General features: G+C 44.2%; 1 protein-coding gene across 2 annotated transcripts; it reads right to left on the bottom strand.

Moving 5' to 3' along the window:
- Positions 1–40,145: 40,145 nt before the first annotated feature.
- Positions 40,146–123,094, bottom strand: LOC148534369 (beta-galactoside alpha-2,6-sialyltransferase 1-like). Of its 2 annotated transcripts, XR_015877641.1 has the most exons (7): positions 122,945–123,094; positions 86,920–87,566; positions 82,827–82,924; positions 73,346–73,447; positions 66,027–66,198; positions 43,025–43,350; positions 40,146–40,296 (listed from the first exon to the last, which is right to left on the bottom strand). XR_015877641.1 is itself a non-coding variant. In XM_088466807.1 (6 exons), the coding sequence occupies exons 2-6, from the start codon at positions 87,521–87,523 to the stop codon at positions 43,109–43,111; spliced, it is 1,218 nt and encodes a 405-aa protein (XP_088322933.1). In that variant the 5' UTR covers positions 87,524–87,566; positions 122,945–123,094; the 3' UTR covers positions 42,762–43,108. The 2 variants fall into 2 exon arrangements, 1 of the variants encoding a protein (XP_088322933.1); XM_088466807.1 differs by lacking the exon at positions 40,146–40,296 and having other exon boundaries at positions 42,762–43,350.
- Positions 123,095–144,179: the final 21,085 nt, after the last annotated feature.

Below are 144,179 nucleotides of genomic sequence, written 5' to 3'. Positions count from 1 at the left end.
ATCACCATTGGCTCCACTAGTGTATCTTAAGGTGGCCATACATCAGCGACTAGTAGTCACAATCCGGCGATGCGATACGCCGACCTCCCACCATCGATATTCTGCAATCCGTCGCCGGATCGCAGACATTTGCCATGTTAAAAGTCGGCGATTTGACGATCACGATCATTTTTTGAGCTCGATCGTCAAATCGGCAAAATCCAACATGTTGGATTTCTGCAATGCCGGGTTGCAGCATCGCGGGATCGTGGCAATCCATCTCAGATGGATGGGGTCCATTAGGTGAAATTTAGGTAAATCCTTTAACTTGCACATATCAGAAGGGGCTGGCTCCAGCATCCAATCTCTGCTCCCTGCGCTACTGTATCTTCTCGCTATAGCACAGCCAAACAACAATGCATGCACTGCACCTGTTCCAGCGTTCCCAATCAGGAGCTGGCTGGCTTCTTTCAGCTCTTCCACCAGCACACTGCAATGGAGGAATTGTTGTAACAAAACCCCCTTCAGGTGTGGTTTGTATAATGTGGGAGCAGTTATAAAAGTCAATGAATTGTGTTTAGTGACCTACTGTATATGTAGGCTTGCCATATTATCCCTTCAATTCAGAACACACGAGTTACAGAGGCGTATCTACCCTATGGCCAGGATGGCACTTGCCAGGGGCGCCGGCCAACGGGGGGGCGCCTCCCGGCAGTGCCACCCATGGCCAGAGGGTAGCGAACTCAATTAGTGCCCAGTCACATGGAGTCTTTCCCCCACCTCCTGTAGGGTCTCTTGGGACTGGGAGACTTCATGACGTCTCTTCCAGTCAATTCCCATATTGCCCTGCGCTGAGGAGCCGTTAGGATGGCCGCGACGTTTGGGCGGGCAGCAAGTGCCGGCCCGCCCATCAGCTCCAGTGAGTCCTCACTAATGATGGCGATGCTGACGCCACCAACACACACCGCTGCAGAAGCCAGTCCCCCACTGTGCAGGAGACGGCAGGTAAGTTTACTGTGGCTGGCGGGGAGAGGTGAGGAGGCTGCATATGCGCACGCATACTCAACACACCCCCCCCCGACAGACTAAATTTGTCTCCGTCCCTGAATGCATTGGCCGCGGGTCACCCACGGCGCCAGGTGCGAAGGAGCTGACGCTCCTCAGATAGAGAGCTCTGATTTTCAGTGCTCTCTGCAGAGGATTTGGCTGAGGCGGGAGCAGCTACGCTTGCTGAGTAGCAGCAGCAGCTCCGCTGGACCCCGGCAGCGACCCTCCTCCTCCTTCCTCAGCCCTCGGTTTTGTAAGTAAGCTTGCTTTCGTGTGTGTGTGTGTATCTATGCTGTGTGTAATCATGTTTGTGTTTATTTGTGTATATGTATGTATGTATGTTTGTATGCTGTGAGTAAGTGTGCTCATGTGTGTGTGTGTATGTGTGCTGTGAGTAAGTGTGCTCATGTGTGTGTATGTGTGCTGTGAGTAAGTGTGCTCATGTGTGTGTATGTGTGCTGTGAGTAAGTGTGCTCATGTGTGTGTATGTGTGCTGTGAGTAAGTGTGCTCATGTGTGTGTATGTGTGCTGTGAGTAAGTGTGCTCATGTGTGTGTATGTGTGCTGTGAGAAAGTGTGCTCATGTGTGTGTATGTGTGCTGTGAGTAAGTGTGCTCATGTGTGTGTATGTGTGCTGTGAGTAAGTGTGCTCATGTGTGTGTATGTGTGCTGTGAGTAAGTGTGCTCATGTGTGTGTATGTGTGCTGTGAGTAAGTGTGCTCATGTGTGTGTATGTGTGCTGTGAGTAAGTGTGCTCATGTGTGTGTATGTGTGCTGTGAGTAAGTGTGCTCATGTGTGTGTATGTGTGCTGTGAGTAAGTGTGCTCATGTGTGTGTATGTGTGCTGTAAGTGTGCTCATGTGTGTGTATGTGTGCTGTGAGTAAGTGTGCTCATGTGTGTGTATGTGTGCTGTGAGTAAGTGTGCTCATGTGTGTGTATGTGTGCTGTGAGTAAGTGTGCTCATGTGTGTGTATGTGTGCTGTGAGTAAGTGTGCTCATGTGTGTGTATGTGTGCTGTGAGTAAGTGTGCTCATGTGTGTGTATGTGTGCTGTGAGTAAGTGTGCTCATGTGTGTGTATGTGTGCTGTGAGTAAGTGTGCTCATGTGTGTGTATGTGTGCTGTGAGTAAGTGTGCTCATGTGTGTGTATGTGTGCTGTGAGTAAGTGTGCTCATGTGTGTGTATGTGTGCTGTGAGAAAGTGTGCTCATGTGTGTGTATGTGTGCTGTGAGTAAGTGTGCTCATGTGTGCGTGCGTGTATATAAATGTATGGGCTGTGTAGTGAGGGTGGCTGTGCTGAGGAACGCTATGCAGTGAGGGGCTAAGGTATGAGGGGCTGTGATGAGGGCTGTGCAGAGGGGGGCTGCGAAGTGACAGGGTTTTTCTGTGCTGTTATTAATGGGCAGGTAAAGTTATTATAAATATAGATATGGGGTTTCGGCACATGCGCTTTACCTATTTCAAATATGGGGGGGCGCCAGTCCTTTAGTTTGCCAGGGGCGCTCGGACCCCTAGATACACCCCTGACGAGTTACACAGGTTCTGTGGCTGGAGGACTTCAAATCTCTATTTCATCAGGTTGTAATCAGCCAAGGAACCTGTGTAATTCACATGTCCCGAATTGGATGATATGGCAAACATAAAATAAATAAATATATATACAGTATATACACAAGAACCATTCTAATTATTGATAGTAAGCTATATACATTACAGAGAACATTCTAGGTACCAATATGCAATATAAATTACCAGTTTACAATGGAGAACATTCTAGTGACCTTAGATGTGGCCTGTGAGGGTCCTGTGAGTACTGGTATCATTTTGTGGCTCATAAACACAAATAATTACTTGCAATGAGATTATCAGCTGCACTACCTGCTTTATGAGTCTAATGTAAAGAACGGAGAGAAGAGGAGGGAGGGAATATAGGAATAATAGAAAAGACAGAGGAGAAAAAACAAAACAAAAGGCAACATCTGGGACACGAGGTAGTTTATTATATGTGGAAAATCTGAATAAAAAAAATTGAAAAGAGCTGGCTTAGGGGTCATAGGAACCAGGGACAATAAGTTGGTGAACTTTGACAATTGGGGTCTGATCCCAACTTCAGAATACTTAAAGTTAAGGGCTCATTCACATATAGTAAAATGCACTAGAAAATGGTTTAAAGCCTACATTAAATGCATTTTTATTAATGCACTTTAATGTGCTTCTCATGCACTGTATTTTTTTACCAAGCTAATGGAATATATTTGTAGCACGTTAACTGATGAGAAAGATGTATACCTATATTTTTAATTGGTGGGGTTTTTTTTAAATTTAAAAATAAAAAATCATACCAAGATATTAAAAAGCAGTAGTACGAACTCACCATACGTTAGGGTTATAGGTGGTGACAATGTAAATTCCTCCCCCCTCCAGTCCTGCCATCTGCAGCAGTCTCTGGCTCTGCTTGTTGTCTGTTGCAGCTAGCTGCACACTGATTGGTGGATAGCTCCAGCCATACATTAATCAGCATGTGAAGACCACAGTGATTGGTAAGTGGCCAGAGATATTCACCAGTCAGCATGCAAATAACTGTTAATAATGTGTATGACACAGGACTCGGAGACTAGGCCTGGCCAGACACTCAGACCAGAGTGATTATGTGACTGCACACTGTTGTACTGCATGGACAAGCTCGCTGATCGGAAGAACGGCAGAGGACTGGGACCAGAAATCGGCCCTGGCATTTAAAGTACACAGACACACCAGCTGTGGGCTCCATGCAGAATAAAGATGCATACAGATGGGGTATTGCTAGTGAAGTGTATAACGCTTGGTGTTCTGCCCACATCAATCATTTCTGTTATTGTACATAATATAGTGCTGATCACCGAGGTCACAGTAGTGTGCGCCATTGTGCGTGAGCTCCGGAAATGTGAGTGTAGTCTCATAGGGAGAGACGTGGCCTTGTGAGGAATGAATCTCTGGTTGTAGGCAAATAAAACCAGTGGCTTCACAGAACAGTGTTGTAGTGCTGGGTATGGAAGGGTCAGTTATGTAGGGCTAAGTGATATAGTGCAGAGGTGTAGTTTAGGGTATAGAGAGGTCAGGAGAGTAATGCAGAGAGGCAAAGACAGGTATGGAGGGGTCAGGCGGTAGTGCGGATACGTAGTGGCAAGTAAAGTATGGAGGGATCAGGCCAGTAGTGCAGAGAGTTTGAGGCGGATATGGAGGGGTCAGGAGGGTAGTGCAGATAAGGAGTTGTGGGCATGGAGGGGTCAGGAGGGTAGTGCAGAGAAGTAGTGGTGGGCATGGAGGAGTCAGGAGGGTAGTGCAGAGAGGTAGTGGTGGGTAGAGAGGGGTCAGGGTGGTGGTGTAGGAGCTCTGCACACAGACTTGGGGGCAGGCTGTGATATGTACCTTTTAGCTGCATGGAAATTGTAATATATATGGCACTCCTCAGCCAGACTGACATAGGTCACAGCCAATCAGTAGCTGTCTGAGTGATGTCATGCAACTGGTCGGAGGAAGGTGGTCAGTGAGAAAGAGCACATCATGAATACTGCAGGGAGAAGGCTCCAGGTACCTGGTGCTGTTCTGCAGGTGGTGACAACATCCTCCTGGTGACAGGCTGGCAGAAGGGGGTCTGATTGTGTATACATGAAGGCTAGTGACTGTGCAAGCTGTGCCTTCCCATTTCCATGTACAGCTACTGGGACAATCAAGTTAAATAAAGCATCTCCTTACTTTCTCCGTCCTGGTCAGTCACATTACTGCTGCTTCAAGAGGCAGAATAGTAGCCAGTGTAGTGACAGGCAGGGAGGAGCTCTTTACTCCCCAGTGTGCACACTGCATGAGCTGTCTCTATATGTGCCCAGACCATGGTGCTGGAGGTGAGAATCTCCCTCAGTCTCTACACTGTCCCATGCAGCAGCAGATTAACCCCTGCTTTGCTATAACTGGCCACTGTACATACTATATTTACTGATAGTTCACCTACTCACCTCTTGCTTCAGTCTCCTCCCACTCTGCTCCTGCTTCTCCTGCCTGCTGTGCGCTCTGTTCTCCATGATGGCTGATGCATGTCAGAGCGGGGCGGGCTGCACAGTCAGGCTCCTCCTCCCCCACTTAATGTTTAGAACAGCGCAGAGCATTGACAGCATCAATTGCTTCCTGGCCCCTTACTCTAGGGGGCGGGGCCTTAAGTGATTAATATCTGGATGTCAACTTTGTGTGACCGGGACCGCGGCCCTGCAGATGATTAATATAAACAAAATTTGAGTGGTCGGGGCGCATCCTTTACCTGCTTCCCGGTGTCAGGCATGAAGAGGGCAACTGAAGGCTGCCTGCGCGCCCGCCCGCAGGGAGATTCTCGGCCAGGGGGAACTCGTTCTCAGTGGTGTCTTCCTCAGTTTCTCTATTGTTGTTAAAGGGCCGACCTGGTGGTACCGCTGTCCCCCTAGCGGCGCCCACCTCACCGACGGGCAGTTCAGCAGTCTCAGACTGCAGCACAGGCAGCAAGAATATGGCCGCAAATCTCACTCTCCCTCACTGCGGCATCCAGCCCCAGCCCTCTTTGCGCCTGCGACGTGATGTCATTACGTCAGGTCATTCTTAATTATAAGCAAGAGGCCACCCATTACAAGTGCGGTGCAGCTGTGTCAGTCTGCCCGCCGCCCTCCCTGAGCTCAGCTGCTGGCTGCCTTGTGTTGGATGGATAATAAATTAGCATGGTCTCAGTCAGGGCGCCCTCCACAATGTGACGCCCTACTCAGCAGCGTACCTTGCGTAATTATAGAACCGGCCCTGTATATATATCATTTCTTACTAACATTTTCAAACTGCAATGCAAATGTGTTATGGGCAGTGAGCTTCACTCTCAAACAGGGTGGAGACCCCCAGCTGTGAAGTTGGGGCATTCTGTCTGATAGTGAGACTAAAACCTGTTTAGGATTCAGACAAATTCAATTGTGTAGATCAATGTCTGGGTTATATTACAATTGCCACAGCTCATACACTCTATATGTAAAATGCTCACAGTATTCTGGTGTATTGTTAGTTGTTTTCCTAGTATACTGTGTTTGTTATGGTATCAAGGTTGTCCCCAGAATGTACATCAGGGCATGATTTCTGGAAGGATTACTAAAAAGTGTTCTGATGCTAATAAGTCATTTTTTATGTATGTTAAACACTGTCGGTATGTGTTTGGGGAAGATTGTTACTCTGTGGTTTTGACAAAATGGCATTGTGTGATCTATTTCTAAGATGGAGTCTTGTCGCCATTCGTGAGATGGCGCCGCGCAGGTTCCGATTGTAAACAGATTCTGTCTCAGCTGATTATCCGGCTTTGACACCTATTATGTGGTAATATTGAGACTGGTATCCAATTTGTCGAAGTCGAATAATTGCATGCGATCACAATTCAACTGTTGTCGGAAGATTTGGTCGTCTGCTGTCCGATTTATGTTGGTACAATCCACGATGCACCATTGCTTGTGCACGCACCCAGTGTGCGCATGTATCCACACATTCACAGAACACTAAATAGCGAATAATATACAACACTCTCACACTGACAAACACAATATTCATGCAGGGTTTAGTTAGTAATGAGAAACAGCTTCTGTATACATGTCTGAGAAAAGTAATTAATAAAATACACCAAGATACTGTGAGTGTTTTACATATAAATTGAGAAGCCTCGCATACAGACAAGTATGGCTGTGGCAATTGAAATATAACTCAGACACTGATATGCACAATTGAATTTGTCTGAATGAAGAGTCAGAAACAATGATCAGAGGTTTGCTTAAGAAGTACTGACAAGTGTATTCTAAATAGGCAGAGGAAAACCTTTGAATTAGCTATCAGGCGAAGTGGCAACGGCAATCAGCTGGGGGTCTCGACCCTGCTTGAAAGTGAACCTAGCTGCTTGTAACACCTTGCACTGTAGTTTTAAAATATGTTCGAAAGGGATAAAAAATAAATATTTATCCATCATAAATACACTGAATTGGATTACACACACATGCACAGACTTTATAATAAGCACTCTACACATAAACGCACCACGCATATTAGTAACTTTAAGCAAGATTCTCTTACAGTTACACATACACAAATTTCCTAAAAGGTTCCTTAGTATAAAGACTAATATTAGAAGGTTTATTAATTATTGCATAATGTTATAAAACGCTTGTATTTGATATCTAAGGTTTAGTATGTAGTAGCCATGTAGTAGTATTAGTGTTTGGTGCTATTCTAAACCACATTTTATTTGCAGATCTCTGGTTCCATCGGCAAGGAGATTGAAACATGCTTCTGCAAGTTATGGATTATAGAGAATTATGTGTTAGAATGTACTTGTATGTAGTGTCTATTGATTAGTTAAAACACACACAAAGAGCCATTGGAGGGCTGAACTACCATTGTACCAACTGACCTATGACAGAAGAACCAAGAAGAAGAACCAATAGGATTATGCCAACTCGTTTCTATTGTATTGCGTAATCTCTGCAAGGGTTTATATGCAAGCACCCTGGATCTGTTAGTTAGTCATCATATTCTTTCTGTTGACGGAGGCTTCACCTTTGATGCTGGAAATCTGGATCCAGAGCGCCTGCATAATGTATTGACTGTACCTTGTTTATGTATAATCTTAACTATCTGCTTTTTGGTGACTAATTTCTTTTTGTGCTTTGGAACCACAATCAAAGTCTGGAAAGCAATTATTTCTTGTGCTACTTATAACGCTAAATAGTGACATTTTGGGTATAAAGGTTATTAGGAATTGATAAATGGGGGCTCATCCAGCGAAATTACACTACCACTCACACGGTAACACACGGTTATCAGTCTCTCACCAAAAGGGTGGACGGCGCCATAAGCAGGAAAGAACGCTTTGCCTTCGAATACCTGCTACCACTTTGTTGCTGAGAGACAACTATCCGTTATTGTGTGAGTTCAAGGAGCGCTGATTAGAATCCAGGGACAAGGAGGAAAAAAGTTTGTTTTCTTTCTTTGATAAAATTTAATGTTAAAAGGGAAAGTCGCACAATATCGTATATGTGTTTCCTGTATTGCTGCCACGTGCTTAAAAAAGCTGTTGAGATTGCATTGTGATAAAGATAGCGTGATAGTATTGTTTTAAATATCTTAGTCGGTGCTGCCATATCTATGAAAACGGGTATTTTTCTGCACAGGAAAAGAGTGTGTAACAGTGAACATGTGTTGGTAGGGGTAACATGTTTCCTAGTTAAGGGTATCGTAGGACCCTTAAGTGCTAGGCGCCTGGTGTCAGTGTAGTGGTTCGGTAGTAGATACCAGAGTCTATACACACGCAGGTGTAGTTGTTGTTGTTTGTGTTAGGTATCGGCTCTCAGTGTGATCCAAGCATCCAGTTATCAGTTAGAGTTATTGGGCATTGTGATTGAACCACATGGTTGTGGCATATCTTTGATTGTGAACTGAGTTGTGGTGGACGAAATCACTGAAAAGGGTAAGTGTTATTGGAATGCTTAAATTCTAGCAGCGCAAAGTACTCAAAAAGGGCTTAGGTGCGTGGAAGCAAGCTGGTTATTCTTCCATAGGTGTGTGGGCACGGCCTGTTAAATCGTCCACAGGTAAGTGAAAGTAGCCTTGACATTCTTTCACCAATTTAAATCTCTATTGAAAAGTTTAGTGTTTTATTTTCCCAAGATGGGAGCCAAGCAAACGGTAGAGATGTTAGATGATGTGCTGCTCTTGGAAGCGCTGATTGGTTCGGCACGGCATATAATGCATACTAAGCACAGTGCATATGAAACTGCGTACCGTGATGTATGGATTAAGATGACAAGAATGAGTGTGAAACCGTTTCCCAAAGTTGGCAGCTTTGGCAAGGAGATATTGAACAATGTCAGAGATCGCATCTGTATGGTGAAATTTTTGAAGACAAGAGTAGAATATGATGACTGTTTAAAGTTGTGGCAGCATGAGGGGAACATGTGGCTTAGCGGTGGGCACGTGACGCAAACTAGCATCACGCTCACGCCACAAAAGAGCGCGTACACATGGCAAGGTAGCGTTGCCGAAGGGAATGTTAGTAGCTCATGTTCACCACCTCCGCCCTATGCGGATGTGGGTAAAGGTACAGTCAATCTCAAAAATCATTAACAAAAATGTAATAAGTAACTTATACCCAGATTTAAGTCACCCACAGGAAAATCTAATTACAGATGATGATGAACCCACCGTAAATTCAGCCATTGCCCAAGCTGTTAATCTGCAACCAGCAGGGGCAGCAGTTGAAACCGGTGAGAGTAGTGGAGAGCGTGGCAGGAGGGGGAATATTATTAGCACTTAAAGAGTAAGTCCAGCAATAAAAAAAAATAATGTGTTTTAAGTCACCTCTAGGACATTGCACCTCTAAGGAAATGTAATAAGTGTGTGTAAGCCACATGTCATTGTACATGTTGGTAAAATCAAGTGTCCTTGTTTACAGTAAACATTGAGATTAAGAACTGAAGCACACTAACCCCTGCAGTATATCTGCAGTGAAACTATACAGGGCATGTTTTTAAAGCAATGGATCTGATATGTAGATGATTTATTGTTGTGCTCTGATTTTGTTTATGTCATGTTTAATGACACTAAACTGTCGTGCTTCATTTCTCATAAACAGAGCACAAGGTTGCAAAGGACAAACTATGGAAATGCCAGACCTGGGTCAAATACTTGGGACTTTGTCTAAACCCAGGGGCTACAACATTACTGTTAACAGCTGTTCCAATAACAGGGCAGACGAAGCTGCAAAGGGGGCAGCAGGTTTAAGAATAAATATGACGGTTGATGAAAGGGTGGCTTTTCAAACTGGTGATATGCAGAAATTAATTGAGATGCAAAATTTGTGTTCCATTCAGGAAAAGGCAGTCTGGATAATCAAAGGGATGTGAGCCAGAGTCCTCTGGACTCTGGAGAGATGGACAAGGTAAGCCAGTGGCTCCCAAGGCATATTACCCAAGCTTGGCTGAGGCAGCACACAGTCTGACTCTGACCTGCTTGAGGAAAAAACGTTGGGAAAACAATACCGTCCGAGTCATCACACATCCCACCGACAGACGGACCTTTCAGGTAATACAAATTGATTTCATCCAATTACCACCCTGCAGGAATCTCAAGTATGTATTAGTTTGTGCAGATGTGTTTTCTAATTGGATAAGAGGCATATCCAGCTGCCACTAATACTGCTGTATTCACTGACAAAAAGGCTATACAGGAGTTTGTATGCAGATACGGTATCCCTAGAATTATTGAAAGTGATAGGGGTACTCATTTCACAGGTGATGTCTTCCAGAACATGTGTAAGTTGATGGGTAATAATAGCTTCAGGACCACCCCCAGGCTGCCTCTTAATCTGTCCACCTTTGAGATACTGTTCGGTAAGCAACCTCATTTGATTGTAAGTCCATTGATTTAAAGGGTAATAACGAGGTTACTGTGAGGTATCTTATAAAAATTTGTAAGCAATTGAAGCAACAACAGCAGAAATTGAAAATATTGTCACCTGAGACAAACTGTCATGATGTTGAACCTGGAGAATATGTAATGATCCGTAACTTCTTGTGTTCAGGTTGTTTGACTGACCAGTGGGAAGGACCGTATCAGGTGCTGCTGACAAGTATGACATCTGTGAAAGTAGCCAAGAGAGATACCTGGGTCCATTCCAGCCACTGCAGAAAGGTTAATCACCCGGAGGAGATACAAGGCGGAATTGAGGCAGATAATGTGGACCTGTCGATTGCGAACCTGTTCCGAGAGAGTTGGTGACTGCAGTGGAACACCTGAGCTAGAGAAATATACAGACCACTATTCCAGCAATGGAGTGGCGGGCTGTGATTATGGGGGTTCTGGGTTTTTCTCATTTTAGTTTGTCTTGGGATGTCTCATTTCTGTAACGGTGGGCAGAGGATGGAGAGAGAGGTCGATGGTGGTATCGATGAAGTGGAGTTGAGAGAAGGAGCCATACAGACACAAGGGCAGTATCTGACCAAACCCAGTACAGTAATTGTTAAGAGATCTGTTAGCCTGGAAACTCGGAGGCAGTGTGAAGGTTTATCGTCTGAGGAAAATTGCATTTGTGAGTTTTGTGGGTCCCTAGTCGATGAAAGATGCATCCAACGGTGTATAACCAGTATTAGGGTAAGTATCCTTTAGAGGATTATCATACAATGGTGGGCAAAGTCTTAAAACAGACTGACTGTTGGGTGTGCTCTCATGTGCCTCAAGGACAGCATAATGTAGGATAAGTGCCATTTCCATTAAATGTGTCTGAGGTTATAGAATTGCAAAAAGGGAAGACACTGGATGGAAAATTTCTTATGTCCAAACCACCGCATTTTAAACTCCACCAGTACCTATTAGATAGATCACTGTTATGTTTAAACATCACCAACTTCAACAAACCAGGAAGTTGGGAGGTGACTTTGAATAACCAGATGATTACCTTTTCACTAAGAGCTAACAATGAACTATTAAATCTTGAACTTTTACTCACAATAAGGTTCTCCCACAATAAGTGGGAGACACTTCCGGTATCGGTACACACGTAATGACACTAAAGAAAGGGTACTGTGCCAGGGTTACACAACCAGAAACGTGTGTTAGTCAGATGGGAAAACCTGAGATAGGATCATTTGCTAGAGAAATGTGTTTGATGATCATGATGCATTCTATTCCTTATGTTCTCCCCGATGATGTGTATTTTATATGTGGAAGGAAAGCGTATAAGTGGCTCTTTCCTAGTTCAGAAGGTTTATGCTATCTGGGAAGGGTACTCCCAGAGGTTATGACACTTACACATGGAAAAATGCTTAGTATCCATAAGAATACACCATCTCCATATCTTCATACACAGTATGAACACCGAGACAAAAGAAACATGATACCTGGTGATGTACATAAAGCCACACAAATGATTAGTGAAACAACTGGCTTTCAAATATTAGTAGCATTGGATCCCACCAGGATCGCTCGGGGTACTCTAAATTTCAGATATACAGTATACAAGATCTTGCCAAATTGATAGATAATATCACCGAGATGCATGACGACACTTTTAGGTACACGGGTAAGGAGTTACAGGCCTACAAGAAAGAACTTGTGCAACATAGGTTAGTGTTAAATTATTTAACAGCTGTTACTGGTGGATACTGTGTGACTCTAGCCACCCAGTTTGGTGTCAAGTGTTGTACGTACATCACCAACAACACTAATGACCCCAAGGAGGTGATAGACTGGAAGATGGATGAGATTCTGCAGCTGAAATGGGAATTTCATAAGAACCATAATGCTTCAGTGGCAGAAGTAGAGGAAAAGGTAGAAGAGTGGTTCTCTTGGTTGAACCCCATAAAATGGTTCTTTGGTCTAGGAAAGTGGGTCCAGGAGTTGGTTGCTAGTGTAGGTAAACTCCTGATTCTCATAGTGGTTGTCATCTTAGTACTTGGCTTATGTGTCAGGTGTGTTCCTACTGTGATGAAGTGTTGAAAAGGTACTTCTAAAACTAACAGGGAGAATGAAATCATGATGGTGGTTAGTAGCAATAATATGGATACCAAGGTAATGACACACTGTATTACAATCCTGAACTAGAGTGTACAATCAGGTGATTGCTTAGGATTGGTCATGTATGAAAAAATATTGCAAATGTTCCTTTAAACATCCTAGTTAATGTAGTCTCCATTTCCCCCACTCCACTCTTATAGGTTCGATGAGATCCCACATCCTGCCCATGGTCCCGTATAGATCCGCTGAGCGCGTGTAAGGGTTGTTTTACCCCTTCCCAACACGCATTACTAACGGTTCAATTACCTATCTGTGTCATAATGTCCTATACAGTATGACACAGTATCTGTGTCATACTGTATAGGACATTAGATAATAATTTATTATGCATGACTAAATAGGATAAAATTGTGATAGCGTCTTGTTTGCTATCAAAGGGTGGACTGTCGAAGTTGAATAATTGCATGCTACGCAATTCAACTGTTATCAGACGATTGTGTGCGCACGTATCCACACATTTGCACAACACTAAATAGCAAATAATATTCAACATTCTCACACTGACAAACACAATATTCATTCAGGGTTTAGTTAGTAATGAGAAACAGCTTCTGTATACATGTCTGAGAAAAGTAATTTAAAAAAAATACACCAGGATACTGTGAGTGTTTTACATATAAATTGAGAATCCCCGCATGCAGACAAGTATGGCTGTGGCAATTGAAATATAACCCAGACACTGATATGCACAATAGAATTTGTCTGAATGAAGAGTCAGAAACAATGATCAGAGGTTTGCTTAAGAAGTACTGACAACTGTATTCTAAATAGGCAGAGGAAAATTGAATTAGCTATCAGATGAAGTGGCAACGGTAATCAGCTGGGGATCTCCACCCTGCTTGAAAGTGAACCTAGCTGCTTGTAACACCTTGCACTGTAGTTTTAAAATATGTTAGAAAGGGATAAAAAATAAATATTAATCAATCATAAATACACTGAATTGGATAACACACACACAGACTTTATCATAAGCACTCTACACATAAACGCTCCAAACATATTAGCAACTTTACGCAAGATTCTCTTACACTTACACATACACAAATTTCCTAAAAGGTTCCTTAGTATAAAGGCTAATATTAGAAGGTTTATTAATTATTGTATAATGTTATAAAACGCTTGTATTTGATATCTAAGGTTTAGTATGTAGTAGCCATGTAGTAGTATTAGTGTTTGGTGCTATTCTAAACCACATTTTATTTGCAGATTTCTGGTTCCATAGGCAAGGAGATCGCAACATGCGTCTGCAAGTTATGGATTATAGAGAATTATGTGTACTTTGTATGTAGTGTCTATTGATTAGTTAAAACACACACAAAGAGCCATTGGAGGGCTGAACTACCATTGTACCAACTGACCTATGACAGAAAAACCAAGAAGAAGAACCAATAGGATTATGCCAACTCGTTTCTATTGTATTGCGTAATCTCTGCAAGGGTTTATATGCAAGCACCCTGGATCTGTTAGTTAGTCATCATATTCTTTCTGTTGACGGAGGCTTCACCTCTCAATCTGGATCCAGAGCGCCTGCGTAATGTATTGACTGTACCTTGTTTATGAAAAATCTTTTGCGCTAATTGTATTTTAGATCAAGGAGTGTAACTATCTGCTTTTTGGTGAATAATATCTTTTTGTGCTTTGGAACCACAATCAAAGTCTGGAAAGCATTTATTTCTTGTGCGACTTATAATGCTAAATAGCAACATTTTGGGTAGAAAGGTTATTAGGAATTCATAAATTAAATGATAAATAAATAATTAGACTAAAATTTCAACAATTGAATAATATATATAAAGTGTCAGTGCGTCTGTGCAAAAAGAGATATAAAAGGTGAACTACGGTAGTGTACAGATGCTAAAACCAATTACAAACAATAACTGTCATATCGTCTATTATAATAAATATATAATTACTTATTACTAGGTATATACCAGGGAAACAGGTGTCATTTATATAAAAAGATACAACATTTATTTAGATTACAACATTGGATGAATAAATGTAGATTTAAAGAAAAATAAATACTGCCCCATGTCCACATTTTCTGTATACTGCCTCCATGTCCACATTTTCTGTATACTGCCTCCATGTCCACATTTTCTGTATACTGCCTCCATGTCCACATTTTCTGTATACTGCCCCATGTCCACATTTTCTGTCCATGTCCACATTTTCTGTATACTACCTCCATGTCCACATTTTCTTTATACTGCCCCATGTCCACATTTTCCGTATACTACCTCCATGTCCACATTTTCTGTATACTGCCCCATGTCCACATTTTCTGTATACTACCTCCATGTCCACATTTTCTGTTTACTGCCCCATGTCCACATTTTCTTTATACTTCCTCTTTGTCCACATTTTCTGTATACTGCCCCATGTCCACATTTTCTGTATACTGCCACATGTCCACATTTTCTGTATACTTCCTCCATGTCCACATTTTCTTTATACTGCTCCATGTCCACATATTCTGTATACTGCCTCCATGTCCACATTTTCTGTATACTGCCTCCATGTCCACATTTTCTGTATACTGCCTCCATGTCCACAATTTCTGTATACTGCCCCAATTTATAACTTGCGTCCGGGCATCTGGGATGAACTTACGCCACTGTGTCACCCATTGCTTTCACCCTCACCCACTACTTTTACCCTCTCCCTGTCGTCACCTTCTCCCTGTACCCAATTGCTGTCACCATCTCCCTGCCACATTTTCTGTATACTGCCTCCATGTCCACATTTTCTTTATACTTCCTCCATGTCCACATTGTCTTTATACTGCCCCATGTCCACATTTTCTGTATACTTCCCCATGTCTACATTTTCTGTATACTGCCTCCATGTCCACAATTTCTGTATACTGCCCCATGTCCACATTTTCTGTATACTACCTCCATGTCCACATTTTCTGTAAACTACCTCCATGTCCACATTTTCTTTATACTGCCTCCATGTCCACATTTTCTGTATACTGCCCCATGTCCAAATTTTCTGTATACTGACTCCATGTCCACATTTTCTTTATACTTCCTCCATGTCCACATTTTCTTTATGCTGCCCCATGTCCACATTTTCTGTATACTGCCTCCATGTCCACATTTTCTGTATACTGCCTCCATGTCCACATTTTCTGTATACTGCCTCCATGTCCACAATTTCTGTATACTGCCCCAATTTATAACTTGCGTCCGGGCATCTGGGATGAACTTACGCCACTGTGTCACCCATTGCTTTCACCCTCACCCACTACTTTTACCCTCTCCCTGTCGTCACCTTCTCCCTGTACCCAATTGCTGTCACCATCTCCCTGCCACATTTTCTGTATACTGCCTCCATGTCCACATTTTCTTTATACTTCCTCCATGTCCACATTGTCTTTATACTGCCCCATGTCCACATTTTCTGTATACTTCCCCATGTCTACATTTTCTGTATACTGCCTCCATGTCCACAATTTCTGTATACTGCCCCATGTCCACATTTTCTGTATACTACCTCCATGTCCACATTTTCTGTAAACTACCTCCATGTCCACATTTTCTTTATACTGCCTCCATGTCCACATTTTCTGTATACTGCCCCATGTCCAAATTTTCTGTATACTGACTCCATGTCCACATTTTCTTTATACTTCCTCCATGTCCACATTTTCTTTATGCTGCCCCATGTCCACATTTTCTGTATACTGCCTCCATGTCCACATTTTCTGTATACTGCCCCATGTCCACATTTTCTGTATACTTCCTCCATGTCCACATTTTCTTTATACTGCTCCATGTCCACATATTCTGTATACTGCCTCCATGTCCACATTTTCTGTATACTGCTGCCATGTCCACATTTTCTGTATACTGCTGCCATGTCCACATTTTCTGTATACTGCCCCATGTCCACATTTTCTGTATACTGCCTCCATGTCCACAATTTCTGTATACTGCCCTATGTCCACATTTTCTGTATACTACCTCCAAGTCCACATTTTCTGTATACTACCTCCATGTCCACATTTTCTTTATACTACCTCTTTGTCCACATTTTCTGTATACTGCCCCATGTCTACATTTTCTGTATACTGCCTCCATGTCCACAATTTCTGTATACTGCCCTATGTCCACATTTTCTGTATACTACCTCCATGTCCACATTTTATGTATACTACCTCCATGTCCACATTTTCTTTATATTTCCTCTTTGTCCACATTTTCTGTATACTGCCCCATGTCCACATTTTCTGTATACTGCCCCATGTCCACATTTTCTGTATACTGCCCCATGTCCACATTTTATGTATACTGCCTCCATGTCCACAATTTCTGTTTACTGCCCCATGTCCACATTTTCTGTATACTACCTCCATGTCCACATTTTCTGTATACTACCTCCATGTCCATATTTTCTTTATACTTCCTCTTTGTCCACATTTTCCGTATACTGCCACATGTCCACATTTTCTTTATACTGCTCCATGTCCACATAATCTGTATACTGCCTCCATGTCCACATTTTCTGTATACTGCCTCCATTTCCACATTTTCTGTATACTGCCCCATTTCCAAATTTTCTGTATACTGCCTCCATGTCCACAATTTCTGTATACTGCCCCAATTTATAACTTGCGTCCGGGCGTCTGGGATGAACTTACGCCACTGTGTCACCCATTGCTTTCACCCTCACCCACTACTGTTACCCTCTCCCTGTCATCACCTTCTCCCTGTACCCAATTGCTGTCACCATCTCCCTACCACATTTTCTGTATACTGCCTCCATGTCCACATTTTCTTTATACTTCCTCTTTGTCCACATTTTCTGTATACTGCCCCATGTCTATATTTTCTGTATACTGCCTCCATGTCCACAATTTCTGTATACTGCCCTATGTCCACATTTTCTGTATACTACCTCCATGTCCACATTTTATGTATACTACCTCCATGTCCACATTTTCTTTATACTTCCTCTTTGTCCACATTTTCTGTAGACTGCCCCATGTCCACATTTTCTGTATACTTCCTCCATGTCCACATTTTCTTTATACTTCCTCCATGTCCACATTTTCTCTATACTGCCCCATGTCCACATTTTCTGTATACTGCCTCCATGTCCACATTTTCTTTATACTTCCTCCATGTCCACATTGTCTTTATACTGCCCCATGTCCACATTTTCTGTATACTGCCTCCATGTCCACATTTTCTATATACTGCCCCATGTGAACATTTTCTGTATACTGCCTCCATGTCCACATTTTCTTTATACTTCCTCTTTGTCCACATTTTCTGTATACTGCCCCATGTCTGTATTTTCTGTATACTGCCTCCATGTCCACAGTTTCTGTATACTGCCCTATGTCCACATTTTCTGTATACTACCTCCATGTCCACATTTTATGTATACTCCCTCCATGTCCACATTTTCTTTATACTTCCTCTTTGTCCACATTTTCTGTAGACTGCCCCATGTCCACATTTTCTGTATACTGCCCCATGTCCACATTTTCTGTATACTTCCTCCATGTCCACATTTTCTTTATACTTCCTCCATGTCCACATTTTCTCTATACTGCCCCATGTCCACATTTTCTGTATACTGCCTCCATGTCCACATTTTCTTTATACTTCCTCCATGTCCACATTGTCTTTATACTGCCCCATGTCCACATTTTCTGTATACTGCCTCCATATCCACATTTTCTGTATACTGCCTCCATGTCCACATTTTCTGTATACTACCTCCATGTCCACATTTTCTGTATACTACCTCCATGTCCACATTTTCTTTATACTGCCCCATGTCCACATTTTCTGTATACTGCCTCCATGTCCACATTTTCTTTATACTTCCTCCATGTCCACATTTTCTTTATGCTGCCCCATGTCCACATTTTCTGTATACTGCCTAATTGTCCACATTTTCTGTATACTGCCCCATGTCAACATTTTCTGTATACTTCCTCCATGTCCACATTTTCTTTATACTGCTCCATGTCCACATATTCTGTATACTGCCTCCATGTCCACATTTTCTGTATACTGCTTCCATGTCCACATTTTCTGTATACTGCCCCATGTCCACATTTTCTGTATACTGCCTCCATGTCCACAATTTCTGTATACTGCCCTATGTCCACATTTTCTGTATACTACCTCCATGTCCATATTTTCTGTATACTACCTCCATGTCCACATTTTCGTTATACTTCCTCTTTGTCCACATTTTCTGTATACTTCACCATGTCTACATTTTCTGTATACTGCCTCCATGTCCACAATTTCTGTATACTGCCCTATGTCCGCATTTTCTGTATACTACCTCCATGTCCACATTTTATGTATACTACCTCCATGTCCACATTTTCTTTATACTTCCTCTTTGACCACATTTTCTGTATACTGCCCCATGTCCACATTTTCTGTATACTGCCCCATGTCAACATTTTCTGTATACTTCCTCCATGTCCACATTTTCGTTATACTTCCTCCATGTCCACATTTTCTCTATACTGCCCCATGTCCACATTTTCTGTATACTGCCTCCATGTCCACATTTTCTGTATACTGCCCCATGTCCACATTTTCTGTATACTGCCCCATGTCCACAATTTCTGTATACTGCCTCCATGTCCACAATTTCTGTATACTACCTCCATGTCCACATTTTCTGTATACTACCTCCATGTCCACATTTTCTGTATACTACCTCCATGTCCACATTTTCTTTATACTTCCTCATGTCCACATTTTCTTTATACTTCCTCTTTGTCCACATTTTCTGTATACTTCCCCATGTCCACATTTTCTGTATACTGCCCCATGTCCACATTTTCTGTATACTTCCTCCATGTCCACATTTTCTGTATACTGCCTCCGTGTCCACATTTTCTGTATACTTCCTCCATGTCCACATTTTCTTTATATTGCCCCATGTCCACATTTTCTGTATACTGCCTCCATGTCCACATTTTCTGTATACTACCTCCATGTCCACATTTTCTGTATACTGCCTCCGTGTCCACATTTTCTGTATACTGCCCCATGTCCACATTTTCTGTATACTTCCTCCATGTCCACATTTTCTTTATACTGCTCCATGTCCACATTTTCTGTATACTGCCCCATGTCCACATTTTCTGTATACTGCCTCCATGTCCACATTTTCTTTATACTTCCTCCATGTCCACATTGTCTTTATACTGCCCCATGTCCACATTTTCTGTATACTGCCTCCATGTCCACATTTTCTGTATACTGCCTCCATGTCCACATTTTCTGTATACTACCTCCATGTCCACATTTTCTGTATACTACCTCCATGTCCACATTTTCTTTATACTGCCCCATGTCCACATTTTCTGTATACTGCCTCCATGTCCACATTTTCTGTATACTTCCTCCATGTCCACATTTTCTTTATGCTGCCCCATGTCCACATTTTCTGTATACTGCCTCCATGTCCACATTTTCTGTATACTGCCCCATGTCAACATTTTCTGTATACTTCCTCCATGTCCATATTTTCTGTATACTACCTCCATGTCCACATTTTCGTTATACTTCCTCTTTGTCCACATTTTCTGTATACTTCACCATGTCTACATTTTCTGTATACTGCCTCCATGTCCACAATTTCTGTATACTGCCCTATGTCCGCATTTTCTGTATACTACCTCCATGTCCACATTTTATGTATACTACCTCCATGTCCACATTTTCTTTATACTTCCTCTTTGACCACATTTTCTGTATACTGCCCCATGTCCACATTTTCTGTATACTGCCCCATGTCAACATTTTCTGTATACTTCCTCCATGTCCACATTTTCGTTATACTTCCTCCATGTCCACATTTTCTCTATACTGCCCCATGTCCACATTTTCTGTATACTGCCTCCATGTCCACATTTTCTGTATACTGCCCCATGTCCACATTTTCTGTATACTGCCCCATGTCCACAATTTCTGTATACTGCCTCCATGTCCACAATTTCTGTATACTACCTCCATGTCCACATTTTCTGTATACTACCTCCATGTCCACATTTTCTGTATACTACCTCCATGTCCACATTTTCTTTATACTTCCTCATGTCCACATTTTCTTTATACTTCCTCTTTGTCCACATTTTCTGTATACTTCCCCATGTCCACATTTTCTGTATACTGCCCCATGTCCACATTTTCTGTATACTTCCTCCATGTCCACATTTTCTGTATACTGCCTCCGTGTCCACATTTTCTGTATACTTCCTCCATGTCCACATTTTCTTTATATTGCCCCATGTCCACATTTTCTGTATACTGCCTCCATGTCCACATTTTCTGTATACTACCTCCATGTCCACATTTTCTGTATACTGCCTCCGTGTCCACATTTTCTGTATACTGCCCCATGTCCACATTTTCTGTATACTTCCTCCATGTCCACATTTTCTTTATACTGCTCCATGTCCACATATTCTGTATACTACCTCCATGTCCACATTTTCTGTATACTGCCTCCATGTCCACATTTTCTGTATACTGCCCCATGTCCACATTTTCTGTATACTGCCCCATGTCCACATTTTCTGTATACTTCCTCCATGTCCACATTTTCTGTATACTGCCTCCGTGTCCACATTTTCTTTATTCTTCCTCTATGTCCACATTTTCTTTATACTGCCCCATGTCCACATTTTCTGTATACTGCCTCCATGTCCACATTTTCTGTATACTGCCCCATGTCCACATTTTCTGTATACTGCCTCCATGTCCACAATTTCTGTATACTTCCTCCATGTCCACATTTTCTTTATACTGCTCCTGTCCACATATTCTGTATACTGCCTCCATGTCCATAGTTTCTGTATACTGCCTCCATGTCCACATTTTCTGTATACTTCCTCCATGTCCACATTTTCTTTATACTGCTCCTGTCCACATATTCTGTATACTGCCTCCATGTCCATAGTTTCTGTATACTACCTCCATGTCCACATTTTCTGTATACTACCTCCATGTCCACATTTTCTGTATACTACCTCCATGTCCACATTTTCTTTATACTTCCTCATGTCCACATTTTCTTTATACTTCCTCTTTGTCCACATTTTCTGTATACTTCCCCATGTCCACATTTTCTGTATACTGCCCCATGTCCACATTTTCTGTATACTTCCTCCATGTCCACATTTTCTGTATACTGCCTCCGTGTCCACATTTTCTGTATACTTCCTCCATGTCCACATTTTCTTTATATTGCCCCATGTCCACATTTTCTGTATACTGCCTCCATGTCCACATTTTCTGTATACTACCTCCATGTCCACATTTTCTGTATACTGCCTCCGTGTCCACATTTTCTGTATACTGCCCCATGTCCACATTTTCTTTATACTGCCTCCATGTCCACATTTTCTGTATACTGCCCCATGTCCAAATTTTCTGTATACTGACTCCATGTCCACATTTTCTTTATACTTCCTCCATGTCCACATTGTCTTTATACTGCCCCATGTCCACATTTTCTGTATACTTCCCCATGTCTACATTTTCTGTATACTGCCTCCATGTCCACAATTTCTGTATACTGCCCCATGTCCACATTTTCTGTATACTACCTCCATGTCCACATTTTCTGTAAACTACCTCCATGTCCACATTTTCTTTATACTGCCTCCATGTCCACATTTTCTGTATACTGCCCCATGTCCAAATTTTCTGTATACTGACTCCATGTCCACATTTTCTTTATACTTCCTCCATGTCCACATTTTCTTTATGCTGCCCCATGTCCACATTTTCTGTATACTGCCTCCATGTCCACATTTTCTGTATACTGCCCCATGTCCACATTTTCTGTATACTTCCTCCATGTCCACATTTTCTTTATACTGCTCCATGTCCACATATTCTGTATACTGCCTCCATGTCCACATTTTCTGTATACTGCTGCCATGTCCACATTTTCTGTATACTGCTGCCATGTCCACATTTTCTGTATACTGCCCCATGTCCACATTTTCTGTATACTGCCTCCATGTCCACAATTTCTGTATACTGCCCTATGTCCACATTTTCTGTATACTACCTCCATGTCCACATTTTCTGTATACTGCTGCCATGTCCACATTTTCTGTATACTGCTGCCATGTCCACATTTTCTGTATACTGCCCCATGTCCACATTTTCTGTATACTGCCTCCATGTCCACAATTTCTGTATACTGCCCTATGTCCACATTTTCTGTATACTACCTCCATGTCCACATTTTCTGTATACTACCTCCATGTCCACATTTTCTTTATACTACCTCTTTGTCCACATTTTCTGTATACTGCCCCATGTCTACATTTTCTGTATACTGCCTCCATGTCCACAATTTCTGTATACTGCCCTATGTCCACATTTTCTGTATACTACCTCCATGTCCACATTTTATGTATACTACCTCCATGTCCACATTTTCTTTATATTTCCTCTTTGTCCACATTTTCTGTATACTGCCCCATGTCCACATTTTCTGTATACTGCCCCATGTCCACATTTTCTGTATACTGCCCCATGTCCACATTTTATGTATACTGCCTCCATGTCCACAATTTCTGTTTACTGCACCATGTCCACATTTTCTGTATACTACCTCCATGTCCACATTTTCTGTATACTACCTCCATGTCCATATTTTCTTTATACTTCCTCTTTGTCCACATTTTCCGTATACTGCCACATGTCCACATTTTCTTTATACTGCTCCATGTCCACATAATCTGTATACTGCCTCCATGTCCACATTTTCTGTATACTGCCTCCATTTCCACATTTTCTGTATACTGCCCCATTTCCACATTTTCTGTATACTGCCTCCATGTCCACAATTTCTGTATACTGCCCCAATTTATAACTTGCGTCCGGGCGTCTGGGATGAACTTACGCCACTGTGTCACCCATTGCTTTCACCCTCACCCACTACTGTTACCCTCTCCCTGTCATCACCTTCTCCCTGTACCCAATTGCTGTCACCATCTCCCTACCACATTTTCTGTATACTGCCTCCATGTCCACATTTTCTTTATACTTCCTCTTTGTCCACATTTTCTGTATACTGCCCCATGTCTATATTTTCTGTATACTGCCTCCATGTCCACAATTTCTGTATACTGCCCTATGTCCACATTTTCTGTATACTACCTCCATGTCCACATTTTATGTATACTACCTCCATGTCCACATTTTCTTTATACTTCCTCTTTGTCCACATTTTCTGTAGACTGCCCCATGTCCACATTTTCTGTATACTTCCTCCATGTCCACATTTTCTTTATACTTCCTCCATGTCCACATTTTCTCTATACTGCCCCATGTCCACATTTTCTGTATACTGCCTCCATGTCCACATTTTCTTTATACTTCCTCCATGTCCACATTGTCTTTATACTGCCCCATGTCCACATTTTCTGTATACTGCCTCCATGTCCACATTTTCTATATACTGCCCCATGTGAACATTTTCTGTATACTGCCTCCATGTCCACATTTTCTTTATACTTCCTCTTTGTCCACATTTTCTGTATACTGCCCCATGTCTGTATTTTCTGTATACTGCCTCCATGTCCACAGTTTCTGTATACTGCCCTATGTCCACATTTTCTGTATACTACCTCCATGTCCACATTTTATGTATACTCCCTCCATGTCCACATTTTCTTTATACTTCCTCTTTGTCCACATTTTCTGTAGACTGCCCCATGTCCACATTTTCTGTATACTGCCCCATGTCCACATTTTCTGTATACTTCCTCCATGTCCACATTTTCTTTATACTTCCTCCATGTCCACATTTTCTCTATACTGCCCCATGTCCACATTTTCTGTATACTGCCTCCATGTCCACATTTTCTTTATACTTCCTCCATGTCCACATTGTCTTTATACTGCCCCATGTCCACATTTTCTGTATACTGCCTCCATATCCACATTTTCTGTATACTGCCTCCATATCCACATTTTCTGTATACTACCTCCATGTCCACATTTTCTGTATACTACCTCCATGTCCACATTTTCTTTATACTGCCCCATGTCCACATTTTCTGTATACTGCCTCCATGTCCACATTTTCTTTATACTTCCTCCATGTCCACATTTTCTTTATGCTGCCCCATGTCCACATTTTCTGTATACTGCCTCCATGTCCACATTTTCTGTATACTGCCCCATGTCAACATTTTCTGTATACTTCCTCCATGTCCACATTTTCTTTATACTGCTCCATGTCCACATATTCTGTATACTGCCTCCATGTCCACATTTTCTGTATACTGCTTCCATGTCCACATTTTCTGTATACTGCCCCATGTCCACATTTTCTGTATACTGCCTCCATGTCCACAATTTCTGTATACTGCCCTATGTCCACATTTTCTGTATACTACCTCCATGTCCATATTTTCTGTATACTACCTCCATGTCCACATTTTCGTTATACTTCCTCTTTGTCCACATTTTCTGTATACTTCACCATGTCTACATTTTCTGTATACTGCCTCTATGTCCACAATTTCTGTATACTGCCCTATGTCCGCATTTTCTGTATACTACCTCCATGTCCACATTTTATGTATACTACCTCCATGTCCACATTTTCTTTATACTTCCTCTTTGACCACATTTTCTGTATACTGCCCCATGTCCACATTTTCTGTATACTGCCCCATGTCAACATTTTCTGTATACTTCCTCCATGTCCACATTTTCGTTATACTTCCTCCATGTCCACATTTTCTCTATACTGCCCCATGTCCACATTTTCTGTATACTGCCTCCATGTCCACATTTTCTGTATACTGCCCCATGTCCACATTTTCTGTATACTGCCCCATGTCCACAATTTCTGTATACTGCCTCCATGTCCACAATTTCTGTATACTACCTCCATGTCCACATTTTCTGTATACTACCTCCATGTCCACATTTTCTGTATACTACCTCCATGTCCACATTTTCTTTATACTTCCTCATGTCCACATTTTCTTTATACTTCCTCTTTGTCCACATTTTCTGTATACTTCCCCATGTCCACATTTTCTGTATACTGCCCCATGTCCACATTTTCTGTATACTTCCTCCATGTCCACATTTTCTGTATACTGCCTCCGTGTCCACATTTTCTGTATACTTCCTCCATGTCCACATTTTCTTTATATTGCCCCATGTCCACATTTTCTGTATACTGCCTCCATGTCCACATTTTCTGTATACTACCTCCATGTCCACATTTTCTGTATACTGCCTCCGTGTCCACATTTTCTGTATACTGCCCCATGTCCACATTTTCTGTATACTTACTCCATGTCCACATTTTCTTTATACTGCTCCATGTCCACATTTTCTGTATACTGCCCCATGTCCACATTTTCTGTATACTGCCTCCATGTCCACATTTTCTTTATACTTCCTCCATGTCCACATTGTCTTTATACTGCCCCATGTCCACATTTTCTGTATACTGCCTCCATGTCCACATTTTCTGTATACTGCCTCCATGTCCACATTTTCTGTATACTACCTCCATGTCCACATTTTCTGTATACTACCTCCATGTCCACATTTTCTTTATACTGCCCCATGTCCACATTTTCTGTATACTGCCTCCATGTCCACATTTTCTTTATACTTCCTCCATGTCCACATTTTCTTTATGCTGCCCCATGTCCACATTTTCTGTATACTGCCTCCATGTCCACATTTTCTGTATACTGCCCCATGTCAACATTTTCTGTATACTTCCTCCATGTCCACATTTTCTTTATACTGCTCCATGTCCACATATTCTGTATACTGCCTCCATGTCCACATTTTCTGTATACTGCTTCCATGTCCACATTTTCTGTATACTGCCCCATGTCCACATTTTCTGTATACTGCCTCCATGTCCACAATTTCTGTATACTGCCCTATGTCCACATTTTCTGTATACTACCTCCATGTCCATATTTTCTGTATACTACCTCCATGTCCACATTTTCGTTATACTTCCTCTTTGTCCACATTTTCTGTATACTTCACCATGTCTACATTTTCTGTATACTGCCTCCATGTCCACAATTTCTGTATACTGCCCTATGTCCGCATTTTCTGTATACTACCTCCATGTCCACATTTTATGTATACTACCTCCATGTCCACATTTTCTTTATACTTCCTCTTTGACCACATTTTCTGTATACTGCCCCATGTCCACATTTTCTGTATACTGCCCCATGTCAACATTTTCTGTATACTTCCTCCATGTCCACATTTTCTCTATACTGCCCCATGTCCACATTTTCTGTATACTGCCTCCATGTCCACATTTTCTGTATACTGCCCCATGTCCACATTTTCTGTATACTGCCCCATGTCCACAATTTCTGTATACTGCCTCCATGTCCACAATTTCTGTATACTACCTCCATGTCCACATTTTCTGTATACTACCTCCATGTCCACATTTTCTGTATACTACCTCCATGTCCACATTTTCTTTATACTTCCTCATGTCCACATTTTCTTTATACTTCCTCTTTGTCCACATTTTCTGTATACTTCCCCATGTCCACATTTTCTGTATACTGCCCCATGTCCACATTTTCTGTATACTTCCTCCATGTCCACATTTTCTGTATACTGCCTCCGTGTCCACATTTTCTGTATACTTCCTCCATGTCCACATTTCCTTTATATTGCCCCATGTCCACATTTTCTGTATACTGCCTCCATGTCCACATTTTCTGTATACTACCTCCATGTCCACATTTTCTGTATACTGCCTCCGTGTCCACATTTTCTGTATACTGCCCCATGTCCACATTTTCTGTATACTTCCTCCATGTCCACATTTTCTTTATACTGCTCCATGTCCACATATTCTGTATACTACCTCCATGTCCACATTTTCTGTATACTGCCTCCATGTCCACATTTTCTGTATACTGCCCCATGTCCACATTTTCTGTATACTGCCCCATGTCCACATTTTCTGTATACTTCCTCCATGTCCACATTTTCTGTATACTGCCTCCGTGTCCACATTTTCTTTATTCTTCCTCTATGTCCACATTTTCTTTATACTGCCCCATGTCCACATTTTCTGTATACTGCCTCCATGTCCACATTTTCTGTATACTGCCCCATGTCCACATTTTCTGTATACTGCCTCCATGTCCACAATTTCTGTATACTTCCTCCATGTCCACATTTTCTTTATACTGCTCCTGTCCACATATTCTGTATACTGCCTCCATGTCCATAGTTTCTGTATACTGCCTCCATGTCCACATTTTCTGTATACTTCCTCCATGTCCACATTTTCTTTATACTGCTCCTGTCCACATATTCTGTATACTGCCTCCATGTCCATAGTTTCTGTATACTACCTCCATGTCCACATTTTCTGTATACTACCTCCATGTCCACATTTTCTGTATACTACCTCTATGTCCACATTTTCTTTATACTTCCTCATGTCCACATTTTCTTTATACTTCCTCTTTGTCCACATTTTCTGTATACTTCCCCATGTCCACATTTTCTGTATACTGCCCCATGTCCACATTTTCTGTATACTTCCTCCATGTCCACATTTTCTGTATACTGCCTCCGTGTCCACATTTTCTGTATACTTCCTCCATGTCCACATTTTCTTTATATTGCCCCATGTCCACATTTTCTGTATACTGCCTCCATGTCCACATTTTCTGTATACTACCTCCATGTCCACATTTTCTGTATACTGCCTCCGTGTCCACATTTTCTGTATACTGCCCCATGTCCACATTTTCTGTATACTTCCTCCATGTCCACATTTTCTTTATACTGCTCCATGTCCACATTTTCTGTATACTGCCCCATGTCCACATTTTCTGTATACTGCCTCCATGTCCACATTTTCTTTATACTTCCTCCATGTCCACATTGTCTTTATACTGCCCCATGTCCACATTTTCTGTATACTGCCTCCATGTCCACATTTTCTGTATACTGCCTCCATGTCCACATTTTCTGTATACTACCTCCATGTCCACATTTTCTGTATACTACCTCCATGTCCACATTTTCTTTATACTGCCCCATGTCCACATTTTCTGTATACTGCCTCCATGTCCACATTTTCTTTATACTTCCTCCATGTCCACATTTTCTTTATGCTGCCCCATGTCCACATTTTCTGTATACTGCCTCCATGTCCACATTTTCTGTATACTGCCCCATGTCAACATTTTCTGTATACTTCCTCCATGTCCACATTTTCTTTATACTGCTCCATGTCCACATATTCTGTATACTGCCTCCATGTCCACATTTTCTGTATACTGCTTCCATGTCCACATTTTCTGTATACTGCCCCATGTCCACATTTTCTGTATACTGCCTCCATGTCCACAATTTCTGTATACTGCCCTATGTCCACATTTTCTGTATACTACCTCCATGTCCATATTTTCTGTATACTACCTCCATGTCCACATTTTCGTTATACTTCCTCTTTGTCCACATTTTCTGTATACTTCACCATGTCTACATTTTCTGTATACTGCCTCCATGTCCACAATTTCTGTATACTGCCCTATGTCCGCATTTTCTGTATACTACCTCCATGTCCACATTTTATGTATACTACCTCCATGTCCACATTTTCTTTATACTTCCTCTTTGACCACATTTTCTGTATACTGCCCCATGTCCACATTTTCTGTATACTGCCCCATGTCAACATTTTCTGTATACTTCCTCCATGTCCACATTTTCGTTATACTTCCTCCATGTCCACATTTTCTCTATACTGCCCCATGTCCACATTTTCTGTATACTGCCTCCATGTCCACATTTTCTGTATACTGCCCCATGTCCACATTTTCTGTATACTGCCCCATGTCCACAATTTCTGTATACTGCCTCCATGTCCACAATTTCTGTATACTACCTCCATGTCCACATTTTCTGTATACTACCTCCATGTCCACATTTTCTGTATACTACCTCCATGTCCACATTTTCTTTATACTTCCTCATGTCCACATTTTCTTTATACTTCCTCTTTGTCCACATTTTCTGTATACTTCCCCATGTCCACATTTTCTGTATACTGCCCCATGTCCACATTTTCTGTATACTTCCTCCATGTCCACATTTTCTGTATACTGCCTCCGTGTCCACATTTTCTGTATACTTCCTCCATGTCCACATTTTCTTTATATTGCCCCATGTCCACATTTTCTGTATACTGCCTCCATGTCCACATTTTCTGTATACTACCTCCATGTCCACATTTTCTGTATACTGCCTCCGTGTCCACATTTTCTGTATACTGCCCCATGTCCACATTTTCTGTATACTTCCTCCATGTCCACATTTTCTTTATACTGCTCCATGTCCACATATTCTGTATACTACCTCCATGTCCACATTTTCTGTATACTGCCTCCATGTCCACATTTTCTGTATACTGCCCCATGTCCACATTTTCTGTATACTGCCCCATGTCCACATTTTCTGTATACTTCCTCCATGTCCACATTTTCTGTATACTGCCTCCGTGTCCACATTTTCTTTATTCTTCCTCTATGTCCACATTTTCTTTATACTGCCCCATGTCCACATTTTCTGTATACTGCCTCCATGTCCACATTTTCTGTATACTGCCCCATGTCCACATTTTCTGTATACTGCCTCCATGTCCACAATATCTGTATACTTCCTCCATGTCCACATTTTCTTTATACTGCTCCTGTCCACATATTCTGTATACTGCCTCCATGTCCATAGTTTCTGTATACTGCCTCCATGTCCACATTTTCTGTATACTGCCCCATGTCCACATTTTCTGTATACTGCCTCCATGTCCACAATTTCTGTATACTGCCCCAAATTATAACTTGCGTCCAGGCGTCTGGGATGAACTTACGCCACTTTGTCACCCATTGCTCTCACCCACTGCTGTTACCCTCTCCCTGTCGTCACCTTCTCCCTGTACCCAGTTGCTGTCACCATCTCCCTGTCACTAAGTGCTGTCGCCCTCTCTAATATGTATCTTTGGGTATAATTGTAGCTTAGCACCCAGGGTGGTCCTGCTATATAAAGACTTCATACATTTTCATGTGGGGGCCAATGTTTGTTTTATTTTCACATGGGGGCTAATGTGTTCTTTTTTCATGAGGACCCTATGTGTCTTATTATTTTCATGTGGAGGCCTATATGTTTGATTTTTTTCATGTTGTGGCCTGTGTGTGTGTGTTTATTATTTATTATGTGGGCCCCTCCACAGTGGGGGTTCATGTGTGTGTGTTTTTCCTGTTTGGGGCCATTGTAAGGATTCTGTATGGTCTGATTCAGGAGAAATTCCATGCGGGGTGACACCATGAGTTACTGCACTCGATTACACCAACCGTAGTGACGCCACTGAGTATAGTCTTAAATTATATGTAGGTCTTTTGATCTACAGATTCCATTTTGTAATTGTTATATCATTACATGTACTCCCGATATTTCACACACTGAAATATGAGGGTTTATTTCACCAAGGGGAGCCAAAATCTATAGCCGCCTACCAAAAAAATTATTCTCGGGCCGGCCCTGTCTATAATAGCTATCTTTCAGTGCATACACCCAATATCGTTTGCCCTGCACTACAGAAGGTTGAAGGGAAATCGTTCAGCGATATCATTGGTTGTGCAGATTGTACCGTGTGTATGCACCTTTAGATGTTGAAATAATGTAACATTTGTTACATTAACTACGTTCACCGTCATATTTTTTACAGAATAACTTTTAATGGAGTTGCCTGCATAAAAAAAGAGTTGCCTTCATAAAAAAAGAATTATGCTGGCCATACTACTAGATGGTCCAAATGGTTATTTTCTGCCGTCAAATTCTATGTTTGTACACATCAGGGGCAATTCCCCATTCTGCCGATGCCTAGGTCGGGTGATCAGCAAAATCCAACTTGTTGGACAATCTTGATTCGCCGAATCCGAGCCAAAAATGATTGGATACATCAAGCCTGGAATTTTTAACATTCTATATTTTGCCAATCCCCCAATAAATTTTAGATCGGCGGATCGGATCGGCATCGGGAAATCAGGGATTGGTCCGCATAACAGGAAAATGTAACAAGTGATGAACAGATTTTATAACGCAAGAATGACAAAAATTCTATAGCAAAAGTGTGAGGGATTTTTCTTAAATAATTGTTAAACTCCGTGACTATTATACTCTCTGCAATCACTAGGAAACCTGGGACACAAGTGTGTACCACCTCTGCCAAACCATTCAAACTTATTATTAGTAATCTAGAAAAGGCAGCACCATTATTTATATTACTATTGTAATGTTTAAAATAATTTTTTTGTGGATGTCATATTCAACATAATAATGTTAACTGATAGCTATACAAAAACATGAGAAAAAACACACCTGTTTTTTAATTACTTTTTCAGGTAATTAAAATCAGACTCTACTCCACTAGTATACATTTCATGTTTCAGGTTGTTAAATTTGTAACTTAATTTTGTGTAGAATATGACATTATAAAGAACAGCAGTGACTTCTATTCTATATGTATGTCTATTCTATCTTTTTAGGGATGGCCATCTGTGGGTTAACCATCGATGGTACCATTGGCGGTAGACCTTGATGGTATGAAACCATTGGGAGGGAAGCATCAATGGTTTCATCCACTGATGGTCATCCCTGCTTTAATACTTGTCAAGCAGTGGGTCAATCAGTATGTGGGGCTTCACAGGTCATGTCGGGGGGGGCAGAGCTAGGCTCCATGTCCCGGCACATGGGGAAAAAATTGTGTAAGAACCATTGGATCTCCGCCATCGATGGCAAAACCATCACCCATCGGTAATTAACCATTGATGGTTGTTAATCATAAATGGTCGATGGCCATCCCTATATCTGTAGGAGAAAGCCCCTATGGTGCAGAGAATTCAATTTTGTGCAACTGTGTGCATGTAATATGCATCTACATATAGCATTTAGTAACTCCCAGAAATAAACAGCACATCCATATAGATAATTTGCAAGGGTGACTGCATAGACAAACACAAGTTTATTTGTCTTTGCTGATGTCAATTGTAGTAGTCTAGCTAAAGCAGATCATCCTATATCAGTTAAGGCCTTACTGATATAAGATCTGCTTTGCCCTGATGAATAAAATGGACACACCATTGATAAGTAGCCGTGTGTTTGTTTACGCAATTGTCCTTGAAAGTTATCTATGTTGTTTCCTTTTTTAAATACAAATGTTTCATCATATCCCTGTGGTTGTGCTGGCTGTCTTGTCTGGGATTTACTGGATGACTATTTGAATTTTTATTAACTGGGCAGTCAGCATTTTTCATCATTGAGTAATATACAACTATATATATATATATATATATATATATATATATATATATATATACATGCATACATATATAGTATGTATATATATGTACTCGTGTATATACAGTATATATACAATATATATATAGAGGGAGAGAGAGGTATGTGTGCATGTATGTATTTGCTAAACCAAGAACGAGCCAGCACTTCAAACAGCAATCTGCAAGTTAAAAACAGGAAAGAGTAGGAGGCAGTCGTTGATTCAGAAAGACAGATGTAATTTGTGGTTGTGTGTTTTGGAAATATGTAGCAGCTGCATGTTTCATGTGTTGGTTTATACATAAACTGCTAAACTATAATTTATACACTTACACCCAAGTGTGCCAACACTTCTCTCAGCCACTGAAACAAAGGCCAATCGCGACACAGTACTGCTTTGCATGAACCTGTTGACCGGCATTTATCATGACCAGAACACACCTAAATAGCCTTTCGCCACATTTTTCAAACACCACATAGACCTGTTATTCTCTGGTAATTTACCTCTATAAATAATGTAACGCATCTATTGATATCGTTGTTGATCTCCCGGGTGTGCTGGATGATCGATATCGATCATCCAGCACACCACGTACCCACCAATGACTATAACGACCTGCAGGTTCCTATAGTAACCTGGTCGATATCGACCAGGTTGGCCTGCATGCACGGGCAATGGTCGATATCGTTATCATCCATGCGTGCCCGCACATCACAGGTCGTTGGCCACCGAAAAGTGGACAATATGAACAATAACAATATGATTGATATCGTTATCGTTCATATTGTCCACTTTAATTGTACCGTGTGTACACACCTTAAGACTGACGTGCATAGAGTGTCACTAATATTAACTGACATTGTTTTTGTCTGACATTAGGTACTGTATGCAATCCATCAAATGAAACTAAATAATAATAATTACATTTTCTATTTAATATTTCATAAAAAATAAGTGCTTATAGCAGTTATCATAGCAGTCTGTGCAGCTTTTTGTTATGTCACAACCACAAATATAACCTCTATCCTTGCTTTACCCAGAGCCACAACTAGGGGGGGCTAGAGGTGCACGTGCATTGGGTGCCAGATATGAGGGGGTGCTGAAGGGCTGACTCAGCCCCCGCAGACCCCGCGGTGGCTTGGGGGCACGGTGGCTTGGGGGCCGCAGATTCCTTGCGGACTAGGCATCCGCATGGAATCTGCTGAAAACGGCCCTCCAAAAATGGCCGCCGCCTAGGAGGAGACAGATGCTAAAGGTCCTACTGGACCTTTAGTGTATGTTAGGCCAGCGCATAGCACATAGCATTCCCGGAAGTGCCGGGAAGCTGGCGCTGCCGGGAGAAGATGCAGAAAGCCGAATCCTCTCACGTGAAACCCCTGGCGACGAGCGAAAAACCCCTGACAACGAGCATGAAACCCCTGGCAATGAGCATAGAACACCTGACAACAAGCATGAAACCCCTGGCAACGAGCCTGGAACACCTGGCAATGAGCATGAAACCCCTGGCAATGAGCGTGAAACCTCTGGCAACGAGCGTGAAATTTCTGGCAATGAGCATGAAATGCAGAGCATGAGACCCCTGGCAAAGAGCATGAGACCCCTGGCAAAGAGCATGAAACACCTGACAATGAGCATGAAACCCAGAGCATGAGACCCCTGGCAACGAGCATGAAACCCCTTGCAATGAGCATGAAATCCCTGGTAATGAGCATAAAACCCCTGACAATGAGCAGGTAATTTAAAAGTAATTAGAAGCCTTCCTGTGGAGCATAAAATTGTGTCAGGGACAAATATGTAAGTGGCACTTTGGTAATAGGCATTACGGTGTGTGGCATAATGTGTAATGGGCATTATGGTGTGTGGAATAATGTAAATCACTATACCAGGGACGTGTGACTAGTGCACTGCCTTATGGAGGAGCAAGGACAAAATCCAGGTACAGGAAGGGAGGGGGTGCAAAATTATTGCCTTGCCCCGGGCGACAGATATCCTAGTTTCGGCCCTGCTTTACCTTTTGGCTACATTCCAGGAAACAAAATCATATGACTCTCATATTATTTCCCAAATGGTTTTATGATGGATAGAATTAAAGGACAAATCTTCTTTTCAATTTTTATAAGACTAAAGGCACCAAATAAGATGCCACAACTCTGCAGCTTTGTAACAACACTTGGCCCCTCATCACATCAGTGTTTTCTTTAGGACTTTGAATTCTGGCCAAATGACTGGAGCAGGCAGGACGGCCCACTGGAAGCTTGTAACCAAGATGTCTGTTTCCAGGAGCGACTTAGTTAAGCAAAGACGCTTCATTGATGTTCAGGCAACATTTACAAGACCCTTATGTTTGTAAATAAGTTACATATGTGAACTAAAGCCACTTATTATAAAGGAAAGAAAAATAACATTCGTATGGTATAAGCCTTAAATCAGAAACCATATGGAGAGCTGATCCCTCCAAGAACAGCTGACCCCCCCCGTAGTGATTTTATGTGACAGTCATTTATCGCAATTACCTATTTTTGCGTTTATACACCGATTCATATACTTGGAGACATAGCACTACGAGTGAAGTGCATTTTAATTAGAATTTATATTATACCGATGATCATTTAGCAAATAAATTAGTTACCCAATTTACCATTATTGTCTACTATTATTTAATTCATTATTTTGATTTACAATTCGATTAGTACAATACAGACTGACCACTATTGAGCGCACTTCATTTCTATTTCTTTCAAGTTTGTTATATAAGAGGCGGACGCCTCTTGAATTTTTGAAGCGTAGCCATAGTTGGCCTACTAACACTACTAGAGCGCAGTAGATCCCATTTTTAAGTACATTCGTACCAATATCCATAGGCATTTTCTCACCTTTGTTAATGCTGTGATCAACTGCTAACAACTGTGCAACACTCAGTAACTTCAGTTTTAGAACGCACTTCCCTATTTTGGAAGTCACGGAATACTGTATAATCCTGCTCAGGTGATACACAGCTATGAGGTTTTACTAATCAACTAGTTGGATGGTTGGATGCAAGTTGGTCTAGTGTGTGGCCAGCTTAAGAGTCAAACAATGGGTGGCTTAAAACCTTGGATGTGCAAGAACATGCTTTGTCATTCCTAACGAGTTATGGTAGACTTGTTTGCTGCTACTGTATTTTTTTGTATGTTTAAACATCCACCTTGTTCCTATGAAAATATAACCTCATTCTACAACCAAATAAAAATATTTGTGGAGTATGAAATGTGGTATTGCTGAAGGATTATATTTCTATTTGAGATGATTGAAAAGTAGTACTGACTATATGGAATGAGGTACTGCTGAAGTATTATAAATTATACTGGAGATGATTGAATATAAATGCTGATTGTACAGTAATATAATAAAGAATGAAGTTGATGCATGCTGACTTTAACAGAGCATTGGAACTCGTAATAGACGCAATCGCTGCCAATAGTAGAGAATTACTGCTCTTGATAAAAAGGCTACATTTGGAGTATTTGAACTTGTGATTAATATAATTGTTGCAGAAATAGTTTGTGATTAATATAATTGCTGCAGAAACAGCTGTTTATTATTTATTATCACTGTATAAATATTTAGCTTACTCGTGTTTTATGTATATCTCTTTTTTTGAGTGTATATATGTGTATGTCCTATTGGGAAGCAGTCGGGAAGCCGACGGATGGAATCCCGACCACGGGCTTCCCAACTGTCTAATCCCGGCCAGTGTCTAATGACAGGTGTCGAAATCCCGACGCCTGTCATTAGACCTACGCCGGGAGCCCGACACCCGGCTTAACGATCGAAGGTAAAACGGGTGCCGGACGCGGACAGTCACGGGTGGGGCAGGGTTAGGTTTAGGGCTCCCTGAGGGGATTTAGGGTTAGGCACCCCCGGGAGGTTAGGGTTAGGCTAGGGGAAGGGGGGGTTAGGGTTAGGCACCCCCCCAGGGGACTTAGGTTGAGGCGGCGGGGAAGAAGGGTTAGATTTAGGCACATAGAGGGGGGATTAGGGTTAAGCACTTGGGGGGGAGGATAGGGTTAGGCACCCCTAAGGGAGGGTTAGGGTTAGGGGGGGGAATTAGGTTAGCATACTTACCTTAATGGACGATCGGGATTTCCACCTCTGTCGGGCTGTCGATGTCTGGATTTGAACCCGTCCTATTATCACTCATTTTAAATAACATTAATAAAAGTTATATTTTATAATTATTAACATTAAGAGTGCCCCCACTAAGATGAGAGTCTCTATGTCTCTTTTTATGTATAATTGTTGACCCCCAGCCAGGGGCGGATTGGGATGGAAAACCAGCCCGGGAAATATATGGAAGCAACCATAATGGGGGCGGGGTCTGTTGAGATGTGGTCTTTCGAGGGGGGCAGGATCCCTTGTCATAGGGCCTGATTTGCATCTTTTGCTGCAGTTGTGTCTGTGACTTTAGGCTAATGACGCTATAATGCCCTCCCCTGGTGTACTGCCGTGCGTCCGAATATGCAAGTACTGAGGCGCCTACTGTCAGTGTCTAACGCCGGGTACACACTAAGCGACTGGTAGATCGGAGGGACATATCTGGTATATCTTTCAGTGTGTACCCACAATGTCACTGACAACGCGCGCTCACGCACATTGTGAACGGCATCGACCATCGGACCTGCATGCAGGTCCGATGGGCGACATCGTAAGCGAGGGTCATGCTGCCGAATACAGCATTTCCCCACTCTCGCACCGTTGCTCCCAGCATTGGCAAGTGTGTATGCACTTGCCGATGCCAGCACCCCACAGGGTCCCATCGCTAACGAGGTTGGTACATACTAGACATTGTCTAGTGTGTACCGGCCTTAAGTCTTTAGACTACAGCATCGGTCGCAACATTTGAACTTTCACCAACCCTATGCCAGGTGCAGATCATCCATCTAAGTATGGCCTCCAATGTAAGCAGTTCTGCAGCCAAACCCCCAGTAACCACCTAGGAACACCCAACACATTTCTAATACACTTTTTGGTACAAGCATCTGAATCTGCACTACCACTCAGACACATGCGCAGGTGAAAAACAATGCACAAGAAAAAAATAAAACACTTTGGGCCTGATTCAGACCCACTCGCGAGCGGCTGTCCGCTCGCAAGTGGGTCGATGTTCTGCACTGAGCATGCGCACAACGGAGGGAGCTCCGTCGTGCGCATGCGCCAGACGCGACGAGCGAAGGATTTTCCTTCGCTCGTAGTGTCTCTTCAAAGGGGACGTGCTGTCGATGTTGACTGACAGCACGCCCCCTTTGGTGGGCGTGCCGGGGGCGTGCCTCCCTGACGGGGGCGTTCCCACGGGAACGCCTCCCGTCAGAAGCCGGCCCACTGACATCACTAGTGATGTCAGTGGGAGTGATTTTGGCTCTGATAGAGCCAAAATCACTCCGGAGCTTGCGGTTGAAAACCTCAACCGCAGGCTCCGGCTCACAGTTTCGATGGTCGCGATGGTCACGACCATCGCGGCCATCAAAATGCACGCTCGTATAGGCTGTGGGTGGTGACCCACAGCTATACGAGCGTCCAGGAGGACGCTCCATTTTTATGGAGGGCGGCCCTCATTCAGAGCGTGCGCTCTGCTCAGACTGTACGGCTCTGAATGAGGGCCTTTGTTTTTTTCCTGTGTGACAATGTGTTTTATTGATTTCTGTAGGAGCCAATGTGTTTGTTTTTCCTTTGAGAACCAATGTGTTTTATATTTTTTCTGTGCGGGTTTTGTTTTTTTTGTTTTTTGTGGGGACCAATGTGTTTTGCAATTTTTCCTGTGGGGGCCAATGTGTTTTTTGTTTTTTTTGCCCTGTCAGGTGTGAATGTGTGTATTTTTTTTATTGTGGGGGTGAATGTGTTTTATTTATTTTTTTTTGTGTGGGCCAATGTGAAGAAGCTGCACAATAATCACCTCCACTCCACGGTCATCGCAGCTACCGGGTCCCGGCTGCCGTCCTTCAGTGCTGACACAGCCAGAGTGAGTGTGCCTCTGCCATCCGTGTCCTGCTCCTCCGGCTCCTACTCCTAGTCCATCCCAGGCACAACTGCACACACCCCGCCCCCTACGTGGTTCATCTCATCTCCGGCAGCTCCAGGTGACGGTAAGGCCCGGACCAGCTCCGACCTTCCTACAGAGAGGGGGCTGATGGTGGGCAGCAGCGGCGAAGGGAGGGGGGTCTAGGACACCGCGGCGCACATTAATAGTAGAGCCAGAAGATTCTGGTTTGCGCTCTATAGCGGAACGCAAATCTCAGAAGCGCCGCCGGCAGCATGCAGGCAGCCAAAGTGTCTTCTCAGCCTGGCTAGCAGTTTCTGCCAGCCCAGCAAAGGGGTCCATGGGGCCGGCCCAGCGGGAACATTCCCGCTTTCCTGGCGGCCCAATCCGCCCCTGCCCCCAGCCTTCGCAAAGTCAGCTGTGTTCAATCTCTGAGTCTTGGTAATCTGTTTGCTGACAATACAACTAGTATGAAGCAGGATCTGCAAATCAGGCTTGCCTACCCTCCCGATTTGGCCGGGAGCCTCACGATTTTTGGGTGCCGCTCCCGGCCCCCCGGAAAGGCAGGCAAGCCTTCCGGAAGCCTACGAACCCTCCCAACCTCCCCCCTGAAAAAACTAGAAATCCCAGGAGCGGGGGGGCCGATGACGCGATTCGCGCTGAATCGTGTCATCTTGGCCCCGCCCCCTGCTTCACAATGCCGAAAATAATGGCATTGTGAAGAGGGGGCGGAGCCACGATGACGCGATCGTGCGGGCCCGGCCCCGATGTGACACCAAATGGCCGGCTCCGCCCCCAACGGTCGGCTCCGCCCCTCACTGTTAGCTGACAATCAGCTCCCTCCCGGAAGGCTGGAGCTGATTGTCGGCAAGTATGCTGCAAATACACATGGAAGGAAGCTGAAAAAATGCGGAAACAGTTGCTTTCTATATGCCTTTCGTGTAATCATGCTTGATAAATTGGCCTCTATATGTGTCTATAGTGTTCAGTGAATAGAAAGGGACCATTGTAAATTTATACATACATCTTGTCACATAAAGTGCATTTATTTAATTTTTCAGTGTTTTTATTCTGTAATAGGGCAATATACATTGTGATCCAACAGGAAAGCCACATGAAATGCATGAATATTCTTCAACAATACTAGTGATTCAGGTCACATTTGTTCAAAGCAGTGGTGGATTTCACCTAAGACTACAGCTCCCCCAGTGAAATCCGTCACCTTAGTGAGCCAGTTGCAGTCCCTGATTGCACTGGCTACACTCAGTGTTGCCAACTCTGAAATGAAAAATAAGCAACCTATAAGTAAAGAACAAGCCCAAAACAGGCCCAAACCAATCATAAAAAGCCCAATAAAAAAGCCCAATTTATGGGGGTGTCTCTTTGTCCTCACTATCTACCTGCCTAACTTCCTTTATTCCCCCCTTCACTAACCTAAATATTTTAGTGTGTGCACAACCTTATTATCTGTCTATATTGCTTTACTCCCTCTACACCAGCCTCCATATTTTTATTTCCTCCCTCTTTTAATACCTCATTCCCTTGCCGGTCTTCAGCTGGGTACACACTTGCCGATGTATGTACCCAGCGAAGCGACGCCTGACCACGCAATATATATCGGGCGGTCGAAACTTACTGCATGATGCGATGACCGAACACCTGATATGTAGGCACCGGCTCCATCCACTATGCAAGCGTCGGCATCTGGGTCGTTACATCGGCCCTACATGCAGGCCAACGGAACTACCCCAATGGACGACCCGTGGGAGTACACAGGGTCATGCATAGTGGGTACACACTGGCCAATGTGGACGATATGTCGGCCCAATCAGCAGGATCGGGTGACATATCATCTAGTGTGTACCCACCTTTCCTTTACCTGACTCCCCATTCTTCTCACCCCTCTTTATTACCTCCTTCATTCCTGTCACCTGTCTAATGCCATTATCCCCTCTCTTTTGCCTCAGTAGTTTTAACTCACCCAGATGTACCTGCCTCATTTCCATCACCATATATACTGTTTTTTGCGTTCATATCGCACTGTTTATCGTTTTTGCGTTAATATCACTTGTTTTAGTTTTACACTGTATTCAATATCAAAGACTTATCGCAGTTTTGAAAAGTCTTTGATAAAAAACGGTGATAACCTTTCACCATTGAATAGGTGTCGAAAAAAAGTGCAGAATTGGGGTTTAGGGGTGCAGGCTTAAAAAAAATAGCCTGCACCCCTGAGATTGACATTTAAAAAAGAACTGTGTCAAAAAAAGTTTTTTTAAAAAAATAGGGACACCCCAAAAAATGTATTTAAAAATTGGGGTGCAAAAAAAAAATGGGAAAAAATTGTTAAACAATAGGGAAATAGGTTCAGGGCTATTATGCAAGTATGCGGCGGGTGTTTTCTAGAATAGAATTATAGCGGCAGGTGCACAAATGCAGAATTTTTAAAAACTTACTTTAGCGACACCAAAATATGCTAGTACCCATTTTCATGTACCCCAAATTTGATGGGACCACTTAAAAAAACGAAAAAAATAACCTAAGTGCTCTTCTGCATCACTTCTTCAATGTCGGGAAAAAACACCTGCTGCGGCTATTTAAATCCCCGACTTTCAATTAAAGGCTAAAACGGGGGTACCCATAGTGATCCCCCATGTTTTTACAACTTTAGGGGGGTCTTACAATTATTTTAAGGAAAAATTCGTAACTTTATGCAAATCCAACTTCGGAGTTTCCCGTTTTCGTTAATTTTATATTGAATACGAGGATAAGCGGGAGAGCGCACCAGACTTAACGCAGAAAAAAAACTCCGATATGAAACGTTAACTTCGGCAGTGAAGTTAACGTTTCATACTGAATACCCCTCTTAGTGGTCTATGTACTAAGCAGTGATAAGTAACAGAGTGAAAAGTGATAAGTCTGTGATAAGTGCCAGCCAATCAGCTCCCAACTGTCATTTTTCAAACACAGCCTGTGAGATGAAAGTTGGAAGCTGATTGGCTGGCACTTATCACAGACATCACTTTTCACTCTGTCACTTTTCACTGCTTAGTACATAGACCCCTAAATCACATGGATCACACACTATAGAAATCTGTCACTGTTTCATGCTCAGCATGTGCAGAAAGTTATTCCCCCCTCCTCCTCGATTACAGCATCACTATAAATAAATTACAGAATTATGCCCTGTGCGTTACACAACATTCTTTGCATAATAAATATCTGTGATAAATTCAGCAAGAGCTTCAGGCCCTCATTCAGAGGCGGTCGGAGGATGCAAGCGGTCGCTCAGAAACTGGGCGGCCGCTTGCATCCTGACCGCCCGCCTCTGTTTCGGTCGTTAGGCTGTGGGTTTACACCCACAGCTCTAACGACCGCTTGGGCGATGGTCGCGATGGTCAGAGACCATCGCGACCATCGGGGCTTACGACGAGACCCTAGGGTAGGGTCTCACTTGTCGTAAGCCCCGGAGAGCTTCTGGCTCTGTCAGAGCCGGAAGCTCTCCACTGACATCACTTGTGATGTCAGTGGGGCCTCCCCCAAACGGTAGGCATTCCCATAGGAACACCTCCGTTTGGGCTGCCACCCCCCCGGCCCGCCTTCCAAACGGGGCGAGCTGTCAATCAACATCGACAGCTCGCCCCCTTTGGAAAGAGACCCGCTACGACCGGCGCTGTCGGTCGTAGCGGGTCTCTCGCATGCGCACGTGGGAGCCGGCTCCCTCGTGCGCATGTGCACTGGCCAAACATTGAGGCGGCCGTGCGGTCGTAGACCGTACGGCTGCCTCTGAATAAGGTCCTCAATCCTTTGCTTTTGACAATACTGGGAGTTCCTGCTTAACGCTACTCTGTATATGCTGATTCTTTATCATACATTCACTGAAGTCTGAATGTGATACATGTTCTTTTTACATGTTACATAGTAAAATAGGGCTACTTTGACCTTATGTCCATCGCTATTCAGGAAGCATGTTGTCAGACCAGTGTATTCTGTACCATCTGATTTATACCTTTCAGGTTCTTAATGGTTTTGGTGAGGTAAATCAGATATTTTCACAATGTCTGTTTCCTTAATCTTCATTCTCAGCTTGGATCTAGCACTTTAAGTCCCTGATTCCCGACAGTGTCACCTTTCCGTATTGCACAATACTGTTCTCATCGCCCCGGTTAAGTTTTCTTATTAAATTCTTCTCATAAATTAGCGGGTGGTAGGCACCAAAAGTGCACGCTCTGTCATAAAAATTTTCGTAATAATAACACAGGTCAGTTTGACGTGAGGATGGCAGGAACTCATAAACATTCACTTTGTCACAGAGATTCATCATCAGCAGGATCCCTGTGTGGAGATTAGAGAGATAAATATTCAGTGAACTATCTTCATTATATTCCACTGCTCTGTATGTTTTACTCATTTAGTCAGTGCTTGTCGTTATGCGATGGCTATGTACATCTATATATGATTTGTTTAGTATGTGTTAAAAACAGCAATGAGAGATTAACTACATTTTTCTACATTAGTGCTCATTTATGAACCTTAAATAATGCAGGTTCAGAGGTGGACCCGCTACAGCAGTGGCTGCATCTGTATTAATTATAATAATACAATTTTATTCTAAATTGACGGTGCACAAAGCACTATGCTCAAAACATGTAGCCACTGCCAGCAAGATATAGATAATTTTGCATGTTCTAATACAGTGGTTCTCAAACCCGGTCCTTTTTCCAGGTCACCCAACAGGTGCACAGGTGCATTCATTACTCACTGACACATTCTAAAAGATCCACAGTTGGAGCTAATTATTACACTTGTGATTCTGTGAGGAGATCTGGAAAACATGCACTGTTGGGGGTCCTGTGTTCTAATAAATATGGTATATCGTGGTGACAGGCTTTGGCCACATGCTCCAATTGGTTCTGTGGGCCTCATTTACCACACTACTTGCTTTGTAAGGTATACCTCCCCTCTGCCCAATCTGTATAAAGTTCTAATAGGATTGTATTTTACATAAGTGCCTTTTATATAGGGACTTATTTATCAACAAATATTCGGGGACACCAGCAAATATTAAGTACCACCCAGATGTATGTGGGAGTACCACAGCATATATTGGATATGGCCGTCTGCTTTGTAAAGATTGTGTGCAGTTGCTTCCCTCATTACTATGCCCATTAGTGATGGTCGTGCCTGTGCGGCCACATCAATCTTCTTAGCAACCAATATGCTTTCTATCGGGGCGTCTTAATTGAGTCGGGACTGGAGAGAGGAGGTGTCGGGACTAAACAGTAAACGCCCCCCCCCCCCCCCCCTAAAAGAAAAGTTTAGATCCGCCACTGGGCACAGCAAGGCAACAAATCAGGATTACAGCTGATAAATCAGATACTAAGTACAAGTTTTATGCTTTTCACTTAAGTTAAAATACCAATCTATTTAGCATAATTTATGTCTTTAGTGTAAAAGTGAGAAGGTATCGGGAATGTACATATGATTATTATGATACGTGGCAATATTTTGATTTTAAAGATGCATTATTTTTGTCTGCTTCTGCAGTTTTGATTGGATCCAGCTCTGCTGGGCTTTCCTGAGATTGGCTCCTATGTGTAGAGTGGGGATGATGGCAGCCTCTCTGCAATAGGAGGTCAGTGTAGCTGCTGCCCTCAGCCTAGACCAGTGATTCCCACGGTGCTGGTGGCCTAAAGAGGCAGAACAGTGTATTTTTTGTGTAAAACATAGATATATATTTGCACGGGTGGTAGAGGGTTTGGCGGAGTAGAGCGGAGCAGGGGGGGTTTGCAATGAGTGGGAGGAGAGCTGTCACTAAAGCAACAGGCAGTGAATCGTGAGGCTGCCTGTTGCTGAATGGGTCCTACAACGCAGTGCATTGTGGGAGATCAGAAAGGAAGGGCCAAATGTAATAGGGTGAGAGTTTAGAAAATGTGAGAGTTTAGCAGTAAGCTCTCACATTGGTCGAGTTTTATCTTCAACATGGGAAACATCTGGATGAGAGAGTGAATCGTGAGATTTTCTTTAGTCTAAAAATATGCGAGTTTACATGTTCTCTGACTTTATTACATTGGCTGAGTGTAAATAGTGTGACAGCTTTCTGCTAACCTCTCATATTTTCCAAACTCTCACCCTATTACATTTGGCCCAAAGTGTCTGATCTGAGGAGCTATGCTGCAGAACGGTGCAGACTATCACAACTAAAGGTAAGTATGCGGGGGGGGGGCAGGACATGGAGATGGCCAAATGGAGAGACATGGAGGGGGCTAATGGAGAGACATGGAGGGGGCAAAAGGAGAGATGTGGAGAAGGCAAAGAGAGACATGGAAATGGCAAATGGAGAGACATGGAGAGAGCAAAGGGAGAGACAGGGGGCAAAGGGAGAGATATGGAGGGCGCAATGGGTAGGAATACTTTTCTATTTCTTTTTCTCTTTGTTTTTAAATACTTATTACCAGGGGTTAAAGTGGACCGGAAAGGGGTGGAACTGCGCTCCGTCACTTCTATTTGGAGGCTGAAAAAGTTCTGCCTCCTCCGGCCCACTGTTACCCCGGCCAGTCAGCGTGGCACCGTAGGGAGGCTCCATTTGCTGATTGCCCACTGAGATTTTGTTAACAGCGGGCACCTGATTCCTACCCCACAGCGGCAGCCTGAGGCTGGAGTTCACTCCTGAGCTCCTGCTTCCAGCTCCCTCACAGGCACTATGGGAGAGAAATCATGACATCTCTCCCATAGTTCCAAGGAGCTCTGCAGTCTGACGGCAGCAGACGCAGGAGTGGGGCTTAAGGTAAGTATTGTGTTTTTTGTGTGTGAGGGGCACTACTAATGGGGGCACACCTAATGGGGTCATTACACTGGAGGCACTACTACTGGGGTCTTTACTACAGGGGGCATTACTACTGGAGGCAATATCACTGGGGGCACTACTAATGGGGGCATTACCACTGGGGGCATTATGACTGGGGGCGCTTCTACAGGGGATATTACTAATGTGGGCACTTCTACTGGGGGCACTACTACAGGGGGCACTACTACTGGGGTCTCTACTACTAAGAACATTACTACTGGGGGCACTTCTAATGGGAGCATTGCATAGGGGGCACTGCATAAGGGGCACCACTCCTGGGGGCACAGCATAAAGGGCACTACTACTGGGGGCACTGCATAAAGAGCACTACCACTGTGGGCACTGCATAAGGGGCACTACCACTACAGTGGGCATTGCATAAGGGGCACTACTGCTGTGGGAATTATGTGTAAGAGGCACTAGTACTGTGGGCATTGTACAAGGGGCACTAATACTGTGGGAATTTTGTATTAGGGGCACTACTACTGTGAGCATTGTGTATAAGGGGCACCAATGTGGATATTGTGTTAAAGGGGCACTACTGTGTCATAATATGAATAAAGGACACTATTATGGGGTGTAATATGAATCAAGGGCACTATGGACCTCATTCAGAGCCGCTCGCAAAAAGCAAGCGCTCGCTCTGAATGAGGACGGCCACTTTTTTTTTTTAAGCCAGCCTCCTGGCCTCGAGCGGCCAGGTGATGGTTGCGGTGATGTCAGTAGGGCCGCCTACAAATGGCAGGTGTTCCTTCAGGAACGCCTCCGTTTGTCCAGCCACCCCCCCCCCACTCCGCCTACAAAATGGGGCGAGCTTTCGATCAACATCGATAGCCGCCCCGTTTGTAGCGAGCCCCGGAGCGAGTGAATTTCTCACTCGCTACGGGGCTTGCGCAGCGCAATGCCAAATCATTGGCCCGCTTGCGAGCGTGTCTGAATAAGGTCCCATGTGTGGTGTAATGTAAATAAGATTGTGCTACTGTGTGGCATAATTTGATTCGGGGATATTATAGTGTGACCACGCCTCTTTCTTTTGAGACCACACCCCTTTCTGAGACTACATCCCTTTTGATACCACACCCCCTTTTATGCGGCGTGCGACCACAGTGCGCACAATCCCTTTAGGAGATAAGCCAGGGAAGGGGTGTGAGTTTCACCACTTCTCTAGGACCACTTTAAACACTGCTTATTACGTTATTTTTACCCAACTACTTAAAAAAACAGGACTGCTCTGTAATTATTTTGGCTTAAGGGTGCCTTGAAAAAATTATGGAGACCCAAAGGGAGCCACTGGCCTAGACACTAAAGCTGGGTTCACACTGATAGATATATGGAACGGGTGATATATCTATAGTGCTTTGCCGGGTGTGTACAGCGGATATGTCTGTGAATGACGTAATTCACAGATATATCCGATCTACCGGTTAGCACAGCAGATGGCCAATATATTGGTGCATTTGCTGGTGTGTACGGGCAACCCACCGATCACCCATACGCATGCTGCAGGGACCAGGCAGTGATTGATAGCTAAACTGGGTGGGCAAATTTAAATGCCCATGCAGTTGAGCTGTCAAGCCCGGCACATCGGGCAGACGATTGGTAAGTGTGTATGCACTCTCCAGTCGGCAGATACAGATGTGTTCACATACATCTTTCTTGCGCATTAAACAGCGCTATAGTCACGCCATGGCATGACTTGGTAGCGCTGAGCCTCTTTTCGTGCAACGTCTACCTTCAAATACGTCTTATTCACAAAGTGATGCAAATAGGACGCACAAGCAGCTTCTGCTGATTAAAATATGCAGCATGCCTATATTCTGAGTGCGACTGTGTGTGTATCTGCATGCGAAGTGCTATGTTACAGTGTCACAGAAAATAGAATGCCGGATATTATTTTAATCAGAAGAAGCTGCTTCACTTTACAAATAAGATGATTTGAAGGTAAAGAGTCGCACGAAAAGACACTCGGCGCTACCAAGGCGTACTGCGCTTTATGTTTAACGCGACTTGTAGCGCACTGAGGTAAGATGTATGTGGACACATCCAGGGCCGTAGAGAGCGCCGCGGGGCCCTGGTAAAGAGGGGGCATGGCCTAATCACAGGAGGTGTGACCACTCCCCCTTGAAGAAGGGAAAAAAAAACATTTTTGCAGTGCTGCAAAGCAGCGCTGCGTGCCGGGGAGGGGGTGCTGTGATCGCTCCCCCCTCAGGCAGAGGAGATTGCTGTGGCTGCTGCTTAGCAGCCGCTAGCAATCTCCCACGTGCTGGGCTGCTGCGAGGGAGGGTCACATGATTATTTTAGGTGGGAGGAAGAGAGGGGGGGTGCCAGACCCAGGCCCCCGCCGAGCCCCTCTGGAAGCCCGGGCCCAGGTAAAGTGTACCCGCTTCCCCCCCTCTCGGCACCCCTGGACACATCTGTAGGTCAACTGACCCGTCGATCTAGTGTGTACCCAGCTTAACACAATATTGGTAACTTGCCTCTGAGCTAAGGGGAACCCTTCCTGGGATCATTAGAAATGAAAAAATAGTTGTCTGGGAACTACCTGAGGGGCATCATGGCCCTCTACTCTGTGCCTTCAGCTAGAGTCTCCATTAACGGAGTCCCATCCGATATATTTTCCATCTCCAACGGTACCAGACAGGGATGTCCCCTTTCCCCCCTAATCTTCGCCCTGATAATTGAGCCTCTAGCCTCCCTCATCCGCCTTGATCCTAACATCAGAGGTGTGCAGGTCGGGAACATCTCCTCTAAAATTGCCCTCTTTGCAGATGACATTCTGCTTACGCTTACTCAACCTCGGATCTCTTTGCCCAATCTTTTCGGACTCCTGGATAACTGTAGCACATTTTCCGGGTACAAAATTAATTACTCCAAATCGGAGGCCATGCTTCTTCATGTTCCACATCGGGACGCTGAATCCCTTAAGCCCTTCTATAACTTTAAATGGCAACATAAAAAACTCAAATACCTTGGGATCTTCCTGACTTCCCATTATAACCTGCTATATCAGGAAAACTTCCCACAACTTTTCGCTAAACTACACGCAGACCTGACCTCTTGGAAGAAACTTATCATTTCGTGGCTGGGCAGAATCATCTCTGTTCAAATTAATATCCTTCCTAAATGGCTCTATCTATTCCAAACACTCCCTATAGCTGTTCCCCACTCTCTCCTCCATAAAATTCAGAAGAGCATTACCCGCTTTATCTGGAATGGTAAAACCCCCAGGTTATCTTCTGCTATTCTTAAAAAGCCTATATCTAAAGGTGGTAGGGGCCTTCCAGATTTTAAACTATATTACCTGGCTACCCACTTCTCTCAAATTGTTTCCTCCTATTCTCCCCCTGGAACAACATCCTGGCTTGACATTGAAGCCAATCTTATTAATTTTCCAGACCTGTCCTCTCTCTGGGGCTTACAAAAGAGATATTGCCCCCCCTCCTCCAGTCTCCCACCTACTCTTCAATTCCTACTACATTTGTGGAATCTATACTCCGTTAAATTCTCGATCACCTCTCCTATATCTCCCCTCACACCCATATGGAACAATCCCTGTTTTCCACCAGGCCTACAAACGACCCGCATGACATGGTGGACACATCTGTCCCTCAAATTTCCTGTGGATTTTAGCGCAGATGGCCATTGGCTTTCCCTCTCAGAATTGCAGTCGAAAGCTCCTACCCAACCCCTCCGCCCCTTTGAATATTGCCAAATACGGCACTTTCTACAATCTATGCCACAAGATTCACTTCTACGTACCCTCACCCTCTTTGAACGCCTCTGCAGGTTCCACCCCATGTCCAAAGGAATGATTTCCCAAATTTATTTTATCCTTATTGATGTTGTTTTTTCAACTCGTAATTCACACGAATCCTCTTGGGAGACGGACCTTGGCCCGCCACCGGAAGAGGAGGCTTGGGACGACATGAGACAAGCTATTGCCAGATCCTCCATTTCTACACAGTTTAAGGAAACATCATATAAATGATACTACCTCTGGTACTATACCCCAGTGCGACTCTCACAAATGTTTCCTTCTAGCTCACCCCTCTGCTGGAGGAATTGTGGCCTCCGAGGTACTCTTGCCCATATTTGGTGGACTTGCCCGATCCTCAATAGTCTCTGGACCTCGGTACATACCCTTATAAATCAGCTCTTTGAAACTCCGACTCCACGGGACCCATGGATATTCCTATTATGCTACCCTCCTCCCGATCTTTCCAAACGCTCCCAGAAACTGTTGTCCCATATTCTAGTAGCTGCCAAACAACTAATAGCCCGCCAATGGAGAAACCCTCTCCCGCCATCTCTTTCTGCCTTGAAATCACAAATTTGGCATATTGCGGCAATGGAAAATATTACTTACTATCTCCATGATAGGGGCCACCTATTTGCCCAAGTGTGGACTCCTTGGCTACCCTGCGAGGGCACCCACCATTCCTAATCCTTGTATTTCCTCCACTGAACCCATGTGCGGCGAGAGGGCCTTACTCCCCACTCCACTCTTTCGTGTTTGTTTATTCGCTTTATTACCTTGGATGGGTACTCCTCCTTGTTTTGGTTTTAATATTTTTTAAATATCTATCAGATGTTTTAATTTCTATATTAGTCCCGTTTCTCCACCCCCCACGTCCCCCCCCCCTTTTTTTTTCCTCTATTCATTCTGTTTACATATACAGATCTATATTGTATTTTCTTTATATATTTGAAAATGTGCCTCATTGTTGAGGCTATTTGCCCTCATGCCTGTTTATATGCTCAGTCTGTTTATTTTTCATGAGTGCTTTAAATAAAGAATTAAAAAAAAAAAAAGAAATGATAAAATAGAGATACGATCCATATCTTTTGGCGCAGATAGGCTGAATGTAGTGTGAATCTACTGATATAAATTAGTAATTACCTGCAACTGCTAAAGGAGATTGTCACACTCCTGAAATATATAAACTTGGAAATAATAAACAATTAGGTAGCAGCACTGGTCAGATCACTTTCCATTAACTAAATAATAGAGATGAGCGGTTCGGATTCTGTGGAATCCGAACCGCTCCGAACATTGGGGATCTGAGTCCACCCGAACCCTGTTCGGGTGTTCACCGCCTGACTCGGATCCCCATTCTGGGCCGAACGGCGGCTGCCTGATGTCGGATTCTCACTAGAGAATCCGACATCAGGGCTCCTATTGTGTAGGGCAGAGCGCTGTGATAGCGCTCTGCCCTACACAGACACAAACACACAGCCACCAGCGGCAGCTGTGTGTTTGTTACAGCAGCCAATGAGAGTCACACAGACTCTCATTGGCTACTGTACGGAGGGAGCCGGCTGGAGCTCACACATGAGCTCCGTCTTCCGGCTCCCTCCTCAGCGTGTGACAGCAGAACGGACGGCGCGGGAGCGGGGATACAGGTACGTGTTTTTTTTTTACTTGTGCAAGGGCCGGGAGCGCTACTGGGGGAGGGGGGGTCTGCTACTGGGGGGGTCTGCTACTGGGGGTGCGGGGGGGCCATACTACTGGGGGGGCCTGCTACTGGGGGGGCTATACTACTGGGGGGGTCTGCTACTGGGGGGCTATACTACTGGGGGGGGGTCTGCTACTGGGGGTCCATACTACTGAGGGGCCTGCTACTGGGGGGGGCTATACTACTGGGGAGGGCTATACTACTGGGGGGGGTCTGCTGCTGGGGGGGTCTGCTACTGGGGGGGCCATACTACTGAGGGAGCCATACTACTGGGGGGGCATACTACTGGGGGGGGCTTACTACTACTGGGGGGGCATACTACTGGGGGCTTACTACTACTGGGGGGGCCATACTACAGGGGGGGCATACTACAGGGGGGCTACTACTGGGGCAGCCTACTACTGAGGGGGGCATACTACTGGGGGGGCCATACTACTGGGGGGGCTGCTAATGGGGGCATACTGCTGGGGGGGCCTGCTACTGGGTGGCATGCTAATGGGGGGCATTCTACTGGGGGCACTGCATAGGGGACCCTACTACTAAGGGGACTGCATAGGGGGCACCACTGCTGTGGGCATTGTGTAAGGGAAACCGCTACTGTGGGCATTGTGTAAAAGGGGCACTACTGTGGGCATTGTGTAAAAGGGTCACTACTGTGTGTCGTAACATAAATAAGAGACACTACTTTATGGTGTAATGTGAATCAGGCCCTATGTGCGGTGTAATGTGAATAAGATTGTGCACTGTGACTACTTGGGCCGTAGCCCACTATGTAAACAAGTACTGTGATTCTGCTGGCCGTACCCCACTGGGTGGGTGCACTACTTTTCATTTCTGCCACTGCTGTGTGGCAAGGTGTCATAGATGTGCTTTATACTGTGGTGTCTGTGTCGTTGTGCCGCTACTTTGTCGCTTAGTAACCAGTCAGCTCACTGTAACCTTTGGCCAATAATGTTGAAAACAATATTATAAGCTGTGATATGGTGTAAATTGACTGGAAATTAATGTTATTGAGGTTAATAATACTCTAGGAAGAAAAAAAAGACCAATTTATGTGATTTTAGCTTTTTTTGTCAATTTTTGTAAAAAAATCCAAATCCAAATCCAAAGCCAGTCACCGCAGTTTGGCAACTCCAAATCCAAATCCAAAGCCGGACGACGAATTAGAACCAAATTCAAATCCGGCAAAAATGGTCCGGCGCACATCCCTACTAAATAATAACCATGTGACCCAAAGGTAAAGGTACAGAAACAGACAAATCTCAGGTGCACAGCTCCAAATTATTAATAATATATATAAATGCAATACAATTTTGCAATCAATAGAGATTTTTAGCATAATCATGGCCAAGATTATGGGCCTACCCACCATATCCAGGTAACCTCTTTCGGGTAGGTCCCTAACATACTAGGGTTCAAGTCCAGAGCGCAGGACCTCCCAAACTGGCCCAGCCAAGCTGCCCCAGGGCACCGCCATAGTAAGAAAAGTGCAGTGTAAAGAGATAGTTAGGAGCAGCTGCAGCTGCATATAAAGAATGAAAATAAAAAAGTGAAGTACATATATATTAAACACACAGTGAAGGGTTAAAATATATTATAAAGGAAAATGTGTTATAATGCGGTGCCCTGAGACAGATCAATCACTGCAATCCAGGGGGACCCACGCCCCAAAAGTGAACCAAAGTTGCACTACAGTATATAACTTGTAGGACTTACCTAGAATTGTGCCTAATACCGTGTGCATATACATTACCATATTCCATGCTTTTAAACCAATAAGGAAGGGTGCTAATCCAGAATGAGGGCGTCTCCTTTCCTCAGAAGTGCAATAAATCTTTCTCATATACTCCAAAGGTAAAGGTATCTACATTTATTAATTAAAAATCACTTTCAACTATCTACAGCAGGGATGATGAACTTCAGGCCCGGGGGCCGTATAAGGCCCGCGGAATCATTTGGTCTGGCCCTCTGAGATTTTTTCAGCTAGCCTCATCTGGCTATGGATGGCATACTGCAGCCAGAATCTATGCAGCAGTGCCGCCTGGAGCGTCCTTAGGATGCTTCAGATGATCACACCGCTGCCCTTACAGCTCCCCGGAGTATCCCCAGGATGCTCCAGGCATTGCTGTAATCACCGGCGATTGTGGCCCCGTGTAACATTACATGGAGGGGACATGGTCTGCAATGGGCCCGTGAATAATGATATATATATATATAATATATATATATATATATATATATATATATATATATAAATGGCCCTTGCCAGAAAATAGGTTCCACACCCCTGATCTACAGTATAAAACATATAACCAAGCAAGGTGCGTCAGAGTTCAGCTAAACTCATTAATATAAATGGTGGTTAATAGGAGAAACTGTCAAAATGTTTTTGAGACAGCTCCCTATTTGGGGGAAAAAATAATGTCTCTATTAGTCCAGATCATTGATAATTCAACCCCCCTCCCCCCACACACTCACTGAGAAATTCTCCCCCTGCATATACCACTAGTCAGAGGGTCACTCAGCTCAGTCTATGCCCATATATGGCCATCTGTCAAATGGTGGCCTCTGACCTCCTCCCCTGCCAGTCACCTCTACCTATTGTGATGTAATAAAGCCTTTGCTAACTTCTCCGATGTAACCTACAAAACAGCAGTTTACTGTCATATCTTCAGCTATATTGCAAAGATATTCGACACGCGTTCATCAAAATGCTCTTCAACCCTGTGGCTCCGCCACATTGGCCCACAAATCGGGCTGTGGCACCCCAATATAAGCCTGTTGTGCCTCCTTCGACTCTCAGCTTGCACCACTTGTAGCTGAGCAGGTGCCTCCCCACCACAGGCCCCCACCTTGGTCTGTGCTGCGGGCACCTCCTGTGCCACCACCAACTCAGCAAGTGCCACCTGCAGCTCGGACTGTGCGACCCCCATCACGGCCTGTGAATCTTTCAGCCCGGCAGGTGCCGCCCCACCATCTGTAACCCCCTCAGCCTGTGCCAACTGCAGCTCGTCCTGTACCACCAACTCAGCCTGTGCCATCTGCAGCTAAGCCTGTACCACCAATTCGGCCTATGGTAACCCTGTGCCACCTGCACCACAGCCTGCGACACTCAAACCTGTGCCGTCCCCATATGCGGCCCTACTTCTGCCTAGGATGTCACCATATTTCTGTAAGGCTCGGCCTGTGAATCTATCAGCTCAGCAGGTGCCGCCCCAACATCGACAACCCACAGCTCAGCCTGTACCACCAATTTGGCCTATACCATCTGCAGGTAAGCCTGTGCGGCCTGCACCACAGCCTGCGATACTCAAACCTGTGCCATCCACATATGCAGCTCCACTTCTGCCTTGGATGTCACCATATTACTCTAAGGCTCGGCTTGTGTTTCCCCCAACTCAATCTGTGCGGCGGCCTGTAGCTTGACCTAGGCCTCCCACAGCACAGCCTGGGGTTTCCCCATATCAGCCCCCACACATGCCTCCACACTGACCATTGCCTTCCCCATATCGTTCCCCAGCTAGAGCCAACATTTAAAATCTGCCAGTGGCTCATTAACATCTGCCAGTGGCCTCCCTAACATCTGCCTGCAGCCTCCCTAACATCTGCCCGCAGCCTCTTTAACATCTGCCCGTGGCCTCCCGAACATCTCCCAGTGGTTCCACAATGACAACAACATGTGGCACTCTATCTTCAGCCAGTGGAACCTTAACATTGGACTGTGGCATCTAATACAATGAGGTGTCATTTGAGAAAGCAAAGGTTGCACAGACGTGAGATTAAATAAGAATCCTGGGGTTTTTGCTGATTGGCTATCTTGAAAGCCTTGTTACTAGGCAGATTAAGTGGGTTTAAGGGGTCAGTTGGTTGTTAGCTGACCAATGATGTGAATTGTGGGTGTACCTGTGATTGTGGGTATAAAAGAGGTGGTGTCCATGTGATCAGCCTCTTTGTCGAGTCTGGAGATGGGAGGAATAGGCTAAGTATCGACCTGGGCTTCTTTTGCCTGTTTTTCTATTTTCTGCACTTGCTGTTCTACCCCTCTTTCAGTATGCCCCGTCCTAAGAGAGACGCTCCCCCCCCCCAGTGCTTGGCTGAGTTTGCCAGTTCCCCCTTGCGCCCGCTTTTTTCCCCCCGAGGGCCTGCTCCTCCCCGCTCTTTGTTCTGCCCCTCTTACCTGCCCTCCTGGTTCCCCAGCTTGTTTTCCACAGCGGGTGCGAGTGCTCCCGCATCCCCCGCTGTTTTCACGGCACTGCCTCTAGCCGTGGCACCGGCCGCTGCTAGCCCCTCCCCTTCGGGCTCCATCTCCCCTCACTAGTTTCCCTGCTCCTGCGGGAGCCTTCCTGCCTTCCACAGCGTGGTCCCCCAGCCCTGCTCATGCGCCTGGCCCGGTGGCCATTTTACCTTTGGCATCCATTTTGGGTCCCACTTCAGTGGTGGGACCCAGCCTCCCTGTTTTGCCCCAATTTGGTTCTGCACCCCCGCAGGCAGCCAGAACATCCCTGCTGCCTACTTCTCTAGCTCACTGAACTGTTTATAGTTCATACCCCCTGCAGCATGCCCCATTGTTGACAGGTTACTTGCCTGCCAGTTCCTTTCACAATCCCTATCACCCCTCCCCCACCCCCTTTTCCACCTGGCCCCAGTCTTCTTGGAGCTCTGGCTTCGCTCCCCCTATCTTTTCTGCTGTTTCCTCTGCCCCCCCTTCTTCCTCATATCCTTCCTTCATGTCCTCTTCCTTGCCTTACTGTTACCCTTATTGGCAGCCTTCCTCTTTTTCCGGCTCTTCCCCCTGGCACTCCTGCCCCCCTCCCGCTCCTTTCATACATCATCCTTCTAACACTTTTTTTCCCCATGCTTCCCCTGTGGCTGTGCCACTGGTTTATGCCCCCCTTGTTCCTGCCCCTGCTGTTTCCGCTCCCCCAATTCCTTCCGCCTCTCTTTCTGCACCCCCTTTTACTTCTTCCCCTGTTTCTACCTCCATTGTTTTCCACCACCCTCCTCCTGTCTCCGCCACTCCCCTTCCACCACCCCCCTCCCTTTTCCCCCTCTGTCCGCTGATCGTCCAGTTCCTGTTTCTGCTCCTCATGCGTCTGTTCCAGTTTTATTGGATGATCCGATCATTCCGGCTGTCATGGGGGCTATCGTGGTTCCTGCTCCTGCGCACGTCGAGGTGAACCCGGAAATCGCTCCAGCAGACCCTCCACGTGAAGCTTCTGCTGATTTGGTTCCTTGTCAGGGTGGTGGTGAGTATGATATGTCTTCATCTTTGTCCTCTTTTCTGCCTCATCCTCTCATTCGTCTGGTTCCCCTGGGCGCCCGCGAAAGATTGCTAGATAGGTTGCGTGGCGTTTAGCTAAAAAGGCTGAGGGCAGGAGTAAAACAGGTGCAGCTCCCGGCCATATTAAGCCGCCGCCAGGAGCTGATTCTGTGCATTGCGCTAATACTGCTGTCCTTCAGGGTTTGCGCAAAAGTGTTAGGGAAAGGATTCGCAGGGGTAAGTTTGTTGATTTTTTTCACCCTCACGGATGATATGAAGAAGGGCTTAGCTCAGGCTAAGAAGCCAGGATGGCTCGGGGAAGATGTGTTCTGTGGTTACAATTTCTGGCTCAAAGGGATGCTAATTTTCGCAGCTTGCTATTTAGAGACGCGGCCGGAGGAACATCAGAATGTTATCAGGTATATTTACTTGGTGTATGATATGTTCTCTCGGGGCACGTCGTGGAAAGATTATGATTGTCAGTTCAGGCGCAAGCATGAGGGCAGTCGCATAGTTCCTTTCGGTGTTAAAGATGCCGAGGTTTGGCTCGAGGTTTCCCAGCAGTGGTGGCCTCCTTTTTTGACGCGGTGCCCCTCCCCCCGCGAGGTATCCTTACCTAGATCTGGCGTGTCAGGGGTGACGAAAGGGAAGTGTTTTGCTTTCAATGACTCGAGGTGCACTCGTGGCGCCTCTTGTCGTTTTCATCACTCCTGCCGCATTTGTAACGGGGAGCACCCGGCCAGGGATTGCCGTTGTGGCTCAGGAGCCACAATGTATGTTAGGGGCAATAGCTCCAAGATGGCTAGTTATGGCTAGGTCGCCCATTTGTTTGTCGGAGCTTACTAAGTGATTGGATCGTTATCCTGATAAAGAGTCTGCTGCCTTTCTTTTGGATGGTTTTACATTTGGTTTTGGCTTGCCTATTTTAGTCCCACTCCACGTTAATGCGCCCCGCAATTTGCGCTCTGCCCAGGAGTTCCCTCAAGTTTTTCAATCTAAGGTGGATGTGAAGGTTTCTCTGGGTAGGATGAAGGGCCCGTTCCCTTGTCCTCCCTGGCTGAATCTTTGCATCTCTCTTTTGGGGGTGGTCCCTAAGAAGGTGCCTGGGAAGTTTTGTCTGATTCAACATTTATCCTACCCCCATGGTAATTTGGTCAATGATGCTATACAGGATTCAGCTTGCAGTGATGTATATCAGTCCTTTGATGACGCTTTAGGTCTGTTTCGTAGTTTTGGTCTGGGCGCTTTGCTGGCAAAATTAGATGTTATGTCCGCATTTCGCTTGTTACCTTTACACCCTGAAGCAATGCAATATATGGGTTTTAGGCTCAGGGGCGATTTCTTTGTAGATAAATGTCTGCCCATGGGTTGTGCGGTCTCCTGTGCCTATTTTGAGAAATTTGTTTTTACACTGGTGCATAGTTGCGGGCACTGGCCATCACGGTGTTGCACATTACCTTAATGATTTTCTCTTTATAGGTACAGGAGGGAGCGAGGTTTGTACGAACCAGCTTTGTTTAGAGTTTTAGGGGTCCCTGTTGCACATGACAAAACTGAGGGCCCCTCATCTTGCCTTTTTTTATTTGGGCATTGAGATAGACACGGTGGCAGGTTGTTGTCGTTTGCCATGCGATAAGGTCAGTAAGTTGCTCGATCAAATTGCGGTTGGTTTAGGGACAGATAGCGTTAAATTGCGTGTAGTTCGGGTCATTTCATTTTGCCTGTCGCATTATCCCCATGGGACAGGTTTTTTGTAGGAAGTTAGAGAGGTCCACGGCCGGGGTGAGCCAGCCTCATCAACACGTTCATTTGTCTTCTGAGATTAAGGAGGATCTTCGAACTTGGGGCCTGATTCAGACCCGCTCGCGAGCGCACAGCGCTTGCAAGCGGGTCGATGGTCCCCCACTGTGCATGTGCGAGACCCGGCCAGCGATGGGCGCTCGTCGCTACGGGTCTCGCACCAAAACGGGGCAGCTGTCGATTGTGATTGACAACTCGCCTCGTTTTGGAGAAGGCAGGGGGGGTGGCTGGCCAAACGGAGGGTTCCCAAAGGAACGCCTGCCGTTTGGGGGCAGCCTTAGTATTAGAGCCGGAAGCTCACTGGGGCTTGCGGTGGACGAGACCCTACCACAAGGGTCTCGTCACAAGCGCGATGGTCACGACCATCGCGACCATCACCTGGCCGCTCACAAAAGCTGTGGGTGGTCACTCACAGCTTAGCGAGCGGCCAGGAGGCCGGCTCTCCAAAAAAAATGCTACCCTGATTCAGAGCGAGCGCTCTGAAAGAGCGTCCGGCTCTGAATCAGGCCCTTGGTCCAGGTTTTTTGTTCGTTTTAATGGTGAACGCATTTGGCCTTTTGCTCCTGTGGCGAATGCTACTTTGCAGCTTTTCACCGATGCGGCTGGTTTCTCTGGTTTTGGGGCCTTTTTTAACAGGGAGTCGTGCGCAATGCCCTGGCCTCCTGAGTGACATTCGGAAGGCCTTATTGGCAATTTGCTTTTGTTGGAACTTTCCCTATTGTAGTGTCAGTTGAGCTATGGAGGAAGCGTTTGGTTAATCAGCATGTAGTTTTCTGGTGCGACAATCTAGGGGTGGTTCAGGCAAGTAACAATCAGCAATCTTCTTCCCCTCCGGCTTTGCATTTCCTTAGACGTTTGATTTTGCGTTGCTTAGAGTCCAACATTCGGTTTTGCGCACGCCACGTCCCTGGGGTGCACAATGCAATTGCTAATTCCTTGTCTCAATTCCAATTTTCCCGTTTCCGTTTGCTGGCGCCGGCTGCTTCTGCAGTTGAGTTACCTTGCCTTCCTTTTGTATGGCAGATCATCAGGCCAGAATAGAGGGCCTGGCGCAGAGGTCGCTGGCTACAGCAACTCGGAGGGCTTATTCTGCGGTGTGGCAGGACTGGCAGGCTTTCTGTTCACAGGGCCCCCAGTCTTGTAAGTCTTCTGCGGAGTTGATGTTCGTTTGGGGGCATTATCAGCATGGTCGTTCCAAGGCTTACATGGCCTCGGCTCTGGCGGGTGTTCCCTTTTTTAGTAAATTGAGGGGTTTGCCAAATCATTCCTCCTTTTTAAAGACCTAAAAGGTTGGGTTTTGGGTTTTTTGGAGTCAGTGAGATTGTAACTTCCAGCAAGTCTTCGGTATCCACTGGGTTCAAGATGGGAGACATCGTGTTCCAGGAGTCATCCGTTTTGTGCAAACTTCGGTTTTCCAAGACGGATCAGTTCGGTCAGGGCAGGTGGGTTACATTGCATAAGCAGGGTGATGCCTCTGTTTGTCCGGTTCGACTTGCTGCGTTGTATGTGGTTGGTTGCCCGGCAGGTGGTGCCCAATGGTTGGTGCATTCAAATTTGTCCCCTCTTTCCAAGTTTCAATTTTCTGCTGTTCTTCGGCGTAGTTTAATGGCATTAGGTTTAGATGGCACTAGTTACGGGACCCATTCCTTTCAGATTGATGCCGCGACTAGTGCAGCTGTAGCGGGAACATCTAGCAGTGTTATTCAATAGGTTGGGAGATGAAGGTCCTCTGCCTATAAATCTTATGTTCGCTGCGACAAGCTTTAGGTGCGCTCCTGCGCCAACCTGAATACGCTGTTTACCCGCTAGTTATCGAATGGTTAGCATTCGATAAGTGGGGGTGTGAAGGGATTTTTTAATTTTTCCTCTGGGGACCATTATCTGGCCTAACTTGGTTCACGAGGAAGGTTTTTTAGTTTTTCTTCTTCACTCGGGTTACCTGTTTCCCCCATTTGCATCCCTGCTAGTTTAGTTGCTGTGTGTTAATTTTGTTGTGTACAGCTTGGTTTTGGTGCGGCGGCTCATGGTTAGGGTGTTCTTTCCCTACATTGGAAGACTTTGGAGAAGAGCAGGTTTAGCTGGTCGGTCATTCCTATATTTTCTGGTCTGAACGCATGGTTTGGCTAGACGTGCCAGTTTATTGTTGGGCTTTAGGCATGTACGCTGGATAGGTGTGCGTGGCCTGCTGTTTGCATCTGTTCAAGATTTGTTTGTGGAGTCTGCAGCGAAATGGGGGGTGCCTGATTGGTTGGTCCTGCATGTTGGTGGGAATGATCTTAGTAAGTTGAAAGGTTTGGAGTTGTCTTTTCGGCTGAGAGAGTTGGTTGATGCTGTTCGTTTGTTGTAGCCGGATGTGCGCATTGTCTGGTCTGAAATAGTGCCACGACTGGTGAGGCGTGGTGTGCGAGATCACAAGGCTTTTGTTAAGGCGAGGCGTAAGGTTAACAGAGCTTTGAATAAGCATGTTCTGTCCTTTGGTGACTTGGTAGTCAGGCATAGTTTTTGAGGTTCGGATTTAGCCAGATTTTTTCGTCCAGACGGTGTTCATTTTAACAATTTGGGTTTTGGTTTGTTTATTAAGGATTTGCTTACTTTTTTGGATTACTGGGTTTTTCTCTAGGTGGCGGGCCAGTCTCATTCTGAGTATGGTTTTGGCGGGAGAATGCTGTCCGTCTCTTTATTTAATAGATAAGTTAAGTGCTTAGTTCAGTTAGGATGTTTAAGGTATTTAATTAGCAAAAAGCCAATGGAGATCTCATAGAAAGCGAAGGTTGCATAGACGTGAGAATAAATAAGAATCCGGTGGGTTTTGCTGATTGGCTATCTTGACAGCCTTGTTACTCAGCAGATTAAGTGGATTTAAGGGGTCAGGTGGTTGATAGCTGACCAATGGTGTGAATTGTGGGTGTGCCTGTGATTGGGGGTATAAAAGAGGTGGTGTGCATGTGATTAGCCTCTTTGTTGAGTCTGGAGCCCACCCTCCTGCCCAAAGCTTTGCTGTTTGTATTCTGTTCTGCTTATTTTTTCCTTATTCAGGGAAGGCGCAACATGGCGGGAGAACTCTGCATCTCAGTGGCTTTATTTCCCCGTGTATGTCTCCAGCTTGAAAGTTAGAACTGATTATGCAGCATCTCCTGGCCACATCGGTTAGGTGAATTAATTAATTAATTAATTCAGAAAAAAAAGTTGTGACCTTTTATCCAAGCTGTTATTGTGTCCATCTCTTTATTTAATAGATAAGTTAAGTGCTTAGTTAAGTTAGGATGTTTAAGGTATTTAATTAGCAATAAGCCAATGGAGATCTTAATGACAGCACACTGTCTGGATATTGAAGACAAGATTAAAGTACTGGAGGTAAGCAGAGTGTGCATTTCAAACCAAAGATTCATTTAAAATTGAAAACTAAACTTTATCAATATTCTTAATTGTTCTTCCCTTTCTTAGGTGTTTTAGATGTATGAGACTGTTCTTACTGGAGGCACTGAATTACTCAGAGAACCTTCTTAGAGGAAGCCTGATCCTGGAACAAATATGTGACATTCATATGTGGACACAGCAAGGCAACAAAATCAGAATTACAGCTGATAATTCAGATACTAAATAAAAAATTCTGCTTTTCATTTAAAATACCAATCTATATAGCATCATTTATGTCCTGCTGGGTCAGACAGAGCGCCATGATCATCTAGTATAATTTTTCATAATAAGAGCAGCCAATCAGATATCACCTTTTAACAGTCTAGTGTTACTGCTCATCTGGATGACAGCATATGTGCTCTGTGTACATTATTTTATTACATAAATCTGAGTTCACAATAAAAAGTTCTGAATAATAAAACTGACTAAATACTGTAATACCATATTTTACCTTCATCGCATTCAGTTCTATTATACAGTGCATTATCACTCAGACTATGGGGCATACAGTATTTACTAAAGTGCGGGTTTTTTGAAATGGAGTTGTTGCCCATAGCTACCAATCAGATTTCACTTATCATTTATCTAGCAACTTCTAGAAGATAAAAGCTAGACTTTGATTGGTTGATATGGGCAGCAACTCCACTTCTAAAAACCTGCACTTTAGTTAACATACCCCTATGGGGGAGGTGTATCAAACCTTCTAAAGAGGACAGATACAGAAGTTTCCAATAGCACCCAATCAGATTGTAGTTGTAATCAGGCCCGCTGAGAGCCACAGCGGGCTCGGGTAAAGGGGGCGTGGCCTAATCACGCCAGCGTGGCCACGCCCGCTTCAAGGGGAAATAATTTTTTTGCACCGCTGCACGCTGCCAAGGAGGACACTCTGAGCCCCCTCAGCCCGGCCCATAACCAGTTGGGGGCACGATCAGCTTGATCGCTCCCCCACAGGCATAGGAGACTGCTGTGGCTGCTTCATAGCAGCCGTGAGCGGTCTCGCAGTGCAGCCCAGCACACAGCAGCTGGGCTGCTGTGATGAAAGAAGGAGGGAGCAGTACCGGACCCGGGCACGCCGGGCCCCTCCAGCAAGCCCGGGTAATTTGTACACGCTCCCCCCCCCTCTCGGCGCCCCTGGTTGTAATTTTATTGAATGGGCTAGATCAGTGGTTCTCAAACTCGGTCCTCGGGACCCCACACAGGTCACGTTTTCCAGGTCACCCAGCAGGTGCACAGGAGTGTTCATTACTAACTGACACATTTTAAAAGATCCACAGGTGGAGCTAATTATTTCACTTGTGATTGTGAGGAGACCTGGAAAACATGCACCGTTTGGGGTCCCGAGGACCGAGTTTGAGAACCTGTGGGCTAGATACATTATATTTGGAATCTAATTGGTTGCTATAGGCTATTTCTCCACTTTTCCTCTTTAGAAGGGTTGTTACATGTCCCCCTCCTTAATCTGGATTGTCTCCAGCCCTATTCTTGGGCCAATGTCCCTAGAACCACCTATAAGTGTCACCCTCCAGCTCCCACGTATATGCTGCCACCAGTCGTGTCCCATCTCACCATCTTTACCAGTGTAAATCTACTAAATGTTGATTTTGATCTAAAATCGATCAACATCGATGTTGTGTTTCAGGGGCTAAATCATACATATACTAACACTTACTAATGTATATAAAAAATTGTCTATTAGTAAATGTGTGATTTTTTAATCAGATACATTAATTAAAATCGACCTTTAGTAAATTTACCCCTCCATTTGTGAGTCCCAATGCAATGTTTTGATTGTATCTCTCTCTCTCTCTAATTTGAAACTGGCTATATGAAACAGATGATATGTGAGAGTTAATCTATTTTGTGCATGTTACAGTTTTTTAAACTTACAGTACCTGAAATTAAAAAATGTTTAAGACTGTCCGTGAATATTACCCTTTTTTTTTTAAATATGTAATAAAGACTTTCAATGTAATAAATCTACTAAAGAGCTCTGCTGAGAGCCTGCTTCCTGTTACCACAACCTGGCTATTCTGTGAAGAAGCAGATTTAACTATGGACAGGGACGATGCAAGGTTTCGTGGCACCCTAGGCATAGCTTCAGCCTAGCGTCCTCCCCTTCCCTTCCCTTGGATAGCTACACATGCCCTATGCAGTGCCCTTTATACAGTGCCCCAGTAGTAGTCCCGCCTATGCAGTGCCCCCAGTAGTGCCCCTTATAAAGTGCCCCTTATAAAATGGCCACAGCAGTGCCCATTATACAGTGCCCCAGTAGTGGTTCCCCCTATGCAGTGCCCCCATTAGTGGTCAACCCTATGCAGTGCCCCCAGTAGTGGAACCCCTATGCAGTGCCCCATATACAGTGCCCCCAGTAGTGCCCCTTATAAAGTGCCCCCAGTAGTGCCCCTTATACAGTGGCCCCAGCAGTGGCCCTTATACAGTGCTCCCAGCAGTGCCCCTTATACAGTGCCCCCAGTAGTGGTCTCTCCTGTGCAGTGCCCCTTACACATAGACAATAACACAAAACTTTCCTGAATCCCCACTCCTACTCCTGCGCCCGCTGCCGCCCGCTCCTCCGTCCTCCTGCTTGGCACATTGAGATAGATGTCATGTCGTCTCTCCCATCACCCACTGCGGGAGCTGGCTTCGGCAGTGGACGCAGCAGCCAATGAGGGTCTGTCTGACTCTCATTGGCTGCTAAAACAAACACACCGGCGCTGGGTAGTACGTGCGAACTACCCTGCGCCGGTGTGTTTGTTACTGTATAGTGTGGACTGATTCAGAGTTGGGAATAGAGAGATATCTCTCTCAACTGATCATCTTGGTGACACCATGCTGCACTGCAGGTGGGGCAGATTTAAAATGTGCAGAGAGATTTAGAATTGGGAGGGAGGAGTCCCAACTGACATCTAAATTGTAGAGTAATAATAAAGCTGTGCAGTATTTGTGGGGTACATGTAAAAGCAGCCAGTATTTACCCTACATGCAAAAAAAATATTCTGCATTTACACCCCTTGCATTGCAACATGGTTTGTCCAGGTACACAGTTAAGTGCTATCTCTCTCTCTATTCCCAACTCTGAATCAGGCCCTCTGTGCGGTCCGCACTACACTGTCTGGGACCATGGTCATGTTTTTTTTTCTGGACCTAGCAGCCCCCTCCAGTGGCCGGCACTCTAGGCTGCTACCTAAAGCTGCCTAATGGTGATGCCGGCCCTGACTATGGACAATGGCCTTTCAGCATGGTTGGTGTAATGGTTAGCATCTTGGATTCGATTCCCACCCTGGCCCTGATGGTGTGAAATTTGTATCTTTTCCCCGTGCTTGCGTGGATTTCCTCCGGGTGCTTCAGTTTCCTCCTACACTCCAAAAATATACTGGTAGCTTAAATGGTTTCTGACAAAGCACTTTGAGTCCTTTAGGAGAAAAGTGCTATATAAATAACATTATTATTATTATTATTATTATTATTATTATTATTATAAGCAGCTGGGTTGCTTTGTCGACGGAACGACCCCAATGTCAGCCAGCGGGGGCACACATAGTGGGTACAGATGTGCCTGATATGCTGGCCTGATCCGCGGGTTTGACTACATATTGCCTAGTGTGTACCTGGCTTTAGAGTTTTGGGGAGAGTTTTAACAAACCTTCTAAAGGTAAGTGAAGCTATAATATACATAATCTACTTATACCCCCCATGCCCCTGATGCACCCAGCATAGCCCTACGCTCCTTCCTTAATTGGCGAGCCACAGGGGCTGGCTCGCAACTTTCAGCCTGGAGGGCAAACATAAACAAGTGGCGGCAGCCCCAGCCTTTCTCCCAGCAAACGGCAACAAACCCTCTGTGAGTGTGGTTTGTCTGATGTTACTGTGGCTTCAATAGTCAATGAAATACATAAAAAAACAGCTATATTCAAAGTCCAGGAGCAGAGCATTTTGTACCTAATGGAACGGGTCATGTTGGAGGGTCTGTAATTGTGCCTTATAACCAATGCAGGGAAATTATACTAATAATCCCAGTTGAATGTATATATCTGTGGGGGGTTTATATAACAGCTACATAATGGGGGTAAGGCGCAATCAGGGAGATTGCTAGACTCTTCAGGGAGTCAGGGAGATTGCTACTATTTCAGGGAGTCTCCCTGACCATGAGGGAGTATGAACTGGGGCTTACAGCTGGACAAAAAACTGCTTTTGTACAGTACCTCAGATGTTTTCAGTTTTGTTTACTTACCAAGTGACCCCGATGAAGGAGGGTTTGGTTGAATTATTTCTGGTGAGTTCTCCTGAATTATTTTCCATAGTTGCCAGGAGCTCTTTGGGTTCAGGATGTAAAATGGCTGATCTGGGTTCTGCCTTCTATATTTACTGTATCGTTCAAAGTACTGATATTCCGGCTTATAGGTCTGAGGAGTATTATGAGACATATAGTGACATTCCACAATGCAGAGTGATAGAACAATAAACAGAGTATATTTAATTAACAACATTATATAGAGAGATGTGAATCATGTTTGCTTGATAACAGCAGGGACATACTGCAAATATTGACTATTGTTTTATAAATAAATCACCTAATGCATTTGTTGTATGTTTCACTCCTATGTACGGTACTGCTGAGCCTTTCTGGTGTCATATAAATAACAGTTAATAACAAGGCAAAACAATTAATGCATATTTGGAAATATAACAAGGGACTCAAAATTATAATTTATAGAATGTAAATAATCAAGGTAATTTTTGAGACTTCAAAAATGTGGGCCAGCAGTAACAATTGCACTTTGAGACATTTGGCACCTATTTAAGCTCTAAATGGGCAGCCTGGTGGCTTAGCAGGTCAAGACAGTGGACAATCTTTGCTTTCAATGCACTGTCCTATCTTTCCGAAGTTATCGCTGGAAAGATGGCGTAGGCCGCAGGGGAACCTGAAAATGCCATCAGATGGACAGAAGTGTCAGTAGTATCTGCAGGGCCGAACTCGAGGCATGTTGGACCAGTGCGGTCGAAAAGGGGTGCCACCCCATAGAGGGCTCACCCCTCCCATCATCCCGATTTCAGCAGGACAGTCCCACTTTTCGGGCACTGTCCCATTGTTCCACCCATGGGCCGAAATCTCCCGCAGGTAGTTGGGCACCCCCACCGCCGCAGCTGTACGTTGGTGCCGGACCCCGGAGTAGCTGAATGGATGCTGCGCGCATGCAAACAGCATCCATTCAGTGCAGAGAGACGGCTGGGGGAAGCCCAGCTGGTGACGGAGTGCTGGGCTCGCCCCCAACCTGACGTTAATCGGAAGGTGTGCCATACGGACACACCCCCAAATACCATCATTTAGGGGCATGGTCTATGGTAATTATGCCACACCCCCATTTTCATGCACCTAGGGGGCGAAAAATACCCATCCTGCACAGGGCGCGGCTACCCCTGGAGCCGGCCCTGAGTATCTGTGTGCAGGGTGTGCTATGAGGGGTTTTCCTGGACCCAGGGGCCCGTGTGCACCACACGCCCTGCACCCATTATAGATACACCTATGAGCTGTAATATTGTGGAGTTACAGTCCAGGCAGATTGTAGCGCTACTCCATGGGACTTTGGAGAGGTAAATATAAAAAAAAAGTATGGGTGCATGGTGTGTGGTGTGGGCTCCCCCTTGACCAAGGGGCCCATGTGCACTGCACACCCTGCACCCATTATAAATACGCCCCCGGTTTTGCCACATCACCAGAGGCTTATTAATGCCTGGCAGGACCAATGTGCAGAAGACCCCCTCAATCAAACCTGTTAACCAAGCTAAATTTTCGGGAACATGGAGAATGCACAGAACATAGCAAAAGGTTTATTATTTCTCCTGTGCCATCTTTCCAAATATATCACGGAAAGATGGTACTGCTGGCAGAAAACACAGTGTGGTGGCCTGGACCACCACTGCACACCCTGCTTGTGCAGCGCCAGCAAAATCCCCATATAATTTTACAATCTGCCCCTGCCCCTGCCACTTATGTTGTGTCCACGTGCATAAATAAGATCTCGCTTTGTGAAGCAAGTAAATGATAGCACTATAGTCAAACACATAAAAGTACTGTGCTTAAAAAAACTAGTCATTTTCGACAGAGACTTGTAATACTTTTATATTTTACAAGGTGACTTTCTAGGTCTCAATTTATTTAACATAAAAATCTATTTTCTTCTCTTCTCCCAATGTATAGAAGAGAAAACTGCAGTGAAATGATCTCTTCTCTAAGTGATACAGCCCCCATAGGTCTCAATGGGGGGATGATCATGTATGCTATTTGTGGTGAAGAGATAATCTCTTCTGCAAACTGTTCCCCAAAAAATAACAGCATTTCTATATGGTGTTATGGTAGGAGAGAACAGAGAAACACACACTTAATTGTACGGGCAGATAAAAAGATATTGGAAATTAAATTAGGGTTTTTAAGTATAATACATATACACTCTGTATATAAATATATATAAGGACTGTCCCGTCTCCAACAAGCATGTGCAGTGGGAGTCTAGCGCCGAATATGCAGAGGACCAGCCTTAGGTAAGTAAGGGGTTGGGGGTCGGGCAGAACAGCAGAGGGCAAGGGAGCAGAACAGAGTGGGTGTCAGACTGAGTGATATCCTAGGATCCCTTTACTCTATGAAATTTTCATCCAAATCCATCCAGTGGAAGGCTCAGACAGGCTCCCCGGGTCAAAGTTCTGCCCACCGTACACAAACGAGAGGTCAGACCGGGACCCTAACCTACCTAAAACCTGGCCAGGATCCAACTGGATCACCTACCATTTGTTTAATTCCAATCGGTGCTGGGGTGTCCGAATGTATAACCGGACAGACAAACAAACAAACGAACAGACCAATGAATTTTATATATAAGATCTGTCACTTTGTTGCGTTGTCGCTATGTGGTCTAATAGCTTACTTTATTTATACTAAATAACTATGTAAGATTTGTCAGCTTTACTTTGAGAGCTGTGGAATATATTCACCAACGAACAATAGCAAAATTGCTACAGGGGCCCCCAGGGACTACTCACCTTCCTAAGCCCTGTGTGCTACTGTGCAATACAGAACATCTGTCTCTCTCTCCCACTGATTTTTTTTTTTTTTAATTGAAGACCGAGGTGGGTGCTCTAATTATCCAGTGCAGTGCAAAATCTGTGCTGGGGGCTTGGGACTTTGGACCCTCTCCTAAACAAGAAGGGTCCCATTTCTCCCCCATGCCCTCGGAGGCAGAAGGCCCCATTGAGGGTGAAAAGGGAATCTTTAGGTACCCCTTTCCCGTTAGCTTCGGCGAAGGGGGACCTGAAGATTCCCTTCTCCTGCTTTTCCTCCAGTGTAATCACTCAAACACTTAAGTCTCAGTCTGTTTTAAAATCCTTAATTGGGGGAACTTCTTTAAATCCCCAACCCCAGTAGCCAAAAGGGCAATGGTCTTTGGCTTCCCTTCGCCTCAAGGTTCATGTCGCCCCTTTCTCTCCAGGATTGGCCGAAGCTTCCCCCTGTGGAACAGATTCGTTGGCTCTTCCCAAAAGTAGAGAGCCGCAGGTAACTAGGTGAGAGGGCGGCACATAAGGTTCACACCCAAACCCCCACAAATGTGACACAGAGACACAAAAAAAACATAAAAATGTGGGGTGAAAGGTGTAAAAGAGCGCAATAAATAAATAGTGCGATAAGGCCGGGAATATAAAAATTATCCTTGCCCCTTGGGAAAAGGAAAAATGATGCTACCTGAAAAAAAAGTGCACAGTGCCATACTACTGCGGACCACCACCAGTGCATGTTCAGGCAACCTAGCTCAGGCCGCACCAGGAGTACATAGTACCTCGGAATTCAGGCAGCCGGACCTTTGGCCAGAGAACCAGGTGATGGCCCACTGCCTACTGGGGGTCAGTGATGTGCTGTCAGGTGAGGCAGAACTTTCCTATCATACTTAGGTATAGTCCAGAGTTTTGACTATAAAAATTATAAGATATATGTTAAGAAAATATTATAAATATCTTCTTTGTATTATTCTAATCATTTTTATAGTCAAAACTATGGAGTAAAAAGTGTATGGCAGGTGAGGCACTGCCTCCCCTTTTCCACGCATCCCTGATCAAAACTCACCAAATTTAAAGCACTACAGTATATACAGCTGCACCTTTGTATAATGCCCACATGAACCCTCGGGTTCATATATGTATCTGTAAATCTGGCTCTGACACTAGTCAGTGCCTCCCCAGCCATTTACCTCACCACAAGTCACTGCTGGGGGTACCTTTAATCCCCACAGCGTACATAGGCATCTACACCTGGTCTTAGCTAAAAAGGCAGGGAAGCGAGAATCTCTCCCTACGGTTTTGATTGAAAAAAGCAGTGTTTATTTGCATAAAGATAGTAGGTGAGGGAGTGAATCAAATGCCTGAAGCTTTATTATAGAACAGACACATATAAGGAAGGGTGCATAATAGAAAGAGAACATCAAGCATAGTGAGGTGTAATCCTTTTCTTCCTCAGGGCTGTCCATGATGGAATAGTCTCTTAGCAGGCTATGGACTGTGTGACAGTCCTAGATTGACATCTTCTCACATTTTGGGATGAGGCAGTGTCCTTAACACAGTTCATAGGGCGCCAGTACTCCTTAGTTGCCTCAATAGTGAGTCCTTGGAAATAGTCAATAAAGTACAGAGTGGTATGAAAGGCTGATCCTGCCCACACTGTCTGAGTTCATGTTCCAGGGCATCCAACAATGCCTGTGCAAATGGACAGTCCCAGAAGAGGTGCATAGTTGTATGCATGTGCATAGGGCATAGGTGCATAGAGAGCCTTGTAAATAGAGTCCTATATATATCTTTAACTGGAACTTTCCCCAGCACTTGGATAAGTGCTTTCACCGTGTTTTCAAAAAAGTTTGCTGACATCATTACATGATAATATGTGATTAAGGTCATTTCCTGATATGCTGACATTTCCCATATACTGTATTTTAAGTACAAAATTGCTTGATCACATATCACGGTTAGTCCAAATAAAGTGTTTACGTGTGTGTCTGTCTATAGTGCAGTTTGTTTCCTTGTCTTGTTTTTTATGTGGTTTGCTCACTGCTACTCAAATCAGATTGCCACCATCACGTATTAGATTTTATTTGCTGATGTGCCTTCCAGCTCCTGGGCTGTATAAGATAAAAGTCTTGAGGCAAATTTACTAAAGAGCAGGTATGCTGGTGGTGTGAAACTGGCGCATATTGCTGGCACTTTGACCTCAAAACCACTGGAGTTACTGTTCCGCGGTTTGGACAGTTATACTCAAACTGCCGGCAAAGTCCAGTGGATTACAAATGGTCAAACCGCCAGTGGTTTGGTCCAAATCACTGGAAAAAAATGCCCCAAAATGCTGTAAAACTGCTGCATACAATACACTTATGTGGTATGATTCACTATCATCAATAAAGTGGTCATACCCCCAAAAATTCAGTTTTCTGGGGTTTGACCGAATTTCTGATATCCACCAAGCTTTTCGCAGCTTGGGCCTGAGGGGTAATGCCATACTTAGATGGCATTACCCGATAGAATCCTACGGGCTATTTTCCGCAAAGTGCTGTGAGAGAGCCCTCCCAGCACCCCCAGAGACGGACGCATCATTCTGCACAGAGGGACTTCTGGGTCATAAACCTAAAAGTCCCGCTCTTATAGGGAGAGCTGTCCTTGCAATTTCCTCATGCATGCGATGAGTGGCGGGATGCTTGATGCATCCCACCCTTGCTGAGGCCAATCACTATGTATTAAAAAAGAAATCAGGTGACATTAATAAATCTCTTACAGAGGCAGTATTATTTTATTATTATTGTAAATATGTTCCCATTTATTTGTATTTAGAGAGCAATATTATCTACACATTACCACCAAAATACAGTTTAACAAAACTACAGCTTGGTAAATTTCCCCTTACCTAGTATATACACTATTAGAAGTTCAATTCTAATGATGTAATCAAACATTAAAATGTTCAGGACCATATAATAAAATCCCAGTGTCCCCTTAAGCTTGCAACAGCTGGGCTGATATTGTTCAATTTCTTTTTTATTTAAAACTGTTTATTTAGCTTTTTGCAAGAACAAATTTTTCCAGAGGTACTGTATGAGCATGCCCAGTAGACACTGACACAGACGCCAGCATGAGGGGGGTTGGGGGCCCGCTTTGGCACTGCAGATGGACCCCCATCTCTTATAATACTAATAGGCATAAGGAAAGACTAAGGTCTATGATGGTTTTAAGGGGAGGTTCGAAGAATGACCACCCAAACCAAGAGGGGTTTCATGAGTTATTGTTTATGTGTTGTCTATTAAAAATCTCAACTGATAGGATTACCAGGGTTCACATACTTTCTGGAATATTTACCTTATTTTGTAAATTTGTAAGATTTTCTATGCTGGATACAAGCCACACACATTTAAGAAATTCTTCATGTACTGTATGGAGCAAGTAGTGTAGGTCATTTCTAATAACGGGTGAATAAAAGTGTAATCATTCTACTGATGTGGTAGACGCACATTTATATCTGGGTCTGCAATACCACAAAAGGTTGCACAGAACATTTAACAATGGCAGATCCTAAAGGCATAATGGAGATTGTCACCTATGTATGTGCTAGATGGGCAAATGGGTGAATTTGTTCCTAGTAAACTGGAGGCCTCTAATTATTTTTATTTATTTTTCTTCCTGCTTATAAATTACCTTCATTGCACTATATTTGCACTATGTGGATTGTAACAAGACTACAACACCCAGGCACACAAAACAAACAGGCTGTTAATCCTAACCCTAGCAACACCATACTTGCTAACTCTCCCAGAATAGCCGGGAGGCTCCCGAATTTTGGGTGCTGCCCACGGCTGCCCGGAAGAGCATTCGAGTCTCCCGGAGGCAGCAGTGTGCATGGCCGCATCCGCCCTATGGTGACAGGATTTATGCGAATCGTGTCATCGTAGCTACACCAACGCTTTACAGTGCAGCAGTGTGATTGATGCTGTACTGTACAGCACGTGCGTTATGCGCACCATATATACGGAATGTGCATTTGTAATACATATGTAATGTGGCAGCATTTCCCTGAGAAAGGGTGAAACCTCACTTGACCTTCAATACTTTTCACTATAGCACGTATTTCGGCTATTTCTATGTCTTGTAGAAAGAAGTTAGACAAGATTGACAGGCAGCAAAATCAGGTACCTGCACTGTGAGTACAGGCCCCCATACATCAGAGACGATCCAGAGATGCCGTGTCGGCGGATCGGTGAAATCCAACATGTTGGATTTCACAGATTTGCCGATCATGATCAAAAAACTATCGTGATTGGCAGATCGGTGAAATTTAACATGTAGAATTTCACCGATCCTGCGACGAATCACGCAACATCGATGTCGGCCAGGCGGCATTTCCGATTGGCGGGTCGGCGTTTCTGATCCGATTGCAGGATCGCAGCAAACCATCTCTGATGTATGGGGGCCTTCTCACTGTTGGTATTACATTACTTCCAGCTGTGCATACTGAGTAGTTTGTCCCCTTACCTGATGCATGTCTGTTTCATATGGTATTGGATCCCACATTAATAATATTCCCTTCTTATACATGGGGTTATCCAGAAAATTATTTCTAGGCAGAGTAACAACCTGAAAATGTGATGTACAAAGAAAAGATCAAGATTGATTCGATTAAGGTCATTGATAAATCTGTAAACTTAAGCTTATTTTAGAACTCACAACATTATGGGGCTGAATCAGAGTTGCTAGCAAGTAGGGCATAAGTGCATGGCTGGAAGTAAAGGCGGATCTCTGCCCATGAATCTGATTCAGAGACACAGTAAGACGCTAATGTGATCGCAGCTACGATTTTTGCATGGAACGCAACAGCGAAAATATGCTAATAGTTCCAAACCTTAACTGAGCATAAGAACGCCCATAGCGGCCTTCTCATATGTGTACACCGTCGCTTATTTGCGTAAATATTGGTAACATTGACGTACATCGAGCAGCCATCTTGCCCTTGTGACAGGTCTCACCAGCCGCAAACATTGCAGCTCTCCTGACACGCAGAGAGCTCTCATGCTGTGATGGTGATCGCAATGGCTAATTTATGCACGTCCATGTAACGGCGTTTAAACGATCCGACACACCTGTGTTCTGACCACTCCCAAACCACCCCCAAACGCTGACAACCTGTCACTCACTTTGCGAATGGCAAGACGATCAGAGTGGGTGTGCAGTGCGGCTAATATGCATGCGCAATGGCAAACAATCGTTTCATCTGCGTGAAAAATCACCACTGCATCCGAATCTGAATCAGGCCCCATATGTAGAATTGCTTATATCTAAGGAGCTGCACCATCCCTATCCATCCGTTAAGAGATTCTTATGAATTCAGACAGAGGGCCTGATTCAGAGCCGCTCGCAAGTGGCTTGATGGTCCCCCACTGTGCACGCGCCGCGTCCGGGATGTGCGTGTGCGAGCCCCGTCCAGCTACTGCAGCTCAGTCGCTGCGGGGCTCACTAAAAGATGGGGCGGCTGTCGATGGTGAGAGACAGCTCGCCCCGTTTTGTAGGCAGGGAGGGGGGTGGCTGCGCAAATGCAGGTGTTCCCTTAGGAACGTCTGGCGTTTGTGGGAGGTCCTACTGACATCATTACTGATGTCAGTAGTGGACTTCCTGCTCTGTTATAGCAGGAAGTCCACTCGGCCTTGCGGTAGCCGAGACCCTACCACAGGGTCTCGTCGCAAGGCTGATGGTCGCGATAGTCGCGACCATCTCCAGGCCGCTCGCACAAGCTGAGGTGACCCATGCAGGACTAGGGAACCCGCCAGCACAGAGGATGGGAACACACTGTAATAACAGCCAGACAAGTGTATCACAGTCTCACGCCCGGAAAGAACCTGCCACGCCTACCAGCTAGAAAAGAACGGGAAGAGGTAGGAGGAGCGTGCACCAAAAAGAAACTGTATTTCTTCATATGGCAACTTGTTATCCATTCTATACAAGCCTGTTAACATTCTGGGGCTTGTGAAAGCAAGAGGACCTTTTTTCCAAGTTGACATTCAGTTTGGCCCATCATAGACAGCCTTTTAAGCAATACGAAACTTTTGGACTGTAACCTGTCCACACATGAGGGTAACCCCACAATTAGTATGTTACTGATCCTCAAAGAAATCTAATATACCTTTTCTATTGAGAACAATTAACTCACCCTCTGGATTTCTACCAACACTGTTATTTGGTCCTCACCAAAACTGTCCACTTCTGGAATATTGTTATATTCAGTGTATTATCATACTGTTATTATCCTACTTTCATTTTAACTGTGCATATGTACCATTATTAGTTAGGCAATTTTTGTTTATATATCAATGTTTTATGATTTTTAAATTACCAAGAAGATACTCATATGAAATACTCTTTATTTAAGCATCATTCATACAACATTATTTTATTATCTACTTACCTTTAACCCTACCTGTTAAAATACACCCCTTGTGCGCCCAGTAAGACCCAACCCATAATCAACCTTGCTATCCCAGTGATCTAGAAAGGGATCACAGAGGTCTGTGGCAGCCAAAGTAAACACAACACCCCCCATCTTTCCCCTATTATTTGAGGAAATAGTGCTGATATGCCCCCATCATTCAGCAAGTGGGATGTGCCATAGACCAGTGTGACCCTGACTCACCTGTAGCTGCTCGCACTCGGCCACAGAGCATGACTAGCCAGGGCCGTAACTAGGGTGGTGCGACCAGTGCCATGGCACAGGGCACTGCAGGGCAGGGGGCGCTGTTTGGGCCTGTCAATTTTTCTATTTATTATCATTCTCACCTGTAACTCCCTCTTCTTTTATCCCCAGCATCTCCTGGCCTCCCCTATCTCTTCCCTGACCCTTCCCCATGAGGCCATGGCCCTTTTTCAGGTGCACTATCATATGTCCCTATTTAAAAAAATGGGGGGGCGCCAATGCTCTCTCTGGCACAGGGCACCAAAAAGTCTATTTACGGCTCTGTGACTAGCTGCTAAATATGGCAAGAACCATCCACAAAACTGACTTGTGTGCAACTCTGCCTCAGTCCCTGTGTGTTCTGTGCATCTACTTCTAGCAGTTGCATATCCACAGAACACTGCAGTAGTGGGAAGAACAATTCCCTTCTGCCCACTACCACTGGCCGCTATATAACAGCCCAGCAGAGTGCCAGTGTGTGGTACATCAGGCAGGTATAGAAGATTGATTTATTTGGTTCCATATCTGGATGCATTAGAAATATAGACAAATCTGTGGTAATGAGGCTTCACAGCTGATGATCTTGCCCATCTGGAGCAGCCACCTTTCATTAAAATGGGCTAGAAGTAGTATTCCCTACTTGTGCCTTAAATGTCTCACTGGCTATTCAGAATCAGGCTAATGATCTGAAGGGTTGGGACCTTCTCCTTCTATATTCAGTAAATTAATTTGGAATTTCTCAGATGTTGCTGTTTATAACCAGGCGGCATTGTTAAGTTAGCTACAAGACTGGCTCCATACTGAGGACACCTATGCAAACTAGAGATGAGAGGGTTCGGATTTCAGAGATCCGAGCCCACCCGAATTTAGCAGATCCGAGTCGGATCCAAGCAGACTCGATTTTTCCCGCCTCACTCGGATCTCAAACCGAGGCAAAACTATAGAGAACTGAAATCTGGCGGTTCACGAGCTTTCGTCTCTATGATCAATGTAGTATATAAGGGACAACGCGATGGATGCCATTTCACTCCAGCTGTGGAGACTGAACAGGGAGGGTGGGCAGTTTAGGGCTGGGAGAGGTGTTGGTGTTGTCTGCTGTGTCCTGGCTGGTGCTCATCCATTCTGGCTGGGCTGGTGCTGTCACTGTGCTGTCTGCTGTGTCCATTTGGGCTGTTGCTGATCCATCTGGGCTGTCTGTGCTGTCTGCTGTGTCCTGGGCTGGTGCTGCTGATCCATTCTGGGCTGGTGCTTTGCTGTCTGCTGTGTCCATCTGGGCTGGTGCAGAACTGCAGATACATCTGGGCTGGTGCTGTGTCCATCTGGGCCCAAGTTCTGGACTCAAAAAAATTAAATTAAATATATATATAGTCAAAACAGAAATCAATCAAAGTGTCTTTTACATTTTTCTATGTGTGTGTGTGTGTCTGCGTGCGTGTTAGGCTTAACCACAGTATCGCACAAGATCCAGCCAGCAACGCAAGTTGCAATCTAGTGCTGCCCGACTCCAGTCGTGATCAATCTGTGCTCTGGGTCTAAGTTCTGGAGCATAAAAAAATGACATCAATTGTCTTTTTTTCTAATAATTGTCTGTGTGTCTGTGCGTGTTAGATTTAGCCGCACAAGATCTAGCAAGTTGGCAACGCAACCTAGTGCTGCCAGACTCCAGTCATGATCAATCTGTGCTCTGGGCCCAAGTTCTGGAGCACAAAAAAAATTAAAATCAATTGTCTTTTTTTCTAATAATTGTTTGTGTGTCTGTGCGTGTTAGGCTCAGCTGCACAAGATCTAGCAAGTCGGCAACGCAACCTAGTGCTGCCAGACTCCAGTCATGATCAATCTGTGCTCTGGGCCCAAGTTCTGGAGCATAAAACAAATAAAGATAAATTGTCTTTTTTTTATCTTTAACTGTCTGTGTGTGTGCGTGTATACAGCCAGCACCGCAACTTGCAACCTAGTGCTGCCTGACTCCAGTCTTGATCAATCAGTGCTCTGGGCCCAAGTTCTGGAGCTTTCCTCACGTGCTTCTTCTTGCCATACTTTTACTTTCATTCACAATGGCACCTAAAACTGCTTACTGACACCCTGCTGCTTATTTAGGTGTTATGCAGCATTGTTTATAAATCATGTACTTGCACTGCATTGTCTGTACTGTTAATAGCTGTTGTCTTGTGTGCTCATTTGTTTCTGTACTTTGTAAGGCGCTGCGGAACCCTTGTGGCGCCATATAAATAAAGGATAATAATAATAATAATAATAAAATAAAATAAAAAAATTGTCTTTTTTTTTTGTCAAATTTTTTTTGTGTGCATGTCAGCCACACCTGGCTGTCACTGTCATTGGCGTAGGTGCGCAGGGGTGCTGTGCTCCTGTCTGTCAAGGGGCTGCTCCCCAAATTAATAAATAAACAATTTTTATTGTGTGCGTGTCAGCCACACCTGTCATCGGCGTAGCTGCGCAGGGGTGCTGTGCTGCTGTCTGTCAAGGGGTTGCATGAATATTGCAATGAAAACTTTTTTTAAGCTATTGGGTTACAAAAAGTTTTTTTTTTTAATCTTAAACATAGCAGAAATGATATCCTAACAGCTTATAAAGTTATATGCTCTAAAAAACTAAAGCCTAAATTTATTTACAATCCTATATAGAGTAGACATCCTAAATTCTAAAACTGTTCTATTTAAAAACATAAACAAAAGTCAGGAGAGGCCTCAGAGAACATGAAAAAAGATGCTCTAGGTGCTCTCCATCATGTTCTGCAGTGTGGAAAGGTTTCATTCACGTTTTCTATAAAGCAGTTCAAAGTTACAGCCTTCAAAGTGTCTGGCCTTTGCCCATCTTTGCCAGGAATTACCAAAGATTATTACAAGCAAAGGATTCATCTGTCCGGAATCTATCTGGGAATTCATGGATCATATTTGGCCTGAATGCACTAAGACATCCAGTGATTCTGTCACTGTGTTCTGTAGCCAACTTTATTCCTATCTGAATCGCAAACTGAAATACGGAATAGTAAGCACAGACAACATGGAGGCCTTTGTTATTCTGCTGCCTGCATGCCAACCAATACCTCCCAGACTACACCCACTGGGGGGACCAGGTCTTGATAATGACAATCCCCATCTGTTGCTAGGCCTTCTTCTTCCAAACCATCCATCCTGGACTTCCTGTCCAAAAAGGGTAAGCAGGGTACAGAAAGAGGAGCTAGATGTCCCCGATTAAATTTTTTTCATCTATAATAGATGATGTGGAGAGATAAGAGCTTCAGATGTTGAAAAAGGGGCTCCCACCTTTTTGGCTTCCCTCCAGAGAACAGAGCTCTGTTCCTCAGGAAGTGTCTATGCCTGAGCTGATAGGTAGGTAGTCTCTGTCTGTTGGTAAACACCCTTCAGGAGATGGCAACCCAAAATAACAACAACTATAATAATGTGTCCACTGATAACCAGCCTGATCCTTAACAGCAACATACCCCATATGGCCAATTCATAACATGACTCCCAGTTTGCAGCCTCCTCTTCCTTATGACACTACTCCAGTCGCCATGGTTGATCAATCAGCCATGTGTGGTCCACCCAATTTTTACACATATCTAAGAAGTGGACAGTGGAAACAATGGCAATTTGAAGGCCACTAACTAACTCTGTTTTTTTTAATGTCCCTATACAGGTTCGGAAATTCCGTTACAGAACAGAAGGTTTGCAAATGATTATTTAAGTCAATTGTTTATTTCATTTTGGAAAGCACTCTTCCTGGTCCCCTTCTGGGATGCAAAAAACCCACTCCCAGCAAGCAAGCATGGTGCTCAAGAAAGAATTCCCAAGAAAGACACAATGTAAGACTTAAACCTTAAATCTGAAATGTTGCATTTGCTGCTCTGTTCCGCTTGTTCACATATCTCATATGGTTAAGTGGACAGTGGGAACAATAGCAGTTTGAAGGCCACTAACTAACTATGTTTTTTTATGTCCCTGTACAGGTTGGGAAATGCCTTTATAGAAGATTTGCAAAGCATTATTTAAGTCAATTGTTTTTTGTTTTTTTTGGAAAGCACTCTTCCTGATCCCCTTCTGGGATGAGAAAATCAACTCCCAGCAGCAGCAGCCATGCTCAAGGATTCTTCTGTCGCAAGGACTGATGTAAATATACTGTATCACATTTTTTTGTAAATGCCTCCTCCCCTCCCCTTCTCCCTCATAAATTTTCTTTTGAATCAGAAAAAGGAAATTAAATTTACTACCAATCAACCCTTCCTGTCCCTGCCCTACCTTCAACTACATACATACTCCAACTCCCTCAGGCCTCTCTTGAATAATAAAAGTGTTTCCTGATATGCCATGTTTGAAGTTGAACTGCCATATGTTTGTGCTGCCCACTACTGCAGCTTAGCTTAGTCAGCCAGCTATCTTGGTGCAAATTTTGGGCCTAAACTAGATGAACAAATCAATATTGTGAAGTGGTCAAAATTTACTGTTAACGAGTGGAAATAAATGTTATTGAGGTTATTAATACTGTAGGAACAAAAAAAGGCCCATTTTATGTGATTTTAGCTTTTTTTTTTATTTTTTAAGAAAAAATCCAGATCCAAAACCAAAACATGAAAACAAACCACGGAGGAGAGGTTTTGGCAAAACCAATCCAGATCCAAAACCAGGGGAGATCCAGATCCAAAACCAAAACATGGGGGTCGGCGCACACCTCTAATGCAAACACATCTGTGGGAGATGTGGCTTTGATGTGCTATATCCACCAGCATGACCAGGAGATTTCTGATGAAATTACCGACAATCCACTGACGACTCATACAATTTGGCCTATACTCCTCCACAAGTCAGGCCTTACTGCATTCCATTGCCTTTACCTACAGTACCCCTTCTTCACATCCCCGACTTTCTACATGGCATGGCTGCTCATCCCTTTCTTATTTGGAGAGTGGGTGGTATTTCTACTATACGTTCTCTGGTTGACATATCTATTAATAGTACTCTGAGCTATTCTGATGCTTACTGGCGGTATGGCTAAATGTATTACATATTTCCCTTCCTGTAATATTGTACTATGAGAACATGCATTGTTGCCTTTCTTGAAAATCCTTACCAGCCAGCATGTACATGGAGTGGTTTCTTAACATCTACCATAATGCAAATTTATCCCACCTTGGATGATATAATTTCTCTATCTTATCCTTGTTTGAAATGTAACCGACATCTTCCATGGCCTTTGGCCTTTGCTAGGCCTTTGTGATTGTCCATTGATAAAATATATTTGTTATCTGACTTGGCAATGTGTTAAACGCCACTTAATTAACAAAAGGCCTAAATCAGAGTTGTATGCTAATTATGCTGCTGTTTCGTCTGTGTATGTAGCTGTGATGCGAAAATAGGCAAATGTCACAGGAGCTGGGAGATGTATTGGACCCGCCACCGGCAGCTTTACAAATCCAAACATCAGCGTACATAGACATAGTATTGGCCACAGATCATTCGATATGTCTTGAGTAAACCTATGGACCCGCAAAATGGCCACGGGAACTGAGACACTGGAGTCATATTTTTTGCAGACGGAGTCGCAGACACATGATGTGACAGACTCCCAATATGGCCACTACGCGCCTGCGTTCTTTGCCTCCATTCCCTGTAATTTATCACGCACGCTCTGTAAGTATCAATCACACTGTGAGTAAATAGTCACTGCGAGCATCTACAATAATGTACCTTGGTGCATGTGCAGTGGACATAGACGCATGCTCAGACTGCCGATTATCACACAACTGCGAAAACATCGGCTTAGCATACAACTCTGCAATCAGACCCTTTATTCCTTTTACTCCTGAATGGGCCATTTTGGGGGTGAATTACACTAATCAGCGTATATATGATAAAGGGTAAATAACTGTCAATAGCAGTGCAGCTGGGGAAAAAATTAGTGAAGAGTTGGATACAGAGAAACCCTCTTCTGCTACACTTATGTTTTGGTAAGTTACAGTTTGTGTTTAGAATGGACTGGGTGGCTGACGCCATGATATCCCATGGAGTCTCGATCATGTTATCATGTGTGGCCATGCACAGACGTACGAACGTGTTCTAGGAGGCGTGGTCAGCCTAGCAGTGCCCATCACCCTAGTAACAGTCTTAACTAGACTGTGCTGCGGGGTACAGAGATAACAACAGTAAATGATACAGATCCTGTATCACTGTCTGTAAATAGCAACTAATGAAGTTATTCTGGACTATTGTAATATTGTTAAAGGCTAAACCAAGCTGGTTTAGCCTTAAACATGCGTGCTGCTTTAAAAATATGGGCCTACTCGCATGTATTCCCAGAGTGGTGCCAGCTCGCAGTCTATTACATTTAGCCCCAAATGTTGAATTTGTGTTCATGTTCCCAATCTGAAGGTGGCATGCCGTTACCTCCTAATCGTTTTACAAGGACAGACTCTTGGCACACATTGTACAAGCTTGGCTATTTGTAAAGAAAAACACTATGACAAAAAAACCTTTTGTATAGTGGAAATTGCTCTATGCTCCTCTGCACAATAAGTAAAGTACCTAAAATTGTGTCTTCGACAATCATTTACCTAAAGTTGCTAAAATTGTGCCATATATTCAAATATCATTTTAAATTGAAATGTTGGCTTAACTGTACTTTTCACAGAGCACCCCCACTCCACCTAAACACTCCCATTGGCTGGGAAACCTGCTGCCCCTACACAGATGCTACCACGCTCCTCCATAAACATATATGTTTTGGTATAAATCTTGTTACAGGGCATGTACAGTAGCACCTCCAAAGAGTAGTTTGCTCTGTGCCTTGGCCAGTTCACCTTGAGACTGATTCAGGAGGTGCACGCAATCCACACACAATGCCTATGTCCACGTAGTTTAGTGATTATTTGTAACTGCGCATACACAAAAAATACAGAAAACCCCTATGGTACATGCTGTGCACAGAGGAATAGACGGTATGAGAAACAGTGTGGCAAAGTGATGGTCATTCCTGTGTGGTGACTGGTAGGTGGCCACAAGTGAACACAAAAACACAGCCACAGCCAGAAAGGCCATGTTAAGGTGGAGTCACGGTCGATGGGGCATGCAATGGTGGCGTGTAAATAATCACTGGTAAGTGCTACAGCGCGCAGAGCTGAAAGTGGGCGTCTCAGTGCTTGCACACTCAGACTCAGGCTACTTTATCAGTAGCATTTGCATATTTTCGCAGCCATGACTCTTGCAACTGAAGCGAGAGCAGATGCAGCAGTGTCCACCTCTGCATCAGGCACCCCTGCGGAGTTGCTTTAATATTTACCTGGGAATTTAATAGGCGAAATGTTGTTTTTGAACCCACATCAATCTGAAATCCATCGGTGGGAGCAGAGTTGAATCTTAGCACAGCATCATGGGAGTCTGCAGACAGAATAGGAAACGAATCAACAAATTGTGTATGTACTTTGGAGGACTGTTTTGTAAAAAATAAAGAATGTTCTGTCCTATAGCCTTAAGCTAACCTTCTTCTAGCCAAGCATTTATGTAACCGGGTTTTATGTTAGTGTTACAAGAGTAAGTACAAAAGGTACAAGTAATTCATCTCTAGTGTATTGATCCCTCTATTTGTTTTTTTGGGTTTTTTTTAGTGCCTCCACCCAAGCCTCTGATGAATGCAGACTCACTGAAGTACACTTGGGAATACCTTGGTAAGAAAGTGATCTGTGTGCCTGATACAGCAAGGAACGCAGTTGCCTATACGCACGCCAATCGTCGCGTACTGCGCATGCATATGCATCGCAGTGCACGTGCGCGAACTAGCTATTGCGATCAGGACTGCAATCGCAGTGGCTACGCAGACCCCTCGCAGATTGATTGACAGTAAGCACCGTTTGTGGGTGGTGACATGGGGGTGGTCGGGGAAACGCAGGTGTGTCAGTGTGCTCGCACGCCATTGCATGGATGTGCATAGATTATCCTCTGCGATAACATATGCAGTGTGAGGCCTCATAGCGAACGTGGTTGTTAGCAAGTTCTAAGTAAGGTCTGACCTTGTGCAAGTGTGCGTGAGGCTGCGATGGTACTCGATTCTACGGATGGTTTAGCTATTCTGCTAGGTATTACGGATGTCTGCAATGTAAAGTGGGCGTCCTTATGTAGTGCTGAGTTTGCATTGCGATCGCAATGGATTAGCATGCTATCACAATTGAACTGCGTGTTTACGCAATATTGCAATCCGTAGTGAATCAGGCCCTTTGTCCCTTTCAAATTCCATTTCTTTTTATTATTCAGCCTTTACCTCATAATTCATCCTCTTCCCTCAGGCCTTCCAGTTTGCATTGGCTCATTACACAAATAGACAACAATTTGGAAAAAGTAACCTTTTTTATTTGACAGGAGTGTTTCTTCTTCTCCTCAGGTGCTGAATTACTGTACTTGCAGAAAGCATGAAACATTGTTTACAATTCTAACTTGCATATACAGTATCATATACCAAAAGGCTACACATTAACGTATGAGCATAGGATTTGTTTCACTTGGTTATTATAACAAAGTTACCAATTTGTCACAAGGAATGCTTCAATATTTTTCTACAAAAAGGTAGATTAATGTTTTAACGGGATGTAGTGATGAGACTGGCGGACGCATGGTTACCGGTCTCAATGCCGACAGCGGAATCCCAGCAAGCTGCTGTCAGTTACATATACTGTGCATCCGGAAAGAATTCACAGCGCTTCACTTTTTCCACATTTTGTTATGTTACAGCCTTATTCCAAAATGGAATAAATAAATTTTTGTCCTCAAAATTCTACACACAATACCCCATAATGACAATGTGTAAAAAGTTTTTTTGAGATTTTTGCAAATTTAATTAAAAATAAAAATTAAGAAATCACATGTGTTTAAGTATTCACAGCCTTTGCTCAATACTTTGATGATGCACCTTTGGCAGCAATTACAGCCTCAAGTCTTTTTGAATATAAAGCTACAAGCTTGGCACACCTATCTTTGGGCAGTTTCACCCATTCGTCTTTGCAGGACCTCTCAATCTCCATCAGGTTGGATGGGAAGCGTCGGTGCACAGCCATTTTCAGATCTCTCCAGAGATGTTCAATCAGATTCAAGTCTGGGCTCTGGCTGGGCCACTCAAGGACGTTCACAGAGTTGTCCTGAAGCCACTCCTTTGATATCTTGGCTGTGTGCTTAGGGTCGTCGTCCTGCTGAAAGATGAACTGTTGCCCCAGTCTGAGGTCAAGAGCGCTCTGGAGCAGGTTGTCATCCTGGATGTCTCTGTACATTGCTGCATTCATCTTTCCCTCTATCCTGACTAGTCTCCCAGTTCCTGCCGCTGAAAAACATCCCCATAGCATGATGCTGCCACCACCATGCTTCACTGTAGGGATGGTATTGGCCTGGTGATGAGCTGTGCCTGGTTTCCTCAAAACATAACGCCTGGCATTCACGCCAAAGAGTTCAACCTTTGTCTCATCAGACCAAAGAATTTTGTTTCTCATGGTCTTAGAGTCCTTCTGGTGCATTTTGGTAAACTCCAGGCGGGCTGCAATGTGCTTTTTACTAAGGAGTGGCTTCCATCTGGCCACACTACCATACAGGCCTGATTGGTGGATTGCTGCAGAGATGGTTGTCCTTCTGGAAGGTTCTCCTCTCTCCACAGAGGAATGCTGTAGCTCTGACAGAGTGACCATCGGGTTCTTGGTCAACTCCAGTACTAGGGCTTTTCTCCCCCGATCGCTCAGTTTAGATGGCCGGCCAACTCTAGGAAGAGTCCTGGTGGTTCCAAACTTCTTCCATTTATGGATGATGGAGGCCACTGTGCTCATTGGGACCTTCAAAGCAGTATATATTTTTCTGTACCCTTCCAAAGATTTGTGCCTCAAGACAATCCTGTCTTGGAGGTCTACAGACAATTCTTTGGACTTCATGCTTGGTTTGTGCTCTGATGTGCACTGTGAAGTGTGAGACTTTATACAGGTGTATGCCTTTCAAAATCATGTCCAATCAACTGAATTTACCACAGGTGGTCTCCAATTAAGCTGTAGGAACATCTCAAGGATGATCAGTGGAAACATGATGCACCTGAGCTCAATTTTGAGCTTCATGGCAAAGGCAGTGAATACTTATGCACATGTGATTTCTTAGTGGGGTTTTTTTTTTTAATTAAATTTGCAAAAATCTCAAAAAAACGTTTTCCACGTTGTCATTATGGGGTATTGTTTGTAGAATTTTGAGGACAAAAATTAATTTATTCCATTTTGGAATAAGGCTGTAACATAACAAAATGTGGAAAAAGTGAAGCGCTGTGAATACTTTCCGGATGCACTGTATAGTGCTGCTCAGGTATACCAGGCACTGCTTAAGTGTTAAATATTAAATTCAGTCCTCTCGTCCCCTAACAAAATAGAAAAAGTAGTTTTTCACTGTTAGTTATTAACACTGCAATAACAATAAAATAATTTATACATATATAAATATTTAGAATAGAATAAAGTTAACTCAAAAGAGAGTTACACTTAATAACTAGATCTTGTCCAATTCAGTGGCAGATCCTCTACTTTTTGCCAAAAGGACCATGACAGGGTCTATGTTGGTGGATTCTGAGTCATGTGCATCTCTGTTGTAACTACACTTATGGTTGAATGCACATACATATGTGTCCTCATATACCTAGCGTCTATATGCCATACAGTGTAAGACACCTGGCACGACTGAGAAGCTCCGAGAGCAGCTGTGTATCAAATTGTTCTTAATCACATCACAGATGCAGTGAAACACCTCACAGTGTACCAGAGACGCTGGGCTGTGACTTTAACCATGAATTACACATACAAAGTCGCAGCAACTTGCATGAGAAAAGGCTGCAGCCGCTGCATATTCAGACTCAGTCGCACACAGCTGTACAAATGTCGCACATCAAATTGATCAGTGTAATCTACAAAGTAGTTTTGTAGCTTCCAGTTGTTTTATTGATGCACATTTTGAGCGATAAATCTGGTCAGCATGGCCAAGTCACCCCGGGACCTGGAGCACCGAGAGGGGCTATTTGCCGCGACTTCAGCAATAGTGTATGAGGACACATCTGTAACTGACTGGTAATGGAGCATTCACAAGATAAATTTAGTGTAGTCAGAATTGAGGGCTATGCTGACGTGTCCGTAATGCAGAGACCCATCTGATTTCAGATGCATTGCTTGCACCAGGCATATGGATAATGCAAGTTGGCTCTGATAGTGAAGATGGCTATATGAACAAGCATATGGATAGAGGCCTCATATGAGCGAATATCCAAATTGAGTTCCATGCAAGGTGGATAACTTGTTTGCAACTCTGAGCGTAAATAAACAAATCTAACTGAAAGATTTCTTTGAAAATGGGGTTTCTACATACTTTCCACTCACCAATCTCCTTTCCAAGTCCTGATAATTTCATGGCTCCTGCTGACATCACTATAGCACAGTGTCCTAGTTTGCCAACCACTTGCTCAAGCGCCTTCTTGGGTAAATACTTGCTCCAGAAATTGGCGCTGGCAGGAAGGTCAGAGGGCATAATGGTTGTCAAGTTCACCCTGAGTTTAAGCTGACACATAATTTCCTGGGGACTGAGCTGCTGGTTAGTTTTCCCCTTGTAGTTCACACTGTATCTATTCAATACTTGGTAATTTTTCCTCACCTTCCTTAATCTCAAGGAAAGGTCCTTGGATGTCATTTGCTTAGGCTGGATCTTGGCCCCAATTCTACCTTGTGAGTTATTTTTCCAAATGTTTTTCATGGTGATTCCTCCCAGCTTCATTTTCTTCAGCATATTCTCTGTCATTTTTTGACCCAATGAAAACTTTAAGCTGCCATTTATCCCACCACTGGAGCAGGACTCACATTTCCTGATCGAGGCCATAGTATGCTCATTGTTTATTCTGATGTCAAAGTACACGTCAAGGATGACTATCCATAAAAGGCAAAAGATTACAGAGATGATGAACTGTATTTTACCATTGTAGCAAGTCATAATTGCACAGCGAAAGGAGCAAGAACAAATTATTGTATAAGACCTACAAAAAAACAACCAAAGAGTAACGTCAGAAATGTAATTAGTCATAACATTGATCAATCAGATACAATATTGGAAGCAGGATATTCAATTTGAAATAAAAGGAACTCAAGGTGAAAGGGTTACACTGGTAACCAATAAATAGTATAAATGTTCTAATTGAAAGCTGTAATATAGAACAACAATAACAGCTACTACAGATGTAGAATAGTCTGTTGCAAGTTACAGAAGCCTTTTGAGTATCCCGAGTTAAACACATATGCTAATAAAACACAGGGGCTTGGCAGGAGTCCATGTGACATTTCCCCCTCAGCAGCACTGCAGTGGGTGGTGCCGTATGGTCACGGTGAGCTGCTGAGGAGGATATTTATTGTCCTCCTTTGCAGCAACTCAACCCCTCCTCCAGGGAACTAATTGGCCAGGAGCCCAGGATGTAAGTCACATGTCACTACTTCATCATCATCATCATATGAGTCAGAGAGGTCTATTTACTAAGCCGTGAACGGAGATAACGTACCAGTCAATCAGCTCCTTACTGCCTTGTCACGGGCTTTGTTTGAAAAATGACAGTTAAGAGCTGGTTGGCTGGCACCTTATCTCCATTCACTTTATCTCCTTCCAAGGCTTAGTGAATAGACCCCAGAGACCCTAAAGAGAAAGGATGCCAGGAGCTGGCTCTCAGCAGGTGCCCAGCTATGTGACATTTGCAGCTCTCAGCGCCCCCTGCAGGGCTCACATAGTATTTTTTTCAGTGTTTTTTTTGTGGGAGGGGGCATGGCCATCCCAGATTTGGTAGACTGGGCTGGATAACATGGGGGAATATGTTCCCCAGGCCAGTCCACCAGAATTCAGTGATTTGGGCTGGCAGGTATCCACAGTGGTTGTGTGTATTTTTTATCCCTGTGCACTTGATGGGCCCAGCTGTAGCCTATTAGTGGCCGGCTGCTCTGACATCTTCTTAAGCCGTGCGGATCAGCCAACCACCATGACCATTCCTCCCCTTCCCCAAACTCCTCTTTCCTTGTAATGTGCAGCTGAGGTTAATGGGCAGCTCCACTGCAAGTCCCCAGCAATGAACCAGAGTGGACCCCAGCAAGACCAGTGAGCTGGGCCAGGTAGAGGATACAGAAAGAGTCCCGCATATGCCTCCTTTGCTTGTAGCTGCCCTTCCCTGATGAAGATGGCATGGCAAGCCCGTGTGGTAGTAAGGTAAGCTGAAAATGGTGTTCTCGTCTGGCATTTGCACGCCTATACACAGGGTCTGTAGCTGTAGAAAGGACTGGGTGCAGGAAGCAGTGGAGCAGGGAGCCTGACATCAGTTCAGAAACAGCACACAGAGAGGCTTCATTCACAACTGCAGCTCCTGCATGATGGTGCGCCCGGACTGCTGGGGGGAAGTTACATGCTTAGGCAGGTGCTCTGGTTGAGAGAAGACATCGGAGCTTTAAGGGTACAAGCCTAACGGGATAAAAGTTGATGCTGGGAGGGTGGTTTTGGTTTGTGTGAGCACCATTTATCATACACAGGGAAATGTATCACTCATTTTGGTGATAAAACTCGTTACTAAATGGGGGCCTTTATTTGCGGCTATATTCCTGAAAACACCATTTTTGAGGGTTAACCGCAAATATTAAGTTTCCCCTGGATGTATGAAGGAGTTATCACAGCAGATATCTACAATACCTGCTCCGATCCCTCCATTCCCGCATGACAGCCGCACCCCCCATAGGTTTCTATGGGAAATACAATGCTGCCAAATTTACCAACATCCGGAATGCAATGCACTGAGCATAATTAGCCGGCAGAGGGTTCCTCAGCAGTAACCCCGGCAGCTCTCTGGGCACATCGCAGGGACGGATGATACAACCAGACGCTGTGATCGCATCATGGGCGGTAATGTCATGCCCAGATCGCATTTCAATTGCGATAATTAATAAATGGGGGCCATTGTGAATGATAAAACTTGATGATAAATGAAGCTCTCAGGGCCTTTTACAGCAGCCCATACTTGCACATTTGCTGCTCAATGGCTGTGCTTTCACTGTTGGCAAGCCGGGTCCACGTAAGCTTACACTTTTATTATTTACTCTCTGCCAGGACGATTGCTTACCTTGACATGCTGAAAGTATTCTATGGGCCTGATTCAGAGATATACGTAATCCCGATGGTTTGTGTACAACTCCTTTGGTGAGTTGACTAGGCATGCGGTGCAGCTGCGGTTCTTGCCAGAGTGTTCGTAGCCTAATTGACAGGCTTTGGACATTTGGGGGCATGGGCAGGCTGCATCCTAGAAAACAGAGGCGTGTTGGCCTTATATTCTGTGCATGCCGAGGCCAGGCCTGGCAGAGGCGTTCCAATGGCCATGCTGAGTAAGTTTAGGCTTACTCATATGGCCGATGGTTGCCCGATGGCGATCTGATGCTGCATCCTTGGCTGCAGCAGCGGATCACAGAAGCCGGCAGGAGACGTCTATTTGCACAAGAGGCCTTCTGCAGCATTAGCATATGTTAGAATTGCTGCTGCGTCAAAAGACACAGCAGCAATGCTAACAGCGTACAACTTTGAATCTGGCCCTATATTGGAATTGGCAATGAAGATACAGTAAACCTGTTTAACAGCTTAGATAAATATGTGCAAAAAATCTTTTGCAAAGTTTGCAGACTAGACCATCACAAAGACATTATGTTGTCAATATCTGCAATTATAGCAATGATAATGATTTTTTACTGTATTATCTGCAGAAAAACAAAATAACACGGCAAACATGACCACGCAGCCCACTGACCAGGCATGAGATGTGCGCTGGACCAGTTTTGCTGGTTTTGGTTTTTGTTCTAATTCATCACCCCGTTTTGGCTTTGCTTTTGCAAAAAGGTGTGACTGGTTTTGGTTTTAAATTTTTTTAAAAAATTTACAAAAAAAAGCTAAAATCACATAATTTGGGTCTTTTTTTGTTCCTGTACTATTATTGACCTCAATAACATTAATTTTCAGTCATTTCCACTAAATATTTACCACCTCACAGCTCACAATAGTGTTCACCAATATAGGCCAAAGACTGGCTGGCTAACCTAAGAAACAGAGCAGCGGCACAAATACACGGCAGTTATTCTGTTTAAAAATGTGTTGCAAATTAGTAATGTGATCAATCAGCCTTTTTGTTGAGCAGTTCCCCTAAAATCTCCCCAAACATAAAAACAGCATTCTGTACCTGCGGGTTGTATACATTGCAGATTACAGTGCGGGATGGATACATAACCTCATTTAGAGTCGGTCGAAGCGGCCGCACAGTCGTACGCCACCGATGTTCACTATACTGCGCATGCGTAAAGTTTGCAATGTGCGTGCGCAAACTAGCCGCTACGATCAGAAATTTCTCTCTCCTTAAACACAGCCATGTTGGTAGTTTGAGTGACAGATTGAGGCGTTTGTGGGTGGTAACAGAGGAAGGTGCTTGAAAACAGGGGAGTGGAGATCCGGACGCAGGCGTGCCTAATTATGCGAACGGCGTTTTATGGGAGTGTATACGGTTTATGGGAGTGCATAATTAACAAAGTAGCGTCATGGCACATGTGACATGGGAGGTTTTTACACTGACATGATCGTAGAGCTTAAGAGAGGGTATGGTCAACCTTAAGCTCTACGACCAGTTCCGATGGTTTTCTATGGTCTCGATTAATCCTTATATGCCCGGAGATGACGTGTAATGCGTACGAGAAGGGGGCATATTTTTTTGTATTCCGGCCGCTTCCTCCCCTTGGTCGGCCAGCTATCGATCCGAACTTAGGGACGCAACTTGCGAGGGAATCATTTACATATCCGGCCCCTTTTCCCGTACGACCGTGCGGCCGCTTCGACCGACTCCGAATGAGGTCCACAGTGTGGTATACATTATGGGTTGGACACAGTGCAGGATACAGTGTGGGTTGGACACAGTGCAGGATACAGTGTGGGTTGGACACAGTGCAGGATACAGTGTGGGTTGGACACAGTGCAGGATACAGTGTGGGTTGGACACAGTGCAGGATACTATGCGGGTTGGACAGTGGCGTATCTATAATGGGTGCAGTGTGTACGGGGCACACGGGCCCCCCGGGTCAAGGGGGCCCCGCACCGCACACTCTGCACCCATATTATTTTAGACTTACCTGACCGTGGTCCCACGTCGGGTGTCTGCGCTGCTCAGAACACCGGAAAATGGCCATTTATTGGCGTTCTGCGCATGCGCAGTAGACTCCGGGCACACTCTAGTGCCCAGAGTCTACTGAGGCACCGGTAGATGGCTAGCCACGTCAGTCGGCTGCCGGCCACCGGGGAGAGAGTAGGGGGCCCTGCACAGGGAGTGCACACGGGCCCCCTCCTCTCTTAAGATGCCCCTGTGGTTGGATACAGTGCGGGTTGGATACAGTGCAGGTTGCTTACAGTGCGGGTTGCATACAGTCCTGGACGCATACAGTGGGTTGGATACAGTTCGGGTCGCATACAGTGCGGGATAGCGTGGGTTGGATACAGTTTGGGTCGAATACAGTGCGGGTCAGATAGAGTCCTGGTCACATACAATGTGGGATACAGTGTGGGTTGTATAAAGTGGGGGATGGATACAGTGTGGGTCGCATATAGTCCTGGTCCAATACAGTGCGGGATACAGTGTGGGTACATATACAGAGCGAGTCGGATAAAGCACGGGTGCCAGCAATGTTCTCCATGCTGAGGTGCCAGCAGTGCGGGGATGCCAGTGGTGTCGTCCCATTAGTGGATGATGACAGTGTTCTTAGTGTGGGAGTGCTGCCGGTGTCGGCAGTTCGGGGGTGCTGGCAGTGTCGGCAGTGCAGAATTGCCGGCAGTGTTCTCAGTGCGGGAGTGCCAGCTGTGTCGGCAGTGCAGCAGTGCTGACAGTGTTCTCAGTGTGGGAGTGCCAGCAGTATCGGCAGTGCAGAAGTGCCGGCAGTGTTCTGAGTGCGGAAGTGCCGCCGGTATCAGCAGTCTGGGGTTGCCTGCGGTGACCTCATTGCAGGGTTGCTGGCGGTGTTGGTAATGCTGGGGTGCCACTGTGTCAGCACTGCGGGGGGTGCCGGCGGTGTCAGCACTGTGGGTGGAGGTACCCTCGATGCAGTGGGGGCCGCCATCTTGCATACGTTTGCCCCATTGAAGTTTATGGGGAAGGACTGGTTGGCTGAGAGCGGTGACAGACGCCTCTCAGCCAATCAGCGGTCAGCCTATTGATTTCAAAGTGACTTTTGAAATTGGCGCCTGAACCAAAAGGGAGAGATTCGGCAGCGGGATCTCAAGGTTTTGGCTTGTATAGGGATCCGAAGCAGACATGGAGATCCGAGCTGCAGCTCGGATCATCTTGAATTCCGGAAGTTTGGGTGTGTTCGGATTCCAAGGAATCCGAACCGCTCATCTCTAGAACATACCCATAAAATTTGATGCAGTTTCATTGTTGGATCCACATGCTCCAAGTGTGGGACTGTACATATGTTTTGAATAAGATCTCCATTACCATGATGAAAATGTAACAGGTTTGCAATCTTTTCCACCATTACAAACCACATATTGTCATCACTGATCCTATAATATACTACATGGCCCATTTCAGTGACATGCGGTGAGGTCAATGGCTGGTGAGGCACACATGGAGATGGGTCTGAGTGCTGGGAGCCTGTCTCACCCCCTACTCACTCTAACTCAACCATCACTACGCTTTAGTGTCCATTGATTCTCCTACCTGCATCACTGTGTCTTCTCTTGCTGCTGCTGACTGAGCTCCGATCTCTAAACATTGCAGTGCACTTCCTGGTCACATGACACATCCCACCCCATAATCAGAGGCATGCCTCTATTAGCTCTCTTCCTGTGCAGCTTACTGCCCGTGGTGTGAACCCACCCCCAGCTCTACGAGCATTGTCTGACTATACCGAAGTGAGGCTGTTGCTGCCTCATCTCTCATCTCCCTGCAGTCCCAGGGAGCTCCACAAAGCTGGTGGGTGTTAACTATAAAAATTATTACAATAAACAAAAAAGATATTTATAAGTTATAAATATCTTCTTTAAATTATTCTCATTACTTTATATCAAATCTCAGTAGTATGACAGGGGAGGCTGCACTTCCCTGGCCCATTTACTACTACCTGGATGTATCCTGAGTACCAAGAATAGTGTACATGCCATGGATCCAAGTTTCCCAATTTGTAGCTATACATAGCTACAAAGAGTTACAAGAGTTACAAGAGAGACTTACAACACTTAAAACACATTTTAAAACTAAACAAATGACTGAGCTAAAGTGTCGGAAGGATCCTAGAAACATTGTATATCCAGACATTGAAGACATGCAAGCACACATATGTTCACAACTGTATTCATTCTATGAAGTTGTAAATATGTTCAGCAGCCACACAAGCATTCTGCAGTCACCTGTACTGTATACGGTGTAACAACACACCCACACTGTAGTCATAACTGCACACAGAACTGATTCACACAGTACCAGATGCACCCTTATCAGTTTTTGCTATAGTATTCTGCCCGTTTAGCAGATTTTGTCATATTATCACTGTTAAATATCTTCAAACTGGGGTAGTTAATTGTATGGATCAGCAGTTAGGGCCTGATTTGGATAAAGCAAGAAAGAGCAAGTAACTGCACACCTGTATAAGCCTTGCAGCAATGCAAGGGGTGCAAATAAATAAAAAAAAATTGCATGCGTGGTAAATTCTGGCCGCTCTTGCATGTAGCCCAGAAATACTGGTCAGCTTTATTTTTACACTGCAAATTAGATTGCAGTTTAGACACACCCCTATATATATATATATATATATATATATATATATATGGGTAAAATATATAAAAGAGTGCGCTGTAAACGCACTATGACACGTCTTCCGATTACCGGAAATGACGTGACGCTAATACCATAAAGGAAGTAGGGCAGTGAGGGCACAGATCGCTGTATATAATGCGTCCTCCATTTACCGGAAGAGATGTGACGCTATATTTAAGAAATTATAAATTAATAAATAAAGACACAGAGGAAGGCATTTGGTCAACCTTAAACCGGAACTGACATAGCTTGTCAATCAAGCCAATAACAGATTCGCAACTGAACCTAATAGTAAGGGCAAAAATAAATAAACTAAGGGCAAACTGAAATAAAAATGTGAATATGAATATGAAAATAAAAATAAAAATATATACACACACAAAAACTAGGGTGCGGCAGTGTTGTATTTTCTGGAAGTTTTCATAGCCCTGAGTGTTGCACCCGAGTTTTTGTATTTATGTATGTCTGTGGAGGCACCTGGCTCAGTTATCACTTTATGTGAGTGCCGGACCATTGTGGCTGATATATATATATATATATATGTACACACACACACACACACACACACACACAGTAAGGTAGAGTACAGATTTTTACCCATACAAGGGGGAGGCAAAGTATATATATTCATTTTTGCTACTCATGCAGTACTGCCCACAAACTGGACATGCGTTCGATTCATGATATCTACCAGAGTGCACATCCTTACTCCAAGAGAAAACAAGAGCACCTTCTCCTACAATACCATATGGGGTGTGGGTTCATGTTGATAGTAAAAATTATTGACAATCAGTACACAATACATTAAAGTACATGGATGGACAGTGTACTTCACAGGGAGCATGAAAAAAGAAAATACTAAATTTTTATTATTTTCATTGCATTGTTACTGCAAAACAATCATTAATTTCACCATAATCCTGCAAATAGATAGCAGAAGTATTGTTAAAAGAATACTGGCATAATTATAAAGGAATTTAAGGCATTCAGCCAATCAGATACACCCACTGGCTGTCATCATCATTAGTTTGCAACTTCATTAGCAATCAATTAATCCGTATGTGCGTATATTTGGTGCTACCAGGGGCACCACAACATTTTTAGGTTGGAGGCCCAAAATATAATTTAATTTTGGTGCCCCTAAGTCAACCCCTAAGTAGCAGCTCGAGTAACCCACCTACCTGATGATAGAGATAAGTAAGCCCAGGGGCTGGCTGGCAACTTTTAGCCTGGGGGGCAAATGCATGCAGGCGGCCCTGGCAGAGGAGTAGCGTGTAGCCAGGGTGCCCGAAGAAGGTGCGTGCTACGGCGCCCCCCCCCCTCAAGTGTTCCAGGGAGGAGGCGAGTCCATATGGGATTGATGTAAAGTAAAAATAAAGATTAGGGACAGCCCCATTATGGTGCCCATATGCAGTGCCCCCCTGTGCCCCAGGAGAGGACCCCCTTATGCAGGCCTCCAGTAGTGCCCCCAGTAGTGATCCCTCCTATGCAGTGACCCTTATACAGTGCCCCCAGTAGTGGTCCCCCCTGTGCAGTACCACTTGTGCCCCCAGTAGTAAGCCCCTTATATAGTGCCCCCAGTAGTGGTACCCCCTATGCAGTGCTCCTTATATAGTGCCCCCAGTAGCAGTCCACACCCCATGCAGTTCCCCCAATAGTGGTAACCCTTATGCAGTGTCCCTTAAATAGTGGCCCCAGTTGTAGTCTCCCCCCTATGCAGTACCCCCAGTATTGCCCTTTTTATAGAGCCCCCAGCAGTGGTCCCTCGATGCAGTGCCCCCAGTGGTAGTCCCCTCCCCCCTATGTAGTGCCCCTAGTAGTAGTCCCCTCCCCCCTATGTAGTGCCCCTAGTAGTAGTCCCCTCCCCCTATGCAGTGCCCCTAGTAGTAGCCCCCCCCTTGTAGTGCCCCTAGTAGTAGTCCCCCCTTCTAGTAGTAATCCCCCCTTGTAGTGCTCCCAGTAGTAGTCCCCCCCAGTTGTAAACCCCCCCCTTGAAGTTCCCCCAGTTATAATCCCCAGTAGTGGTCCCCCCTTGTAGTGCCCCCCTGTAGTGCCCCCAGTAGTGATCTCCCCCTTGTAGTACCCCCAGTAGTGGTCTCCCTCTTGTAGTGCCCCCAGTAGTAGTCTCCCACCTTGTAGTGCCCCCAGTAGTAGTAGTCCCCCCCTTGTATTGCCCCCATTAGTGGTTCCCCCCTTGTGGTGCCCCCCTTGTGGTCTCCCCCCTTGTAGTGCCAGCCCCCCCCCCCCAGTGGACACACATAGTAAAAAAAACAAAAAAAAACACTTACCTGAATCCCCGCTCCCACCGCCGCCATCCGCTCCTCCGTCTTTCCTTCCCAGGCCGGGCCACTCTGCATTATGGGAGAGACGTCATATGACGTCATGATGCCTCTCCCATTGCCCACTGCGGGAGCCGGAAGATGGAGCGGCTCCCGCAGTGGGCGCAGCAGCAGCTAATGAGAGTCTGACAGACTCTCATTGTAATACCCCAATGGGAAAAATACAGATGGTGTGGTGCAGGTGTAACTGGCGGCAATTCCTAATTCAGACCACACCCACAGAGAGGTAAGGGTTCCCAACCAGACACTGACAATGGGAGACAAAATTCATGCAAAAGGTATACGGATTTATTTTTAGAAACCCACAATTACTGAAATAGGTAACTGTTATAGAATGATAGGTTTGGTACAATATACACACACTAAATCACATAAATTACAATAACAAACTTACTGCTTTTCTAATTGACTATTCCTATACTAAATTAGCAATGTTCTTTTCAAATTAATAGAATGTCCCAATAACCTAAGACAGATGATATGTCCTTTATAACCCAGGTTATGGGTAACTCCTTGTGTACACGTTGGGGCCCTTAAAGCGTATTTACAACTGAATGGCAAGCAGCAATGTTGCCGTGCTGATATATAAATTAGGAGTAGTGTCTCTATATCACACATAGAAGTTGTGTGTAATAATGGCTTCCTCTCACCAAATCTGAGGACCAAAATTAGGATGCGACTTTCTCTTCAAAAGGTAGCCACAGTGAACAATTGGACAGGACTCTCAGCATGGCTTACTATGTGGCACTATAAGTCCCAGCCACTCTTCTATTTTTTTCTCTGTCTCTGTTACTACAGCTGTTTATCACTCTGCAATGGCGTCCCCTCAGCTTTCTTCTCTCCACAGCTCCAACTGTCACCCCTCAGCTCTCTTCTCTCCACAGCTCCAACTGTCACCCCTCAGCTTTCTTCTCTCCACAGCTCCAACTGTCACCCCTCAGCTCTCTTCTCTCCACAGCTCCAACTGTCACCCCTCAGCTCTCTTCTCTCCACAGCTCCAACTGTCACCCCTCAGCTTTCTTCTCTCCACAGCTCCAACTGTCACTGACCTGACACTGGTCATGTGACCTGCTGCTCCTGACCTCTTCAGCAGCTGCAGAGACTGCTGGGATGTCTTCCAATGTAATTCCAAGTCAGACGTAATAACTCACATAGTGGGGTATTACATCATTGGCTGCTGATCAAAACAAACACACAGCTGCCGGAGCCGGTAGCTGTGTGTTTGTCACTTGTGAAGCGCTGACCGAACTCCGTCCGGTCAGCGCTACACACGCGGTGCAGTCTGTGTCACAGTGACACAGACTGCCCGCGGCCCACAGCTCGCATGACGCTGCGGCCCGGGGGGCACATGGCACCCCCCCGGCCCAGCCCGCCACTGAGCAAGATGAGGGATCTTTTGCTTTTGCTGTTTTGGCTTCTGTATTTGGACATAACTGCTCTTTCCTAGTCTCCTCCCTAACAGGCACAACACATGCAGTCAATAGTGCATCCCTTTACAGACAAATTATCCAACCAGCGCAGAGAGAAGAGGACATTTACCCGTGTTCTGCTGGGAGTTGTAGTTTGGCGTAGGAACTTATTGCTATGATGCACTGAGGCTCACTCTAGGACTACAGAGATCATCATGCAACCAGAAGCCATCTGCTTTCCTAACTTTATTAAAACGGACAAATCAATGAAAGGCAGCCTAATAATATAACTTGTGTGTTATGTCCATTACTGCATCAGAGCAGGATTAAGACCCCATAGGCATAACTAGGGTATTTGGGGACCAGGGCAAGATGAAAAATGGAGCCCCCCCCCCCACACACACACACACACACTATGTGCCTTGGGCGTGCGTGTCAAAAAATTGGGTGTAGCCACTGAAATTGGGGCGTGGTCACTGAAAAATGGGGGTGTGTCAACATGACACGCCACCAGTTCCTGTCACTCTGGGAACATTACTTTCCACTCCATATGCACCTTTATTCACCCAGTAGTAGTGCCCTTTAGCAATGCCCCTTGTAGTAGTGCCCCTCATGCAATGCCCACTGTAGTAGTGTCCAGTGGTGTAACTAGGGTATTTGGAGCCCATGGCAAATGTGAAAAGGGAGCGCCCCCCCCCCAACATCCAGATATGTGCGGGGAAAAAATGGGCGTGGTCACTTGAAAATGGGGCGTGTCAACATGACACACCCCTTTATTTTCACGCTGAACATTCCTATCCAAATGCACCTTAACCTCAGTAGTACCCCTTATACAGTACCCCCAGTATGCAGTAGTCCCTCTTATGCAGGCCCATAGTAGTGCCCCTTATACAGTATCCCCAGTAGTGGTCCCCCTTATACAGCCCCCAATTAGTTCCCTTTACTCAGTGCCCCCCAGTAGTGGTCCCCCCAAATGCAGTGCCCTATGTAGTGTTCCCCCTTATGCAGTGCCCCCAGTAGCAGTCCCCACAATGCAGTGCACCAGTAGTGGTATCCCCTTATGCAGTGCCCTTTATATAGTGCCCCCAGTAGCAGGGCTGGATTTACCGCTAGGCAACCTAGGCGTTCGCCTAGGGCCCAGCGGGTCCCATGGGGCCCGTAGTCGGGGCCCCCCCTCCTCCCGAAATCCGGCCCTGTGTATAAAGCTGCTGCTGGGACTAACTGCTGCCCGGACAAGGAGAGGGCACACACACGTCTGGTGCCCTGCTCCTACCTATAGGGGGAGGAGGCGGAGTCACAGACCACAGCCAGCCGGCGGCCCTACCACCAAGCAGTGTTTGTGCCTCATTCAGAAGGCTTGGATGGATCCGTGAGGGCGACGTGACATCATCACGTCACGTCCAAGTTATACTTACAATTATTGTGTACTGCTGCCAGTGACACCCACGTGAGCGGCCACGCAGGGGGAGTGGCTGGGTGTGTGGCGTCCTCCGCTCTTCCCTTATGTGTGACGGGCCCGGCCCGGGGAGCACCAGCTGGGGACACCCCGACCTCGCTGCGACTCACGTGCGGCGGCAGCACCAGTAAGTGTGCGCGGCTAGGGGACATCACCACCAGCCCCAAACCCGGCGCCGCTGTTGGTCTGTCGTCTCTCCCAGGACCCGTCTTACCACGCCCCCTCCCTCACCGCTTGGCCCAATGAGAGGCGCCCCGCCAGCTCTCCTCCCACGCGATTGGCCGCGGCTCGGCAGCTTTTTTCACGCGCCGGTAAGTCACAATGTTTGTTTAGGGGTTGATAGGGGAGAGCAGTCCAGAATGGTTTGGAGAGATGGGTCTGGGCTAAGAGGGTTCTATGGTGTGAGTGGTCTGTTCTGAATTAGAGGGAGAGGGGGTCTGTGCTATGAGGGGAGGGGGTCTATGCTAAGAGGGAAATGGAGTCTGTTGTTAGGGGAGTGCAGTCTAGGTGGTTTGGGGAGATGGGTCTGGGCTGAGAGCGTTCTATGGTGGGAGTGGCTTGTGCTGAATGAACAGAGGGAGGGGGGTCTATGCTAAGAGGGAAATGGGGTCTATGCTGTGAGAGGATGGAGTGCCTGTGCTAAGAGGGCAGGGCTGTTACCAAGAGGGCAGAGCGAAATGTGCTGTGCAGGGGAAGGTTTGTGCTGTGAGGGAGGGTCTGTGCTATGAGGGTAGTGTGTCTATGTGGAGAAGAGTCTGTGCTGTGATGGGTGGGGGTCTGTGCTGTGAGTGGAGAGGGGTGATGTGAGGGGAGGGGGTCTGTGCTGTGTTTCTGTGCTAAGAGAGTTATGTGCTGTGAGGGAAAAGGGGTGACGAGAGGTGTTTTTGCTGTGAGGAAAGAGGTGATGTGCTGAAAGGGGAGACTGGTACTTTGAGGGGAGAGGGGTGTTGTGCTGTGAGGGGAGAGGGGTGTTGAGGGGTGTTGTGCTGTGAGGGGAGAGGAGGGGAGAGGGGTGTTGAGAGGTGTTGTGCTGAGAGGGGTGTTGTGCTGTGAGGGGAGAGGGGTGTTGTGCTGTGAGGGGAGAGGGGTGTTGTGCTGTGAGACAGGCAGTCAAGGGGGCAGTAACTGGCTTAGGGCCGTATTAATTAGGCTGCGAAAACGGGTTATCGGCAATAATTTATCGCTGATGACGTCATTTTCACCTGTTTCACTTATCCTCATTCAATTACAAAAAGACTTTTCGCAGGTGTAAAAAGTCTTTGTTAGAAAACAGGGATAAGTTTTCACCATGTAATACATGGCGAAAAAAAGTACAGAATTGGGGTTTAGGGGGTGCAGGCTTAAAAAAAATAGTCTGCAGCCCTGGGAGTGTCTTCTAAAAGTAATCTGTGTTAAAAAAAATCAAAAGTACACCCCCAAAAATTTACTTTCATGTCAAAAGAATTTGGGTGGTAGCGGCAGGTGCATTTTTGAAGAATTTTCAAAAAAATCACTTTAGGGACTTAGAAAGATGCTTGCACCCATTTTCATGTACCCCCAGGTTTTTTTTGTCAAAAACAAAAGCTACTTCCAAGTGCTATTCTTCATCACTTCTTCACAGGCGCATTTATGCACCTGCCGCGGCTATTAAAAAACCCAGACTACCTTCAGCAGGCCAAATCGGGGGTACCCATAGTGATCCCCCATGTCAGATCATCTTTAGGGGGGTGCCAGGATGATTTCCCGAAAATTCCCAGGACATTTTGATACTTACCTTTTCACCGGATCCTAGTTGAATACGGGGATAAAGCGGGCACGCGCCCGATACTTTATCCCAGAAAAAACGGCGATGATGGTGAAAAGTCCGACCTCGGACTTTTCGCCTCAAATTGAACATGGCCCTTAGTGTGTGTGGTATGGGGGGACATGAGTGAGTTGGGATGGAGGACAGTGTGCTGAGTGATTGCTGTCAGAGGGCAGTGTGATATTTAATGGACAGGCAATAAAAGCTATAGAGGGGCAATCAACGGGGCCTATCTCGGAAAAGCTTTGCAAAAGCTAGGAAAAAGCAAGTGTATTATACATACATAGCCGACGTTTCAAGGACGCAGTGGACCTTCACGGTGCTGTAAAAGAGGCATGAATCAGGAATAAAAATGGAGTGCTATGGATTGAGGGAGGGGGCCCCAAAACTGGTATCTTGCCTAGGGCCCCATGAGCTCTAAATCCGGCTCTGCCCAGTAGTAGTCCCCCCCCTATGCAGTGCCCTTTATATAGTGCCCCCAGCAGTAGTCCCCCCATGCAGTTTTCCCAGTAGTGGTCCCCCTTATGCAGGCACCCAATAGTGTTCACCCCCTATCTAGGGCCCCTGTAGTGGTCCCCACAGTGCCCCTAGCAGTAATCCCCTTATATAGTGCCCCCAGCAGTAGTCCCCCCCTCCCATGCAGTGCCCCCAGTAGTGGTCCCCCTGATGCAGGCCCCCAGTAGTGAGCCCCCCCTATCCAGTGTTCCCTGTAGTGGTCCTTCCTGTTATTGCCCCCAGTTGTGGTCCCCCCAGTGCAGTGCCCCTAGTAGTAGGCCCCTTTTATAATGCCCCCAGTAGTAGTTCCCCCCCAACTAGTGGTCCTAAGTTGAGGTTCCCCCTCCCGATTAAGTGCCCCCTGTAATAGCCCCCCCCCCAGTAGAGGTCCTTCCAATAATGGTGCCCCCAGTAGTAGCCACCAGCCCTCGTTGTGCCCCACCCCAGTAGAGATCCCCCCAGTAGAAGCCACCCCCCTCCCCCATTGTGCCCCCAGTAGTGCTGACAGGTTTTAAAAAATATATATATAAAAACATACTTACCTGAATCCACGCTGCTGCTCCGGACCGCGATACCGCTCCCGCCGCTGCCGTCACCAGTCCTCCCGGGCTGGCGCGCTCAGCATAATGGGAGAGACGTCATGATGTCACATGACGTCTGTCCTATTACCCACTGCAGGAGCCGGACGGAAGTCCGGCTCTTGCAGTGGGTGCTGCAGCAGTCAATGAGAGTCTATCTGACTCTCATTGGCTGCTGTTTAACACACGCATCGCCGCCAGCGCTGCCGGCGATGCGTGTGTTATGCACAGCCTGAGCCCGCCTCCTGGCGCTATTGGGCAAGCGCTCAGGGAGGGAACGGGCTCAGGTGTGCAGCACAGCGCCGGTCCTGTGTAAATGTGTAGCACTGACCGCGCTCATTGCTGGGACTACTTATTTTGAGACAAAAACACAGCTAAATGCTGTTCTTCACCACTTATGCAAAGACGCAAAATAGAAGCTATTGAGAGCATTTAAGTGCCCCAAATACCTTCAGCAGGGCTATTCGGGGGTATCTAGAGTGATCCCCAATGTCAGTGCATCTTTTGAGGGTGTCAGGCTGATTTTCCCCAAATCTGACAGGATTTTTCGCATGTTACAGTTTCGCCGGGTCCCGTTTTAGGCGATTTCTAATTGAATACGGGGAAAAGCGGGCACGCGCGCTATACTTTTCCACATTGAAAACCAACGATGTAGGAGAAAAGTCCACCATGCAAAAAGTATGGGACTTTTCGCGTCTAACTGAATATGTCCCTTAGTGGTAAATTTCACGTGTCACTTGAATTAAATCAGAGTACAGTGGGGCTTGAAAGTTTGTGAACCCTTTTATATATTTCTGCTTAAATTTGGCCAAAAACTACCTATAATTTTCACACGAATCCTAAAAATAGATGAAAAGAACTAAATCAAATAAATGAGACAAAAAAATTAGACATGCTAATTTTTTTAGATTTTAGGAAAATGATCCAATACTGTATCACATATCTGTGAGTGGCAAAAGTATGTGAACGTTTGGGCTAATATTTTGAAGGTGAAATCAGAGTCAGGTATTTATGGGATGACAATCAGGTGTGAGTGGACAACCTGTCTTTTTAAAAGAACAGGGATCTATCAAAGTCTGATATTCACAATACGTGTTTGTGAAAGTGTATCATGCCACGAACAAAGGAGATTTCTGAGAACCTCTGAAAAAGAGTTGTTGATGCTCATCAGGCTGGAAACAGTTACTAAACCATCTCTAAAGAGTTTGGACTCCACCAATCAACAGTCAGACAGATTGTGTACAAATGGAGGAAATTCCAGACTATTATTACCCTCCCGAGGAGAAAAGCTCACGCCAAGAGCAAGGCATCTAATAGTTCGCAAGGTCACAAAGGAACCCGAGGTAACCTCTAAGCAACTGAAGGCCTTTCTCACTTTCATGAGTCCACCATCAGGAGGACACTGAACAACAATTGTGTTCCTGGCAGGATCGCAAGGAGAAAGCCCCTGCTCTCCAAAAAGAACATTGCTGCCTGTCTGCAGTTTGCTAAAAATCACCTAGACAAACCAGAAAACTATTGGAACAATGTTTTTTGGACAGTTGAGTCCAAAATAGAGCTTTTTGGTTTAAATGAGAAGTGTTATGTTTGCAGAAAGGAGTACACTGCATTCCAGCATAAAAACTTCATACTATCTGTGAAACATGGTGGTGGTAGTATCATGGTTTTGGCCTGTTTTGCTGTATCTGGCCCAGGATGACTTGCCATCATTGATGGGACAATGAATTCTGAATTATACCAGATTATTCTAAAGGAAAAAGTCAGGACATCTGTCCATGAGCTGCATCTCAAGAGAACATGGGTTATGCAGCAAGACATCGACCCAAAGCACTCAAGTCACTCGACCAAATGGTTAAAGAAGAATAAATTTTAAGTTTTGGAATGGCCAAGTCAAAGTCCTGACCATAACCCAATGGAAATGTTATGGAAGGACCTGATGCGAGCAGTTCATGAGAGGAAACCTACCAACATAACAGAGTTGAAGCTGTTTTGTATGGGGGAATGGAGTAAAATTCCTCCAAGCCAATGGTAAGAACTAATCAACAATTACCGGAAATGTTTAGAAGCAGTTATTGCTGCACAAGGGTGTCATACCAGATACTGAAAGCAAAGGTTCACATACTTTTGCCACTCACAGATATGTAATATTGGATCATTTTCCTCAACAAAAAAAATGAACACATCTAATTTTTTTTGTCTCATTTGTTTGATTTGGTTCTATTTATCTACTTTTAGGACTTGTGTGAAAATCTGAGGTAGTTTTAGGCCAAATTTCAGCAGAAATATAGAAATTTCTGAAGGGTTCACAAATTTTCAAGCACCACTGTAACTACTGTATGGAATCAATTATGTGGGAAAATAATTCTAATTTGCTAATAAAATCAAAATTAAGATTCCAAAATTGAACTTATTTTTGTAAACTAAAAAAACTTACATCTACTTAAGCCGACACATCTCAAAATCTTAAATTTAGTTTGTCACAAAGGGGATAACTCCCCCACTTTGTTAAAATATCCTTATGTTTACTGAATTGAGAACATCTTTTATGTGAAGTCAAACAACATATTATATTATTTGATGCCAATATAAACAGGTGATAGGTGGCAGGTAAGTTTGTTTTACCTGCCAGCTGTGCAATCAATGGATCCGTGTTTATTACTGACTAATTGACATTGACATCTGTGTCCACTGCATTTTGCATTCTTCAAGGAGACACACTATAGACAAAGCAGGCAATTTATACTCCACCCATAGAAAGATTAATTTGATCCATGGTTATGCTCATAACATATTGTCTATTATACTGAAAGAAAGCAAGAACAATGTAGGAGAAACTATATGAATAGTTGAATGAGGGATAAATGACAGTACAGTGCACAGTTGTAAGGCACTCAGAGTGCAGTCACAATCCAGGAATTGTACTCAGTGTGTGTTCAGTTCTGCTCTTTTTTTCCCAGAGCATGGAAGCTGTAGGTATATGGCATCCCTTTCAATAGAGCTTACATTTCATTTAATTGCCAAGGCCCTAAGAACAAGGTGGTAAATGTGGGCATTTTAAAAGATTAATGTGTAGAAATAGGTTGACGTATCACAAATACGCAACTCAAACCAGCAGCCTATGTGTGTACAACAAGAGACACCTGGCTCTTAAACAACAATACTATAAGGAAATAGTATACAATAGTGGTGCTCAGACTGTTCCAAACATGTATTATGTAGACACCATATAAGTCCAATTATTGGAAAAATAATATACAAAAATGAAGTACCAGGTGTTTCCTAATCGCATTCACCAATGCACAGTATGATTGAACAACTTTTGCCCCTAAGCCAATGGGTAACTCACAGATGGCATATGTAAAAAAACAGAAAAACAAAAACATATAGTGTAAGTAATACCATCAACATATAAAGAACTCCAATGTGCACACACTGAGGATGATGGATTGATGTATAGAGGATCACCAAAATTCTGCTTCACAAACAAAGGTAGAAAACGTTTCCTAAACCATGTACCTTCAGGTGACATGCTTACACAAATGAAGCTTAACATAAGTGTATAACAAGATCTCCTCGGAAATCACCAAAACCTTATTCCCTTAGGGCAGAGGGTCCCAAATGTGGTCCTCAAGGCTCCTCACTTCAGGTTTTAGAGATATCCATGGTTGAGCACAGGTGGTAAAATCAAATTGACTGAGGTAGTAATTAAGTCACCTGTGGTCAAGCATGGATATCCTTAAACCCTGGACTGTTAGGGTGCCTTGAGGACCGAGTTTGGGATAGAAGGTTAATATAACCTATAACACATTATAGGTTATTTTCCTTCAGTGGTGAGTATACTGTATTTGTATTTAACTCCAACTTATGATATTTACAGAAAATCTTAATAAAAAAAACTGATGGTGCAGTATGTTCACACAATAATAAATAACCAACATAATGGCCTTTAACTTTATCAGCAGCTGGATACTGATGAGATCTGCATCTGCATATAGAATCATCACAGCTGGGAACTGTGGTTACAACAATAAAATGATAATTAACTATAACCCCCTCTTCAGAGATACATTTGGCCTCAGCAAAATTCCAATAAGATCTACTAAAATCAATGTTATTCTGAATATGGCTTTAGAAAAAGTTAACAAGAGAAACACTATCTTGTATATAAAATTCATGGGTCTGTTTGTTTGTCCGGTTATGAATTCGGACACCCCTGCACTGATTGGGATGAAACCAATGCGATTTGGTCCAGTTGGATACTGGTCAGGTTTTTGGGGGGTTAGGGTCCTGATCGGACCTCCCGTTGGTATACGCTGGGCAGAATTTTGACCCAGGGAGACTGATCTGATCCTTCCACTGGATAAGGTCAGTACAATCAGGGGCTGGATCTTAACAGAAATGAAACATACTGTTGTAGTCAGAATGCCGATGGTCACAATACTGACAGCATCATCCAGACGGTCACAATCCCGACAGATTCTAGCAGTGAGTATTAGGGTTAGGTTTTGGGTTGTTGGTTAAGATTGGGTAAGAATATTTACCAAAATGTTGAAGATAAAGACCTTCTGCTAGATCGTATATATCGTCTCCCCAGGTCTCGTTCAGTCTCAAGCTCTCTCTCTTAACGATACTCTGCTTCGGGTTCATTTTTTTCTGGTTAAAGAACATATCTTTCAAGCTGCATGGATGGCTTGGTAGTACGATATTCTAGGTGGCCTTCAGCTATTTCCGGATTTCTCCGCCCCGACAATCTCTAAACGTAGATCCTTTGCTCCTATTAGTTTGGCACTCTGTTGGGGCTTTCCAGTAAAACATACACTATCTTCAAGCTGGATACCAAAGTTAGGCTCCTTTCAGATTAGGACATTCCAGTTCAATTGCCTTCCGTAGCTCGGAAGGAAGCTACTATACAATCCGACTGATTTATGTAGCTACTTTCTATTACTTCTTTTCTTTTCTAATTGATTTCAAATTTTTTTTTTTCGTGCCACTCGGGACTGTATATACGAGTATATGGGTCGATTATGTGTATTCTCTTTAGAATGTGATTTCAGTTGTTCTGTGAGTATAAAATGCTGCTAATACTGTTTGTTTGTTTTTTTGCTATGTCAGTGTATGATTGTCTCAATTATCTGTATGTTCCTCCTCTTTGCTATATCACATATTTAGCAAGTTAAGTCAGTTTGGGTGCCTTTACATTGTTATTCCCTTTTTATATAGATTCATTAGTGTGCATTGAACATGGGTTTGGGTGTCAGTGCCACTCCCCGCTTACCTTTTTGTTACTGCAATTTTTTTCCCCCCTGCAGTAAACACTCTGACCCGAAGTCTAAGGTAATTTTGTTTTTTTCTCAATTTTTCTATTTCCTTTTTTCCTTTCTTGTACGTATCCACTTTTTTCCTTTTCTTGTACGTATCCACTAAATATACTGTATGTATTATAGCTATTATGTATTTACTTTATGTCAATATTTTATTCATGTTTTTTATCAAGTATTTAAATATGGTGCATGTGTTTTCATTAAATGTTAAAGGGTTAAACTCCCCCAATAAAAGAAGGCTGGCACTATCTAGCTTTGGTAGGCAAAAGTCAGATGTCGTGGCACAACAGGAGACCCACTTCTCCTCCCTGATTCTGCCGGATTTATGAGACCAGAGATACCTCGTTGCTTATTTTTATGTCCTCAGTGTCCTTTTGTGTTGCACTCTAAGGGCCGTATTTAATTAGAAGCAAAAAGTCCGTTTCGGCGATACTTTTTCGTTGATGACGTCATTTTCGCCGGTTTCAACTTATCCCCGTATTCAGGGCCTGATTCAGAGCCGGACGCTCTGACAGAGCGCTCACTCTGAATCAGGGCCGGCCCTCTGGTTTTTCAGAACGGCCTCCTGGCCGCTCGCATAGCTGTGGGTGACGACCCACAGCTATAGCGAGCGGCTATGATGATGGTCGCGATGGTCAAGACCATCGCGACCATCGGGCTTGCGACAAGACCCTTGTGGTAGGGTCGTGCACATCACTTGTGATGTCAGTGGGGCCGGCCCCAGATTGTAGGCGTTCCCATGGGAACGCCTCCGTCTGGGCAGCCACGCCCCCGGCCAGCCCACCAAAGAGGGCGTGCTGTCACTCAACATCGACAGCACGCCCCCTTTGGTACGAGACCCGGAGTGAGCGACAGTTTCGCTATCCGGGTCTCGCGCATGCGCATGATGGAGCCGGCTCCGTCGTGCGCATGCGCACTGGGCCACCATCTACCCGCTTCCGAGCGGGTCTGAATCAGGCCCTCAATTCCAAATACTTTTCACCTAGGCGGAAAGTCAATGCAATGGATCCGGCGAAAAAGTTTCGCCTATAAGTAGCAGGCAGAAAGAAGTGCAGAATTGGGGTCTTGGGGTGCAAACATGGGAAAACCACCCAGCACCCTTTGGACAGCACCCCAAAGGTAAACTGTGTCAAAAAAAATAAAAAAATAATTAAGAACACCGCAAAAAAGTACTTTCATTTTGGGGGCAAAAAAAAAAAAAAAAGTTGGGGTAAAAACTACTGAAATAGATATAGGGGGGTCCCCAAGTATGCCCCAGGTGTTTTTATGATTGCAGGTGGTTGCGGCAGGTGGATTTTTCATTTTTTTTTAAACGTCACATTAGCAACTTCAAAATATGCTAGTACCCATTTTCATGTACCCCAAATTTGATGGGACTAATTATTTTCTCCATAAAAACCTCCAAAATGCTATTCTTCACCACTTTTTAAAACACAAAAAATAGAACTTATTAAGACCATTTAAAGTGGCCAAATACATTCAGCAGGGCTATTCGGGGTTCATCCAGAGCGATCCCCCATGTCAGTGCATCTTTTGGGGTGTGTCAGGCTGATTTCCCCAATACTGACAGAACTTTTCGCCGATTTCAGTCTCGCTGGGTCCCATTTTCGCTGATTTGGAATTGAATATGGGGATTAGTGGGGACTAGCGCGATACTTTTTTGCACCCAAAACCAGCGATGACGGTGAAAAGTCCGGCAACTGAGTTTTCGCTTCTTATTGAATACAGGCCTAAAACGGAAAACAAAAGCAGACGATATTTTATTTTAAGCGGACTCTTAGAGAATAGGTGGATTACCCTCAATTCTAATCAGGTTCTCCAGAAAATGTGCTTAGGCCCTGATTCAGAGCCGGACACTCTGACCAGAGCGCTCGCTCTGAATCAGGGCCCTCCTCCATTAATATGGAGCGTCCTCCTGGACGCTCGTATAGCTGTGGGTGACCACCCACAGCATATACGAGCGTGCAGGATGATGGTCGCGATGGTCTTGACCATCGCAACCATCGGACTTGCGAGTGAAACCCTGTGGTCGGGTTTCTCAACCGCAAGCCCTGGAGTGATTTTGGCTCTATCAGAGCCAAAATCACTCCCACTGACATCACTAGTGATGTCAGTGGGGCCGGCTTCAGACGGTAGGCGTTCCCATAGGAACGCCTCCGTCTGGCAGGCACGCCCCCGGGAAAGCCCACCAAAGGGGGCGTGCTGTCAGTCACCATCGACAGCACGCCCCCTTTGGTGAGACACTCCGAGCGAAGGAAAGTCCTTCGCTCCCTGAGTCTCGCGCATGCGCACGACGGAGCTCCATCCGTCATGCGCATGCGCAGTGGGGAACATCGACACACTTGCGAGCGTACTGCCGCTCGCGAGTGGGTCTGAATGACCCCCTTAGTGATTCCGAAGTTCTGAAAAGGGCACACTATGGTTGTAGGGAACCTTAACCTGGTATTAGACCCAAATTTAGACAGGTTCCACCAGCCCCCAGCCCCTACTGTACCACCTAAGCTGGACCTTCACTAGCATTTCACAATTTGCTGGCAGAATTTGACCTCTATGACGTCTGGAGGTCGCAGAATCCCTTAGGTAGAGATTATACCTATTTTTCCATGGTTCATAATTATTCCCATATAGATTTATATCTGTCAGATAAATGGACTCTGCAACACTCCAGGTCAATCTCTATTTTACCTATTACATGGTCAGACTATGCCTGTGGTACTGGGACATTCCTTCATCTAGGATACCTCCTCGACCTTGGAAGTTATGCCCTCATCTACTACAGGATGTTGGGGCTAAACAGGATTTGACTGATTGTCTATGTATCTAGATACCAAGGACCTCATTCAGAGTCGGTCGTTGCGGCCGCACGGTCGTACGCCACCGATGTTCGCTAAACTGCGCATGCGTAAAATTCGCAATGCGTGTGCGCAAACTAGCTGTTACGATCGGAAATATCTTTCTCCTTGAACTTGGCCAGGTCGCTAGTTTGAGTGACAGGATGAGGCGTTTGTGGGTGGTAACAGGGGAAGGTGCTTGTGAACGGGGGAGTGGAGATCCGAACGCAGGCGTGCCTGACTATGCAAACGGCGTTTTTTGGGAATGCATAATTAACAAAGTAGTGTCATAGCACACGTGACATGGGAGGTTTTTACACTGATATGATCGTAGTGCTTAGGAGAGGGTATGGTCAACCTTAAGCTCTACGACCAGCTCCGATGGTTTCCGATGGTCTCGATTAATCCTTATATGCCCGGAGATGATGTGTAATGCGAATGAGAAGGGGGTGTTTTTTTAGTCTTACGGCCGCATCTTCCCCTTGCTCGTCCAGCTAACGATCCCATCTTAACGACGCAACTTGCGAGTGCATCATTTGCATATCTGGCCCCTTTTACCTTACGACCGTGCGGCCGCAACGACCGACTCTGAATGAGGTCCCAATTCTCCAGCAGACACCAGTGTCTTTAAATTGTGCTGCGCTCTTAAGGCAGTGGCCCGGGTTATGGCCATTGAAACGGACTTCAAATACAGGCTGCTCAATCTCAATTAGAATTGGAAACTAAAGGTACATGCACACCTAAATATTTTCTGTCCAACCATCCAACTAGTTGATTGGTTGGAATGAAAATCTGGTAAGGTATGAAAGCAAATGACAATCAGCAATTTGCTCCCAAATGCTGGAAAATGGACAAAAACTGTTGTTTGAACAAAATGTTTAGATCATCAAACATTTAACAAACTTCTCTGACGGCCATTTTCATCTGTTTTCTGGCATTTAGGAGAAAATTGCTGATCATCATTTACTCCCATATGTTACCAGATTTTCATTCCAACCAATCAACTAGTTGGATGGTTGGACAGAAAATCTTTACGTGTGTACCCAGCCTAAGGGCCTGATTCAGACCCACTCGCGAGCGGCTGCCCGCTCGCAAGTGGGTCGATGGTCTGCACTGCGCATGCGCATGACGGAGGGAGCTCCGTCGTGCGCATGCGCGAGACGTGACGAGCGAAGGACTTTCCTTCGCTCGTTGTGTCTGATCAAAGGGGGCGTGCTGTCGATGTTGATTGACAGCATGCCCCCTTTGGTGGGCGTGCTGGGGGCGTGCCTCCCAGACGGGGGCGTTCCCAAGGGAACGCCTACCGTCAGAAGCCGGCCCCACTGACATCACTAGTGATGTCAGTGGGAGTGATTTTGGCTCTGATAGAGCCAAAATCACTCCGGGCCTTGCGGTTGAGAAACTCAACCGCAGGCTTCGGCTCGCAGTGGCGATGGTCGCGATGGTCAAGACCATCGCGACCATCATCCTGCACGCTCGTATATGCTGTGGGTGGTGACCCACAGCTATACGAGCGTCGAGGAGGACGCTCCATAATTATGGAGGTGGGCCCTGATTCAGAGCGAGCGCTCTGGTCAGAGCGTCCGGCTCTGAATCAGAGCCTAAGTTTCAAGAAGTCAAAAACCGTAATAAACGACATCCTTCGAAAGCCCTGCGTCAGGAACTGCCTTCTATTAGAAGCCAATTACAGAAATTGTTGATGGCCCATACCTGGATTTCCCTTAATAGAATGCGCCAGAAGTTTTATTCTGTTGGAAATAAGGCAGGTACTATGTTATAGTGTAAATTGAGATCCTGACTGTAAGCCAGGGAAAGATCCAACATATTGTAAAAACTTTCACCCCATTGCACTTTTAAATGAGGATAGAAAAATGTATGCGAAGATGATTGGCAATAGGCTTAGCCCATTTCTACCTTTATTAATCCACACTATTCAGGTGGGATTCATGTCAGACAGATACGCCTCTGATAACACCCAGAATTTAATTTAATTGATTCTCTTTCATCATCTAAGATTGGTTATGTATTATTTTCTCTTGATGCTGATATGGATTAATTGACTATACATGCGAGCTGTGCTTTTTAAATTTTCGAGATCAAAACCTTACCTCTGTGTTAGCTCTGTATAGTGCTCCCTCGGCTAAGGTAATGGTTTTCTGTCTGATGCATTTCCTATCTCTAATGGCACCCGGCAGGGTTGTCCATTGTCTCCTCTCTTGTTTGATCTGGCAATTGAACCATTGGCTGCTATGATCCACGCCACTGATCATTTACCTGGATTGCGTGTTGAGGACACATGGCCTGATTCAGCAAGGATCGCTATTCTGCTAATACAAATGAAACGCAGTTGCTAATAGCGGTGATATACAAATGATTGCAGCGGCCGGTTCACGCACACTCACTGTGATGCGTATGCGCAGTGCGAATCAATCAGCGGATTACGTGCATATTTGCAGTTGCATATGGTAGTGTATAAAGCCCACAATCCATAAACTTTGTCTCTTTGCAGACGATGTACTTTTATTTATCTTTGTACCTTTGACCTCATTGCCATGCCTTCACAAAATATTGGATAGTTAGATTGAATCCTCCTACTACAAATTGAACACTTCTAAGTCAGATGCATTGCCTACAAATTTCCTTGAGTCTTTTCAAGCCACACTACTTTCTCAGTTTAATATATTTGGCAATCTACTTCTATTCATTATTTGGGTGTTTATATCCCTACAACCCTTTCCTCCGTGTTTAATGTTAACCTCCCTCCGTTGATTGCACAATTATCCTCCTTCACCAAGTTTTGGTTATCTTATGATATATCTTGGTTAGGCCAATTAGCGCAATTAACATTTCACTGCTTCCTAAACTTATCTCTTTAATTTGCTTAATTCCTCCTATTCTTCTTAAAGTCTATATGGATAAATAGACTATTATATCCACTTATATGTGGAAGCTTCACGTTCCAAAAATAGATTACTCTAGAATGATTTTGGTCAAACAATGAGGTGGTTTAGCACTTCCTGAGCTGGATGGGTATTAAGAGGCTTGACTTCTGGCTCAGCTCCGGGACTGGACAATCTTCTCCCAAAGTTAAAAGTTGGGCACTTTTAGAAAAGGTACGATGTACAGCATATCCTCTGGTTGACCTTCTATGGACACCTAAATCTCTCCAGCCTGCCAGCTCCACGACCCTCTCATCTACCAAAGCCTCATAGAAGGTTTGAGATATGTTGTTATGCACTTAAAATTTGTACCCCTCCCTTCTGTTAACCTTTAATTCCAAGCCCTTTCTTAATTGATTCCCAAATTACATGTGTCCGTTTAGACCTCTTGCGGAGTTACAACTTTTCGGTGACCTAATGGAAGGGAGCCTACTACTTACATTCTCTTGCTTGAAGGACCGTTATTCATTCCCACCTACAGCGCTATTTGAGTATTACCAGATCTTTCATTGGTTTAGGAGTGTTACTAAGCCTTTTGGGTCAGCGGGTAGACTCCCTACAGACTTGGTCTCACACCTTACGTCTAGTAGAGGTTGGAGTGCTATTTCATATTGGTTCAAGCTTCGACTGCAACAGATGCAGTGTGTTAAGCCCTCTACCCAGGTTCAGTGGGAGCATGATTTGGGTCACCCTATCTCGGATGCTCAGCGGGAGTTCATATACACTTCTTCCTACTATATAAATGTTTGAACCATTCATGAATGCACCTATAATTGTTATAGAGATTGTATCTTACTCCAGATCATTTACATACTATTTGGTTGCAACAATCGAAATATTGTTGGTGAAATTGTGAAGAGGTTGGCCACATTTTACAGATTATCTGGAAATGCCTTACACTTAGAACCTTTTGGCAAGAGGTATTTTCTCTGATAAATAAAGTTTTAGACCCCCGCTCCTGATTCGGCACTTTGAGATAGTTGTACCGTTACAGGATACAAATGTAAAAGATATGTGGTAAGCCATATATATGTTATATGCATATATGCATGTCTCTAGGCCAGAATTGGACGCAGCCTCACCTCCCTTTTCTGTTGAAAGTGTTTGGAAAATGTTAATATCCACTACGAGATAGAAACGACTTCTGTGCCCTACTTGACCCAGGCCTCCTCTCTCAATACGAGGTACAGTAATGGTATGTCACAGAAGGAGAAGGCGCACAAGGTGCCAGTGGTGTAACTAGGGCAGGGTGAGTGGGGCACGTGCCCTGGGCACCGTGGGACCAGTGGCGCATGGGGGGTGCCACTGGCCATGGTACTGGCCCATCCTAGTTAGCCAGTGTAGTGCCGGCCGCAGTGAGTGCGGTCAGCACTACACATTTACACAGGACCGGCGCTAGGCTTCCCAGCGCCGGTCCTGTGCTGCACAGCCGAGCCCCTTCCCTCCCCCTGAGCGCTTGCCCAATAGCACCAGGAGGAGGGTGGCAGGCGGGCTCATGCTGTGCATAACACACACATCACCGCCAGCGCTGGCGGAGATGTGTGTGTTAATCAGCAGCCAATGAGAGTCAGACAGACTCTCATTGGCTGCTGCTGCTGCACACACATCTCTGCCAGCACTGGCGGCGATGTGTGTGTTAAACAGCAGCCAATGAGAGTCAGATAGACTCTCATTGACTGCTGCAGCGCCCACTGCAAGCGCCGGTTCCCTTCCGGCTCCTGCAGTAGTTAAGGGGAGAGACGTCATGACGTCTCTCCCATAATGCAGAGCGCAGCAGCCGGGGAGGACTGACATGTGGACGGCGGCGGGAGCCGGAGCGTGTATTCAGGTAAGTATTTTTGTTTTATTTATTGTTTGATTTCAGTGTGTATTTGTCGGTGGGGGCACTTATACTGGTGCACTGCATCGGGGGAGGGGGGGGACTATTACTAAGGAGGGGACTACTGCTGGGGGCACTGCTTCGGGGGGGCACTACTGGGGGGATACTATTGGGGGCACTGCATTGGGGGGACCACTACTGGTGTCACTGCATCATTGGGGACCACTACTGGGGACTACTACAGGAGGCACTGCCTCAAGGGGGACTCCTACTGGGGGCACTATATAAAGGGCACTGTATAGTGGGGACTACTACTGGGGGTACTGCATTGGGAGGGGACCACTACTGGGGGGACTACTACTGGGGGCACTGCATCAAGGGGGACTCCTACTGGGACACTATAAAAGGGGCTTACTACTGGGGGCACTGCACAGGGGGGACCACTACAGGTGGCACTGAAAAGGAAGAACCCCTACAGGGGGCACTGCATAGGGGGGATAACTACTGGGGGCCTGCATAAGGGGGACAACTACTGGGGGCACTGTATAAGGGGCACTGTATAAGGGACACTACTGGGGGCCTGCATAAGGGGGGATCACTCCTGGGGGCACTGCATAAAGGGCACTGCATATGGGGGATCACTACTGGGGGCCTGCATATGAGGGATCACTACTGGGGGCACTGTATAAGGGGAACCACTACTGGGGGCACTGTATAAGGGGCACTACTGGGGAGCTGCATATGGAGGATCACTACTGGGGGCATTGTATAAGGGAACTAATGGTGGGCTGCATAAGGGGGACTACTACAGGGGGTACTGTGTAAGGGGCACTGCATATGGGGGATCACTATTGGGTACCTGTATAAGGTGAACTAATCGGGGGCTGCATAAGGGGGACCACTACTGGGGGTACTGTATAAGGGGCACTACTGGGGGCCTGCATAAGAGGGACCACTACTGGGGGCATTGTATTCTGGGGGTACTATATAATGGGTACTACTGGGGGCCTGCATAAGGGGGACCACTACTAGGGGCACTGCATAAGGGGGACTGTATAAGGGGCACTGAATTAAGGTGCAAATGGAAAGAAATGTTCCCAGTGACGAGAAAGGTGTGTGTCATGTTGACATGCCCCATTTTTCAGTCACCACGCCCCTTGTGACCACGTCCATTTTTCACCGCATAGGGGGGGGCTCCATTTTAAAATTTGCCTTGGGTTCCAAATACCCTAGTTACGCCACTGCAAGGTGCACAAGTTTCTACTATCTGAATCGCCCATATCGAGTCTAAATGAAGATCCTTCCCCTTGATGCAGTATTGATTGTACTTGCTTGGTATTCTATGCATAGCACATTTGTTATGTTGACATGCTATACATTTATCATCTTTTTTATGTTGATAAACCGTATTCCCACCCTCCCTATTATTCCTTCCTTTTCCCTTTTGTTTCAGGATTTTGACTATTGGGATGCCGCTGTCGGTATACTGACCGTCGACATTGCGACCGTCAGGATTCTGTACCCAACCATTGTAAATACATCCCACTCAGAGGGAATGCAAGAGCTAAAACATTCACTAAAAAGGTTTCCTTATATTAAATTATGTATATCATATAAGGAAACCTTACATACTGTAAATTATACCATGGTTAAACATGACAAGAGGCCATCAGAACTGTAAAGGTTAAAAATCCACAGAGCAACCTACAAGTAAACTTTTTACTATTGCTAGACAGAAAGCTTTTTCGAATAACAGAAATTTGGAAGAATCTATGACTAGCAGACTCAATCAAAGAAAGCAGCAATGCCCACACTTCCTGGCTATAGGTGATTCTGTTGGTAAGTCTTCAGTATGGTTATAATTAGGCTTGCCAAATCATCCCTTTAATTTGGGACACATATGAATTACATAGGCTCTGTGGCTGGCTGACTTCGAGTCTCTATTTCACCTGGTTTTAGTCAGCAACAAAACCTGTGTAATGCAAGTGTCCCGAATTAAAGGGATGATATGGCAAGCCTAATTAGAATGGCAATCGTTACACTTCCATGATAGACACGATAGCAGAAAAAATACTTGAAAAATGACTAAATAAAGCTACCACATGGCAAATGTTTCAGATACGGTACCTTTCATAGGGCCAAATGTAATAGGGTGAGAGATTAGAAAATTTGATAGTTTAGCAGTAATCTATCACAACTACATTGATAGAGTTTTCTCTCATATTTTCTAAACTCTCACCCTGTTACATTTGGCCCATAGTGTTCTCACTTCTCACAACTATTGTTCTTGACACTATGTTTCATGATAATTAAATTGTTAAAGTTACAAAATATCTGCTATAGCACGCCCTTCTTGTTACATGAGCAAGAGCATGTGTCAGACTAATCTGGTGTTTTCCCCTAGGGACAGTGGGTCACAAGAGCACAGTCTCTGTTCTGTACACATGAAGGGCTCTTGTGCCCACTCGCCAGATGTGCATACTGCTCACCAGGCACTAGCTGGACAAATTTTACCCTGGATCAAGTACGCAGTACTGGCCCTATGTAGACATGCATCTGTGTGAGTCAGCGAGTTGGCTCGCATATTTTAGAAAACAGATAAATGGAAGAAAATATCTGAAAACCTTTTAAGGATAAAGCATTTACAGTGGCACATGTACTACCACAATACTTATTAAATAGGTAGGTGTCAGTCTGTGGTGTAGTGTGCACAGGGTTAATTATTCTGTAGTGTTGTGAAGTGAAGTGTACAAAGGGTCAGTCTGTGATGTTGCAAAGTGTTTGCAGGGTCAGTCTGTGATATAATGTATTGTGTGCAGGGTCAGTATGCAGTCCAGTGCAGTGTGTACAACATGATCACTTTGTGGCATAGTGCAGAGTGCATAGTGTCAGTCTGTGCATAAAAAGCATTTTCACCGCCTGCATTTATCAGAAAGAATTGAGCCTATACCATCAGCTGTTGCTGTCAGCCCTTAATTAAGTTATATGCATACTTACCCTACTCTCCTGGGACTGCCGGGAGCCTCCTGAAAATCGCGTGCCACTCCCGGCCCCCCGTAAGAGTAGGCAAGTCTCCCGGAATTGCTGCTGCTGCTCCCCCCCCCCCCCCCCCGCTGCACTAAATCGCCTCATCGTAGCCCCGCCCTAAGCTTTACAAGCCCGGAAATATGGGCATTATAAAGCGGGGGCGGGGCCGCGATAGCACCTGGCAGCCTCCTCCCAGACTGAGACTGAGAGATCAGTGGCTGGTTATTGATTTGGAGGGGGGACCGCACACTTTTTAAGCTGATGAAGCCTGCACAGATCATACTGTTCCCAGAGCTTTGCCATCAGTTTTGAAATTCTATTTGCCAGTGGTTTTAAAATGAAAGATCAAAACCGACGGCATTTAGAGCTGAAAAAAATGACTAACATCAACGTCGGGTTTTAACTGAAGCTAAAACCTGATGGATGATAAATAGTCAGTTTTTACAATTCTAAATGACAGCGAAATCTGACTTTATCGGTTTTGCCAAAATTGACTTTTTGTAAATTTATGCCCCAGAGTGGAATGCAATGTCAGGGAGCATTGACATCCCTGCCAATGTGAGAAGACGAGCCGTGTGGGCAACTATGAGTTAGGAGAGAGGCGAGGAGAGTAGAGATACAGAAGAGCAGCCTGTGCTGTGACATACCCTGGGCTGCACTGCCACCAGCTGGCATTACAGGCTTACTATAAAAGTGCGCTGGATCAGTGAGTTACTAATCTAGCTCGGGAGCCTGCCACAGATAGTGTACAGCCTTGTCCTCAGAAACATTGAGCTGTAATTATAAGGGGTCCTTTACCCCCAAAGGTTTAGGTTACAAAAGAGTATAAAGACAGACATAACACCTTCACTATATATATATATACGTACACATACCCTCTTTGACACCTCCTATATTGGGATGTTACCTATATAGACTACATAGAGGCAACGCTCTGACAGCGAATAAGGACCACACCGGACCCCTGTGTTATGACGTTCACATTCAGTGTGTTTAATGTGAAGGACGCTACTTTGAAAGAGAAAAATGTTCAGTTCCTGTTGGGTCATCCGATTCTGAATAAAAACATCAGTCTCATTATTTTTCAATCAGCCCTCGTGTGTGTGTATATAGATAGATAGACAGACATAGATATAAATATACAGATATGTATAATTATCAGAAATATATATCTATAACTGTGGATTATAACAAGTGCCATTGAATTATTATTTCAAGTTTCCATTTGAAAAGTTTCCATTTGTTCTACATATTATCATGTAATATACTGAACTGGCAGCAGCAGTTACTGAGGGATGTAGTTTGGAAGCCAGCGGTCTAAATCCCGACCGCCGGCTTCCAGACGTTCTAATCCCGGCGTGGTACTAATGACAGGCGTCTAAATCTAGACGCCCGTCATTAACCAGATGCCGGAAGACCGACGCCCGGCATCCCGATCGAAGTGATGCCGGGCGCCGGGCGTGGACAGCCACCGGGGGGGGGTTAGGTTTAGGGCTCCCGGGAGGGACTTAGGGTTAGGCACCCTCAGGGAGGTTAGATTTAGGCTAGGGGAAGGGAGGGTTAGGGTTAGGCACCCCTGGGGGGAGGTTAGGGTTAGGCACCCCCCGGGGGACTTAGGTTCAGGCGGCGGGGAAGGGGGGGTTAGGTTTAGGCACTTAGAGGGGGGATTAGGGTTAGGCACTTGGGGGGGAGGTTAGGGTTAGGCACCCCTAAGGGAGGGTTAGGGGGGGAATTAGGTTAGCGATACTTACCTTAGGGACGATCAGGATTTTCACCCTTGCCGGGCGGCCACTGTTGGGATTTGAACCTAATACCTACTACACCCATTACTGATTGGTAACATTATGTGTAATATTAGCTTGATATTAAAAAGAATAATAATAAAATCAGAAACACAAATAGATTCACAAGACAACCACCAAATCACTACATCTTAACATTCTACAGCAGAGGTTCTCAAACTCGGTCCTCAGGACCCCACACACTTCACGTTTTCCAGGTCACCCAGCAGGTGTACAGGTGTATTCATTACTAACTGACACATTTTAAAAGATCCACAGGTTGAGCTAATTATTTCACTTTTGATTCTGTGAGGAGACCTGAAAAACATGCACTGTTTGGGGTCCTGAGGACCGAGTTTGAGAACCTGTGTTCTAGAGAGATGTATTTCCCCTCAAAGTTGAACATCTCAGAACTTTTTACTTAGGTTCTTTCATCATTTATCCTGAAGAAAGAAGTAAAGGAGTAAAGAGTTCTGAAACGTTGAAATTAATACAGGGGTCCGGTGTGGTCCTTATTCGCTGTCAGAGTGCCGCCTCTATGGAGGCTATATAAAGTCCCTGGTTTAGGGGTCTGTCTGTTCATTCTTTTGATAGGTACTGCGTAGTGAAAACCTGTGGGTAACAGACTCATTCGGGTACTACTGTAGTTGTAGCCTCAACAAAATTAACACAAATTATGCATGCTATTAGTAATCTTATTTCTGTTATAGTCAGTCAGGCTACATACAGTATCCTACATTTACTTTCTCTGAACCAGTGTGGAATCATACCTCCTTGCCCTTCTGACCGCATCAGATACTAGCACCATAAACATTAAATACACCTTGAGAATATATATATATATATATATTATATAAAAATAGCGGGGTTGCTGGCACTCACAAAGTCCATGGTGAAAGTGCGCCGGTGCCCTCCATAACCCTGGCAACTTCGGGGAACTATGCTCAGGTACGTGGGTGGCGGCACTCGCAGCGGCTTGTCAGGATATGACGAAATGAAGTCAATTCATGAAACGTTGATTCATACAAAGAGGCTAATCTTTCATTATCTACAAGCTGCTACGAGTGCCGCCACCCACGTACCTATATATAGTATATACATATATACGAGGGCTGATTGCAAAGTAATGAGACTACCTCTGTTTTTCTGTCCCATAGGTAGACGTGGCAATGCTATGCTGGTTATTGTGAAGCTCGTACATTAATATGTCTGAACCTGCAGTTGGACTGCCGTAGTCTTCTTTGTTTGGTCGCGGCGAGTAGATGATCTTCGTATGTTTCGTCATAGCAGATGAGGAAGACGCGTCTGTGAGATTACGTCAGAGATTTGTGATTCAATTTAATTTTAGACTTGGAAAAAGGAAATGAAGCTCATGAAATGTTATGACAAGCATACGGTGGAGAAACAATTAGCCGGGCTGCAGTATTTCGGTGGTGGAAGCACTTCAAAGAGGGTAATACGCGAGTGACTGACGAAGCAAGCTCTGGTAGACCATCCACCGCGGTTACAGATGTCAACATTGCTAATGCTGTTGAGATGTTGCAAAATGACAGAAGGTTAACTTTACGTGATCTTTCGGCTTCATTTGACATCTCATTCAAACGGGTTCAGCATATTGTGACAAAGGAACTGAAAATGCATCGCGCGTGTGCCAGGTGGGAACCCAGAAATCTCACAGAGGAGCAGAAGCAACGACAACTTGAATGGTGCAAGAACATCGTTTGAATGCCGGAGAGGATACCCGATTTTCTGACATCGATTGTGACGTGTGACGAATCGTGAATTCGTTATTATGATACGGAATCCAAACAACAGTCCAGTGTATGGAAATACGCTATTTTGCCTATGCCCAAAAAATTCTGTGTGATTCCTTTGGCATGTAAAGTCATGCTTCTGCTTGTCTCTGATGCGCTTGGTATGATCCTACAGCTCTGGGCTCACCGTGGACAGACAATTCATTTATGACTACTATGCAAACATCCTGTATACCCATTTGCGTGGAGCCATGAGGAAGAAAAGAACGCATTTGCTGAAGAAACCATGGGTTTTGCTCCAAGACAATGCCCGATCACATGTTGCTGCTGTTACATTGGCAGCACGGACTGAAATTAATGTGGCAGCACTGGAACACCCTCCATATAGCCCGGACTTGACGCCCTGTGATTTCTGGACATTCCCAACCCTGAAAAACTGCACGGAAAGAAGTTCTCAACAGACGAAGTTAAAAAATGCCCCAGCTGCAACACTAAAAGCGATGTCACAAAACTGTCTACTGCACGTCTTAGAATCTTTGTTGAAACACTGCAAAAAATGTAATGAATGTGAAGGACGCTACTTTGAAAAAGAAAAATGTTCAGATCCTGTGGAGTCCTCTGATTCTGAATAAAAACACCAGACTCATTACTTTTCAATCAGTGTATATATATATATATATATATATATACATACACACACACACATACAAATATAAATATACATATATAGATATATATTTTTTTACTGATAATTATACATAACTGTGGATTACAGCTAGTGCCATTGAATTATTATTGCAAGTTTACATGTGAAAGTTTCCCTTTGTTCTTTATATTATCATGTAATATACTGAACTGGCAGCAGTTACTGATTGGAAACATTATGTGTAACATTAGCTTGTTAGTAAATATAATAATATTAATAATAATAAAAGCATGAACACAAATAGACTCACCAGACAACCACCAAGTCACTACATCTTACATTCTAGAGAGATGTATTTCCCCTAAAAGTTGGACATACCTGTGGTGCCTTCAGCTCCAGTTATATTATTAGCCTAAGCTTTATTTGTTTGCTCCAGGAGCCAGCGGTTATCTTGTGAGAAGATCAGACTCTGCCCCTACCAACATGACAATCTCTTTCTGTAATCAGTGGATAGAAAGGAGAAGCACAGAAAACCATGGGGCTAGCAGGAGTGACAGGTAGATGCAGAAGGTAATGAGCAGTCAGTCAGGTGGATGCAGTGTGTGACATTTCAGCCAGCTCAGGAAGGAACTGGGAGGTTCTAGCAGAGGGAACTTTTTTTAACTCTCACAAAAGTTAGCTTTTTATTCATGCTATAGCTTTTAATTCACTTCTTATTCATGCTCCAGCTTTTATTCAGAACATGTTATATTAAAACAATTGAATTATATATAAATAAAAGTTAACATTGTTTAAACTAAAAAGTGTATCCCTTACACAAATTTCAATAATTTTTTTGCTGGGTTCAACAAGGTTTTGGTCATGAAATGGGTGGACATGGGTTGCGTATGAAATCCCGGCTGTAGGGATGCCGCTATTCAGTAAACATCCCGTCAGCCAGAATCCTGACACCCATAGGAGGGCACGTAAGTATTTTCCCTATCCCTACCCTAACCCCTACCCTAACCCTCCCCGGTGCCTAAACCTAAATCCCCCTCCCTAGTGCCTAAACCTAACCCTAACCTCCCCCCCTTGTACCTAACCCTCCACCTCCCTGCACCCTTATCCTAACACTCCCTCCCCGGTGCCTAACCGTAACCCCGGGATGCTTACTACATCCCGGTGGGCACAATGGGCACTGGCAACATATTTTATCATTTTGAACAAGTAGCTGTAATGTTTCAAAGATTAAATAGCCTTGGGCCACAAATTTAACAATTGAAACCCACAGATGGTCACTTATATGTGACCCACTAGCAATTTGCATTGCACAACAAGGTTTTGGACATGAACTATGGGGCAAAGTGGGCACAGGCATCAGATTTTATCATTTTCATTAAGTAGATGTAGTGTTTCATGGATTAAATAGCCTTGGACCACAAATTTGACACTTGCAACCAACAGTGGGTGGTCACTTGCATATGACCCACTATCAATTTGTCTGACCCAACAAGGTTTTGGTAATGAAATAGGGTGACAACATGGCACAGGCGCCATATGTTATCATTATGAATAAGTAGCTGTAGTGATTAAATGATTACATAGCCTTTGGTCACAAATTTGACACTTGTAAGCAGTGGGTGCTCCAACCTGTAACTTCCAGGGGATCTACTGCTCTGCTTTGTGCCAGTCTGAAATGTGCAGCCGACTTGTGCACGTGCAAAGGATTGTGATCCTGCACATTATTGACAAACTGCCCAGGCTTCTAGCGACTGCATTGGTTGCAGCCACTAGAAGCCAGATAGAGCTGATGTAATAGTAGGGGAGTGGATTCCCATGGGAAGCTCTCTCTGCTAATTGCAGTCTGGACAGTCAGTCCCAGAGGGAGAAAACACCACTGCCTGTCCTGCTGTGATTAGCAGGGAGCTCTTCCAATAGAAAGTCACTGCCACTGCTAGGCAGACCCTGCAGGTGGCAAATTTTGTTGGGGGTTAAATTCTAGGTAAAATCCACCACTGCTTGCAACCAATAGAGTATGGTCACCCACATTTGACCTTGGGACACAAATTTGACACTTGCAACCAACAGAGATTGGTCACTTATACTGGGGTGCCGAGGGGAGAGCAGGTACTGATTATCCGAGCCCGGTTTTGTTGGAGGGGGCTGGGTCTGCTCCAACCCCTCCCTCCTCCTAGTCCTGTCAGCAGCAGCTGCTGCTATATGCTGGGCTGCAGTGAGTACAGGGAGGCTACTGTTGCTGCTAAATGCAGTAGCTGTCTCCTGAACCTGATAGAAAGGAGGAGAGTGATCGCACTGATTGTGCCCCCCATGGGGGCCCACCCAATGGTGTCCCCCTTTGGAGAGCATGGTTTTCATTAAATTTCCTTTGTAAGGAGGCATAGCCATGCCTCCTTACATTAGGCCATGCCCCTTTGTCATTAGCTGGACCCAGTCAGGCTCTATACAGTGCTGTATTTACATATGATCTATTGTCAAATTTGTGGCCCAAGGCTATTTAATCCTAGATCTACTACAGCTACTTTTTCAAAATTATAAAGTCTGGGTCCCGTGCCCTGCTTTGTCACCCTATTTCATGTCAAAAACCATGTTGGGAAAGGCAAATTGCTACTGGGTCACATGGATGCTATTATCATGTAGCATTATGGACCACCGGTAAAGAGATGCCTTGACACGGCCCGGATGGCTTAAACATATCTGAATTTCTATTATCATGTAGTACTCAAATCTTATTGATGGTCTTTTGCTGTGTGCTGGGGGAACATTTTTCCTTTTTTCTTGTCTAGATTAAACCACTCCCTTTTCAGGCACCTGTAAAAGACCATTAAGTTGATCTGAGCAGCCACAGTTTTATATAATATGTAAGTGACCACCTTCTGTGGGTTCCAAGTGCCAAATTTGTAGCCAAAGGCTATTTAGTCCTTGAAACGCCACAGCTACTTATTCAAAATGATAAAATATGTTGCCTGTGCCCACTTTGCCACCCTATTTCATGGCCAAAACCTTGTTGGACCAGACAAAAAACTATTGAAATTTGCAGAAGGGAATGTCTTTATTGTTTATACAATGTTATAATAAGTAAATAAGAAGTTGGAGCATAAGTAAGAAGTGTAGAAGAAGATGGAGCATGAATAAGAAGTGAATAAGAAGTTGGAGCATGAGTAAGAAATGAAAAAGAAGCTGGAGCATGAGTAAGATGTGAATAAGGAGCTGGAGCATTATTAAGAAGTAAATAAGAAGCTGGAGTACAAATAAGAAGTGAAAAAGATGCTGGAGTATGAGTAATAGTTGAATAAGTAAGAAGTGAACATAAAGCTGGAGCACGAGTAAGAAGTGAATAAGGAGCTGAAGCACGAGTAAGAAGTGAATAAGAAGCTGGAGCACAAGTAAGAAGTGAATAAGAAGCTGGAGCACAAGTAAGATGTGAATAAGGAGCTGGAGCATGAGTAAGAAGTAAATAAGAAGCTGGAGTACAAATAAGAAGCGAAAAAGATGCTGGAGTATGAGCAAGAAGTGAATAAGAAGCTGGAGAACGAGTAAGAAGTGAACATAAAGCTGGAGCACAAGTAAGAAGTAAATAAGAAGCGGGAGCATGAGTAAGAAGTGAATAAGAACCTGGAGCATGAGTAAGAAGTGAATAAGAAGCTGAAGCACGAGTAAGAAATGAATAAGAAGCTGGAGCATGAGTAAGAAGTGAATAAGGAACTGGAGCACAAGTAAGAAGTGAATAAGGAGCTGGAGTACAAATAAGAAGTGAATAAGATGCTGGAGTATGAGTAAGAAGTGAATAAGAAGCTGGAGAATGAGTAAGAAGTGAACATAAAGCTGGAGCATGAGTAAGAAGTGAATAAGAAGCTGGAGCATGAGTAAGAAGTGAATAAGAACCTGGAGCACGAGTAAGAAGTGAATAAGGAGCTGGAGCACGAGTAAGAAGTGAATAAGAAGCTGGAGCATGAGTAAGAAGTGAATAAGGAGCTGGAGCACAAGTAGGAAGTGAATAAGCAGCTGGAGCACAAGTAGGAAGTGAATAAGATGCTGGAGTATGAGTAAGAAGTGAATAGGAAGCTGGAGAATGAGTAAGAAGTGAACATAAAACTGGAGCATGAGTAAGAAGTGAATAAGAAGCTGGAGCACGAGTAAGAAGTGAATAAGAACCTGGAGCACGAGTAACAAGTGAATAAGGAGCTGGAGCATGAGTAAGAAGTGAATAAGGAGCTGGAGCATGAGTAAGAAGTGAATAAGAAGCTGGAGCATGAGTAAGAAGTGAATAAGGAGCTGGAGCACAAGTTTGAAGTGAATAGGAAACTAGAGCATAAGTAAGAAGTGAATAAGAACCTGGAGCACGAGTAAGAAGTGAATAAGAAGCTGGAGCATGAGTAAGAAGTGAATAAGAAGCTGGAGCACGAGTAACAAGTGAATAAGGAGCTGGAGCATGAGTAAGAAGTGAATAAGAAGCTGGAGCATGAGTAAGAAGTGAATAAGAACCTGGAGCACGAGTAAGAAGTGAATAAGAAGCTGGAGCATGAGTAAGAAGTGAATAAGAAGCTGGAGCACGAGTAACAAGTGAATAAGGAGCTGGAGCATGAGTAAGAAGTGAATAAGAAGCTGGAGCATGAGTAAGAAGTGAATAAGAACCTGGAGCACGAGTAAGAAGTGAATAAGAAGCTGGAGCATGAGTAAGAAGTGAATAAGGAGCTGGAGCATGAGTAAGAAGTGAATAAGAAGCTGGAGCATGAGTAAGAAGTGAATAAGGAGCTGGAGCACAAGTTTGAAGTGAATAGGAAACTAGAGCATAAGTAAGAAGTGAATAAGAACCTGGAGCACGAGTAAGAAGTGAATAAGAAGCTGGAGCATGAGTAAGAAGTGAATAAGAAGCTGGAGCACGAGTAACAAGTGAATAAGGAGCTGGAGCATGAGTAAGAAGTGAATAAGAAGCTGGAGCATGAGTAAGAAGTGAATAAGAACCTGGAGCACGAGTAAGAAGTGAATAAGAAGCTGGAGCATGAGTAAGAAGTGAATAAGAAGCTGGAGCACGAGTAACAAGTGAATAAGGAGCTGGAGCATGAGTAAGAAGTGAATAAGAAGCTGGAGCACGAGTAAGAAGTGAATAAGAACCTGGAGCATGAGTAAGAAGTGAATAAGGAGCTGGAGCATGAGTAAGAAGTGAATAAGGAGCTGGAGCATGAGTAAGAAGTGAATAAGAAGCTGGAGCATGAGTAAGAAGTGAATAAGGAGCTGGAGCACAAGTTTGAAGTGAATAGGAAACTAGAGCATAAGTAAGAAGTGAATAAGAACCTGGAGCACGAGTAAGAAGTGAATAAGAAGCTGGAGCATGAGTAAGAAGTGAATAAGAAGCTGGAGCACGAGTAACAAGTGAATAAGGAGCTGGAGCATGAGTAAGAAGTGAATAAGAAGCTGGAGCATGAGTAAGAAGTGAATAAGAACCTGGAGCACGAGTAAGAAGTGAATAAGAAGCTGGAGCATGAGTAAGAAGTGAATAAGAACCTGGAGCACGAGTAAGAAGTGAATAAGAAGCTGGAGCATGAGTAAGAAGTGAATAAGGAGATGGAGCATGAGTAAGAAGTGAATAAGAAGCTGGAGCATGAGTAAGAAGTGAATAAGGAGCTGGAGCACAAGTTTGAAGTGAATAGGAAACTAGAGCATAAGTAAGAAGTGAATAAGAACCTGGAGCACGAGTAAGAAGTGAATAAGAAGCTGGAGCATGAGTAAGAAGTGAATAAGAAGCTGGAGCACGAGTAACAAGTGAATAAGGAGCTGGAGCATGAGTAAGAAGTGAATAAGAAGCTGGAGCATGAGTAAGAAGTGAATAAGAACCTGGAGCACAAGTAAGAAGTGAATAAGAAGCTGGAGCATGAGTAAGAAGTGAATAAGAAGCTGGAGCACGAGTAACAAGTGAATAAGGAGCTGGAGCATGAGTAAGAAGTGAATAAGAAGCTGGAGCATGAGTAAGAAGTGAATAAGAACCTGGAGCACGAGTAAGAAGTGAATAAGAAGCTGGAGCATGAGTAAGAAGTGAATAAGGAGCTGGAGCATGAGTAAGAAGTGAATAAGAAGCTGGAGCATGAGTAAGAAGTGAATAAGGAGCTGGAGCACAAGTTTGAAGTGAATAGGAAACTAGAGCATAAGTAAGAAGTGAATAAGAAGCTGGTGCATGAATATGAAATGAATAAGAAGCTGGTGCATGAATATGAAGTGAATAAGAAGCTGGAGCATGAGTTGGAAGTGAATAAGAAGCTGGTGCATGAATATGAAATGAATAAGAAGCTGGTGCATGAATATGAAGTGAATAAGAAGCTGGAGCATGAGTTGGAAGTGAATAAGATGCTGGTGCATGAATATGAAGTGAATAAACAGCTGGAGCACGAGTTGGAAGTGAATAAGAAGCTGGAGCACAAATAAGAAGTAAATAAGAAACGAAACAAATAATAAGCTAACTTCAGCCTCGTGATTTGTAGTGCAAGGCAAAAGTTCTGCAAATTTACTGTACAATAGCCAGCACTGTAAATTGTCATGCCAAAGTCCTATAGTGCTCCTCTCATGCACAGTGACAAGTGGAAAGTGCTGCTGTCCTCCTGTGCTGCTGGTCCTGCTCATCAGGGACTTACTTGTATACTCTGAGTATAATGTAGTACTGCTGCTCTGCACTCTGCATATATGGTGAAGAAATAGGGCTAAACCATTACAAAAGAGGAATAAAGAAGGGAAGAGAATGAGGAAGGGGTAATGAAGAAGTAGGAGAATGGTGAAGGGGAGAATGAAGAAAGGGGAGAGTAGTGAAGGGGACAATGATACAGGAGAAGTATGATGAAGGAGCAGTATAGTGAAGGGAATAATGATAAAAAGGGAGAATGGTGAAGGGGAAATTTGGTGAAGGGGATAATGATGAAGGAAAAATATGGTGAAAGGGAGAATGATGAAGTGGAAATATGGTGAATGAGAGAATGGCGAAGGGAAAATATGGTGAATGAGAGAATGGTGAAGGGGAACTATGGTGAAGGGTAGAATGATGAAGGGGAAATATGGTGATTGAGAGAATGGTGAAGGGGAAATATGGTGAATGAGAGAATGGTGAAGGGGAACTACGGTGAAGGGTAGAATGATGAAGGGGAAATATGGTAAATGGGGAGAATTATGAAGGGGAGAATGGTGAAAGTATAATGAAAGGGATGATAATGAAGGATATATATTGTGAAGGTGGGTGAGTGGTGAAAGGAAGAATGATGAAACATGGTGAAGGTGGGAAATGGTGAAGGGAAGAATGATGAAGAGAGAGAATTGTGAAGGGGGAGTATGGGTAAGAAGGGAGGATGATAAAGTGGGAGAATTATGAAGTGGCAGAATGATGCAAGGCGAGAATGGTGAAGGGGAAGTATGATAAAGGGGGGAGAATAGTGACAAGGAGAATGGTGAAAGGGGAGAATGGTGAAAGGGGAGAATGGTGAAGGAGAGAGAATGGTGGAAGAGAAAAAATAGTGAAGGGAAGAATGGTGAATATGGGAGAATGATAATAATAATGAAGGGGAGAGGAATGTTGAATGGGGAGAATAATGAAGGGAATAACACTGAACACTGAGAATTATGAAGGAGAGAATATTAAAGAGGGGTGATTGATAAAGGGGTAGGATGAGAAGTTGCTTCGTTGTGAGAGATGAGGCAAACAGATTGGAGAAAGGAGAGAATTATATGATAGGGGGAAATTCTAATTATGAGGGTTAAAAGGAATTGGGGTAAGGAGAAAGAGTGTGAAGAAGATCGGGAGACATATGACTATAAGCACAAATTCACATATTAAAAAAGTATAAAAGCACTACAAATAATATTCCCTAACACACATTCATACATTTATGAATATACTGTGTATACTATATATACATGCGTGTGTGTGTGTGTGTATGTGTTTGTGTGCCACAATGGTGGATTAGGCCACCGGAGGAATGGGGCACTTCCCGTTGGGTCGCATACCCTCTTTCAGTGTCAACAACATGATCTTTAAGGGGACAGTGTGGGGGGCTGTGTATTGGGGCAGTGTGATCTGTGATGTGTGTGCAGTGTCATCAATGTGGGGGGCCTGCGTGTGAAGGCAGTTTATTTGTAAGGTAAGGCATTATGGTCTGTGAGGTGGGGTTAGTGTAATCTGTGAGGGGGCTTGTGGTGGGAGAATTGTTATATGTGAGGTGGAACAGTATGATCTGTGAGGGGGGCTGTATGATCTGTGAGGGGGCTGTGTGATCTGTGAGGGGGCTGTGTGATCTGTGAGGGGGGCAGCAGTTACAGCTGTGAGGTGGACAGTATAACATAGAAGTGCTACTCCCAAGTGCACATAAGCAGCTTGTACAGAAATATACTGAGTGTTATTCACACTAAACAATGAGTTTAGTGTGAGGGAAGGAGCAAGGTGATAAAGGAGAGAATGGGACCAGAGGAGCAGGGTGACGGAGGAGAAAAGGTTGGAGTGTAAAGGAAGGAGCAGGGTGATGGAAGAGAGGATAGGTCAGAATGTGAGGGAAGGATCAGGGAGATGGAGGAGAGGAACAGCCAGAGTGTGAGGGAAGGATCAGGAAGATGGAGGTGAGGAAGGATTGGAGTGTGAGGGAAGGAGCAGGGTGATAGAGGAGAGGATGGAGCCAGAGTGTGATGGAAGAATTAGGGTGATGTAGGAAGGAAGGGGTTGGAGTGTGAGGAACGAAGTAGTGTGATGGAGGAGAGGATGGAGCCAGAGTGTGAGGGAAGAAGCAGGGTGATGGAGGAGAGGATGGAGCCGGAGTGTGAGAAAAGGAGCATGGTGATGGAGGAGAGGAGGTACCAGAATGTGAGGTAAGGAGCAGGGTGATGGAGAAAAGGAGGGGCTGGAGTTCTACACATGTGCAGAATGGATATCCTCTGACTCCTCTGACTTGCCTGCGGACCTGGCAATTTATGACCGGTTTTGCTGAAAAAATCGTCAGTTAAGTCTTTAAATGCTATCAGACCATCCAGATGCCCCTTATAAGCCAAGATACTCAGCATATGCCCTTTTATTTCATCACACTCTTCCGCATGCCCCTTATATACCAACAGACCCATCTAGATATGCCATAAGACCCCGCCCCAATGGGCAATGATCTCTCCAAAACTGGCTTTACAGAGGCAAGATATTGTTGTCATCATCATCCTATTCCATGTAGTGAGGGAAAGGGGAAAAGGGAGAGATCGTCCCACTGGCCGAATAGCAATATGGAAAATGTAATAATAAGAAGAAGATATGTATGGATAGAAGAACCGCTGTTTCTTTATTGTCACACTACCAATAGAAAGTTATCGAGGTCGCGGTGGTGCTCACTAGAGTTGGGGTATAGAGATATCAGTAAAAGGATAGAAAGAAAAGAACTCTGGGCCTAATTCAGACCCACTCGCGAGCGCTGAGCGCTCGCAAGCAGGTCAATGTTGCCCAAGTGCGCATGCGCATGACGGAGGTGGCTCCATCGTGCGCATGCGTGAGACCCGATTAACGACGGCCAAGCCGTCGTTATGGGTCTCGCACCAAAGGGGCGTGCTGTCGATGGTGATTGACCATCGCGACCATCATTTTGGCCGCTCGCTATAGCTGTGGGTGGTCACCCACAGCTATGCGAGCGGCCAGGAGGCCACTCCAAAAAGGAGCTGGGACGGCCCTGATTCAGAGCGAGCGCTCTGTCAGAGCGTCCGGCTCTGAATCAGGGCCTCTGTTTGGTGAGCACTCTGAAAAAATTTAATTGGATAATATTAAAAATTAACTTTTAATATGCAAATGTTAAAATATTACTCTGTCATCATGAGCAAGAAAATAAAGTTTAAAAAGTTGTTGTGCATACTATACTTTGTAGATACATAAACTCTATATGTCAGTGATCATGCAACTGACACTAGGTAGAGATGGTATACATAATGCTACCAAGCAAATATTTAAATCTCTGACGTTGTTCACAATGAAAATTTTGCACACCCAAATAAAGGTTATTTTAAATAATATAGAGAAACCGTAAAAGTGCATATAGGAGATATAAATTCCCCTTGCTTATATATTAATGGCGAAATATCATACAGTTGTATGGTAAATGAATATGATAATAGAATTGCTAGTATCCCTAGACTTCAATTTGTCTCCATGATATTATACTTTTTAAGAAAAGAAAGTATAAGGATGGTCAGGGTAAGAAGCTGCTATTTCTGATGCTGCTACTCCTCACCTGGGCCTAAGCTCATCTATGAGGAGTGAGTGATCATTAAAGAGCAGGTTGCCCCTAGAAACAGTTAAGAAGGATAGAGCAGAATTGTCCTTGATAGTGGTGCACTAGATAAATTACATTAACTTAAAATATAACTTTTATTCATTAATGTAAAAAGTTTATTAAAAAAGCAAAATATTTAAAAGGAATACATTGTTCCTAGACACAAAAATACATACATAATTCAGACATGACAAAAAAATGAAAAGTGAAAAATAAAGTGTATTAAAATCAAAGGCCCTCATTCAGAGCCGTACGCTCTGAGCAGAGCGCACGCTCTGAATGAGGGCCGGCCTCCATGAAAATGGAGCGTCCTCCTGGATGCTCGTATAGCTGTGGGTCACCACCCACAGGCTATACGAGCGTGCATTTTGATGGCCGCGATGGTCGTGACCATTGCGACCATCGAAACTGCAAGCCGGAGCCTGCGGTTGAGGTTTTCAACCGCAAGCTCCGGAGTGATTTTGGCTCTATCAGAGCCAAAATCACTCCCACTGACATCACTAGTGATGTCAGTGGGCCGGCTTCTGACGGGAGGCATTCCCGTGGGAACGCCCCCGTCAGGGAGGCACGCCCCCGGCACGCCTACCAAAGGGGGCGTGCTGTCAATCAACATCGACAGCACGCCCCCTTTGATCAGACACAACGAGCGAAGGACTTTCCTTCGCTCGTCGCGTCTGGCGCATGCGCACGACGGAGCTTCCTCTGTCGTGCGCATGCTCAGTCCAGAACATCGACCCACTTGCGAGCGGACAGCCGCTCGCGAGTGGGTCTGAATCAGGCCCAAAGTCTCTTGGTGTGTTTATTAATTAATTAGTAATAAATGTGCCTAATTTGTATATCCCTGTGTATTATGCCTGATGCTATATGTTCTCAGAATAAAGAAAATTAATGTTCAACTTCTTGGTTGGTATTATACACATTGAAATAAATATATTGAAAGTACATGCCAGGGACTGACATCAACGTGCGTTTCGCTGGTAATAGCTTTTTCAAGGTCTTGAAACAGCTATTACCAGCAAAACGCGCCTTGGTGTCAGTCAAATCATACTATTTAAACTATATAATTTGGAGTGCTGACGTAATATCTATAGGATAGCGATCAATCTAGTATCCCACATTATTGCACGACAATATTAACACATGCAGCATATCATTAAAGTGAGATAGATTACATAGAATCGTGTTATTACATAAGAACTGTGTATATAAGCTTAATACTTATTATTCCCTCACTACATAAGATGTTGATTCCCCTTTATTATAAGGGTACAGACCAACACATGGGTATATTTAAAAACTAGGTCTAATCTCTCTACTTGCAACAGACCTAGACAGTCATTGTATCAATTTCCTGTGGTTATGTTACTAAGAATTCTTTTTGCAACATTGTAAATTTAACATGTTGCATTTGTCTTGATTGAATATTTTTCAAGCACTTTCAATGTGTATAATACCAACCAAGAAGTTGAACATTAATTTTCTTTATTCTGAGAACATATATCATCAGGCATAATACACAGGGATATACGAATTAGGCACATTTATTACTAATTAATTAATAAACACACCAAGAGATTTTGATTTTAATACACTTTATATTTCACTTTTCATTTTTTTGTCTTGTCTGAATAATGTATGTATTTTTGTGTCTAGGAACAATGTATTCCTTTTAAATATTTGCTGTTGTCAATAAACCTTTTACATTAATGAATAAAAGTTATATTTTAAGTTAATATAATTTATCTAGTGCACCACTATCAAGGACAATTCTGCTCTATCCTTCTTAACTGTATACTTATCAATTGTCAGTAGGCAGCACCCCCAGTAAAAATTTGTGAGATGTAATAATATGGGGTCCTTTAAGTAACATAGTACTAATGCAGAAACCATTCTTTTTGCTTAATAAATGACCCTAGAAACAACAGTGTAACAGTGATGTTGCTCAGCTGTTCATTTCTGCTGTTGAAGGTCTTACTAATTTAGCATTGGACCCACAATGAGAGAATTACTAAACCTGAGATAATCAGTAGTTAATAGAGAGATAGAAGGAGAAGGTTTTAAGATGTTAACAAATATAAGTATTTAAATGACATTCAATGACCTTCAGTTTGCAATCCAAAAAAAACAACATTTGAGCATTTTTGTCAGATTTTTCTGTCTTTGTTGTGATACAAAGATGGCAATAAAACTTGCTGTATTTCTATCTTAGTTTCAAAAATATGTTACACTTTCTCAGATTCATAGTAATACATGTAGCTATTATAATCATTGAAACAAAAAAACACACATCTCAGTGATCTCAAAGTTGTCATAAAATATTGAAAAAAGTCTCACCATTTATATATGGTTACTAAACTGCTAAAGTTTCACATGCATTAGAAAAAGGGGGCAACCAATCTCTTTATGTAAAATTTGTATCAATATAAGGAATGGAGGGATTTATAAACCACCGTCAGTATTCTAGAGCATGAATGCCTCAGTGTCTCATAGGTGGATTAAATCGCTGGATATTATTTACATATAGTATGATCAACACTAAGTGCAGCATATCAACATAGATATAACAATCAGTGAAAAACGAAATTCCTCAAAGTTATTGTTGCAAAAAGTGCAAACAAGTGTAATACTGAAATAATTGAGATCTCAGCATGTGTCCAACATCTGCAGAGATCATCAGACACACGCTGCTATCCCATCACACCCGAACATGCACATTAATGATGTATCAAAATACTCATAATAATAGCGTATTTCAAACTGTTTTAAATGCTAAGTCATATGCGAGCAGCAAAACTGACATCCATATATATGATAAATAGCGTAATCGACAGAAAAACCCTAATGGGTCCACATAGGCATTGTTGTGTCTAAGGAAAAAATCCCGAGATACAAACTTGAAGTGGGGGTATCCCGTGTTGCGCAGCCATGGGAACCCTTGCTGCTGCTGCTGCCGACGCACGTGATATGGCTTGGTCACGAGGGAATAGTGTGGAATGGAGTCACCAGACGGCCTGTCTAATAAAGGACAGACAGCCAATCATCTGCTGTCTGGCCCTGAATGTCAAGTCCTCCGGCCAATTGGTGGTTAGTAGAGTTGGCTGTATGAATACAGCCTAATTAGTATAGATGGCAGGTGTGTAAGGAATCTTCTGGTCAAGTACATCCACAGAGCTTTCATCTAATTAGTTAGCCTAATATCACCCTTTGCCTGTCAAATAGTCCATCCATACTATGCAAAGGAAAGACTGGATATAACCTAGGTAAACGGCATGGGTTGGAATTCATCATTCCATGCAGGGAAGATATTTAGTACATTATGCACTTATTAATAAAGATATATTATGAGAAAAAAATATATTAATTAATTAAATTAAGAGAAAAAAATAAATAAATAAAATAAATATAAAAATCAAATGAAACAAAGAAAGAAGGGAAAGTGTAAATAATTATATATAGGGATAAATAAAGTAAATAAAATAAAATAATCCCTAAGGAAACAAATAATGAATAATAAATAAATATGTCCATTAAGTTTGCAACGGCAATCATTATAATGAAAGTTTATCATTGTGAATATCAAAATATCATAGGTCCATTAGTGGATGCGGGGAATAATAAAGGATATCCTAGATGTCAATATCCATGCGTCTTCACCATTATAGTGATCTAGATAAGTCACCATTAATTATCTTAGTGCATGTGTGTGTGCGTGCTCAGGCATACCTGGGCACGGACACACACACATACACATACTCGTATGGAGGCCCACATACACACACACATAGATGTGCACTTGTATGTGTATATATGTAGCAGTGCACATATATCTACATATTCGATAATCTTTGTGCAAAATATTAAGATGGTAATATCTTTGCTGGCCTATGATACCCGTAATTCGTGTATACGTGTGATGGTAACCCTTAATGAATGCTAACAAAATTAATATATATATATATTTTTAAAAAACAGAATTATAAACTCCACATGTAACCTGGGACAAAAAACAAGAGGTGTGCTGATGTGAAAACTGTATAGTTCAAGGGGAGTGAAACTTCGTCTTAGTCTAAAAATACAAATAGTAGCTTGGAGTGTGTACTGTGTAACTTGAAGGTGGTGTAGAAAAATTGGAAAGTGAAATATAAATGAGTGAAGGTGATGGGTTAATATTAGTAAAATAAATGTGTGACTCCTATGTTGTGTTATGTTAATAAATGGGTGTATTGTATCTCTAGGCTAATCTAAGTGTTATGTGAAAATAGAGGTTATTTGAACTAAAATTGTGTGAAAGATAAACTTGTAAAGATGTGTAATAGTGCATATGTATATTGGTGATGTTAATTGTAATGTGCCAAACAGCAGTGTATTGATGATTCTGGAAAGTGGTAGTACATATGCTTTATCATTAGGTGGACATAGTATTATTATCCTAGATAAAAATAAAAAAGGGGGGTTGTCCAGTATATGAGCTGATTGAAGCCTGGGGTATGTATCCTATTTATAAGTCCTACTACCCAGATAATTCATTAAAAACAAAAAAGAAAAAAAGTCAAAAATAAAGATAAAGTATTTCTAATAACTGAAATAAGCATTTAGAAAAGGAGGGGATGAAAGTTAATTACAAACAGTCACAAAAATGTGATCACTATTGAATTAGGAGGTAAAATAGCTGAAGTTAGAAACAAAGAAAAAATAAAGCCAACTGGTTATGGCCGACATCTGCCAATCTCTAGATGATAACATCTATGTGAGGAAGATAAATTACAGAAAGGGGCTGTAGCTATTATATTCATTCAATCCCCCTGGTACAAGAGTGCCTAGTCTGAAAATCCATTTGGTTTCTTTTCGGAGTAGTGTGGTACTCAAATCTCCTCTTATGATGCCCATTTTAACTTTCTCTAAGCAAAAGGCTTGAAGTTGTCCTGGATTGCTCTGATGTTTCTGAAAGAAATGCCTTGCTACTGAAGAGAGTTTTTCCATTTTGGTCACATCGGATCTGGCATTTCTAATGTTGCTGGTATGCTCAAAGATCCGGGACTTGAAGGCTCGGGTTGTTATGCCCACATACTTGTACCCACACTGGCAGATTAGGCAATATACAACACCGACAGTATTGCAATTAAAGAAATCCCATTTTGTAATTTCCTTGACATAATTGTCCTGTACTTTGTTCATCCTTTTGATAAAGCCACAAGCCTTACATCTTCCTCAAGGGTAAGTTCCCTCCACTAGGGGTTTCTTTTTTGGACAATAATCATAATGACTGTGGGTGAGGAAATCCACCAAGTTTCTAGCTCTCCTACAACTCATTGGTACTCTGGTCTCTAAATGGATTCTCAAATCCATATCCAAGAGGATAATTGGCCAGTGTTTTTGTAGGATACCTTGAAGTTCTTTCCATTCCCTACAGTAATCCCCTACAAATCTGTTGGTCTTCCCGTCCTCCTTGTTCTTAGGTTTCAGAAAAATGAGTGTGTCTCTGTTGATCTTTGAAACTGCATGTTTGGCCCTCTTTATAGATTGGTTACTATACCCCCTATTTCTGAGACTTGAGGATAGATCTTCACATTGTGACTCAAAATCGACCTCATTGGAGTAGTTACGTCGGAGACAGAAGAATTCACCCTTGGGCAGGTTTGAGATTGTTGGAGGGAAATGACAGCTCTTCTCATGTAGAAGGCTGTTGGTCGCCGTTGATTTCCTGTACAGGTTGGTAGTGATCTCTCCAGAGGTTTCTTTACATATTTTGAGGTCCAAAAATGAAATGCTATCATCACTAATATCCCAGGTAAACCTTAGATTGAGTTGATTGGTGTTCAGAACCTGCATGAATTCAAAGAATTCATGTTTTTCACCATCCCAGATAACGAACACATTATCAATATATATCGTAGCCACTGTATGACGTGATGTGTATTTTTCATAGGCTTCTGAAAAAACATCCCATTCCTCACCCTCATCAGTGCATACATCATCTTCACACAATATTAATTTTTCCCCGCTGGAATCTACCATTACAGCCTCAGGTGCCTCTGTAATTTTTGGATGTAATTGGCAGTAAAGGTCTTCCTTGTGAAATTTGCAGTTCATTTTTATGAACATGATCCTTTCCACATTTTGAGGAAGTAGCCTCCTACACTGATCGCTGACAAGGTTACCGGCTGTGCTGAAAACTCTATCTGAGTACACACACTGGTGGGCAGCTCAAGTAAAGCAAAGCCAGTTTGTGCAAGGGCCTTCAAATTGCCTTCCTTTCCTGCCAGTAGTGAAACAGACTGTCTGACATGCCTATTTGGATGCTATCATTAAAATAGTCTTCAATCATTCTTTGAATGGTGACCTTATCAGATGGAGTCACAGTAGAGGTCTCATTAATTGTAGGCAATTCTGTTAGAACTGACCACACGTCAAAACTTGTGTTGACTCATCTGCATCACCAGTGGGTCTTTTTTGGGAAATTTTTGTTTTTTCCTGGCAGCTGCACTTGAAGAAACTGAAGGAGGAGCCATCACTGCATCACGCTTCACTTGAGCTAACAATTTCCTTACCAACAGCTCTTTGCATCTCTTAAGATCTGTGTCCGCTGGTTGCCAAAATGTATTGATCTGATTGTAAGATCCTGACAACCCTTGGATCCTGGCAAAGCGAATAAAGGACTTGATCTACAAGTCCGACATATTTAGCGGAATCTCTTAGTTTCAGCTCCTCTTTCAGTTTCTCAAGCTGCTTTTCCAACAGTCTAATTAGGGGAATTACCTGACTCAAGCTGGCAGTGTCTGAACTTACTTCACAGGTGACTACTTCGAAGGGTTTCAGCACTTTGCACAATATGAAAAGTATTTTCCACTCAGCTTGAGCAAGGTACATTACCCCTCCTCTTCCTATTTAATAGTTTGTTGTGTAGCTTTGGATGTTTTTTTGCTGTTCCTCCATCCACTGAAGCATATAAGGGGTGGAATTCCACCTTGTAACTACCGCTTGCTTCAGCTGGTGACAGGGCAAATTCAACATTTCTTGCGGGTACTGCAATCTTCTACATGCACCTACTGAATGGCAAAAATGTCCAGAAATTTTGCGGGCCATAGAGAGGATCCCCTGCACGGTCCTGTCATTTTGAAAACATTTTGCACCACCAAGTTGATTGTGCAAGCAAAATATGGAACGTGTTGGAATTCACCCTGCTGTAATGCTCTCACAGTATTGGTGGCATTTTCAGAAATTACAAATCCCAAGGAGAGTCCAAGCAGGGTAAGCCACTTTGCAATTACTTCAAGTTTTTCCAAGAGGTTGTGAGCGGGATGCCTCTTAGTGAAACTGGTGATACACAGAGTAGCCTGTCTCCGAATGAGCTGCTGTTTCTTAGATGCTGCTGCTGGTGGTGGTGCTGAAGGCAATACACCCACCCAGTGTGCTGTTAGAGTCATGTAATCTTGCATTTGCCCTGTTTCACTTGTCCACATATCTGTGGTTAAGTGGACAGTGGGTACAACAGCAATTTGGAGGACACTAATTAAGTTTTTTTTAACATCTCTGTATTTGCTGGGAATTGCTTTTCTAGTGAAGTGGAATCTAGATGGGATTTGGTAGCTGGGACACAGGACCTCAATTAACTGTCTAAAACCCACTGCATTAATGGTGGATATCGGACGCACATCTAATACCAGCATAGATGTTATGGTGTCAGTGATCTGCTGTGCAACTGGGTACTTGCTCCCCCTTGCAAAGGATTGTTTAACAGTCAAATTTTTTTTTGAACTACTACTAGTAGTCTTCCTGGTCCCCTTCTGGGATGAAGATCCACTCCCAGCAGCAGCAAGCATAGTGCTCAAGGATTCTCCTGAGGAATCCTGGATAGGGGAGGACTGAGTTAGCCTAATCAAATTGTATGCAGGACTACTGTAGTTCTGATCATGATTGAGGATATTGTTGATGAAGGTGTTGGTGAAGATGCCAGGTGCTTGGATCTAGCAGAGAGAAGGGAGCTTGTTGTTACTTTTTTAGCCAAAGTTTCAGAATTTTGCAAACAGTTTTCATGGATGCACTGTAGATGACATAACAGCGAGGTTCCTAGATGGCTAAGGTCCCTACCTGTACTTACTCTGGCATTACAATGGGTACAGATGGCTTGACAATTGTTGTCCGGATTTGGATAGAAACATAAATATTTTTTTTTGTTTGCCCAGGCATGACAATGGGTTTTCCTTAAATTAACATTCATACTAAAGACCTTGGTTACAGCTTATTGACTATCATACCACGGCCTGGGGGTTACTCAAGCTAATCAAAATGGAGAGTGTATGTTTCTGTTTGCCTACTTAACCTATTGCATAATAGGGCTCAACGAAGCAACTTCTGGGAATTGGCATTGTTTCATTTACTTTTTGTTAAATTACACATACTGTATAGGTGTTTCAGTACCAAAGTGTCTGAACACCTAACAAATATATGTTGTCTATATTTACAATCATTGTACTGAATAATAATTTTTATATAACTCACTAAGAGGTCTATCATTAATCCAATTTATTCTAATTGAAGTTTATTCTGTGATTGCTGTATTATGTATTTTATATGATTCTGTAAAAGGTCTCTCATTACTCAAATATCTTGGGAGTAATGTATAGATTCACATGTGTACTAGGAGATGATACTGGTTTTCGATACTAAATTATATTTTTTAGATACAGTACATATTGAATAAAATTTGAATGTTGTGTACAGACAGTGCTGTTTCCTATTTGATCTAATATATGTTTATCCTTTACATGAGGGTCAGCTCCTCAGGTTTTTGAAATAGCAGAAGTTTGTCACATACTCCAATAGTACTCGGTCTAGCATAAGAGTGACACTAGCACTTTTCATTTAAGTTTTGTGTATGTTTCTGCTGGGGCCTGATTTACACAAACAACATCCTCATCATCAGCATCCTCAACATCCTTATTTGCGTCAGCTACACAAACATCCTCCTCATCCTGGTGCATTTCCATAGAAGCATCCTCCATTTCTATGTCAGCATGTTGACTTGTGCTGCTCATCCCCACATATGAAGAGGATGCACAACTGATGGAGGGAGGCTCCTCTTCAAGAACAGTTTTGGAAAGGTCATGCTCACACATGGCACCTGCCGACCAACTTAGACTCTCCTCAGGGATTTGTGACATTTCTGAGTGCACAGTTGGTTCCTGTGCCTTAACGATTTTAATTTTTTTGAAACGTCTACAGGGAGAAGGGCTCACATCATCATAAAAGGCAGAATAACCAGTCATAAATAAAGACCAAGGCCTTAGCCTTTCCTTGCCACTAAATGTGGTGAAAGGCATATTGCCAATTTTATGTCTTTCTGCAACTAACTTTCCCTTTGATGTTTTTTTCTTTACCACTGTAAAAGATTGCTTTTTTGATTTTAGATGCCCTGACTTGAGGCTTTAGTAGATGACGTAGATGGACTAGTATCGTCATGACTAGTGGCACTGAAAGCAGCTCTAGCACTAATATGTGGTTCCTGCTCTCCTCTCAACTGATCGTTCTCCATATCAACAAACACGAATGAAGTGGGGTACAGCACACACGTCAATTTGTACCAATTTGAAATTTACACTTTGGTATCAATGACCTACAGTGTCACAATATTTTTTATGAATAATACACTGCGCTACCACTTACAGTGTCACAATATTTTTTTATGAATAATACATTGCACTATCCCTTACAGTGTCACAATATTTTTTATGAATACACTGCACTACCACTTACAGTGTCACAATGTTTTTTATGAATATCACACTGCACTACCACTTACAGCAGGGGTGGCCAGACTTTTGGACTCTGTGATCTACTTATAAAATAAAAAACTTTCGGGATCTACCAAGCCCGCAAAAGGGGGCATGGTATGCAAAAAGGGGGCGTGACCTCACAGCAAGGGACGTGGGGTCTGCCCTGCCGAAATCACACATAGTTTGTCTGTATAGTAGTTTGTCTGTATCTTATTACTTTTAACACATCAAGGAAATTGATTAGCATGTTGGAAAGACAGCTTTCCAGTAGTTTCAGTTCAACAGTTGGTTTAAGGGTTCCCTGGAGTGAATGGAGGGGAAGAATTGGCTTTCATTTAGATGTGCCAGTTTGGGTCTTCTGGCCACCCATGAAAATTACAGGCTGTTTAACAACTGCAAGGCCTTGAAGAAAGAGTGGAGCAGCCTACTGTGTGAGTCCAGAATTACAGAGAGATGATGTTCAAGTAAAAAGCATCCAGGGCCAGGGCCTGTCCCAGGAGGAAGCAGTCGGGAAGCCGAAGGACGGAATCCCGACCTGCCGGCTTCCCGACTGTCTCATCCCGGCAAGGGTTAAATGACAGGCGTCGATAACCTGACGCCTGTCATTTTACCTACGCCGGGAGATCGACTTCCGGCTACCCGAAGGTAAGCCGGGCACCGGGCGCGGACAGTCATGGGGAAAGGTTAGGTTAGGGGCTCCCAGGAGGGACTTAGGGTTAGGCACCCCTCCAGGAGGGTTGGGTTTAGGCTAGGGGAAGGGGGGGTCAGGCACCCCCGGGGGGAGGTTAGGGTTAGGCACCCCCTTCCCCCTTGCAGACTTAGGTTTAGGCAGCGGGGAAGGGGGGTTAGATTTAGGCACTTAGAGGGGGGTTAGGGTTAGGCACTTGGGTGGGGGGTAGGGTTAGGCACCCCTAAGGGAGGGTTAGGGTTAGGAGGGGGGGTTAGGTTAGTTTATACTTACCTGTAGCGCAGTTGGGATCTTCACCTCTGCAGGGCTTCCGCTGTTGGGATTTGAACCGCCGGTCCCGTCTGAAGGACCAGGCTAGCCTGGGAGTTATAGCCATGTCTCCCATATTGTGTTACCATGCACCTTGGAAACTTCCCCATGCCGGTATTGGGACCCGCTGGAATTCTAGGTGGCCCCGCCTCACCATCAACAATGACATTGCATATATCCAACAAAACACCACTCCAGACTGACAAGGGTAAGTATACACTATCTGTAATGCTACACACCTATGAAAGGATTAGTTTAAATAAATCCACAAACATACTGTATCTTACATTTGTTGTTTGACTTCTACTAAAAGTTATGGCCTTCACAGAAAAGTAATTTATTTTTGTACTTGTACTTTGCAAGTAAAATAAACACTGCTGTTGTTTTTTTTTTATTTGGTTATTGCAGGTAAATTGCATTTTTTAAACACAATAATATTTATTTATTTTTAAATTGTGTTGCGTTTTACATTAAGGAAAATGAACACGTAGTACAGGTTGACACAACAGTACAAAATATATAGTGGTCATTTACAGCCTTTGGATAAAACAAATCATATTTGACATTTAGAGACCATC

This window comes from Taudactylus pleione, unplaced genomic scaffold (genome assembly GCF_031769625.1).
Source record: "Taudactylus pleione unplaced genomic scaffold, aTauple2 ptg000066l, whole genome shotgun sequence".
Lineage (NCBI taxonomy): Eukaryota > Metazoa > Chordata > Amphibia > Anura > Myobatrachidae > Taudactylus > Taudactylus pleione.
Note: the sequence above shows the minus strand (reverse complement) of the source record. Positions and strands in the feature narration are given on the sequence as shown.

Coding starts and splice junctions, on each gene's coding strand:
- LOC148534369 (XM_088466807.1), bottom strand. CDS start 87,523: ATGACTTGCTACAATGGTAAAATACAGTTCATCATCTCTGTAATCTTT. Junction 82,925..86,919: donor AGGACTTGGAAAGGAGATTG/GTGAGTGGAAAG, acceptor TTCTGTCTGCAG/ACTCCCATGATGCTGTGCTA. Junction 66,199..73,345: donor ATGAAACAGACATGCATCAG/GTAAGGGGACAA, acceptor AATACTCCTCAG/ACCTATAAGCCGGAATATCA.